General features: G+C 40.6%; 2 protein-coding genes across 2 annotated transcripts; one reads left to right on the plus strand and one right to left on the minus strand.

The window, feature by feature from the left end:
• The first annotated feature begins 2,585 nt into the window (after nt 1-2,585).
• On the plus strand, nt 2,586-26,495 carry SLC18A2 (solute carrier family 18 member A2). Its single transcript, XM_079313046.1, has 15 exons — nt 2,586-3,178; nt 4,944-5,295; nt 11,736-11,794; nt 13,794-13,877; nt 16,127-16,219; nt 16,601-16,690; nt 16,790-16,833; nt 16,908-16,968; nt 19,440-19,535; nt 21,810-21,888; nt 22,132-22,183; nt 22,598-22,661; nt 23,499-23,618; nt 24,157-24,290; nt 26,126-26,495. The coding sequence occupies exons 1-15, from the start codon at nt 3,058-3,060 to the stop codon at nt 26,234-26,236; spliced, it is 1,560 nt and encodes a 519-aa protein (XP_079169172.1). The 5' UTR covers nt 2,586-3,057; the 3' UTR covers nt 26,237-26,495.
• A 4,670-nt stretch (nt 26,496-31,165) lies between these two features.
• PDZD8 (PDZ domain containing 8) lies at nt 31,166-81,042 on the minus strand. The gene is made up of 5 exons (XM_079312609.1): nt 80,011-81,042; nt 63,937-64,059; nt 59,880-59,982; nt 34,436-34,598; nt 31,166-33,366 (listed from the first exon to the last, which is right to left on the minus strand). Exons 1-5 carry the CDS (start codon nt 80,895-80,897, stop codon nt 31,193-31,195), a joined length of 3,450 nt encoding a protein of 1,149 aa, XP_079168735.1. The 5' UTR covers nt 80,898-81,042; the 3' UTR covers nt 31,166-31,192.
• Nucleotides 81,043-144,179: the final 63,137 nt, after the last annotated feature.

Below are 144,179 nucleotides of genomic sequence, written 5' to 3' on the forward strand. Positions count from 1 at the left end.
GGCTTTACCTCACTCTTTTTTTGATCTTAATTTAAAATTACAGCTCAAAATCTGCAGTCCTATCCCTTTTCTGCTTTTTTTTTTTTATTATTTATTTTTTGTTTTTAATTTTTTTTTATTTTATTTTTTTTTTTCAGTAAGCACAGATTAAAGACAAATGGGTATTAGTGAAAGAATAATTTTATTTGCCTGAATGCAGTTCATACCTGCAGAGCAGCAAATCTGGCTGGGGATGATCACAATTCCATCAGCTGGATTGGTAAAACAAAAGTATCCATGTACCAACAGGCATCTTCACATGCAAATGAATGTTCTGGAATGCTTTTCTGTCACCCATGCTAATAGCACAGGCATGATTCTGCATTTATATTTCAGAATGATTTATCAAATAATCAATTAGCTGAAGGCAGGAGAAGCCAGGGCAGGAGGGAAGGGAGTGATGTGAAACTCCAGCAAAGTGAGCAGGTATTGTCAGTGTGTTGCAGCTCAAGAGAGGGATGAGGAGGAGAAATATGCCAGAAGAAAGGACTGAGAGAGGGGGCAGGAGGAAGGGAAGGTCCCCCTTGTCAGATCATTGATGCTGAGAGACAGAAACAAATTGATTCTACAGTTATGTCTCTCTTCAGGAATGTTTAGAAAAATGTTTTATTTCTCTCCATATCTGCTTTTTGATAGGTGACAAAACAACAGCATTGCTGTTGATTCACTCTCCTGTGAACTGTTGGGAATAAAAAAGACTCAGGCCCACATTTTCCTAGTAAAATATTGCTACTGACATTCCACTGACGTGCATTCCATATTAATGCTGCTTCTGCTGCTGACCAGAGCTGGTGCTCCCCTCTTCCTACTGCAATCCATGCAAGTTATCAACTAAATAATGTAATTTTTTGACTAAGTGCCTTCAGTATCTGACACTCAAAAGATGAAATATTTCTCCAAAGTTCAGTCCAGTCAATTGTATTTTTCTATTTTCTTTGAATACAGAAGTCCTGTTTTGGAAATTCAGCTTCAAATGTGAATGTGTCCAACTCCTGAAGCTGCTGGTTATGAAAGTTTAATAACCCCAAACCAATTATAAGCCATCATTCAAGAATCAATACTTATCACTTGGGTGATACTTGTCATGTGCTGACATAATAGGATCTATATAGAAATAATACGTGGTGGACATGTCAAATAAAATCAAAGCCACCTGCATGCAAACAAAAGAGAGATGAGCTGTCAGCAGATCCTCTCATGCTTTTCATTCTTTTTAGAAAAATCAGTGTGTAGCAAATAACTCACTGATCTGAAAATTTTCTCCTGTTCCCAAGATCTGTTAAACCTCACCCAGAGATGGGTTAAGACCTAAGAGAGCAATTTAGACCATAAACATTTATCTCCTATTATAAGTGACATTGACAAAATTCCGGGGTAAATGTCTTTTGTTCTCAGTCTGGGTGTTTACAGCAAGAAAAGGCTGCTGCCACAGAGGCACCAGCAGAAGTTTGAGCACTTTCCTAAGAAACCTGCATCAGCAGTGAAATCACATCACACCGAAGATGGAAACCACTAAAGAGATTAAAATGCACTGCAGGCAATGTGGCTACAGAAATAAATGAGCAGTGTAGTGATGATGTCATTGTCTTCAGCAGGACACTGGGGTCTGGGGCAGCTGAGCTCCTCAGGAGACTTCCCTCCCTTTCAGAGGGTTTTGCCAAAAGTGAGGTTCTGTGAAGGAAAGAACAGTTCACAAAGCTCAGTATTTGGTGACCAAAAGAAAGTAGTGTTTTGTGTGATATGAAAGACAAGAGTTTCACAAAAGTGGAAACCTTTTTTTAGAAAGTGTTCCTTGGCCAATTCAATGTGGTTAACCTCTTTTTTTAATACAAATTGAGAAGAAAGGCTGAGTCGAGAAGAGAAGAGAAGAGAAGAGAAGAGAAGAGAAGAGAAGAGAAGAGAAGAGAAGAGAAGAGAAGAGAAGAGAAGAGAAGAGAAGAGAAGAGAAGAGAAGAGAAGAGAAGAGAAGAGAAGAGAAGAGAAAAATTGAGGGGAGACTCATTGTGGTCTTTAACAACCTCATGAGGGGCAGCTGAGGGGCAAATACTGATCTCTTCCCTCTCATCATCAGTCACAGGACTCAAGGAAAGGCATGAAGCTGAGTTGGAGGAGGTTTAGGTTGGATATCAGGAGGTTTTCCTCCAGTGGTTGGGCACTCAGGCTCCCCAGAGAGCACAGCACCGAGACTGCCTGAGCTCAAGAAATGCTTGGACAATGCACATGGTGGGATTCTTGGGGTGTCCTGAACAGGGCTCGGACTTGGACTCGATGATTCTGGTGGGTCCCTTCTGATATTCTATCATCCTATGAGATTCCTAATTTTAGGCAGTTGCTCCGTGTGGCTCGCCAAAGGCGCTCCTATGTTCTGAGCAGTGAGTTTTCCCTGCCCTGCCCCTGTTCTGAGACATCCCCCGGGCACACAGAGGGTTACTGGGCACACGGGGTCACTGGGCACACAGAGGTTCTGGCACATCTCCCCGGGCACACAGAGGTCCTCTGGACATACAGAGGTTCTGGCACGTCCCGCAGCCCGCCCCGGCTGTCCCGCAGCATCCCCGCCGGTGGTGGGGGCACAGAGCAGGGAGGGCAGAGGAGCGGAGTCCCCGCAGCTCTCCCGGGCTCACACGGGGACAGAGGTGCCGCCCCCTCTCCTCTCCTCTCCTTTCCTCTCCTTTCCTTTCCTGTGCTCCTCCTGCCGCTCCTCCTCTCCCGCTCCTGCCGAGCCTGGCAGCGAGCGCAGCGCGGAGCGGGGCTGGGCTGGAGCCCGTGTCCCTGCCCGTGTCCTGTCCCTGTCCCTACCCGTGTCCTGTCCTGTCCCTGCCCGTGTTCTGCCTTGTCCCTGCCCTTATCTCTGCCTGTACCCCTGCTCGTGTCCTGCCCGTGTCCCCCTGGTGTCGCCGCCGGTCCCTGCCTGTATCCCTGCCCGTATCCCCGCGCTGTCCCCTCGCTGTCCCCTCGCTGTCCCCTCGCTGTCCCCTCGCTGTCCCCGCCTCCGAGTGGCCTCGGCCGGCCCGGACCATGGCTTGGGGCGAGCTGGGGCTGCTCCGCTGGCTGCGGGAGAGCCGCCAGTCCCGCAAACTCATCCTGCTCATCGTCTTCATCGCGCTGCTGCTGGACAACATGCTGCTCACCGTGGTCGGTAGGTAAAACCAAATCTTCAAACGGGTTTGGGCTTCTTTCGCTCCCCCGGCTCCTGCCAGGGATGATCTCCGGCGGCAGATGTGCTCCCCGGTTAATGCTCTCAAAACCAGGGTTTTCAAACGCTGATTAATTTATTTTTGTTTGTAACCATGAATTATATTCCAGGCGTTGCAAACGCGCCGCCGTGGACATCAAAGTCTTGCTTTATTTCCATATTAATTGCAAGATAAGAAATGGTATAAAAAGGTCTTAATGACTCCTTTTTCTCTCTCTCTCTTTTTTTTCTTTTTTCCCCCCGTCTTTTCCCTAAACGCCACTAATACTTCATAGAACGACAGATAACAGTATTTTTAACTCATCATCTTTTTTTTCTCCTGTGGTCATGCAACTGAAACAACAGGCTAGATAACATTGGAGATGCCTGTTTCCTTGTGATAGTTTCTGCTTCCCCCACATTGGTCTTAAAATGATAGGTTAATAAGAAAACTATCTGAAGTCACTTTTAAGAAAAGCACTTCCATGAGTTAGCTTAATAAAATAACACAAGTTTTGATCAAAGTCTAAGATCCAACTTTTAATGGCTTCAGTGGCACAGTATCAAGATTCAGAAATCTACCCAAATAAAACAATTGAATATTTTTCACGGGTACACTTGGAACTCCTCATATTCAAACGTTTATATGAATTGAAAGCAAATGGTGCAGAGAAACCAGTGGCTCAGGAATGTGCACACAAACACACATGAATGCACATGGTTCTCCTGGAAGTCACTCAACCTGTGCAGAGCCAGCTCTCAGGTGATGCTGCAGACTCAGACTCCTCAATTTCTTGAAATGGTTTCATCCTAAAAGTTGATGCCACAAGGCAGACCTTAGCTTAAAAATATCTACTTTTAGCAAGTGGATTTTGCAATTTTTAAATTACGTTAATATACTTCTTTATAAAATTATTAATATTCAATTATTAGTTTAGTAATTAACTAGGGCTAGAAGCCCTAGAAATTAATATAGTTTGCAGACTTGAAAGGCTGGGCTTTTTCAGGGTGAAATGCAAGATGGGAAGGGGTTATTCTGTCACTTGTATTAAAATGAATGAACCTGACATCTGTTTTTACAAACTCTGAAATCCTAATGTCTGAGATACATATTAATACAATTTAAATTGCAGCCAAGATCCTAAAACATATAAACATGGTTCCTTTTGGATTATCTTTTGAATGTAATTTTTAAAATAATGAGACATGCAAATATCAACATATTAATTTTGATTCCTTGATGTAGGTCTTTTTTCCTTCTTATGGCTGGTACCAATCAATATTTTTGTGGTTTATTTTAGAAATGTTTTTAATTGTATTTTTAAAATTTGGCTTAATAATCATTCCAATAATCTTCTCATTGTTCATGTTTTGCAGCCTAATAAAAGGACTTATGCAGCCATGTGCAACAAAGAGGCTTCACACATGGGTTTTGATCCTTCTAATATTTTGCTTAATGATGTACATATAGAAAACCTTATGGAAATCTTATGAAAACTGGCAGAATTTAAAGAATAACATAAATGAACTTTTTGTTTTAAACTGCACTTCTGAGTTACGGGTGTGTTTTTTCCCATGAGCAAATTTCTCTTTCAGTTCTGTGTTCAGCAGTGCTCTGTTGGAAAACCTTGTATTTCCTGATCAATGGCAAAGAAGCAAGACAACTTGGTGATTCCATTTACAAATAACCTGACAGTAAGATGCCAATGTATTCTATTTGTTTTTCCAGTGCCAATAATTCCCAGTTACCTTTACAGCATCGAACACGAGAAAAATGCCACAGAAATCCAGACTGCCAAGCCTAACCTACCCTCAGCAACCATGGACAATTTTCAGAGCATCTTCTCCTACTATGACAATTCCACCATGGTCACTGGGAATGAATCTGACAAGACACAGCCTGGAGAGGTGCATCAGACCCAGACTGAGCAGATGGTTGTGGCTGTGACTCCTTCCCCCTCTGACTGCCCCAAGGATGACAAGGAGCTGCTCAATGAGAATGTCCGAGTGGGGCTCCTGTTTGCTTCCAAGGCAACAGTGCAGCTGATGACCAACCCCTTCATAGGGCCCCTGACAAACAGGTAGGTTGTTGCTGCTGCCCCAACCCTGAGCATTTCACACTGGTGGATTAGCCCAGATTATTCTTAATTCTCTCTTGGTCCTGTTTTACTGCCTTCTTGCTTTTTCTGGAGGAATATTTTAGTGAAATACATTTGGTGGACACTTCTAAACACTTATACCCAGCCACTTTCCCCCCAGCTCCTATAAAACCTTGGGATTTTATAGAAACCTTTGCTGAGATGCTGTTGAAATATCTTGCTCATAGTTACAGGAGGAAAAAAGACACTGCAATGTAGAATTCACAAAGATTGTGAACTGTCAATATTCCTGTGGCACCCACATTAGGCAAAGATGATACTGAAGCTGTAGGCAGGGTTCAGATCCTTTCCCTGCTCTCACTGGGATGAGCAGCTCTTGGTGAGGTTTGGTGTGTGAAGGTTTGGAGTTGTCTGAGGTGAGAATCAGTGGGAAATTTGTGTGGACTTCTGTGAAAATGAACAAATGCCCAGCTTTGCTGATGCCTGCCAGGTTCAATGGGTCTCACATTCCCAGCAGTACATGGCTCTGCCCAGCTTTCTAATTGCTCCCTCTAAATTCTTGCAAATATATGTCTTAAACCCATTATGTTTAAGTGGGACTTTATAGTAAACTTATTTGAGCCAGGATCAAGCTTATAGACACAGATATCAATGTCTTAAAGCCCCTCTCCAAATCCAAGTACTAATGATGTTTACATGAAGATAAAAAAGTATATATAATATAATTTACATTTTTAAATGCTGATAATTAATTTGATTTTCTTGTTAGCATTTTGTGTAACTGCCCCCCAAAGAAGCAGCTTCAGTCTTCCCAAACAGACTATGAGATCAATCTGCAGGAAATGAACTCCAAACTGTATTTGGTCAGGTCACTGCTCTGCATATTTCTTATGTAAGCTGTTTTCATAGAGAATTATTCCTTGCAGAAAATAATATACAGCTGAAATTTGTACTTGTAGAACACTTTTGTTTAAGCAGTCAATGTCCATCATGGGTGGAAATATTTAAAACAGCCAACACACTCCAATGCCAGCCAGAATGGCCTTGTGTAGGTTTTACAGCATATATATATATACAGAGAGAGAGAGTGTCTGAGTGTTTCCTTTCAATCTAATAAAAATATCCAGTATCCAGCTGAGGGCTAAGCAGCATTTGGACTGACAGTGTTATGTATTCAGAACCTGTGCTTGATCTGTGCAACTGATCTAAACACAGAAGCTTTAATGAGAGAGACAGTTTCATTTCTCTCATTTCCCCTTATCACCAATACATATCACCTACACAGGCAGAAGTAAGCCACCACAAAATTACTTTTGCACTAATATTGCTGCAAGTTGAGAAGGATTTTTCTTACCTGTATTGTGCAGTGAGGATATCACAGCTACTCTGCAGGTAAAGTAACAAAACATCAAATAATGTTTTTATAGTAGTTCTTTGGATGTGCTGCTAGATTTTCCTAACTGCCTTAATCGTTGCCCTGTTGATATTTGCTCTTTTGCTGTTGGCAACTCCATTTCCAGAGCCTGCCAAACCAGGAGGAAGGTGTGTGGTCCTGGGATGTGCTGGGGCATCCCTGGCTTTGGCAAGGAGGCAGGAGAAGTTCTTTCCTGTTAGGGGCAGGGCTGGCACCACACCAGTGTGAATTTTAGTGCTGGGAGCTGAGATTTTCACCCAGGAACATCCCACAGGTTTTTGCCTGGGGTGGGTGTGTGACTGCAGGCACAGGGGCAGGTTTGCTCCCATGCCCAAAGAGTGTGAGAAGGAAAAACAAGGAGCACATCATCCCATCATCCCACATGGCAAACTCTTCCCTGATACAGCTGAAGTGAGTGCCTTAATGGCAAAGTGGCCCTAAATTAGATTCAGGGTTCACTGGTTTTCTTTCATGCATTATTTGTATCTTGGTATTGGTATCTGCCTTTCTCCTGAGAAATGTTTAGTAGGAAATATTAGTTAACATATTTATCAATTAACTGTAGAAGTTTTTGGATACCCTCCCCCTCTTAAGTTGAAAATTTCTAATAACAATGATCAGCTAAAATTTGTGAATGTATAAATCAAGCAGAAAATATCTGAGTTCTCATTAGAAAGACTCTTCTTTACCACTGATAAGATATTTGGTTACTGTTAACCTTTTTGCCTTTATTATTTCTACAAAATTCCAGCAACATATCAAAGCTTAAGGAGAAGTGGTTGCTTGTTTCAAGATCAGTGTGCACAGGTGCTTAAGATGCCCAGTAAGTTTACTTTTCAAATCACTGTGGACAGTGATTTTTATTTTTCAATCAAATATAACTGTTCAAGAGTGGTTTAGAATTTTAGTCAAGTGCTGGTTTTCACCAGGCACTGGCTTTGAGTGCTTGAGTTTGTACACCCATTAACAGGATGTTCTACTCATATGAGTCTGTGCAAATCATCACTATTTTTAGGTTTTCTGAAAGCTTTGGAGACCTGTTTTCCCTTCTTTTGTAGTTACCAAAGGTGTAGACTTTCCAAAACAAATTTCAGAATTAGTTTCATTCAAGGAGCATGTTCTGCAAAAAAACATTTCTTATTTGAAGCCCAGCTCTTTTCATGGAACACCAGGCACACCTGGCTCAGAGAACAGGTTTGCAATTCCTGAAACAATGCAAGTTCCCTCTGCCCTAACAAAGCCCTGGCAGAGCAAACACTGGTGATGGCTTTGCCATGGGAAGTCAACAACACACTTCCCACCTTGGCACAGTTTCAGGGCAGAGCTGATAAGATTTTGGGGTCAGAAGCACATCATGTTTTTCCTGGTAGTGAAATTTGTAAGAAACCCTACACGAAGCACAGCATCAGGCACAGGGCTCTGGCAGGAGGCACTGGCAGGGGGAGAGTGAAGGCTCTGCCTAAAGCTGCCCAGTGAAGAGAGTGGGCAAAAGGCTGCCCTTAATAACCAGCTGGTTTATCCAGCTGGTTTATCTGGGATGGGTGTTGCTGCCCCATCCCTGGAGGTGCTCAAGGCCAGGCTGGATGGGCTCTGAGCATCCTGGCCCAGTAGAAGATGTCCCTGCCCATGGCTGGGGGTTGGAAGGAGGTGGGGTCCAAGTTCCCTTCCAACCCAAATCTTTCTGTGATTCTCTGATTGACTCCACTGCTTTTTTCAAACTCTCACCAAGCCCTGGGCACCAGGCTGTGAGCCCAGCTGTGCCAGCCCCTCAACCACCAGAGCCAACCTATGACTCTGCCCTCTGTGTCCCTTTTTTTTTTTTTAATCAGCCTGAAAAGTTTGTAGTTTTAACCTTGTCCTTATTCATATCAGCCTCAAAAAACATTGAAAAATTGTTTAGCTATTTTCATCATCCCCATCTTTTTGACACCATCCTGGCTACAGCTTTGAACTCCTTTGCATGAGAGAGAGAGCAGCTGGGAGCACAATGTGTTCATGCCCAAGACACTAAGAGAAAAGCAAGCAGAGGAATAAATAATATTTGTAACTACATATTTACAGTTCAGTTCCTGTCTGAGCTTTTCTTTCAGGCTTTGGCAGGAGACTGAAGTGAGCAGTTCTGCAGGTCACTCTGTCCCTCTGCTCCAGCCCTGTCCCTGCTGACCCTACATGTTCTTTTGTAACTCCACACATATTCAATGGTTCACTGGTTCAGAACCTCAAGGAACATATTCGTGCCAAAATCCTCCCCAGTCTTCACTGCCAGTGAAGAAGAGAGCCAGAGTGCCAGGCAGGACAGAGCCAGCAAGGGGTGCTCACATGGAGCTGTGGAACAGCAAGGTTGGAGTCACTGTAATTGATAATTAGGCTCTAATAATCCACAGCTGCTCACCTGGTCAATGTAACCTTTGTTGTGCTGCTGCACAGAACCAACAATGTTGTCTTATTTTAGAATAATCTTGTTAATGGGTAAAAATCATTTCCTGAGAGCTTTACTATCTGGAACCACAGGGACTGGAGTTTATTTGGGCATTCTCCATCAGTGGCAGCCTTTCCTTTCCCTCCTTCAAGCAGTGACTCAGATTTTTCCAGAGATCAGAAATACTCTTAATAAGCACTTTTAGCTGCAGGTAGCCTTGGTGAGACGTGCTGGACTCTGCTTCAGAAATGTTTGGAGGGTTTTGAAAGTGCCCAAGAAAATTATATGCTTGGCCATAGTAACAAGAAAAAAATAAGAGTGAAGACAGGCTGTAATATTCTTTGGTGTTGCATACATGCAGAGGAGCAAAATGCAGAGGTAATTGTGATGGAGAGTGCTATGTCATGGCTGAGGAAAAACTGCATATTCACTGTTTTCACATGGCAAGAACATGAATGGCCCAGGACCAAGGGACAGAATCCCTGAATTGGCTGTTACAGGTGGTGTCTCTCTTTTTTATGTGTATTTATGTTGTATCATGTCCTTGTTCAGTAAAATCTCCCAGTCTGGGCTCTCTAACATCTGTAGAGCAGAGCAGGGAATGCAGCTGCAGATCAGACATCTGTGGTAGCACAACTGCCAACTAATTATTGCTGCTATTTCAGGAGGAGCAGGGTTTGCTAAGAGGCAGGGTTTGTTTGTTGAGATTGCCCAGGAAAGGACAATCTGCATATCTAAGAAAATGTCAGCTGGATGTGGGCAAGACTGTCCGCTAAAAAAGCCCAGCCATGGTTTCAGCAATCCCATGCAGGGGCAGCACTCCAGGACTGTGCATCTCCACATTGTGGGGATGCTCTGGGCAGTGCTGCCCTTCCAGACTATTGTAAGGACTTGTTTAATTCTCACCTTCTGCTATGTGTCACTTTCCACCTTGCTGTGGCCCTGTTTGTCCAAGGAAAAGGAAGGATAATATCAACAACTGCAAAATTTAAGAGTAATGCTTGAACAGCATTACACTGAGCACTAGAAGTGACTTCCAAAATGTTTCTTTTCTTCCTGCCTTCAACCACCAGAAAGTTCCCAGGTATAGGAAAGTTATTGGAAGAGTTAAAATCTCCTTTATTCAGTATGATAGCACTACTCTGTTTAACTTGTGAATGTCTATGGAAGATCTCACAGCTCATGTCCCCGATGTAATGGTGGAGATGTGAATGTGGGAGACAATTTGGATGACATTTCTTTCCATGTAAATAACTGAATATTATTTCAATGTACTTCAGGTGAGTAGCAAATGAATAACCAGTCTCTGCTGGATATTTACAACACCTATTCTCAGGTTTCAACTAGGAGAATCTGTGCATTATGTTTTTATCATATTTTAATGCAGTGATGATTTGAGGCAAAATACCATGTGAAAGCTCAATTTATTTCATTCATGAGAATGGGACAAACAAGGAACATTGAGCTTTGCACTCTAGGGAGTTTTCCAATATTGAAGGTCCTTGATTGTATAAAAATATTAATACAAAAACAAAGCTTGGAATAATTATTTTGGTTTGCTTATGTCATGAATACTGTTATTAAAAGGGCCATTATTGACCCTTCCATTATTTGATGGACTTGCTTTAGCTAATACTGCTCATTTAAATGCACAACACTTCAAATCACTGTAAACTGAAATCCTTTGAAAGTATTCCTCTGAAAAGCATGTTGGAGAATTTGGCCATTAAATAATATCCTGGCAAATACATTTGAGATGCACAGCCCTACAAAAAATGAAGCTGTGAACAAAGTGTGCTGGATAGAATATGCACATTGTCTCCAGAGCTACCTAGGTTTTTACTCTAGGGCAGATTTTTAACAGGGTGAAAAAAAATACTGTGATTTTTTGGGTGAACTTTCAGTTTTATCTGCTCACAAAATTTATTTGCTTCCCAGACAGGAAGTTCTTTATTTCCTGGAAACCTGAAAATAATTGGAGCAACCAAGCATTTCTACAGGCTGTTCAGAGTCCTGATGAAAAAATGGGCTGATGAAGAGAGCTTTGATCAGCTCCATTTCTACTCCTAAACCCATGGAAAGCAAAAGTATTATTCTCAGGCTCTTTGGGACTTTTCCAGTGCTCCTGAGGCAAAACTCCCAGAAAAGCTGATGACAAATTTTTCCAGTAAAAAAGCCATTGGCTTGACTATGTCTCATTACAATCATTGTCTTATGAGGATGGAAACAGATGAGCATTGAAACACATTTCAAAGTTCAGCACACTCAGGGAAATCTTCCCTTGGCATATCTTTGACAGCCTCTGGAGCCCAGAGGGGTTTTATTGGGAACAATTAGGGCAGAATGAGAAGAGGGCAATCAGGGTAATCATGAGAAGGATTTCTTCCAGGGATTTCAGATATTAAATCTGTTGTGTCAGAGGAAAAGAAATTTGAAATGTGGATAAATTTGGCCACGTGGGCCACAATAAATAGTTCAAAGCCTACCAAGAAACTGCAGGTTGGTTTGTGTGGTGTGTGAACTCGTGTAAGACTAACTCAAAACCTCAATGGGACAACCTGAAATGTGAATATTCCTTGTGTTTTCCAGAATAGGCTACCAGATTCCACTGTTTGCTGGCTTCTGCATCATGTTTGTTTCAACAATCAGTAAGTGTCCACATCTTATTTGGTCTGGCCCAGGCACAACTTTTAAATAAATGGTCCATGATAATTGTCACTAGGAATTCCTCTTGTTGATGTATTTTCATGATGTCTGTACTAATTTCCAAGGAAAATTTAAGGGAGTCAGCTCCATGTTGATGAGATTTAACAAATGCTCTCTTGGGAATGTGTCCTAAGGAATCACAGCTCTTCATCCCACCTGAATCTTTCAGGTTTTTCTGATCTGGAGCAGTGCTCAGACAGTTTTAAATAGGCAGCCATGGGAGAGCTGTCTTGCAAGGCCCTGAACAAGCAGATATCATGGGGGTTTATCAGAAAGATTGTGAGGCTGCAGTGGCTCCTGAGCAGAGTATGAGTCAACAGGATCACAGTGTTGCTAAACATCACTGTGGGATGTGCAAACAGGAGCACAGCCTGCAAGTCAGCTGAGATAATTTGCCTGCTCTAATGGCATTGATAAGGCTTCAGCTGCTGTTTTATGTTTGGTTTTGGCCTGACATTTAAAGCTGTGGTCCAGACAGAAAGAGTACAGAGAACATCAAGGCTCATTAGAAGCCTGTGAGGATTGGTGAAAGAACTGTTTTTGCCTCAGAAGGCAGATGTAAGATGTATTAGAGCTATGGCAAAAAAAAAAAAAAAAAAAAAAAAAAAAAAAAGAAGGGGACAAACAGTTTTCCATGTCCACTGCACATAAAAGAAAGAATAATGAGAGATGTGGCTGCCCTATCCCTGGAATGCTCAAGGCCAGGCTGGACAGGGCTTGGAGCAACCTGGGCTAGTGGAAAGTATCCCTGGCCATGGCAGGGGCTTGAGCCAGGTGATCTTTAATGTCTTTTCTAACCCAAAACATCCTGTGGTTCTATGATCTTAAAACTGTAACATCAGGGGGACTGAAGTACTAGAGATGACCTGGTCTTAGAGCCACTGACAACTCTGTGTTTTAGGATCATGTTAGATAAATTCTGGTTGGGATGTAGATCAGAGTATGAGCCTAATTTGTGACATAGAACTGCTAAAATCCTTTTCTCCTTTATTTTTCTTGAGTTTTATGTGTCCACAGAGTAGGGATTTTTGTGAAGTGTGGTGAAAAGCCCCAGGAGGCTCAATCCCTCAGGGCAGGTGGGAGGAGTGCCCATGGATCCCATGGTTAGTTGGTGCATAACCTTCCTGCAGCTGTAACCTGCCCAGCAAAGTTCCTTAGGTGGCCAAGAGATAAAAACAAAGCTTTATAGCTGTAGAAGGAATGACACTGGCAATGACATGGGCTCTGCAGAGGTGTGGGTGGGTTTCTCCAGTGTGTGGATGGGGAATTCAGCCAGGCTGAGTGCAGAACCCAGGGCTCTGTCCCAAAAGGCAGGAGGGGCTGAGGGGGAAGCCTGGGGTTAAATCTCTTGGGAAGAGAAAGAATGGTCCATTCTCTGATAACTGGGAGGAGAAGGAACTTGCTGGAGGTTTTGAAGGGGGGTTCTGACTCCCCTGCACCTTCAGCCAGCTGTGCTCCACACATCTGGAACAGGGCTGGCAGCAGCAGGGGGGAACCGCTCCCCACCCAGGTATTATTGGAGGAAACACTGGTGAGTGTGTTACATCCTGCCTTCCCTGCCTGGAGCTCCAGCCTTAAATGAAACAGCCTGGAGAGGTGAGGCTGGAGAGAAAAAAAACTCCAGTTACTCCCCCTGTGTGCAGTTGAACCAGAGCAGATGTAATCAAATCCTAAGTAATTAGTTAGAACTGCTTGGGCTCTTGCATTCTGCCTTACCTGGAGGCTTGGACACCTGAGAGCAATTCAGCACTGACACATCTAAATGCAATAACAGGCAATAATGCAGTTAGCATTGAAAGTGGCAAAAGTCACTGTAAACACTTGACTAAATTGTAGGAAGTTTTTGTGATAGTTTCAAGAAATCTAACTTTTTAACCTACTTAGAGTTAACCTAATTTTAAAAATTACCTCAGGATTTTTTTTTTTTTGTGTTTTCTGCAGTGTTTGCCTTCTCTGGAAGCTATGCACTACTGTTTATTGCCAGGTCCCTTCAAGGAGTGGGCTCCTCATGTTCTTCTGTGGCAGGTAAGAGAAGAGATGATAGAGAAAAATGCAGATAATTTTCAGTCATTTTTTACAATTGAATTTTGTCAGCACACTCAATAATTAATGCAAAAATATTCAATTGAATCAATTTCATATTTTGTTGGGGCTTTTTTTCTGTCTCTTTCATATAAAGTAGCTCAAAAGCAAATGTCTTTTAAGACTTCCTTGATATTTGGGTTGCAGGAAGGTAGAGCACAAAATGAACTGCACTCTCCCTGGGATTTCTGCACCTGGGTCTTCAACATTTTAAATTCATTTTTAGCCATTTTAAAGGTCACTGGGAACTTATGTTGGTACTTATTACAGTTAGAACAGCAGCTCTGTCTGTTACAGAAACTTCTGTTATAAAATGTTGTTTTCAAGGGCTTACCATGCTGGCTGCCACTTTGGCCTCAGTATATCTGTACCACATTTCCAAGAAAAAGTGTCTCATTTTTAAATGAGTAGGCAAAATGCAGTTTGGGTTTTCAACCCAAATTATTTCAGCATTTTTGAGGCTGAGGCTGGAGAAAATATGTTTTGTTCATGCTGAATATTTCAATCTTGGAAACATTTCCTGCAATGGCAGGAACTGACATTGGTTAAGGTTGCAAGTTAAGCTTTCCTGAGGGAAGATATGCCAGAATCAAAATTATTCTTCAGCTGTAACTCAGTCCCTGTGCAAGGGGTCACTTTGAGCTAAGGGGTTTTAGAAGAGCTCAAGACTTTTTTTTTTTCCTCAGCCAATGTACACAAAAGAGCAGAAAAGGCCAAGGGACCATCTAGTCCACCCCTTCCTGAAGGCAGGATCAACTTAATACCTGTCATTCCTCATGCACTCTTGGCAGGCAGGACCTCAGAAGCCTCCAGAACTGCCCCCAGCATCCAGCTCAGTGCTTGATGGTCAGGAAGGTTTTTTTCCTGATGTCTCATCTAAAGGCTTTGCTGCCATGTGAACTTATTTCTGCTTCCCATCCTTCAGAGAGAGCAGAGAACAGCTTTTTTATCTTCCTGGCTCTCTTTCATATTGCAAGGCTGTTATCACCTCTCACATCAGGTTTATCCTCTTTGGTTTTCAATTGGAAGTCCTGCAGCTGTCCCTCATGGATGTTGCTCTGAGCCCTTGCTCACCCTCATCCCATTCTCTGCACATCTCCAGGCACCCCCAGATTTCAAACTGTGTGCACCAGAGCCAGACCCAGCTCTGGGAAAAAGCTCTGACTGCATCTCCCAGGCAAAGGAAGTTTTATTGCTGCCAGTCCTTTACCCCCCTGCATTTGTGCAATCATTCCTATGTGCACAACTTTGTGTTACTGTCTTTCCATTGCCCCCTCCTTTTTTCCAGAATATTTCCCCAAATCCCACATTCATTGTGAATTCTAATGCAGTTCTCTAACAGCTCTCCAGCTGTTCATGCAAACAGTTTGATGTCATCCATTCCTTCCAATAAGGATGGCAATCCACACAGGACCTCTGCTCTTTTGATGCTCATGATGGATGGTATTTACTGAATGATCAACCATGCAATGTATTGTTTTCCTTCTCTGTGTAGCTGCAGCCCTTATTTACTGAGTCCTATGTAAATCTTGGTTTGAAAACAGAATTATTAATTTCTATAAGGACTCTTCTGCAGCATTTATATCTACAGTGTCTGAGTGCTCCACCAAAGGAAAAGCAAATTGGGCTTCATGTTTCCTTTTGTGAAGTGAAGCTTCACAATCAAGTGCAGAAATAAGGCATGTGAATATAAAGGTCAAAAGGATCCTTTAATTTTTTGATGCTGAACTTGAAATACTCATTTACAAAGCCATCAGCTCTACATAATACCTCATGCCCAGAGCACTGTCCACAGCTGGAGCTAAGTGGTCTCCAGGCCTTTGTGCACCCCAAGTACAAATAAATAAAGCTTTGTTTCTGCTCGTTGGGAAGCATCATCTAAAAGCTCTGCGACAAAGAGATGAATAAAGAATCTGAAAAGTAAGGGCATCACTAAATTACCTGACTAATACTGCACAATAGAACATGAACTGGGGGCCATGGACCTTGCCAAAATAATTTTTGCTTGGCAGTTAATTCTATGGGGAGGGACTATATAAATATATATACACACACAAAAACACTTGATCATTTCTGTATAAAGTTTAGTAGGTGTGGCAAATGATTACCATAAACTGTAGCACACAGATGCCTAATTCTGTGCTGTGCTTTTTTCTTTTGTCTCTTTTTAATTTTTTTTTTTTTTATTGTAGGGATGGGTTTGCTTGCCACCGTTTATACGGATGATGAAGAGAGAGGCAACGCAATGGGAATTGCACTTGGAGGCCTGGCCATGGGAGTGTTAGGTCAGTGAGTTGGAGGCTCTGCTGGCAAAAGAAACCATTCCCAGCCATCCCAAAACATGTTCTTGTGAGCTCTGAAAGCAGCAAAGGGTCTCATTGTTTGTGCTGGCACTGTGCAGCCTCCAGACTGGATTCGTGGTGCAGCTTTCCCCACAGCAGACATTCCCTGTCAAGCATAATCTCTGAGATGTTTGGGTTTTGTTTACATTGCAGAGTGTTTTGGGGAATGAGGAATATGGTTATTGCCACGACCAGTGATCTTTGTGGGGATTTTCAGGCTGGATTTAGTTGCTGTTTCCAGTAGCACGATGCTCGATCCTTGCAGGGGGTTTGTTCAGAATCTTCACAGCTGTGTCCTTTCCTTTCCTTCCCTTTCCTTGGCAGTGGGCCCCCCTTTTGGGAGTGTCATGTACGAGTTTGTGGGGAAGAGCTCTCCTTTCCTGGTGCTGGCAGCCCTGGCTCTGTTTGATGGAGGTCAGTAGACACCCAGTGTCAGTGCCCCCCAAAGCCCCTTTCCTGCTCTGCCATCCATCCCTCCTGCAGGAGGGTCACAGCACTCATTTCTTTCCACAGCTGTTCAGTTACTTGTTCTGCAGCCCTCCAGGACACAGGCAGAAGTGAGTATTAAGGTAAAACACTTCAGGAATGGGTGTCACTTTGCCTTTTCTAATCCCAAGCTTTTGTTTTGCAGAGTCAGAAGGGGACACCTTTACTGACACTTTTGAAAGACCCATATATCATTATTGCAGCAGGTATCACATCTTTTTTCCTTTTTCCCCCTTCTTTAAACCAGCCATTGGTTACATTCCTTTGTATGCCTTGGGCTGAGCTGCTTTAACAGCATTGTCATTTGCTGGTTTACTTTACATAAAGATTGAAAAATGTGTTGGTAATACATGATGAATGTACCAGTAGAAGCACACTAGGCAGAAAATTTGAAATAAATGTGTCTTTCCAAATGAGAGGCCACTAATGACTTGCAGGTGGCTGCTGGGGCAATGAGATGTGGCCAGGAAATTTCCTGTGAGGCAAGTGAGTCTGGGCAGGGCTTTCAGAGTGAGGGATTGCCAGCACCTCACAGGCAGGCACAAGGAATAACATTGAACTTTGTTCCTGTTTGAAGAGGGAGTCAGTTTGGTCTCTTGAGTGTGAACTGTATTTCAGAAAAGGTCTGGGTGGAATGGTGAATGGTGTTTGGTATTAAATATATAATTTTTCTAGTGACCCTTTCTGTCTCAGGAAAAGTTTGCTTTTTTTACATTGCACATTGTTTATTCTGAAGTCTGCAATTAAACCTGGCCCTTTCTATTGTTGATAAAATACCTGGAAACAGATAATTATTTTTACAGTTCTGTTTCTTCATCCTAACTTGTTGCTTGTCCAACAGAGCAATTCTTCCAGGCATTTCTGTAAGTTTTCTGTTTCTTGCTAACTTAGGGAATTATCATAACCTTAACTCTGTGACTTGATTTAGTTGTGACTTTAGCTATACAAACCCTTTTTCTTGAGAAATTCTTGAAGCTTGGTTGAATGCCAAATGCCCTGGTTTGTGTGATTTCCTTTCTTTTGGGGAAGCTTTGCTGGGGTAGCAGGGTCTTGGACTTTGCCCTGAGATTGCAGATTGCCAGCTCAGGCTCCCACTTTTCTCTTGGGGCACATTCTATGGATCTGAAGTACCTTTATCACCATATCCCATCATCTCTGGTGATGCTTCCTGGCCTAAGAATTAGGTGCCACAACCATGTGCAAGCACACCTGTTTCTCCTTCCTTATGAGGTTTGCTCACAACAGAATAAATCCTTTTCTATTTAAGCTGTCTCAGTTAGAATGGTCCTGCTTCCTCTGGCTGAGATTTGTGCAGCCTGAATTTTTTTTTTTTCAAGGATATTTGAGCATGGCTGATTTTTGGAAGAGCCCCAAGGTGTTTAGCTGGGGCTCCTCACAGACACACTCTGGGAGTTTGCACCCAAGTGGAAAGGTTGGCTTTTGTCTTTAGGGCTGTTGCTCCTTGCCTGGGGAAGGGAGAGAGCCAACAAGGCAGCAAGTTCATTTTAGGAATTGTGGATACACTGTCTAATATATCCTGACGGGTTTGAGCAAAGAATGACATCAGTGCTCATTTGGTTTTGAACCTTATGATGAGGAATTCCTTCCAAGAGAAATAATGTTTCTCTGACCTCTGAAAAAACAAAAAACAAAGAAAAAAGGTAAAATTTGTATAGTAAATGACTGGAAGAATCTAGAATATTTTCCTGAAATTGTAAATATTAGGAAGAAAGATGGTAACACAAGTATGAGGTTGTCACTTCCAGCAGTGTCATTTCTTAAGGGATTAGCTGAGGGACATGTCCTGTTGCCCTGCATTAAGCTTTGGGTGCCTGAGGGTCTTTTGAGTAAGTGTGAAAAGCATCTTGAACCCAAAGAATTTCCATGGGGTTTCATATTCCTCCAGTAAAGCTGAAGTGCAGCACTGAGGAGAGATGAGCAGGACACAAACCCCTGGAGCACGGGTCTGCAGCAGTGCTGTGGGCTGAGCTGAGCTGTGGGGCAGGCAGGGCTGAATCAGCACTTCCACCACTTGTCATCCTTTTGTCTGGGTTATTAAAGCTCCAGGAATTCAAGAGATTGGTAAGAATTTGAAATTCATAGGGCTGTGCAAGCTCAAAGCCAAACCCATGTTAGCTGCACAGCCTGGCTGACTGTAGGATCTGCAGAGAAAATTCCCATTTGTGGGGAACAGACATCCCTGTGGTTGTATGTTGGTATTTTTAGGATCAAGACCTCCATATCCTGTTATGTGATGTAGGCATGATCCCTCAGATGGCAGAGGGTTAGAGCCTGAGCCTCTTACACAACAGGGCTCTGGTATTGCCCCAGGAGACCAGGTGAACACCAAGTGATTGCAGGTTTAGCTAATCATTTGTACAACAGACCTCATGAACTTTCCAAATGTCATCAAGCTCACTGCAAACTTTCACATTATGAAGTAGCTTAACCTTTATTGTGGAATTTCTAGGAGAATAGAAACACATAAAAAGTTAGTGTTCAGTGATTTTTACACTGTGTTCTATTTGATGTTAATCACCACCTGCTACATGACAAATAGGGCTGTAAAAAGTGCAATATTTTATGTAAAAACATCCTTTTTTTGTAGGCTGTTTTGTTTATAGTAGAAAGAAATAATTACTACTATTTTTTTCCCCTCTCCCATTTTTTCTTTAAGGGTCAATCTGTTTTGCAAACATGGCTATTGCTATGCTTGAACCAGCTTTACCCATCTGGATGATGGAGACCATGTGCTCAAAAAAATGGCAGCTGGGTAAAGTACAATATATTGTTTGCATCTCTATATTTTGCCTATTGAATGTCTGAATTCTGGTCCTGTTAAAGATCCTTTGCTTCAGGAGGATAATTTTTTTTTTTACAATCCTTAAAATGTCAGTGCCACCTTGGACATCACTGTGATTTTTAGCAGGGACACAATATTGGGAAGCCAAGCCCATAGGCAAAGATGGGACATGCCCCATGTATCCATTTGCACTCAGAGTAAAGCTGGGGCAGTCACTTTCTCTTTGAGGTGAGCAAGAGCAGGAAAAAAAACACCAGAAAGTGGATTAAATTCTAGTGAGTGACAAAGTGTGTGATGCCAAAGGGAATCTTCTGAAGTAGGGAATGCTCAGCCTTCATCTATCTCTCATTTAGTGATGTGTGCATGAAGTTATATTTTAATATCAGTGCATAGTTTAAAAGAAAAATCCTTCATGAAAATGATGTTGAGCTGATATCCCTGCTCTGTGTTAAAGTAGGTGTCCCTACATCCTATAGAAAGCACAAACCTTATTTCTAATTAATGCAATTGAGATCCAGAGTGGCCACAGATTCAATTCTTAATCTACTGCTGAGCCTGGCAATAAATTCTAGCCTGTAGTACAGCAGAGTAAACATGCAAACTTGGGTATTTTGAACCTCAAAAAAGAAAAATAAATGTTGTCTATCTACCTCCCTCACCAGTTTCCTATTACTAGTGCAATAGAAATGAGTTTTTCTCTCTTCATTGAACAGTGGTTACTAGAAGGAAAATATCCATTTTCAATTGAGACTAATTTAACCCTTTAATGATACAAGTAAGTGACTCCATTTCACTTTGATTTGACAGCATTAATGAAAATTTTTAAGCTTCTTAAATTGTAAATTGAAGTGCAGGGTTTTAAGCAAATTATTATCTTATGCAATTGGAAATCCAGCTGTTTGAAGCATGATCTGAAGCAGGTATAAAGAACCTTGATTTGACCAATGAATATTTCTGTGCATTAAAGGCTTAATAATTAGAAAATTATGGTTCTGCCTCAGTAGCACAGCTTACAGACCAACCTGTGCAAGTCTTATTTAACAAGGCTTTGCAGTATTATTTCTCTTTTACAGCTGTAGAGGTCTGCTCTCTATTACCCTTTGGTATAACCAGATAGCTCCTAGCAATACTGAAGTAGCTGTGGTTACACAGGCTAAAATTAAATCTTTCCCCAGCACCACCACTGTAACCCACAAGGTTTTTAATCACAGGATATTGCTGTGCTGAAAATTACCTCCTGGGTTTTTTTTTCCTTATGAATATATCAGAGAGATAGGAAGGAAGATGGATAGGCAGGAAATGAGAAAAGCTGTGTTGCCCTGGTGAAAGATGAGGAGCATGGTTGGATTGTGTACCCTGATGTGGCTGTTTTCTAAATCTCTGCTGGGTCCTGTCTGGGGCTTCTGTGTGAGCAGAGGATGAATCCTCCAGTACAGACTGGAATAACTGGCTTTGAAACCAGAGATGTCACCAGACAGAACATCTACTCCAGATCCAGCCACTGCTGTGGCAACCTCAGGGGAAGGGAAACATTGCTGGTGCCAACAAAGTGCTTTTGATGGAGGTGGGAAATGAGAGACAGAATTTACTCAGGTGTCCTCATCTGCAAGCTACAACAGTTTTAAAATTTTTATTTTATTTAAACCAATATATAATTATTTAAAAAAATTTAAAATATGTTGGCTAAACCATTTCAACACAATTTTTAAAGGTTTTTTTTACCATTACATTATTGATACATTCTTGACTTCAGCCTGTGCTTGACCAAGGCACTGCAGACTTGCCTGGAGCTGGAAGCTTGATGGCATTCCCAGGCTTAGAGGGGGCTGTCACCTGGAACAGCCCAGCAGCCCTGCTGTGCCCTGCCCAGGGGATTCAGCCCTGAGCTCCTGGGCTGGCTGCATGTGCTGAGCACGAGCTCCACGAGCTGCAGCTGCAGGAGAGATGCTCTCCCTGGCCCATCCCAAACTTACTGGAGTCAGACAAACTTTTAGCTCTTTGTTGTTCTGTCCCTTCTCCCAGACCAGTTCTTGTATCTAATGCTGAAAAGCCCTTTTCAAAGGCTCCTGCATTTCACAGATGATGTCCTTAGATTTCATGGAATGCTGCAACAAACCGGATATTTGATTCTTGGGGCTCTATTAGATGTGTCCAGATCAAAATTGCAGTGTCTGGGATTTATTAGTTTCTTCTAACACTTCACTGAAATCCTTGCTGATAAAACATCTCATTCATATTTTTCAGGTGTTGCTTTTCTCCCAGCTAGCATCTCTTATCTCATTGGGACGAATCTTTTTGGGATACTTGCACACAAAATTGGAAGGTATGCTTAATTTAAAAACACTAATCATCATCCAGTCTCTTCATGTACCATTTCCCAAGGCAGTTTATTCACAGTGGAAGTTATAAAAGCTTGTTCTATAGGAGCAAAATTGCTTTTTTTGGAGCAAACAGATTGCTACTTTTGCTGTTTAACTCAGTGCTTCAGACATGGCTTTGAAACATTCAGGATCAGCTCTAATATCTCATTATCACCCATCTCTGAGTGATGTTTCTCCTTTGATAGGTGGCTTTGTGCTTTGCTCGGGATGCTAATCGTGGGAATAAGTATTTTATGTGTAAGTAGACAATCGTGCATCTTTTAAATCATGTGAATGTTTGTGTGCTCATCTTCAAACATGCACTTTTCCCATGAGAGTTTTATGACACGTTATTAAACAATGTGTGGTTAATAGGTTCCAGATCAGAGCCTTGAGTGGTTTCCAATTTCAGTGCTTCAATTATTTTTAGAAAGGATGACTCTGAGAGGAGCATGCTCCTCTGTTGAGCTGTCACTCAGCAGTTTATAATTGTAACTGTGTCAGTGGTTTAATGGCACAGTTGTCTGAAATGACAGCTCAGAACAAGGATCAAACTCTCAGATCTGTGGGCCATAAATGCTTGGAGAATTTATCTCAAAAAAAAAAAAAAGAAACTAAGCTCATTAGCATGTGCAGCATGATGTAATTAACTGCCCAATATTTCCTTTATAGGTACCCTTTGCTAAAAACATTTATGGGCTCATAGCACCAACTTTTGGAGTTGGATTTGCCATAGGTAAGAAAATGTGCAGAGTTGTTACAATCTGTTGTTTCTGTAAAAATGATTTGATAGGAAATTCCACAGAAAATCAGTTTTGTTTGCCTGAGCTGTGGCCCAAACTGGCAGGCAGAGCAAGGATTAAGATCTTTCAACCTGCCCATGAGTGTAGAAATGAACAGAAATGAAGCTGGGCACTGCCCCAGTCTTTGCTACAGTGGAAAAGGAATTATACAGACATTTCAAAAAAATGCTTAAATTTTTGTACATAAAGAGGAATTCCCAAGCTCACACACATGTACTCCCCAGTCAGGAGTGTGAATTTTCCTTACACTGGGCCATGCAGGCAGCCTCAGTGGGGACCCTGCCTTGCTTTGCAGTGCTCAGCAAATATTCTGGGGCATCTTCACACAAGGGATGTGTGGTGAGGAAAGAAACTGCAGGCACAATTCAGGTCCCAAATATCTAGCAGTTTTGTGAGACACGATAAAAACACTGTAAATAATTTTGATTGACTGGGGGCTAATGTCTTTTTGCCTTTCAGTCAGGGTAAGCTCTTCCCTAATGCTTGGCAGGTATTGTGAGGTGGGAGCATTGCACAGACAGTTGGTGAGAAGTGTGGATACACCCTAAACTCATGTCTCTCCTGTCCTCTGGCATGTGCCACATATTCACACATGACCCCAGACACAGCAAAGATAAAAATCAAATCTAACACAGACTATTTTTACACAAATCTTTTGCTTGGTTATGAACAAGCATCCTTTTAGCTGCTTTTGCATCCCTTCTTAGCACAGAGCCAGATGTCAAAAGAAGGGGCAGAAAAGGCAGCATTCTGCTGGAATTGTTTTTCAGGGATGGTGGACTCCTCCATGATGCCAATCATGGGTTACCTGGTGGACCTGCGCCACGTCTCTGTCTATGGCAGTGTGTATGCAATAGCTGACGTTGCCTTCTGCATGGGCTTTGCCATAGGTGAGTCCAGCCTTTCCCTGCCTGGGAAGCACAGTGAGGAAAAGGGGAATCTGCTGCAATGCCAGGTGTGAATCTCACTGGTACTTGCAGATTTTATGAGAGGAGGTTCTTATTTTCTGCAGGAAATCAAAGCAGGGGATTTTGTGTTTGGTATCTGCAGCAGTGCTGTGCTCACTTTGTGAGCTGTAAGAGGCTCAAAGGTGTCTGAAGGCACTAAAGAAATGGGATATGCTGAGGAAAGAGACCTTGGAACATTCAAACTCTGTGTTCCAAGGGTCTGAGAGGGGAATAACTCCCCACTGACCCCCTGCCTCCTTGAGAGCATGACACAGATGCCCTTGGGAACAACTCTGATCTCCTTGAGGAATGTGGGTATGGAGCCAGGAAAGTTTTATGAGATAATTACAAACATGTCTATACATTCCTCAAATCCATCTGTAAGAGGAGGGGTTTGTATACAAAATTACCATAGTTTAAAGTGACTGCTGCAAATTTTGTGTCTGAGCAATCTCCAGAAAAGGGTTTTTATCTGTACAAGGTCCCTCTGCTGGTGGTGCCATTGCCAAGGCCATTGGATTCCCATGGCTCATGACAATTATAGGAATTGTGGATATCATCTTTGCTCCCCTGTGCTTTTTCCTTCGAAGTCCACCTGCCAAAGAGGAGAAAATGGTAAGGGTAACTTGGTTTCTTTTTAAAATTTTTTGGTTTTTTTTTTTTTCAGTGAAACAAATGACAACTTACATTTGCATCTTTGCCTCTAACTTCCTCAAAACAGGACCAGCACAGTGTATTTCACCCTCAGGCATTAACTTTGGAATGAACTCCCCCTTCTTTTATGTCCAAGATGTATAAGGGCAAACCCTTTATTAGTTAGATGTTACACATTTAATTTTTATGAAACAGGGTCCTGCAGATATTCCTCTGCAGCAGCATATGCTGTGGTGGAATCAGTATAGAATTCATTTCTCTTTTCCTTGAAGAGCCAGAACTCTATTGGCCAATTGACCAAATTATTCCTTGGTGTGCCTCAACCTGGTTTTTTTTTCCCATGGTTCTCAACAGTTTATTTTGAATCATCTTTTTTCATCCTTCTCCTTCCTTCACACAGCTTACTTATGCCTACAAACTAGTGGCTTCTCTTGTCCAATCTGCACCACAGGGCTTCTCTCTCTCTCTCTTTTTTTTTTTTTTAATTTTTTTTTTAAAATAAATTTGCCAAAGACCTAATGTTCTAGGGCACTCAGTGCTCCCCCACCACTTTAAGGTGTGTAAGAACAGTTGTCACCATCTGCAGGCTTAGCCCAGCCAGCATTCCACCCTTACTCTTCCTGAAAAAGGCTGAGCAGGGCCCAAAATATAGTTGCTGGTTGTTTATTTGGGTGAAAAGAAACTAATTTTGCATGGTCATGGTCATATTCTGCAGTGGCACATCCCTGCAAGGTAAGGACAGCATCTGTTGCTTGTGCTGCTCACTTTGTACTGGCAGAAGGGGGAAAATTGAATTTTGCTGAAATAATGGTGTGTGTGAGGCCAGAGACCTTCTGTTTTGTTTGTATTTGGACTGTAGAATCCCAGAGATCCCAGTTAATCCCTTGTCATGACCTTTGCTGACTGCACTGGTTGAGTTTGTTTTGGTTTTCTTACATTAAATAAGGCTGAGGAACAGAAAGGGAAAAAAAAAAAATATCAGCTGCTCTTTCCTGGCAATATAAAATTTATGAAGTTCTTCCATGATCCCTGCCAGTTTAATTTGTAACATCACAACCCCTGAAGGGACAGGATCTCTCCCCATGGCTCCAACACCTTCCAGCATCTGCCACCTCTAATCTACCTTTAAATGCAGTTCCCAAAGTGGCTCATGGCTGTAAAATGATGTACCAATTCTTTCAGGTTGGAGGAGAGTCAAAAGGAGGGTCCCAAAATTGTTGTCTTGGCATAATTATTAACCCCCAAACTTAATTACACTGTGCATGAAGAAGACTACACAGCTGCTCCAAAATTTCTTGGGAAATTTCAGCTCAGAGAAATTAGTATTTTATCTGGCCCTTACCATGATTACCACTTTTAGCTTGCCATGGGTGTCAAGGCACAGTATTGGGACCCCCATTCTTTGAATTATCCTCAGTTATGCTGTTCAGGATCTCCAAGAAAAAAGAGGAGAAAAGCAGTAAAAGAGAATTGGCTTGAAGAAGTAGGATCATTCATCCAGGGTTTAATAAATGGAAATTAATTATGGGAGTGGCCAACTACTGTATCTGGAGAGCAGGTAGATGTATTTTAATAATACCTGGGCTGGAACACTGGAAATAGAAATTTTCCAGAGATATCTTTAGCACCAAGATCCCCCCTCACACCGAGGACTCAATTTGCCCTAATTGCAATCAGTTTGGGCCCTGCTTCAAGGGAGGAGAGGTGAATCCCTGAGTGGTGCATGCTGTGTGGTGGATCAGCCCCAGCCTCAGCTGGATGCTAAGCAGAAATACTCACACTCTGTTTCCTTCCAGGCAATACTCATGGATCACAACTGTCCTGTGAAAACAAAAATGTACACCCAGAACAACATCCAATCCTACCCCATAGGTGAAGAAGAGGAGGAATATGAAAGTGATGAATAACAGAAAAGCCATATAACATGTTTAGGTGTACAAAATGCTGTGGTTCATGTGAAACATCTCATCCAGAAATAGGTTTTAGTTGTACTGTATTTAATAGTGAAATGGTCAGAAAAACCAAAGGTATGTTATTTATTGCCCGTGACCATAAAGCAGACTGCAAACTGCCTTACAGGGGGAAAGAGCTTTTATAGACCATTTGTATAGTGTTACTCTCTGTGTATTTAATTTTATTGAATATTACACTCTATTTTTTATTAAATGTGAAGTATTAATCTGTATAAAATGTGAATTTTAACTATTTGGTTTTTAAATTCATCTCCTTGACAGCATTTCATATTTTATTTGAAGTCATAAGTTACTGTCAAACTTAAGTCTTTCTTATTGGATTGGAAACGTAAAAAAGCAACCCTGAAAGAAAACCTATCCAATTTGCATCATTTTAAGTGATACCCTTGCAAGTGCATTGAAAGGAGCTGGAATTCAGAGTGTGGACAGCACTATCTTTTTTTCCATCAATTTCAGGTCATAATAATATATATAAAAAACTAAATAGGAGGCACAACTTGTCTATTCTCTCTGAACCAATAATGTTGAGGAAAACATGTTGTTAACAGATGAGTCTATTGCTATTACTGCTATTTAACAAAGTTTTAATCAAGCAGTTGTGCAATATGAAGCCCCCAAACATCACCAGGTAAACAAGTCAGTATGAACATGCACTATTCCTTTCCCTTAGCAGGGAATATGAAAGCATGAGGATGCTTTTTACATTTCTATCTTTTAATATATTTCACTTTATTTTAGTTGCATCTTCAGTGACTGGTTAGGAAAAGCTGCAGTATTAGAGTATTTAGTCTTACCATATACTGAAAGTGAGCTGCCAACTGGAGCAATTCAAATGACACTTTCACATGCATTTACAGATATATCTAAAAATTCAATGTACATTTATTTTTTTAGATGAGTTCAAATATATTCTTTGCTTAAAATGGAAGAAAAAGCCAGTTTGTTGCCAATCTCTCAACTTTTGGGGACACAGTCCAATACAGGTGAAGTATTGTATTAAGCAGTCCCTGTCTGCACTTAGAAAAAAACAAGACTTGGAAAGAAAGCATTTTAAAAACAATCCCTCAACCATGGTGTATCATTTCATTTGTAAAATGAAAATCTTTATGTGCCTTCTCTCATGTAATTGCAGATGTTTGATGTACTACAGCATAGATACTATGTTTACATATAGTTTTGTAAAGCATATATATACTATGGTCAAAAAATATGAAAAATATAGTGGATCAAACTTCAAGTATTTCTCTGTCAATAATTATGCATTCAGAACACATCAAAATAAAGTTATCTGACAGAAGTTCATGATCTATTGTAATAAAGTGGAAAAAAGAATTAAAAAAGAACAACCTTCCCTCATGCTTTACCAATGTGGGGAAAGCTGTCAGGTGTCTCAGCTGCTGGGAAAGAATTTCTCAGAGCTCCTTCAGAAACCAAGATTCTGTTCTATGATTAATTCTCCACTGTCAGCAGGTAAGTTACAATTGTGCAAATCAGTGACTATTTACATTAGGCTCAGATTTTACTGTGATTTGCATACTTGAAACTTTGCCCCAAGGGATGTTATTCTACTTACCTTCACTGAAGTCTTTTGGTCAACATCAAATTGTTAATTTGATCAAATTTGAGACTGAAATACCAATGCAAGAATTCTAAATATTAGAGGACATGTTCATCTTTTTGCCAGCTGCTCAACCAGTGTATTTCTTGAATTCACAAGTATGTAATTCAAACACAGCAATTCTCATTTTTTTAAAAGCACAGACTCTCTTCATGGCTTGGCTTTGTATTTTTGTACACATCAAAACCAAGGAGGAGTTTGCATTAATCTGCAACGTGAGGATGAGACCCAAGGAGAGATTAATGGATCACATTCCTCTTCTGCAGCTGGAGCCAGGTTTCTGCTGGGCCTTAGGGAGCATCTTCCCATGAATTGCTGGGCATATCAGTGCAGTGCAGAGGCTCCCCTTCTCCTGCTCCACCAGATGAGGAGGATTAATTAAAATACACACACACACGTTTGGAATCTCTGTGCCAACTTCCCCCCACTCCCAAATAAAAACTTACCAGTTGTTTAGGATTTTTTGACTAATGAGCAAGCAAACCTTTTTTGGAGAAAACACACAAAAATCCCCCTTCTGTTCTGGAAAAATGTGGATTTTTCTGATTTTGTATATTTTGATCTCTGTCAATTCAAGTGTGATACTCATTTATTCCCAGTACTTATTTCTCTTCTGCAGCTGTAAACTTTCACTGATGCTTTATTTAAAATTTCTCAGCCCAATTAATCCAGTTATCAGTAGTTTTATATAATGCAAAATGTGCTTTTCCCCTGATGAGCCTTCCTTTACATGGTGACTTTGGATGATAAACTACTGCAATAGAAGTGTTTGAAAAACATTGACACATTGCAAGAAAGTTGATAATTTAGCAAAACTATTTTATTAAAGCTTATTCTCATGATAAAATAATAGCCAACAAAATCATATTAGGCAGGTCTTCTGCAAATGTGTGTAGCTGCCACCTATTCAGATATCATTAAGTCAAGATATTCTTGTTTTCTGTGGTATTCTTTATTTTCAGCTATTTACAGTCAAGCATGAAGCAAAGATTACATCAGGAATGTCGTATTACAATTACCCCCTCGAGATTCACTGCTTATTGGAAATAATGCCAGATAGGAATTTGTGTTTTCCTTCTTATCACTAAAATACAACTATTTTGCCCTTTTTCCATTCAGTATATTTAAAAATATTGCACTACATTTAATTTACCTCTTACAATCATCATCATTAGCAACACTATGAGAGGAAAACGATATCCAGCTTTTCTTACCCACTGTGTTACACGAGTCAATTTAAAACCATGAATGTGTTTTTGAAATCAGTATTTGCATTGTTTTCACAGCTCCTTCATGTGCACCAGGGCTTAAATGAAGCACTTGGATATATTTGAAAACCTCTGTAGTAGTCTGTAAGAGCAAACACTGATGGGATTGAAGGCAGATCACCACCAATGGTAAGCTGCTGAGAAAATGGAGTGGGGAAGTCTTAATATGCATCTCAAGCAAGAATAGGTTAAATACCTTTCAGACAAGGAGGGAAGCTAGTTTTGTGCGATCCTTTGCTGAAGCTTAATTTCAGAATTGTGTCACATGCCTGTTGTAGCATGGATAGTGTTTTCCATACATCAGCTAAGTAGTATCAACTGCCCAGAACTCACAAAAAAGTGCAAGTAGTTGCATGACTGGCAGTAACCATTTTGTTTAGAAGCACAAGCAGGCTGTTCCATGGTGAAAACCACTGCTTCTTAATTTTGCCCATCACAAACTAAACCAAGAAGCAAATTTAAAGGAGAGGTACATTATAAATGACCACCACTGCTTCTTAATTTTGCCCATCACAAACTAAAACAAGAAGCAAATTTAAAGGAGAGGTACATTATAAATGACCTCAAAAACTAAAGGAGTTATTCTACCATCTCAAACTCCACTCCCACAAAGGCTTTTTTTTTTTTTTTTCTACTACCAGCAATACCAGTGATAATGATACAAGTACCTAGCACAGTACCTAAAATAAAGATGATATTTTATACAAAATTTCTATACACAGAAGATGAAACAAAGACAGGTCTCCAGGAAATAAATAAAAATGATGGCCTTAGCCAGGTGATGCTAAGATCCACAGTTTACACATAGCACAAGACCAGACATTTCTTTTCAAAAGCAGCTGGCTGAGTTTCTTCCTCATCTCTACTGGACTCACAAATTGACTCAAATAAAACATGTTATATACATTATAGGACATTTGCTGACAAAGGTGATCCTTCTGCTCAGACTCTATCTTCTGTCTGAGAAGCTGAATGCAACTTACCACTCTATGATTTACTCAAAAGTGTTGAGAGAACATTAGTTACATTTGTATTTTGCACCTTAAGCTTTCCAAAATGATAGTCTGCAGCAAAATATTAATTTCTTTATATTACTTACACCATCATTACATGCTTTTTCACAGAAGGCAATGAAACCTCCAACTTTTGTGAAGAACAACTTTCCTTTATCAGGCTATCAGATAATACAACATCACAAACATATGATTTTGTTCTGGAAGGCAATGAGCTTCTTACCTTGAAAATATTCCCAATTAAAATATTATGAGATACCAGTTTATACTTTGATATCTAGCAATAGTCCAAAGTTCTAAGGAGGATTTTTTTTAGCAGAGCATTACTATATTTCGTGTTAAATACAAACTACAAAAAGTTCTTGCATTTAACAAGAACATGGAAAACAAATGATATGCAATGGTAACTTCAGTATGTATCAATAACAGACAAAATGAAAGACATTTTGTTTGCTTTCATGATATGTTTGGCAAAAATACACAACTACCTAGAAGACACTATAAAACTGTGATCAACACTTAAAAGCCTGGCCCCTCGGTGACTCCTGTGTCAGTCAGCAGCTTAGGCATGCAACAAGCTTATCATGTTTTCATCATACAATGGTAACTAAACATTTTGAAAACCCTGCCTGTTTCCCATTGAAAACACTAGCTAAAAAAAAAAAAAAAAATACAGAGAGGGGAAGTGGGGGCAAATGATACATGAAGGAAACCATATGCATTGATGTGAAATGGTAACGTTTCATAATTAGAAAAAATAAAAATAAGTTATTAAAAATAAATTTCCAATATAAACCCCAAAGTGTAGTTTTGACCAGCTAGTTTAACAAAAAGATGGTGCTGTAGCTGGAGAAAAACCACTATTAGCAATTAACTGTGGAGAAGCAGGACACGCACATTGTACCAGTGTTTTAATTTAATTTCTGTGTGTTTGGAGTTAAGTGCAAAGTATTCCTTTAGTCCATTCCTTCAAAGACTAAATATGTAAATATCAGTCTACTGATTGAGGTGGATCAGCTGGTTCTTCTGATATGATGTTCAATGTTGGAGCCTCTGTCAGACTGCCATCTTCGCAATCCACTCCTTCTGCTATACTGGGTTCCTCAAACTCTTTAGTCACTTTTTTGGATTGCCTCTCTAAGACCATGTTCTCCAGGGACTCTATATCCTCCACGCCTGCCTTGTAGTGGATCATCAGCAGCGTGAGTGCCTGCAGTCTCTCACCCGACTTAGCCAGCGCAGCAGAAATCAGGGCTTTTTTCCTCGCGTCGGTCGTCTCTTTTTCTTCTTTCACCAGCGAGTTATTGTTTTCCAGCTCTTGGTCAATTTCGTTCTGCAGCTTATCCAGCATGAACTCCAGTTTCTGGAAGCGCTCCTCGGTGGGCAGGCTCCTGTAGAGGTCGCGGCCGATCTCCTTGACGGCGATGAAGACGCTGTCGTCCAGCCCGCCCTCCCTGCGGAGCAGCCTGCCGCGCCTCGAGGGGCTGCCGGCCGCGCCCGGCTCCGTGTCGCTGCTCTCGTTGTCGGACGTGTTGGGGGTGTGCTTTGGCGAGGGCTCGGCCGCGTCCGGCCCCGGCTCGGCCAGCCGGGCTTTGGGCACCTGCCGCAGGTTCAGCAGCCGGGTGCTCGTGTTGATGATGTGCCTGGTCAGCCCCGTGGTTCTGTTGGCAGCCTTGGCCTCGGGATCCGCCCGAGGGGATGAGGATGCAGCGGCCTCCTGTCCCTCCGCTCTGCTGCTGCCCACGGTTCGATCGAGCCGCTTTTCAGCTCCCGCACAAAAGGGCATCTCGGTTAAACACTTCTCTTGACATTTTTTATGGCAAACGTAAGCACAGAGCATGCACTGCGAAGCTGCTTTAGTCCATACTTTCTTTTTGCAGTAATCGCACCAAGTTGGATTCTGAAACTGAGTATCTTGGAAGTTGTGCCTGTTGTCTGTGAGAACTTGTCCTGAGAAAGGATCCTCTTTCTGAAGGGCACGAGCTTCTTCTTCCAAGTGACTCTCCCTCTCTTTCTCCAGATACATGCTTGAATCATCAATTTCACCTTCTTTTAAATATTTGAATTGTAAAGTTACATCACCGTAACAAAATTTTTCATTGAAACCTTTATGGGTTGTCAAACTCCGCAACGCAGTTCTGCTGACTGCGGCTTTAGGTGTAGGAGCACCCAGCTGAAATTTTCTAACAAATTCCATTGAGGACGTAGCTAGACAATCTAAAGCAATTTCTTCAAGTTTTATGCTTGCATATCCTAAGCAGATGAAGCCACCTGCTTTGAAAGGGTCTCTGCACCACAGTGCAACATTAAGGTACTTATGGTATTTTTCTACTTCAAAGAGACAGGAGGATGTTCTCGTCGCTGGCCATCGGCCCTGACGGATTTTATAAGGAATTTCTGGTGACTCCCACGTTCGATGATCATCACTATCTTTGCAGCTACGTGCATTTTCTGTAAGTCCATCTTTTAATGTATCTTGCTTTGGTGCTGTTACTACTTTTGATACTGCTGGCTCTTCTACCTGATCACTAACTTTAATTATCTTCTCCATAGATTTTTCTCCATTATTTGCAGATGAAGGTGGCCTCTCTGGCTTATCAGCACCTACACTTCCAGTTTCTAATGCATTTTGGGTATCAGTAGACAGAACAGGCTTTATTTGGGGCCTAGGGGGCACAGGAGGTTTAGTGCTAGATCCTTGTGACTGTTTACCCAATGGCTGTGATGTATCTGAAACCTCAATCTTAGGTGTTGCCACTTTAGCCCCATCTTTCAGTTGTGTTTTTGATGCTGCCTGGTGACTTCCTAAATGCAGTTTTCGATTCAGGATGGGTGATATAGTTCCAAGAGGTTTAGAAGCAGCAAAAATTACTACCGACCGTTTGGGACTCAGAGCTGTTGGCACATCTTCTTTTTGTTCAGGTAAATCACAAGATAACTCTTCAAACTCTGAATCAAAATCTCTATTATCAGTATCAACTGATAAATTATTCTGGTCATCTTCTGCAGGTGCCAAGAAAGCTGTGTCCTCCAATTGCCCAAATCCATCCTGCAGTGCTGAGCCAGGCTGATTATATCCAACAGGCCTTTCATAAAATACTAAAACTCTGTCCCCAGCTTGTCTAATAAGCTTCAACACTTGGACAGTTGATGTGATTTTAACACCTATTAAAAAAAAAGACAAACATTATTAAGTTCTAATTATGATAATAATCTAAGTGACCAAAAATAGTCAACAAACACATTGTTGCTCAGTAACAAAAGAAGTCAATTATTACAGAAGAGCTTAATTGAAATGTAACAGATGGAATCACTCCATTTTAGTCATACAAATATGGAGCTGGAAAAAATAATTACATAAATACCCCAGTTTGCTGCTCATAATACTGTAATCTTACATAGTAATGTTGATTTGATATGGAAACAGGCTTTAACAAGGTTTTTAGCAAGGTTTTAACCTTGCTCTTATTAGAAGTTTTGACTTTTCATCAGTTGACATTTAAAAAAGAACTCAAAAAAAGATGGGTATCTTTAAACACAGTTATAATTGTAACAGAAGCAGGCTAAAATGAAAACAGTTCCAGTATGTTAACGAAATATGGGCATAATACTACATTATCAGTGTGGTTGGAGGGAGATGAACCATCTTCCTGAGCAGAATTTTCAGAGCCATCTGATGTATCTTCGAATTACATGCAAGTCAAAATATCTTAATGAGCACACAGTCCAAATAGAGTAATGCAGGGGATCATGTAAAAATGACTCTTCCTTTGTTCTAAAGCAACCATCAGTTACATGTTCAAAGGAACTGAAAACCCTTTAAAATTACTGGAGTATAGCAATGGGGATTTATTAAGGCAGTACCTAAGCAAAAAAACTCATTGCAGATTTTAAGCTCTAGTCTGTAAAACCTCTGTAAGAGGTTAAACTTCCTGCTGGCCCAGACACATTAACGTTTTGGCTGGGGCTTTTATTATTTTGTTTTGGTTTTTTGTTTGTTCTGTTTTTAATGTTGTTGCCAAATGTTTATTCAAGCTTCTTTTGCCTTCTACCTAAGAAGGAGTAAATAGATATGCAAGAAAATAAATCAAGCAAACAAAGACCTTAAGTGACCATAAATACATAAATGTTAGTTTTCGAGTGCCAAGCACAACTGTAATTATTAAGAAAGGGAGATAAGCTCAACTGCATACAACAAGATGACCCTTTTAATGAAAGCTGACATATCACTCACTGCCAATTGCCAGCAGTCTGTCCCCTCTCTGCAGATCAGCAGCTGCAGCAGGTGAGTTTGGAGTCACAGTTTCGATGACGACGTGCCCTGCATCCTCCTCCTTGGACTGCACAAGGCGCAGCGTCAGCCCAACGCTTTGCAGATTCCCTTTCACAAGCTCTGCCTGCAGAGAAAGGAGTCAAAAGGATCTCAGTAGAGCTGACAGCAAGGATTCATGGCTACTAACAATAATTAAATAAAAATTAATTAAAATTGTACCATTTAATATTAAAAACAAATTATTATTTAGAAAACGCATCCATTGACTTCACCTAATTAAGTGTCTGCCAACGAAATTTACACCTTTGGAAATATTCACAAAAAGTCCCAGTCCTAAATAAAATGCTACTATTAAACACAAAGTTATTATCCATGTTATTAGGAGCACTGTATCATCAGTCTAGGTATCACTTTGAATGCAGCCCATTTGTGTTATAAAATCTAACACTATGAGCAGCTCTCCAGTAGTCTGTGCAAAAGGGTGTTTGGAGTGACAAAACTCCTCTATTTTAACACATTACTTTAGTAGATTTAGAACAAATCTCAATTAACAACAGCCTGAAAAGTTTCTTCAAAGATGCAAACCCTTTCCTCATATTTATCTTGCAAAATAAAAACAATTTAAATTTTAACTTCACCCCAAATACCTTTTAAAACAAAACAGAAAATGACAACTGAGGTGCAATTTTTGTAGCTGAATTTCATATGACAGACCTAGGTAGTGATCAATTATTTACAGACCTTTGGCAACTTTTTTCCTAATAAAAGCAGTCCTTAATGAATTTAACAATATAATCCTTCCCCCTAAAGCACATTCCTTTTAAACCATTTCAAATGACTGTCTACCATCATTCCATTGACAGATATTCTGTTTGAAAGCAGAACTCATATGTTTCAGCTTCAAGGATAGAAATTTAATTTGCTTTTTTGATTCCCAAGAAGAGAGAGGCAGACAGTATAGAAACCTCCACAGGAAATTTTATATTTGGTTTCAATTTACTGAATTCAGGTAGACAGCCTTCTGCATTTACTTTGTTGCCTTTCAATTGTGGATGTTTGAACTGTCTGGAGTTGACTCTCCTCTTTGTGTTTGTTTACTCAGTTTGAGCAATGGCTTTCCACAGATGGGAGTGGATTACTTAGCTCAGTCCATGTCTCTCTCCTTGGTGCATGACTGTCACTCCTTTCCCATAATCTGCATCTTGTTGGTTTTTAATTGTATTTCAGTTCTCTACAGAAATAAAAATGATGTGCTGCTGGGCAGTTTGCTACAGAACAGCAGTGAGTTTGAAGAATCAGACTTGCATTAACTTTCTAAGCTTTATCACTATTTTCTGCATTTCTCACAGACACCTACTCCTTTTTCTCAAACTTCTATTGTTAATATCCAGTATTGTATGTAAGCATAACAAGACCAATATAAGCTTAATTGCAGTTCCAAGACTTAAAGGTTATTCCAGAATGAAACAAGTAAATAGTTGCCTACAGAAACAACACTGATGCATTTTTTGAGTTGATTTTTGTTCATTTGTTTGTTTAAATGCCATCCTCATTTACACCAAAACTACTGTTATGTAATTAAATTTCAAAAACTCTAAACTACCAAATGTTAAGAAACAAAGAAGTATTAGAAATGTCTGTGGAAGAAAATAAACTTTAAAAAAAAATTGCTCTTCTGCTTTAGCCTTTTATTTATATGCAATACAGCTTTAAGCTAGCAATTCACAAATGTTGCAATGTGCTGTAAGGAAACAACATGAACAATTACTGCAATTTCAAACAACACTAATTGAATATTTTAACTGTCAAAAACACAAATGACATCAATTTGCTTTGGCAGCACGCAAAGCTGCAACAAAAACAACATCCAAAGATCACAACAATATAACTGCACATTCTTATCAAACAATGAGGAAACCATTATTTCTGAGCTTTGCTCAGAGTCCAAGTACTCAAATCTCAGTTTTCCTATGACGGTTCCTTTGTAAATCTTGCTCTAAGTGATTAAGCTCAAAAAATATTTCCAAATCATTGTGTTTGAACAGAAGAGGAACTATCATAATGAAGAGCAGGAAGTAAACTTGCATTTAAGGAATGCTGACAAACATGAAAATTACAAAGGGCTGAAAAACAAATTATAACCACTTTCCCCCCTAATTTCTGTTAGTGCACTGAAGTAGAAAGCTGTTTAGTGAGAGAATTCCAGGAAAGAAATGGATGCTTAGAACAGTGAAGGGAAAAAAAACCCAACAAAAACCTCAAGATGGTTTTCCTTTTAACACCCTGTTATTCTGGGCATTTAATGAATTTTAGGAAGTCATGTATTTTGACTGTATATAGTTTCTTCTGAAATCTTGCATTAGTTCTGTATCTCAAAGCCCAGAACTGGAGTTCATTAATAAGACAAGATGTTTGAGAGGCATGGCCTGTCCAGGGTGGACATCCTGTTAGCTTTGAATGGCAGCAGAAGAGACACTGCTGAGCTTGTTCACAACATGAGACAACTCTTGTCCACTCAGTGTCTAAGCAGAGCAGAAAAACTCCCAACTACTGAAGGAAGGTGGCCACAACCACAACCCTGTCACACGAGTTACCTCAGGAAAACCTACTCCTTTCTTTTTACAGATGGTATTTTCTCCTCCATTCAAAGAATGGCCCAAACTGATAAGATTTTTCTGGAAAGTCACAAGTTTTGTCACAAAGAGAATGTCAGGAGGAAGAGTTGGGGTTACAGCATCTGACTTTTTGAAGAAAGGCAGCAATGATCTCTAACCACTTTTGGTACTTGCAATCATGGCAAAGTGCATGATGAGCAGATATGCAGAAAGGGCATAATTAGTGAATAGGAAAAAAAAAAGTTACCAAAAGCTGTTTCTTAAAGCATTTGTCGATACAGACTGATGCTCTTGAGTTTCCTTTGAATCCAAGGACTCCTTTGAGCAGAACTACACCATGGATGACTTAACAATGAAAATATTCTGTAGTGCAAAGACTAGAAACCTCTGAGGTGACCCCCCAGCATTTGACCCTTCCCTCCTCCTCCAGGGAGAGACCACATGAAAGAAATGAGGGACAGCTGGGACCCAAGACATGTAGGTATCTGAACATTTGGCTCCCATGCAGGAAAGGACACAGCCTGCAGATTACAACATGTATGACTCACTGATGGCAAGGAGACTTCCAATATTCCAGCAGTATCTGATGGAAAGCTGTTTTTGGAAGAAGAGTGCCTTTGAACATAACAAGCAAAGCTCATCTCAACTTTTTATTAACTTTGGCACAGTCACAAGCTTTCTCATGAAGTAAAGTGGTTTTATTTATCAACCCAAACCAGATGAATAGTTTCCTTGATTATTCCTTCTGGCAACTGCAAGAAACACCACACTGTCTCAGGCTAAGATGAATGCAGGTGAAGACCATTTGGAGCTCTCAAACACCCCTCACTCCAACAAGTTCACTCACAAACCTTTGTACACTCAGCACAGCTATTTTATGCCTTTTAGTCTCCCCCTCAAATTATGACTTGATAATAAATGTGAAGAGCCAAAGACCTACTGGAATATGAAACATGAGGAGGATGAAAATCAGCTAAATGACACAGAGGTTAGAAGAAAATTGCTGATAATGAAAGGACATTTATTATCAAGAAACCTTACTGCAAGGGAGAAAAACTAGCAGCTGCACTCAGGAGAAAGGGACATTTTAACCAATTAGCTATATCATATTAAAGCAAGTTTATTTTAATTTGACCTAATTAATAGCTCTGTTTTACTAGTTCCTGCAAACCTTAGTAGTTATTTAAATAAGGAGTGAGACAAAGCAGATATTAGTACTTCATCATCAGTGACAGCATACATTCAGTGTATTTTACATTGGAATAGTTAGAGCTAAACTATATCACAGAGCATAAAAATGTACCTTTAAAAAAAAGAAAAAAAAAAAAGAAGCAAGCAATCCCCAGACTATCTATTAAATACTTGTTGAGATTAAAATGCAACAAAATAGGAATGACTATCCTGGGGGGGGGGGGGGGGGAAGTAATCTCCTTTGTGTTTTATTATTAAAAAAACCCCAAAACTCAACAATAAAACAAGAGGGCACAAGCTGTGTATTAACTTTAAAATTAATAGAACATTTGATGTGGAGCTGTGAATGCTTGGCTCTTACAGGACAAGTCCATAAGCTGATTCCACAGCACAGGCTTCAGTTCATTTATGTGCACCAGTGTCTGAGGCACTGCAGAGCACAACCCCAGTGCTGCTTTCAGTTCAATATTGGATGGATGCTCTGGAAACACAATGCAGGAGAAAATCATCTTGTGTCTTACAGCCCCTTCCTTACCTCAGTCTTGTTGTTCTGAAAACCCAGGAGTTGAATGTCAGTGAAAATCAATTTTTCCAAACCTTTTCAAACATACCAGTACTGAACTCCACAGTGATTAATCAGAAGTTTATAGCTTGCTAGTATCATTTAAATGGCCAAATATTTACATGAGTGACAATGCTCAATGCAGTTTTCATCTTCAAATGCTTCATGAAATTATCAGTCTGAAATAATTTACAAATACAGTGGGAAGATAAATAAATATCCCTTTTACAGGCAACAGACAAATGTGATGCCATCTCATTTACTATTTATTCTAAAACTGTATATATGAATTTAGATTATTACTTGATTCAGAGGTAAGAATGCCATCAGTAATATTGTTGTCTTTTAAGTAGATTCTAAGTTAACATTAGATACAGCACTTCCATTCAGAATTTCTAAGACAAAACATAATAAATAATGTTCCTTAATAAATAGAGAGATTACAACATATAGGAAAGATTGTGATTATCTCTTACCAGCACTGCAACATTGTTCAGCTAAACTTTAAAAACTGTTAGGCCCATACAAAAATAGAGAATCATAAAATTAAGTCATAGCAGGATAATTAGAGCACAAGACTTTTGCTTTTAAACCAAATTGCTTATTTTCAGGAACTGAAAAGGAAATTGTTTTTATAAGCTTAATTTTACAATGTAAAATAATTTCGAGTAGTCTAAATTTGCTTAACTATTTGTAAGCATCAAGATCATAAATCTTCACTAGAATTTAGTAAGCTTGTCATATTCTTTTGAATAAATGCTAAGAAAAGCTTGATCACCCAAGCACAAATAAGAAATCTTATTTTACTGACTTTACATCAGTTAGAAGAATATTGTTTCCTTATTCCCTATCAGGGGTATGTAACACACTCTATGTAGCAGAAACTGAACCCATGTCAGTGCTGCACAACAAACAAATATTTTTTTTGGCTACACCATTGGAGTTGTCGAAGGGGATCTTAGGTATTCTTGTAAGATATAATCTAATGTGTTTTGAGGAAAAAGAAGTGACAATATCTGTAAATATGTCTGTAAAGTATTACACTCTCCCACACAACCCTGCACTCCGAGAGGAGAGGAAGGAATATTTCATGTCAAACCCCCCAAAACATTAAAGTCAAAAAACTGGGAAGCAGCTTCTCCTCTTCAGAAGACTCAGTTATTTGTATTATTGAAAAAAGGTTTTTGGCAAACACCCTTAAAACACTGACTTTAATATTATTGCTTTTTCCAACCCTATTACTGAATACAGTTATTATATATGACCTGCACAGCAAGGAGACTGTGAGATTATTTACAGGGAGAGGAGGCACTGAAAGGAAACGAGTATCACCAAACTGATGATTTGCTCCTTAGAAATAATGGACACAAAGGAAATCAAATAAATTTCTTTTAATGTTCTGGAAGGATTTCAATCTATGCTTTAGAAAAGGAATAGATGTTTTTCTTCTCCTTCTGACAGAGCCCTGAAGCCTAAAAATAGAGATTGTGCCAGTGTAGCTCAAGTCTTGTCCAAACCTCTTCTCCAGCCCTTCTGTGTCTACGGGGCACGATAACCCCAGACCTGCTCTGATGGAAACCTTGACTAAGGAATCCATGATGACAGAAACACTTTCATTCCAGGCATAGAGAAAACTCCCAACTACAGAAACCTTTTCTGAGCATTCAACAGCTGACCCTGCTCTTGGGATGCTTAAATAGCTCAGTAAATAGCTCAGTAACTTATTATCAGTTATAAACTGTGTTCACTGTTATGCCTCACACATGCACAGGTGTAATGATGCAGATGTGTGAATGTGCCTCCATCTCCAGATTTAACCTGTGTATTTCCTTTAGCGGGTTCAGAAATGTCGAAACACACTGACAGAAGGTTTAAACAAAATAAAAAGCTGTAGTAATATTTACAGAAAAACTAGACTATACAGTATGACCAACAATGAAAAGGAAGGAAATAATCTCTGCAATCAAATTAAATCTACACAGAAAATTGACTTGTTATTTTTCTCCCCACCAGAAAGAGGCAATTACAAATCACTCATTAGAAAAAGACTGATGGTAATGTAATGTAAAAGATAATACACTGGCTACTTACAGCTAGAAGCAATATGCCATTCTAAGATATGCACTAGAAAACATGTTTATAAACTTGGAAATTAATTTACTGATTTTTGAAATTATTTTTTCAAATAATTAATAAAAGACTGCTTGAATAAAAATATTCTGCAATTTTTTTCCCGTAATTTAATCTAAATCCTAAATCTAAAATTGCTACTGTTCCACAATTTGTATCAAGATTTCTATGACAATAACTAACACTCTTCCTTGCTATGTGATCCTTCCTCCATACCAAAGACATACATACCTTAAGTATCATTCAAGTGGAAATTTTAATTTATTTTTCCACCATTCCCAGGTTCACAGTGATTCACTTAATTTCAAACATTTTTTCAATATTTTGACAAAACACATCAGACAAATATGTTGGATGAATATACAGAATACTGATATACAGAATGGTAGGTGAAGGAGGGAGGGGGGGTATGTGATATGGTTTTTTTTCCAAAATAACGAAATTTATTAATATATTTAAACATTTAAATATCTATATACATGTGAAACTATCTGTTGCTTATTAAAAAGTCCTGTTGAACAGCAATCCCAATTATTTTTTCTACACAATTCCTTTTACATTCAGAACTGAGCAACTGCCAGAAAGATATTCTTCTGCCCATTTTGCCTGAAACAAGAAATTTGATGATACTATTAAAAATTCAACATGCAAGACTAAAACAAGTTTGGAAAAGCTACTAAAATGGACTTCTTCTGTAAGGAGATATCACTGATAAAAATAAAATTTCAACCACATTTTCTTAATTTCTCTTTCTGATCTGTGCCACTTATTTGATAGTGAAACTATTCCTTACTTCTACTCAATGCTCACTTAAGTGTTTGTAGAGGGTTTCTGGACCAGGCTGATCCTTCAAATTTTAGGCAGTTTTAATTAATTGTTTTTTGCTTAACCTGGTGTTTTGCTTTCCTCCACTGCAGCTCTTACTCTGTGCTGAAACCCCGTGAGTCAGGAGGGTTTTTCTGTCTCACAGCTGTTCTGAGCAGACCTCCACTTGCTTAATCTCCTACAAAAAGTCAACTTTCCACACTGCTCACCTTTCTCTCCGAAACCTCTGAACAAGAACACACTCTGCCCTGAAAACAATTTTCAGCAGTAAAACAAAGGAATCAGCCTCAACACCCAAAAATATCTTGAGACTAATTATTCACACAATTTTTCTAGCACAAATATCAGAAAATGTTTTTTAAAAGTTCTTCAACTTCTTTCCTTTAATTCAACATTGCCCATTTTGCAATTTCTGTATTTTGGACATAGATTTCCATGCCCTATCAGCTGAAGCAACTTTATAGAACTGGCTACAGTTCGGTGTCTCATTGAGTGTCACTGAATGAATAGCCATCAGCTGTGGAATACCACAAAAAAACCCCAGACTTTTGATTACTATAAAACAGAGAAAAAAGGGAAATGGGATGTTCTAGCTTTTGTTAATCTTTGCAGCCTTGTGAACTGTGGTCTGTGCATGGGGAGACACAACGATCTCAGACGCAATTTTCCCGTTTGTTTTGTTTCACTTTTAGGAAGAGCTGCACTTATGGACAAAAGCCTTGATATTTTCTTACTAGTCACCCTAAACAGCAAGCCAGGGGGACTCATTTTCTGTTCTACACGCTAACTTGTAAAGCCCAAAAAATCCAAGTTACAAAATATGACCATAATTTCATTCTGAAATGAGTTACACATTGGACCAAGATCATATTTAAAATAGCAATTCATTAAGGCCACAATATGGCAAATGTTATGCACATGTCTAACTTCACCATCATCAACTATTTGTCTGAAAATAAATGTGATAATTCATCGTAAGAAAATTAAACATCTGCATGTCTGCCTGATGAGCACTGAAAACTTTTGACATCAGCAAAATCCAGAACAGGTTTCTTACTGAACAGAATGAGGGGCTGTATCTTATTTTCCCCAAATATTTCTGACACATTGCAGGTACTCTTGGGCTAAGCTACTCCTAAAAAATTGAACCTTCCAATTGCATGGTGAAGCAGGTTACACGACATGCAAAAAGCAAACTGTTTAGCAATTATCATGAATTGCTGGGGCATCCTTACAGTAATTACAGGACTTGAATGGAGGAGTTAAACACAAACAAAGCAGCAGAAAACCTGCATTTAACTTTGAAGTGTCAAAAGCAGGCAAAATAAAGGCCTCCAGTTTTAGCTGGAACTCTTCTTTGCAGAGCTATTTAGCACAAACACCAATACAGCTCTTCTTTAAGTGCTCTCACTGACATCATTCTAGTCTTTATTAAACCCAACTTTGATGTTTTCCTTTGGCTCTGAAGAAATAGAAAAAATCCATTTTTTCCCCCCTAATGTTATATCACCATGTAAGCCTTTGATTGGTAAAAGGCTTCTGCCAATATTGCTTAAGCATTATCATCATATAAAAATGTTGTGCAGAACTCAGGTAGTCTAATAAGATATACTGAAATAAAGTTACCAAGTTCATTAATAATACCATGTGTGCATCAAACCAATAAAAACTTCACCTTGTTATTAATCACTGAATTGCAAATTACAGACAAAGGAGATTGATGAGAATCTGTGAGTTAATGCACTGTGAATATGTGCAAGAGAGAGGTCAACCCAGGGGTTTGTTCATCTCTGAGATGGAAGCAAAAAGCCTGAAAATATTCAAGTGTATGCAATAAAAGCAAACCTTCTAAAACAGCAATTACTTATATGCACCTTGGAAGTATCTCATCAATAGTGATAAGACAGCTACTGTAAATCTTTCTGCAATAAACTCAAAATATTAGACTATCAGGTAAAGTTCTTTATAATGGAAATAATAGACAAAGTGAAGAGTTTTCTTCACACAGAGAAACTGTTTGGCAATTTTGACTTTTGGACCCATCAGCATTAACTACCTGAATACTGATGGCAATAGCCATCAGAACTGAAAATATGAAAAGTTGTTATCCACTGTCATTACAATAATATGTATCACAGATGCTAGTCTCCATGGGAATAAGATATACAATATAATTTATAAGCACTAAAAAGTGCTAACTCTCAGATTTCAATAATGGGCTTCGAAGTCACATTAAAAGACTTAGAAGTTACTTTTCTGACAGAAAAGCTACACTCTCACAAACAAGCATTAAGACAGCAGATAATACAAATTACACTCTTATCAATAGCACAGCCAAAGCAACAGGGACCTCACATGCACCAAGAACCTCCATAACCATACAACTTGAAATATCATAGAACTTAAGAGAACATTTTGTTATTTCTGCACTGCAGAAACTATTTTCTTGGCAACTGGTACATTTCTCATCAGCACTAATGGCTAGATGGCTATTAGAGCAAAGCACAAGCCTGAATAATATCCTGTGTGACCCACTGAGTGTTCAGACTCCCACATTCCCACTGAACTAGCTAAGCCCAAAGGAACTACAGCAGATGTAGCAAAATGATCCGTGATCTTAACAGCTCTTCAGAGATTAAACAGAAGACCCATCTGTATCAAAAAGAAGTTCCTGTTCCATACAAGCCCCAGCCCCACCCTTTACCCGGTAAAACCATACCAACACTTCTCTGAAATTCCATGTTACCATGGCCAGAAGAAATGAGGATTTGTATTTCACTTATTCCAAATAACTGCTGCAAGAAGGCCAAGGTTTTGTATATAATAATCTTTCTGTACCTAGAGAGGCAGCCAAACCACACTGAGTTGTTTTCAATTAAATTCTGGACAAAATGCTGCAGTATAAACACAGAACTACACAACCACTAAAGGTTTCCATGACCATACATCTATTTCTGGTTATTTTGTTGAACACATCACATCAAATCAATTTATTTATGGTTATAGGGCACAAGTCGCTGGCAGGCAGTGAAACAGCAGCTCAATGTCATATCTAATTAGTAGCACCAAGACAACAGCACACCTAGAAACAAGGTTTTCATTCTGTTACTGATGACCATTGCTTAGAAAAATTGCCACAACTATTAAACTGAAAATATCTTTACATCAACTCAGTCAAATACTGACAATTCACTTTGCAAAAAAAATCAATACCCAGCTCTATGTCCTCTGCACTTGAAAAATAATCCAGATTTTTTTTAATACACAGAAAGATCAATTGCAAATAGATCCAAAGAATGATTTAGAAACAGAACATGAGCTGTAAATTGGAATTCACATACCAGCCAACTTTGCAACCGAGCCTCTAAAAACCCTTCATGAAAACCAAAACATCTCAACTTTCCGTAGAAGGGATCCTTGTCTGCAGTGTTCTCTCCACACCCAACGTGACCATAACTGCCTAATAAAAAGTAGGATTTCCTTTCCCCATAGGCAGCTATCTGAATGACAAGAAAACACTTTGTTCTGTCTTCTCCAGAAATCAATTTTAGATCTCAAACCACCAACACTAAAGCATGTAAAAGAGCTGAGAAGAAATGCTCTTCCAGAAAGAGTTTATTAGGAGTAAACCCAAAAAAAGTTACAAGAGAAGAGAATGATACACTTAGTCGAAGTTCATTACTTTTGACCTTTTTTTTTTTTTTTCAGTATCTTCTGGCTCAGGGAAGTAATAGATACCATTTCTTCATCTCCTTTTTGTAAGGTAAGTGAAAGAAGGAATAGGAAATTATGTCAAGCTTAAAAACTTCTTTTACTTTGGCACACACTATAACTTCATACACTCTGGTTTTATGCTCTATTATTTTTAAATTAGCAACATATTTTATTGATAGTTGGTGAAATATATATGAAAAATACCCAAGGGATTTCATAAAGCAATATCTTTCTACTTCCCTTCTGTCTCTGTCACCAGAAACCCAGCTTGCTTGGGACTGTGACCAATTACCTCTTCCAAAGAATTCAGAAATCACTCATTAAATTGAAAATTGAACAAAGGATTAGTCAATACTGTACAAGGATTGAGAAATAAATCTAACTTTTAAAAAGTCATACTGAAGAAGATAGGAATAATTCAGCTTACTTAATAATTTCAATGATTTATTACAAAAGAAAAAGAAAATTGCATCCAAGAAGTTGATGAAAACTTGCAAAGTAATTTGAATACTTGGTTCAGACCATGGTACTATGCTTTTTCAATCATCACTGTAAGGTCATTGGTGAAAGAGCCCAAAAAAGGAATCATTCATAAATGGTACATTCAATACTAAATATTCAAAAGTTTGAGATTTCTCTTTTAAAGTGATACTTCAAATAATATTTCATTTGAAAACTTATAGGCTTAAGACACTAGAACTCTATTGAAAAAAACAACATGCAATGTGATGAAATACCTCACAGTAAAAAGAATAAACCAACAAAATTCCCGATAGCAAAGCTTCAGGGTACAAAATTATAAATTTAGTCATCAGCCATCTCCCAGCATTTTACAGCCACTTTCCTCCCACCAGAGTTCAATATTTTTATAACCTCTACAGCACATTAAAAAAAAACTAGCAGAAAAATTCTATTCAGTCAGGATTTAGGGGGGAAAAAAACGAAGGGGTAAAAAGACTCTGTATATAGAGGTGGGAAGGAAAAGGAGATTGGAAATGAAAAAAAAAAAATCAGATCTGGACAGGAAAATTGCAGTTTGTAAATTCATGGCTGCATTATGATGGCAAAACACTTCTAATTTTCCCTTTCCCATGACCGCTGATTAATAAAAATTAATTCACTTCAACTACCAAGAAACCAATGGATTTAGGTAAAATTGATAATTTTAAATTATTTGTAATATTCAATTATTTTGGTAGAGACATCCATGCATATATTGCAATATAGTAAGAAAGGAATCGCCTTTTTTTGCATGAAAAAGGGAAAAAAAAAACCAAATTGGGAGCTAAGAAAGCAAAATTATCAATTCTTTATTTTTTAACTTAGGAGTTACACCAAAAGAAAATCACAATAAATAAACACGTGTTTTCATCATGCCCTTCTTCATGAACTCCCGAAGTCCACAAAACCAGCCTGTGATTTATACACTTTCAAACCATCTGATCAAGAGCATTACAAAGTAATTAAACCCTAGGTAAATCTACTATTAAGTCAGACAACCATCAAAATCAACTGTGATTTAGATGCTTTCAGCAGAAGCATCACTGCAATTTTTGCAATTTTCATACAAGGATACATTTCTAAGTTGAAACAGTATTTTGCAGAGAAAGGCTAAAAATGGTACGCAAGGATCATAATCTGAATACAGTGATAACATCAATTAATGAGTTGTTAATAATTAATGAGAGCTATGGTTTTATTACACAGAGAGTGAAGAACATCAGCTTTTTTTGCAGGCCCTCCTCCAGGGCAGAGCTGTGGCCACAGGGGTAAACCCTGATGGGGACAAGGGGCAATAGTGGCAACACCCACCCGCGCCCAAAGGAGAGCACAGAGGGACAGGGTGGTCCCGCAGCAGCAGGAGGGGAGGTGTCCCTGCTGTGGGGGCCCTGACAGCCAACTCACCCCACAGAAAGCCTGAGCTCTTCACCTGGGCTTGCTGCAGCTCTCTGCACAGCACCCACCAGCTTTCATAACCCAACATCTTTTCATTTCCCTTTCCCGTGTCTCTCGTCCGTCCCCAGAACACAGCTTGCCTGGGACTGTGGCCAATTACCTTCCCCAAAGAATTCACAACTCACTCATTTAATTGAAAATTGGACAAAGAATTTGTCAACACCATACAGTGCCTGAGAAACAAATACAACTTAAAAAAACTCGTACAAATAGTGACACATGGTGAAGGAGACTAATGAGTACTACAGCCAAGCTCGATCACCTTCTTGGTTTAAGTCTCTGCTTGGGTAAACAACTTTTTTCCAACAGAAATTCAAATCCTATTTTTCAAACAACTGTGATTTCTTAAAAAAAACCAAAAGGCATTGTACAGGCATACAGACACTCAGAAGTATCAAAAAAGAGACAAAGCTAAATTAATACAAAGATGAGACTTTTCCAATAGGCAATGAGAAATGGATATCAAAGTTATGCCTGCAGATTTCAGTGCCTGTCATTCAGTTGATGTACCAACCTTAAGGCAGCATGGCTAAAATATGATTTTCTGAAATTCTTAAATAACAAAAAATTGCACTACTAACAATAGCCCATTCAAAATAAATCTATACACTAGACAAGACCCCTTGCCATCATTCACATTACAGAGTGTTCAAGATAAATGGGAGCAATACTCAAAAAATGGAATTAAAGAAATGCTGGGGAAGAGGTGAAGTGATAGAAACTCAAAAAAAGCTTGTCTGCATCTACAGTGCACTCCTGCACATTTTGCATACCAGTCACACTCTCTCTTACAGAAGACATTGCTTTAAAGTATTTCTGAACAACTGATAGTTACTGGCTGCCTGCTCATTCAGCACTCTCAAGTGCCATTCCTTAATAAATGCTATGTAGAAATGCATGATACCTACAGATTCATAAAAAGAAGTACACTTCAAAGTTCATGACTTCAAAAAGACAGTACACTTCAAGTTCATTACTTATTTGCAAAATTTTCACATTTCAGTAATAACAAATTAATCACTGCTCTCCTATTTTGGGTTTATGCTGCTGCCTCAAGAAAAATTCCACTTTAAAAAATTCAATCTATTCTATTGACTGTAGAAATGTATACTCCTGCACTTTGCATTTGTCAGTACATAACACTTAAAGCTTACCCAGTAATCTGTAGAACTGATAGACACCGGTCATCAGGAAAGCACATAGCAAAAAAAAGAAAAATCTAGAAGAATCTCTTCTAGAAACTGGTTGGTAAAGTTATTCCCCAGTAAAACACAAAAATAAAGAATAAGAAATAGTGCCAAGTTTCAATGTCAAAGATTTATTTCTGATATAGACAGAAGAGAAGAAAGAGAAAGGAATTTGCTTGCACCTCTCCCACACTACTCTGCTGAAAAGGATAAAATCTGTCAAGACCCACACAGAATCTTTCCCTACACTGTTCTTCCTGCAGCCACAGCAGCATTCCTTGAGTCTTTTCCATTGGAGATTTAAAGTACGTACCTCAGCACTTGAAGAGTTATACACCAGGCTGAGGATTTGGCAAAATCAAAAAGTAACTCTTTCCTCCACTAAATTACTTCTGAATGTGCAGAAAAGTGTGTCTTGTGTCCAGGACACATTTCCAGTGCCTTTTTAAGTTACTACTTCCATCTGTTAAAACAAATTCAGAAATAAAACTAATCTCTGTAAATTTTTTTCTCGTCTTGTGAGAAACAGGTTCTTAATTTTCTGGTAAATCTCATTTATTTTCATTACAATTACTAGATATGAGGAAATACTACTTTAATGACCTCTCATAAAATCTGTTCCTCCTAGCAGCTATTTTTAAAGCTCAGGAACTAATACTTGGTTACTTCAATCATGTGCAACCAAGACTTTTGGTTCCTCATCCTTTTCCACACATCAGTTGGCAAGAATCTGAATGCCTCTGCTCACAACAGCAGCCAAGAATTTGCTCCTAGTTATTACAAACATTTTTAGAATACTTCCTATTTCAGATTCTCTTCCAATAGCGAAAGCTTCAAGAACTCCAATGGAAATACAAGTATTTATCAAGATTGGCAAAAAACATTGTTTAAAAAAAATGAACTATTTGCTCAAATATTGTTTTGCAAGGAGTAAAAATCCATCATAGATGTTCCCATGTTTTGGCAAAACACTCATTGTAGCTAAAATGAAGATGTTTAATATTACTTTCTCTCTCCAGCAGGTCTGTACCTCAGATGCAATCTTGATGCAATTTAATTAAGGTTTTAGGCTAAAACTGCCTTCAGCCTTGACTGCTACACAAAAAAAGTTTATTCCATCTGAAGCCATCTCTACAGATAAATTCTTAGGTTAGTCTGAAAACTAAATTAGTCTTTTTGTGAATTATTTTTTTAACTAGTTGAAATCAGATAGCTCTGCTGCCCTCCCCTCCCTGTGTAAGAGTATAGTCTGCCACATACTACTTAGCAAAAGTGAAAATAAAATTTGAAGAAAAAAGACTTTTCTATCAATGAGCACTGCCTGGCTGTGCTCAGGAGGAGGATCTGAGCCAGCTTGGCACTGACCTGGCTAGAGCTGGCACCAGATTACTTCCTTCCATTCTAAATTACTGACTTGACTCAAACAGATACCTTGTCCAGATACCATTTTAATCTTGTTTTGGACTATATATATGTATCTATAAAGAAATGCTTGGAATCAAACCAATTTTTCTGCCAAATGTTTCTGATAGTACAGCCACATATTTCCTGGGAGTTTCTCAATCCTGTAAATAACATACATTAATCAGGCACTTAAAAAAATCCACATTAGCCAAATATTCACAGCTACACTACTCCCATGAGCTGATTTACTCTTGTCCTGCTTCCTCTGCTGTCTGTTTATGCAGAAGAACTGGTGCAGCTGTTTATCACTGCACATGGTCTCCTGCACCCAGCTGACAGTCACTGTTTGCTCTTTCCCACTGCTGTGCACAGGCACAGTTTTTGGTTCAGGCCAACCCCGTGTTCTTGAGGCAGATCTGCTTCTCCTGTGCTTTGATGTGCATTAGAAAGTGCTCCTGGAACACACCAAGTGCATTCCCTGCAGAGGAAGCTGCACCAGTGTGTCAGCAGTGGTGCTCCTAATGCTAATCCTGAGCATTCCAGCAGGACAGAGCAGAAGCAGAGCCCATTAACACTTCCAGGGCTGTGTGGAAGTGCTGCCCTCAGCCCCAAGGCTGGACCAGCTCTAACAGGGGCAGCCTAAGCACCCTACTGTCCACTGCACTTGGATCCATTTTCCAAACTTCCTCTCATTTATTTAGATGTACATGTCCATAGAGAGAGCTTGAGATAGAGTCTGTATGCAGGTCTGGAATACAGAAATATTGTAATTGCACACTGGTGTGTTTCATAGCCCCAAGAACAGACCATACAGCTCAAACAGAACTGGAGTCCACATTTCACAGAAATACCACATGACTGAACAGCAGTTTGGGACTTAAGCAAGTTACTTGCTATACACTTAACTAGTCCAACAAAATCCTACTGTAAATGTGCATCTGATTTAAACCAGTGGAAATCACTGTTTTGAAAGGGGGAAATTTACAGTGGAGATGAAGCACATGTTTGTTTGCATTAGAAGTTCTGAACACAGTAATCCTATGCTCCCTTCACATGTAGCTCACATTGTTATGTAAAATGATTGTTTTTAGTTTACAAGCTGCTGTACAGACTATTCCTGATATATTCCCACAGATGTGTGATTTAACTATTGTGGAAGCTAGAAACAGATTTCTGCAATTGCTCTCTAAACATCAACTTTGTTATTTCTTGTCTCTGCTGATGAACTTCAGGTGAGTCAATTCCAGTTTCTCAAGGGTCACTTATTGTATTTGCAAGTATCTACATTTTTTTACTGCATGGTCAACTTGTTATCCATCAGACTTCCATATATATTTAACTAAAGAAGAGCAATTTTTCATCATATATATATTTATTAAATTGATGTACTTATATATATGCACAACTTATACATAAAAAGTGCATATGCATATTTAGAATATATGGTTTTAGATGGCTTTTATAATTAAAAAAACCCCAACAAATAAAACACACAAAAAATATTTCTCCACATCTGCCTCAATTTTTTAAGGAATTAGGTTTCTTTTTTCCCTTCAGTCAAGGAAAATCTAAAGCTTCAATTAACATCAAATGGATCTGAGGGTGCACAGACATGAAATTTGTTCCAAACTAAGCATCTAAAAATGGAAAGGGGTGACATAAGTACAGATCTGAATATACTGACTTTTGGTTAAAGTATCTGTGAAGACACTAACAGTTCATAAATTCTATTTATCCAACATCTATTTACCCAAACTCTGACAGAGACAGCCTTTTTCCAGATTGCATTAAGGGAAATGCTCTATTTTCTAAGGATGATTTACTCCTGATCACTTCTGATCTGCAGGTGGCCTCTGCAGAACATCACTCTGCTCCCTCTAACCTTAATAACCAGGTGACCTTTCAGTCATTTCATTTGTATGATGGGAATCAGCAATTCCAGGTTTGATCCCCAAGGCTTTTCCAGGACAACTGCTGCTCTGCCCACTCACATTATTCTCTTATTGCTCTCTGCCATCATTACTGAGCTCTGGGAGAACATGCAGTGCACTTGTCTGAGGACATTTTTGCTTATACATTTTTTTAAATTATGGAAACCATTTTTAAGATGCTTGGTTACCATTAAGAATCACTTATCTTGCACTGATAATTATCTTTATATTGACTTTTGCCTGCAAAGTGAGATTCCACTCCTGCTATTCTACAGACATAGAATATGCCAGTAACTGGTTATGCAGTAGCCAGTAAAAATTAAAACAACAATATAAATACACTGTTCTCATTCACTCTGTTTGGCCTCAATGTGTAGTAGCATGTAACTTATAACTCTGAGACAAGCACCTAATTTCTGGTTCAGCTTGTGACTGAAGAGGGAGAAAAAAAAAAAAAAAGATAAACAGCCAATTTGAGATAATATTCAGTTAAATAATTACATTCTAGGAAGGTAAAATGTGACACATGTAGCAACACTGCATAACCCTGAGTACAAGAATCTGAACTACTTAAAGCATTTGACTTCATAAAATAGTTACAATACATCAGAGTGTACTCAGAATAAGGAATTCCTCCCACAAAATTAAAGGCTTTCTTTGCAGTCACTCAGTATACTTTATGCCTGTATTTTGACACTTGAACCAGAAAATTTAAAATGACTAGACATCAACTAACTATTTGTGGTGTATGAAAATTCATTTATATCCCACTGAAGGGCATCAGATACTGACTTTAAGGAATGGTAGGTTTATTAGTTAATTAATATAAATTACTATTTTATAGCTATTAATTAAGGATATTTCTTAAAATCACCATTCCAAATTTCTTCCTGGTATACAACCTGATGACGCTTTTGTTTAAGCTACTGTAACTGATAATTTAGCCAGTGTAAACAGAAAAATAGGAGCTAGAGCCAAGCAGCTGAGATTTCTTGTCTGGTCTTCTCAGTAGTTATTAATGCACTCCAAAGTCTATAAACAGGTGAGCTATTCATACTCAGAAGCAAAAACAACATCAGATTCCTGAAGGGCAGAAGTTAAGTCTCAGCTGTTCTGTGACAACTACAAGCACTTGCCTACCCTTTGACAATCTGCAGAAACTCCAATGTAATTTTCTCTTCCTTAACTGCAAGATGAACTTCCAGATGATGAACTGCTTGTGGCAGCAATGCTCAGACAAGTTCCCACTGAGCAACTCACAGTCAGAGAAGAACAACTCTGCAACTCTGTGATACCAAACCTGCCCACACCTCACAGAGATTTTGGAAGGTGACTGGTTTTAGGAGAGTTTGTGATCACCAAGTGCCAAAACCTCACTATCTCTTAACAAGTATTTTTACTCACAGCCATGGGCCTCTTTTCCACAACTTTTTACCCACTCTAGGCTTTCTCTCTGGAAAATATTACTGTTCAGTTATTACAGATTCAAGCACAGCCTCCCCTTCATTATTTGAGGAGACATAACTGTTCCCCAATGGAAAGAAAACAGCTGTCAACCTGCCCAGCTTGATGAGATCCTGATTTGGTAGGGAAACATTCCAATATCACTAAAAATCCATACAGAGGAGTAAATCAGACCAATCCAGTTACTACCTCTTAGTAAGAACAGATCCCAGCCTCTCAATCTGAAAAGAAAAAACCTGTGTTAGGAAAAGGCTAACTATTATAAGGTCATCAGAAAAAATATCTTTTAAAAGTACACTGGAGGGCTGAAGAGGAAAACAAGCTACAAACCAGTGAGAATAGAACCAGCTTATTTTTCCAAAGGTGACTGTAGATATCTGTGTTTAAGTAAGTCCCTCCCCTTCCACTCCAGCCCAAGCTGCCAGCTCATCTGGCCATGCAACTGTGCAATAGGATGGAACAAAATAACTGAAAAAAGTCATTCTAGAAATACTGAATTACCCAGGAACCACTTTGTGTACTCTGGTCAATAAAACACTGTTATTTCTCTTACAATAAGCCATACTGTTTATACAAACAAAGTTAGCTTTCATGCATCAGCCATCTATTTATTTAGCAAGATCAGCTATCACTGTAAATCAATTTCTTTGCAAATGAGAAAGACAGCTGCTGTAAAACGTACTTAAAACTCTCTACCATATTCAGTATTTGGACATGTTGCAGAACAGGCAAAAAGGATAGGGGGAAAAAAAAAAAAAGAGCTACCAACACCATATCTGGTGAGACTCTGAAATGGTCTTCACTTTTACATGCATTTCTAAGGAAAAGGTATAATTTACTGTTCATTTAATAGTTACATATCTTTAAATATGAACTAGCACATTAAAAAGTATGACAAGAAAGATTTACAACTGACAGTCAAACTGGATGGTATTTTTTGTATCAGGATGAGACATAAAATAGTTAACTGAAAGGTAACTTGAAGAATCTGTACTACAGGTTGGCTATTCCATGAGTAAAAACACAGCAAAAATGAGTATTCTATTCATATCAGCTCCATAAAAAGTACTAAAAGAACACAACTAATCCCTGAGTAGGCCTGAAGTTTCATGTAACTTTTGTCCTAGAACAGTCATACAGAAAAGTCTTACTAAGGACAATTCACCCAACATCCCAACTAAAAGGCTGGAGCCTCTTTCATGACTCTGTGACGAATCAGGAGGTCACTGCCCTGTTTTCAGAGGTCAACACCTCACAAAATAGCAGCTTGGAATCCCTCAGCTGGATAGACAGTGTCACCAATGGCATTTGCAATACAGCTTGGCTACAAAACCTAATGGAGATTTCAACTGCAACTAGGTGGCTTCAAATCAAACTCATGTCACTATTACAAGTATCTGGTTGCAGAAGAACTAAATCCAAGCACCACGAATTAGCCTTGTTGGCAGCTCTCAGAGTAAGAGTTGGGGATGGAGAAGTGCAAAAACAGAGCACTAAGCACTGCTCAGCACAGCTTCTCCTCACTCTAGCTAGAAATAAAACTTGAGTGAGATATATTAATCTTTTCATCTACTAGTTTAAATTTGAGACTCAGCGAGTCATATTCATTGCATGCAGTCAATGTCTGCAGCAGCCCAGGGACAATCACAATGTCAGATTTGGACATAGGGAGAAAAAGATGCAGGGAAGGGGCTCCCCAGGCTTGGATGCACAGGCTACATTTAGCACTGTCTGCTGCCAAATGCCAGAGTGTGGAAAGTTCCATTTTCTGCCTGCCCCAAGGAGGGTTTTCATGGCCAGGATGCAGCACAGGACAGGATCTGATGAACAGGTAAAAAAGCAGCTGCTCATCAAAAGCACCAGGTCAGACTGTGACTGGAATGATGACTTTGGGTTCCAAGGAACTATGTGAATATACACTGAAATAAACCCCTCTGTCAGTGGGGCTTTGGTGGTTTTTTGGTTTTTTTAATGTACATATTCAACAGTCTCTAAGCAATAAAGAACTACAGTGCATTTTCATTAAATCACAGTAAAGCTTTCTGAAGCCCCAAGTCAAAAAGTTTAAATGTTTAGGATGAGACTGAAAAAATCCTGATGGCCTTCAAGTTTATTTGAAAGACAGATTACAGAATATTATGTAAGGCACAAATCTCAGAACTATTCCCCATTGTATTTACAAATATTACCAAGTTTTACAAGATCATGAATTTTCATAAAAAGTGACATTTTCAAAAAGCTTTTCTTGCTTTAATCCTCCTCCTTTCTTTTGATAGGATTAAATGCTGAAATGGCAGGCTGTTAAATAAGCACAGTGAAATGCCAACTGTGAGGCATTTAACTCCATGTATTCACAAATTAACATTTCACAGTTGCTTTAAATTTTGACATTATAGTTTAGTACCTTCAGGCAACTCATTTCAGAAGGTGCTGGATTTGATTTACATTATTTTTCATTTTAGATTCATATGTTATGGTACTGGAATACCTTGAAGTTTCCCTTAATCCCTGATAAAGGAAATTTAGTTTTATGAAAAGCTGAGACATATTGCTTTTTTTTTTTTATAGTGCAAGATTGAAAGATGGTGTTACAGGTCCTCCCCTTGAGTTACTCCAGTCCTGACCACAATGCTCAGAATGCACTGGAGAAAACATCAAGAAGTATTCATTAAAAAAAAGCCCTGGAATGCTTATCTTAATTCTTTAATTTTTTCTATTATTAGATAATAGAAGATATTTGTGTGCTTCTGAGACAATTGCTGCAAGAATGAATCCTATGGGCTACCATATGTGGCATTTTAGATGAAAATTTTTACTTGCAGAATATGAAATGCAGTTTCAGTATTGCTAAAGTTAATATTTATAGAAGGGATTTCAAAAAAATCATAATGAAAAAACTTACCAACAACAAAAAAGCCCCACTACTTACTCTCAGTAGAAATAAGAAACTATGGAGAAATATGAACCCATGGCTATTCTTACAGTACCACCTCTAACAACATAGTTGACACCAGAGTTTAAAGGTGTTCCCTCATATTTTTCTTATGGTTATGTAACTTATTTTATGATCAATAATGGTTCTCTTGTGCTCCTGGATTTCTATTAAAAAGACTTTAAGAGAAAACTTGGAACAGGTACATCTTTGATGTGCAGTTGAGAACCTCTCCCCATTACTTCATGTTATTACAACCAGTAAAAAGCACAAATCATTTACAGTTTACATATGTTTTGTGGGTATAAGATTATCAGAAGATACCAATATCTTTGCAATAGTTTCCATAATTTCTAGAAAACTACCTAATCTTTATCAGAAAAATCAGGTGTAGATAAATGAAACATGGCTACAAAGATTTGCAGAGCAGTTCATAAGAAACAAGATTCTCACTTCAATACAACTGCATTTTTGAATCCTTCTTCTCTACAGAGGTGGATCCAGAGAAAAGCAGCAGCATCTGCAGCAGTCCAGGCACTGCAGTCAGTGCATAGGTACTCACAAAGCTACCTCAGGTGTCTGCTACTCTTACTTCAAGTTATATCCATGGCCATTCTTCTGCCAGTTCTAAAAAAAGCAGACTATATTTTCTTTATTGTTTTTAGCTGAAAAATCCTGCTATTCATTCATAAAACTACACAGGAAGTGCTGGCACTGGTAAAGTCACAGCAAGTCTCACCAAGGGTAGAGAGGGCCCAGGGTTCACTCTGAACATATGTGCTCCAAGGGAAAATAGAACAATTCTTTTTGTTGTAGAAATCAACCTGGTACTGCTGACTGGCAGCCCAGTGGACATAACCATCCATATTTATGATATAACCTCCATTGCAGATCTACAAGCATGCATCTCATTGTTTAGAGATATCTCATTATTTAACCACAGAACACCTGTCTGGTAATCCAGTGCTGCTAATGCTAATTACTGCATCCTAGCCATACATCATTTTTACATAGCAATGCACTGATTAATGATCATTCCAGCAGCATGTACTAACAATTAAGGTATTTCAGGATGTTTATGTTTCACATGGGAATGTACCAAATCACTTTTCAAAGTCTTACTTGTGTTTCAGATCTGACAAACATAAGCCTCAGATGCTGTTGCATTGGAACAGACATTCAATAATGCTCCAGTTATATTCAATAACACAGCACCTTTTTCCAAAAATCAATTGTGACATCTACTAATGTTCCATAAATTCTGGGATCAGATTAAAGTCTTGCCAAAATTCATTACAAAGTATTAAACCTGTCTAATCTTTTATCACTACTACTAACACAATAAAAAGAATGAAAATGTCAGGAAGTATAGAAAGTTATGAAGATTTTCCTCAGGAGCATTGTAGAACATAGCTGAATCAGGGGATGCATTGTCATGCCTTTGTGAGGCTTGTGTAAATTAGACCCTGTTAAACAAGAATGTATCTTTTAACTTTTCACTTCAACTTTGCTTGGTTTTTCTCCTTCATAGTTTCTAAACTTGTTATTCATTCTAACTTCATCCTGAGTCAGTATTGGACATATAAGCATTAAAATAAGGATTTAATATTAGAAAGGTATTAACTATTGCCATCATCTGCCTGATAGTTAATATTGCATTAGGGCTAATAATCATAACTAAGGATAAAAGCAAACTTTTTATTTGGAAAAATAACACAATTTTTTCATTATAACTTACTATTTAACTACTCACACAGTTAATATTTCTGAAAAGAACAAACTAAGTTCCAGGGCTAAATGTGTAAGCAATACTTCCTATTTCATTGAGGACTTTTAAAAATACTCTAACCACTCAGTGAGAAGTCCTAACATTTTGTAACTTAAAATGCAAATTTAAATGGATTTCCTAAGGAAAAGAAGAATAATTTTACTACATCTGTTGAATATAAACTGAGAACCAAAAAACAGTTCTGCAAGTTGCTAATTTTCAGTTTCCATATTGCCCCATATCAAGCCTTTCAAAAGCAGGATCTTTAAACCAGGCCACCATTCCAGGGGCCTCAAGTTCAAGGTGGTTGAGCACAGTGAATTCTCCAGTGCCAGCTGAGCTCAAGATGCAGCAACCCAAACTAAGGAGTCCCTGATCTCTGGCTGTGCCTCAACACATTTAATGAAGGAGTGCACCAAAGGATGCACAGAAAACCCTCCATACACTGAGGGCCAGATTTCCAAAAATGTAGGACATTTCCAAAAACTGCCATTTCACTTTAGATACTGCACAGAAGATGAGTTGCTGAGAGTCTCTCCCTTGAGTACTTTTCCATAATTTTAAATGAAGCCATTCCACCCTCACTCATTTACTCCTACTGCCATCTGCTGTCACAAACACGTCAGTGCCCCAGTGTCTGCAGAGCATTTTAACTTTCCTCTTCTGCTGTTAGATTATAAGAGAATGTGTTCCAACACTGCTGTTCAGCCTCTAAAAATAATCACATGCTAATTTGTGTAGAGGAGTGTACTGGTAAACCAATGCATTGCCATCTTCACTGCCAGAGCATCAACCCTGCAGATCTGTGCATGTTTTCATACACAGCTGTTGCTCAGCCATACACCCTTTTTGGCAAAACATAATATAGAGTAAGCTGAAAACAGCATTTGTTACAAGGATTTTAGACCCAATGCAAAGTGGAATTTAATAGTGGAAAACTGAATGAGATGTGGCAATTGTGGATTCTTGAAGCACCAGTGCTTGATGCTGCTCTCCAAACACAACCCCAGTCAGATGTAACAAAGGCACAGACTTAAGTTAGTGGCACTCAGCAGAGGGTAAAATGCAGGGATTTTTGTTCCACTGATTTCTTTACATGAAACCAACTGTTAACATGAAGTCTTTTTAAAGCTTTGGGGGGTTTTCTTCAATAAGCACCCTACTTATTGCTCAGCACAAGCCAAATTCAATTTGATTACTAACACAATATCCCTCTAATGTTAATCTGAAATCCTCTTTCATACATCACACCTCTTCTTTGAAGAAATACAAAAAGATCATTCCCACCCACACAGAAAAAAAAGGCAGGCAATCTGCAGGCTGTGTGCTGCTAAACTCCTGCTACCAAGTGCAATAATTAGTAAAACACTACCTTACAATACTTACAGGCAAAGACAGGTGAATCTTACTGCTTTCTAAACACTGCCCCACCCAAATATTGCAGGACTATTAAATGCATATTTTCCACTGTTTGTTTTCATGCAGCTGGACAGCTGGCAGCATATTCAAACCAGGTACAGTTTCAAGCACAGTTGTGAGAACTGAACACAATATTACAATTTGTCAGTGGACTAAAAAGAAAACAATTGGTCTGTTATGTTTTGGGTTTGGTTTTTTTCTGTTTTATCACCCATTTGACTGCCCAAAGACACACTTTCTAGACAATGTATCAAGAGCACTATACAAACTGCAATATGCAAAGATGAAATCCTTTTTTTTTTTTTACCGTTTTAATAGAACTTCTTGATTTTTCTTCCCAAACATTACTGCTCAGCTCCATTGTGCAATGAACATTTGTTTCTCTTTCATAGGATCCAAACATCAGTAGCCTGAAACAGAAAAGCCTATGGTAAGAACTGTAATACCATTACATATATCCCAAATAACACAATAAACTCTCTATTCTTCATCTATACACAATTATTACCAATGTGTATATGTAGAAGTCCAGAGAGAACAGATTGCATGGGCACATCCTTGCACCAAAGGAAAGACTCTGCCACCCTCTAGTGGAAGAACTCCAAAAATATAAAATACAACAGAATGTTTAGCTAAGGGGTTTTAGGTAAGGGTTTTTTTTTTTATTTGACTTTTTTTCCTACGGTGTTTTCCTTTTCTTATTTTTTTTATTGGTTAGTTTTTTTAAAATAAAGTGTTCAATTGGCATTTTTCCATAAAAGGCTTTTGTTTTATTTTAAGGAGAAGCAAGAATAGCCATCAGAGTCCTCCACTTTAGTCCTAAACATCACAATGTGAAGCCCTTGTTGGTTTAACAGAGTGCTCCTGCAGATTAAAGTCAGTTTACTATTGCTTATATTTGTATTTCACTAAACTGGGATCCTCTTATCTATGATTTTTGTAACATTTATAACAAAGATCATGCATGATACCCTATTCCAGAAGGCTACAAAGCTTTTCAGACAGATTTTAGTACTAGAAAAGGGAAAAAAAAAAGTCAAATTATAAACTTTAGGCTATAGAACAGCAATCAAGTTGTTCACAGCTTATCTCACAGTAGATGGAAGCAGATAAATACTTTGGAATAAAAACTTCAAATAAACCCTACTCATTCAAAAGAGCTGTTAGATATTAATTCCCCCTAAACTTTCTATATACATTTGACAAGAACAGTTCCTAAGTTTTCATCCCAAGTATCTTATTTGTGATCATGGTGTGTTAGACAACTCTTTAGATGATACTGACAAAAGCTGTAAGAAAAACATGTCAATTTTCTCTATTTATCCTGACATTGTTAAATAATGTTTCTAGGTTAAATATTTCTAATCAAAAAGTACCTCATCTTTCAGATGTGGAGATTTGTAGTAAACATACTGTGAAAATTAAGTAAAGCTATTGAAGACAACTTTCACCCACAGTAAGAATTGGTAAAATTAAGATAACCCAAGAGCAAACACCTCTCTGACTGTGACAGCTCTCAAGCTTGCTTCTGCTCACTTAGACACACTCTTAAGGAATTTTTCAGGGTATTTATGACCCTTCTAGAATATCAGCACAGGATCTGTTTTGCTGTACTGGAGAGAAAAACAAGCATGAGAGCTCAAAACAGGCATAGAACAAGTTTTAAGCAGAACTGCAACATAAGTCTCAAACAAAATAAAGAGCCATATTGAGATTTCACCTCACAGGAGGCTAACAGCACCTGCTAACCTGGGGTAAGGTGAACAAACACATCACAACATAGCCAAACTACACATTTAAATTTTAAAGAACTCTTCATGCTGGAATTTGGAGCTCAATTTCCAATTTCAGAAAGACAAAGGCAAAATTTTAACTTCTGCTACACTAAGAAAATTTTTGTTTGAGCAGTATCTCCATTAATATGCAAACAAAGGTGCTGTACCCTGTAAGCTGCACATAAAGACTGACATTATTATATATGACTATATATTAAAGAGATATCTATATCCTAAAGATAGAAAAGTGCCCACTTTATGGCAGTTTATTAGGCAATAAGTATGTTCTTGCCTAATAGAAATCAGAATTTATGAGCTTTGTTATTTTCTTTACAGTGTTTCTTTAAAAAAAAAGAAACAAAACCAAAATTTAATAGAATGTTGCTTTGTTTTCTCCTTTTTCTTAGAAGTTTTAAGGTAATGACATAACAGCCTTTTTGCAACAATTAAGTTCTTTGAGGGCATCACACTTTTTGAAAACTTGAGGTTTTTTGTACAGGATAGATAAAGATTTGCAAAATATATTCCTTATTATTTCTTTACATCAAAGTTCCCATTCTTTCATTAATTTATGAAGAAATCTAATTTTTCGTTCAACAGTGTGACAGCAGAAAATTGCTATGGTCAAGCCTGCAATTAGAAAAGTGTGAAGAGTGCAAGTATTTGGTCATGTGAAGAGTGCAATTTAATTAAAAAAAAAAAATTGTAACATAGAAGAAGTTTGCTAAACATTTTACCCATATAGCTTCACCACTGATGTCCACATTTAAATGGGAGAAGCAGCAGAATTCTATTATCTTACTAGATGGAAGAATTCTACTTCCAAATTTTCTAAGTGAAAGACAATCTGCCGTACTGAGAAAATATAAAACTTTCTGGGGCACTGAACAAAACTGAAAACCACACAGAAATTAAAGTGATCTTTCATTCTGGAATGATTTTATGGAAAATGTTCAGGTCCCTCTGGCAGATGAAAGGGCCAAATCCCTGGATGTCAGCACACAGTGCTGCACTGGGAATTGGCCCAGCCAACCTTCACACCATTCACAGAAGATTGATAAAAAAAAGGAAATTTGATCACTGCTACTTTGGTATATGTAGTGTATGCTTCTTTCACTACCAAAATTCTCTGTTTCTCTTTCTACCTCATCAATATCTCCAGATGCAAATTAAATAAGAATATTTACTCACTGAGGGACTCTGTAAGATAGCAGTTGTAGCTGTTTAGTTCAAGAAAAGAATGGGAAAACTGGAAGGTCTGAGGAATTACTGTGGATCTAACAGTCAGATATCTTGGCTGAGAAGTGTCTGTTGAGACAATTTTCAAGTGTGTGTTGAAAAATTCCAAGCTGCATGAAACACTTGGATTATGTCAGACCTGACAAATCATCAAGTGCATCCTCTCCCAGCCATCTGATAAGCATCTGTGACAGCTGAAAATACTGAGAGGTCAGATGATGATGTCAGACTGAGCAATATGAGCTCTCAATGAAAAGAAACTCAAGAGTTGATGCTGCACAGTGTTTCAGACTCAGGAAAGACAACACTAAAAGATTACTTTCCAAACCAAGAACAACTGCACACAGTGCAAGGTGGTAATTTGGCCCTCATGATAAAAACAAATGCACCACAGGGCTGAAATTGGAGAATTGCTATACAGTTATTTGTATCCTTGGATCATCCATAGAAAACACCACAAAGATAGGGAGAGAGGTAAGCAGGAATTTTATCACAAAAATATAACCTCTGCAGCCCCCACAGAAGCCTTAGAAGCTGAAGAGTATCTTCAGGAAATCCTCACTAGTGATAAACCACATTAGTACAGCAAAGACAGCTCAGATGGCTGCACAGTGCTACAGAAAGAAAGTGCAAAGAAGAGATGATATGGGAATACAAGCAATGAAAAGAACAGATTAAAAGAAGAGTATTTTTTTAAAGCAGTTTAGTTCACAAAGAGTAGAATTGCACATGACTAGATCAAAGCCTTAGCACTACTTGGATAAGATCTAACATAATCTAAGAAGCCTGACAAAAAAACCCCCAACAGACCAAGAGCCCACACACCTTTTCTGCAGCTTTGAAGAGAATAATATTCTCTTCAATCAATGAAGGAAATAGATTTTATTTCTTTCCATTATTTTGCTCAAGACCAAGACAATAAATAATGCCTCATAAAAGTCATTTGGATTTATGTAAGTAAGACTGAGTGAAACCATTACTTTCCTTTGCTTACATAATACAGTAATATGGTTACAACATTTCTAATGTCCTGGAAAGACACTCATAATTTGGTGTGACAGAAAAGCAAACCAAGCAAATAAGAGGAGGCACAGACTAACTTGCAAGCAGGCAAAATTCAGAAAAGCAAGGCTTGCCCCCACACAAACCAGAAGTGCCTCACAAAGTAACTGCAACTTTCAATTGTTCATTTTTACTTCAAGAAAAGTACATTGCTTGGTTAAAGTGAAATCATAACACCAAAGCTGCCACTTTGTGAATCAGAAGTGGCCTACAACTATAACTACTATAAACTGGGGAACCATGGGTTCTTACTTAGTCAAGAATGAGCAAAAGTGAACAAAAATATACCTTGAACATTCAATTAATGTGACCTTCAGTCGACCTTCTCTCAATAGAACATCCTGTATACAGAGGTCTCGATCTTCATATTCATCAGATGGCAACACTTGAAATGGAAAAAATGGCTTGAACCTGAAAAACATAGCAGGAACTTCTCTTAATTCAAATTACACAACATGAACACACAAAAATATAATAAAGTTAATATGAAGATAATGTATCCTTAACACTCTTTAAAAAGAGAAATACTGCCATTCCTACATATTCATTAGTCAAAAGGAAGGAGTAAGAGTTACTAAAGCTGTTTGAGTGCAGCAGACTGGACAATACAAACAAAAATTGCTTCACAGGAATAGACCGAGTTACATTTACTAGCTAGCACAGATAATTTTTAGGAAGTGGGAAGCTGATAAAAATCACAGTATTTTTATGCAAACATGATTTAACACAAGAGTCCTACTGCAGTAAATATCTTACCAGGTCTTTATCTGCATCAACATCACAGCATAGAAAGATGAAAACATGCTATGACCCTAAAGATTAAACTTTTTATGACAGTACTATTGGTGCACCCTAATGAACAGTGCACTTTAGTTACACAGATTGATTCTTCACTCACTTTGTGAAAAACTTCAAGTTGCTCTTCCTAGCCAGTCTTTTTGAATAAAGAGGCAGGTATTGTAAACATTTGCCCTTGAGCTTTATTTCCCTCGTGCAGCATGTGATTCACAGGAAAAGCAGTTCATGTTCAAGATAACTGGTGTAAAACACCAGCTATCTCCCCACATAATTCTCTCTCTTTGATTAGAAAATGCTGAGTTATAAATACCAGTTTGGTTTTTAAGTGATAGTGCTCTGGTGTTGGACACAGCCCTGATGTGAGGGAGGGGGAGAGGCTGCAGCCCCATCACATGGCTGGCACACACAGGCACTCCAACAGCAAGGGCCACAGCCCCGCACAAAGAGGTATCACAGCATCTGTACTCAAGTTTTTGGAAAAAAAACCCTCTTACAGGGTACTCCTCCTTTCTGTCCTTATTTATTGCTCTCATTTCCTAGCACTGCCTTGTGCTTTGGTTTCCATCCTCTGTCACTGAAGCAGCCTCCCAGCAATTATTTGAGTGGAGACTTACAAATAGCAGGAGAGGAGCAGCACAGCCTGCAGGATGTCTCTGCCATTTCATGAGAAAGAAGTCTTTCATAAGTACTGTTTGCTCAACCATCAGAGGCATCTGCTTGTCACATTCAGAGATCACAGTATGTTCAGGAAACAGTCACATGGAGCTGAACTGAAGAGTTTCAGAAACTCAAATAAATAATTAAGCATCCTTTAACTGTCAGCACACATTTTGGGAGAGAGCTCCATGCTCTGATTCAAGACACTTTGGTTCTGTACAAGCAACAGCCTCTTACAGAGCCATGAGAAAGACATTTCTTTTGTTCTCTTTGTGAATAAACACAACTCAACACTCCAGCTATTTTCCTGAAATCCAATTCAACTTCTAACTTTAATTTGCTTCCAAGTTTCTCCCTCATTAACTCCTTCATGAAGAAAACCATTTTGAAATATGTCACATAAAAATATACAGTTTTAAATAATTTTTTTAAAGTCTTGTGCATGAAAAATATGAGGCTATTAAATCACTCTGGCCACAGTTTAGGTTTATGAGTATAACTGAAACAACTAACTCAAAATATGCCTTGTTCAAGTAGTGACTGATCTGGTATTTTACTCAATCGTCCTTTACAGTTCTTGAATTGCTCAAGTAATAGCAAGCATCACAAGGGTAGGGAAAAAACCACCAAGATAACTCCATTGTGTTGATTCTACAAAACTTAGTATCACTTCAGGGCCTGGTCACCTCCCCACTCACACCCACTCACATTTCTCACTTTAAGCAAGGGTATACCCTGCTCCTGTTAGGAATGATTTTACCTCCTCAAAATACAGACTTAGCTCAGATTTTGTTAGGCAGAAAAGGAAGAGTTAGGCAAGCACACTAGAAAATAATGCCAATTTTTGAGTGAATAGGTACTTGTAGGTTTGAGGATTTTTAAGCACTAATAAACTACTTTTCAATTAGTAGCAGCAACTGCCAATACACCTTCTTCCAAATCTATAATAAAGACAGTTTTCCACAGGAGCATCAAACTAACAAAAACCATTCTGAGCTTCAGTGACTTAGTGAAACAAGATTTCTGGCAGGGAAAAAAGACAAAGGAAGAGGATTCAGTAGGTTACCATTAGCTCTCCCAATTTCTGCAAATACCATGCTTAAAAGTGTTGGCATTTCAGTTGTGTGCACACATCCTGCAGGCCATTTACAAGAACACAAACCTGAAAAAAGCTATATTAAATGCTAAAAGTAAGAACAAAACAGAAAAGCAAAATAACAGATAAACATTCCAGGAAGGATGCAAACATATCCATCTATACATTCAAAGCAAAAACATCATCCTCAAGTGACTTCAGAGCAAAGAGTTAGTACAACACACTGCAAGCCTTTGCTGCAGCACAGAATAATGAAACAATCCCCAGAAAAGCCATTTTCCTTGCTAGAGTAAGACATTGTTTATTGTAATTTTGATTTCTATTTTCAAAATCCTTTTTATTAAAAAAATGTACACAACAATGAATTAAAGAGGCATTAATTCTAAAATACCAATACAGTTATATACAATAATATATAAAACACTTAGCAGTGTATGGGACACTTTGTGCAGCACTACTAAAATTTTCTACATATATGGGATTAAAATGCAGTCTCAACATCACATTTAATTTACACCAAGTACTTATGTTCATGTTCTTATCACCACGACTAATTTTCAAAATCATTAGCAAAAAAAAAAAAAGAACACATCACCTATTTCCATTGGCACTAGCAGTGTATAAAGAGCTGAATATCTCACATTAAATGCATTTTTAATGTTTTAGTGCTGCTCTGAAGCCCTCCAAATTTATATCACAGCACTTATCTATTTAATTTACAGAATTTGTGCATTTCCAAAATTAAACACTGGACAAATTACTATTTCTTGTAGATTTCAATTACATACTAGGGAACTGAACTATTATCAGAACATTTAACTGCAAGACAACACTATTTATTTGGAAATACTTTCCCCCTGGGAGTTAGTGAGCTAATACAGACCCAGAAGGGGACTGCTGGTAACTGGTGGGACCATTCCCTGTGCTGTAAAACCACACACAGTGTCAGGCATCACAGGCTCTCCCACCTTTCTCCCCATGGCAGGAAAAGCCTGAGAGCTTCCCCACCTTTTAAAAGCAAGGCACACATTCTTACAGAGCCATTATCCCTCTTCTTCTGTTTGGCAGGACTGAGCAATGAATGCTCTCTCTGCAGAAAGTCTTTAAAAGTGCTTTATATTAAATGCTTATAGTGTCTTTTCAACTTGTTTTTAAATTACCAGAGTCCCTCCACCAACTCATCTTATTTGTCCAAAGGTCTGAAATTCAGGCAGCACACTATTAAGAAAATGCCAGCTAAAACCTAGCATCAATATGAAGAGGAATACCCATCAATCAGATTTCATGTGACATTTCAGTAAATGAAAAAAACCCAGCTTTACAGAAACAATATTTAAAAAAAGGTGCAGCATAGAGAGTGTTTCTAACAAATATTGCAAGATACAAACAGCAAAAATTCCTCCTTCACGTGAGGAATTAGTCAGATGATTGTATTGAAAGTAATTAAGATAGAGTCAGTGTATTAATATATAGGATTAAAGTAGACACTAAAGTAGCACAGTACTAAGCTCTTCCACACACAAAGCACAGCAAAAATGTTTCCAGCCACTGCAGGCAGAGTCTCCTTGACGTGAAGGACTTTTGCACTCCAGTCATGCCAGACTTCAGAGTCACCTCAGTGGCTCATCCACTCTTCAGTGAGTGACTCATTCCCCCTCAGCACCACCTCCCTCAAAATTTAGATCAGAAGTGTATCCAGAAAAACTCTGAGCACATCAAGATTATTCCCCTCATTTGGAGTCTTTCAGCCCCTGAATGGGGAGAATCCTCCCTTGCAGTTGGCAGCTCCAGAGGCAGAACTCGTCTACTTGGAACAAGTCTGGATTTAGTGATTTAATTTTAAAGATGTCTGACCTACATTCCCTTTCATTTAAATTCACTGTTCTGTGATGATTGTTTTGTGGTTCTTTAGCCAACTTTTAACAGAAAAGAGGACTGAAGCCTTTTACACTTTAGTTTAATTAATCTAATCCCCAAATTAACTGCTCCTCTCAGTACCTACTTAACAATATTTCTAGCTGCATGAGGAAATCTATTGAGAGCTAAAAAAATATTGATTTATCTGGTATGATAACCATATGCTTCAGTGTCTGCTCATTGCATCAGTTAAGAATATCCAAAATCACAGTAAAAAACCCAACAATAAATTGTTCAGAGCTAAAGAGAGACAGGAACAAAATTCAAAAGCTCTCAGTATTCCATCTCCTACTTGGAGGAGCAGAAAGTCTTAGTTTCATTTCTGAGCACAGGAGGAGGTGGGATTTTGCAGAGCTTTTGCTAAGAAGTGAGAATATTTTTCAAGAATAAGTTATAGGAAAAGTTTTTAATTATTCGCTAGTTTTATAAAGGAAGTTTGGTATCTAAAACAGAGTTTAAAATTACTGAATATACATTAAACACTCGTTTACTACAAATTCCAGCATTAGTCTATTGACATAAACGTTTTGGGAAAATTTTAAGCTTCATTAACTGAACATTTGAATTTGAATTTAAAAAAAAATATATATTTTAAAGCTCAGAAGAATCAATCAACCAAAAGTGCAAGCATCTTCAGCAAAAAAGCCACTTTGAATGCACTGCAAGTCTTAATTTTCATCTAGAATGTTAAGCAAAATTCTATCACAATCCAATAGAGAGACTGTGTTTAGATTTCAATTTGGCAAGTGCTGCTGTATGTGAAGATTCTAGTACATAAAATACTGAATAACTGCTGGATGCATTTTCAGTTTGGGAATTAATCAAAACATTCAACTAACTACACAACAGAACTGAGTCATTTTTAGATTGTGCTTTTCACCTGAGTCACAGAAACACAAATCAGGCACTTGTAAAGTGTGTAAATTTCAAAAAGTGATTGAGACCAGATATTTTAAGATATAAAAATGTCCTCTATTCTTAAATGCATGCAATTCAAGATGAAGTTTTACTTCTACAAAAATTCTAAAATATTACAAACCACTCCTAAAAAGATACAAACACCTTAAGGTTTTTAAAGTGCTTATCAGCCAATATTTGCACTTGTCAGGTATTTTAATGTAAACAGCTTACATCTCTTCACACTGAAGATATAAAAATGAGGTTTGTCCTTATTTTGTACCAAAAAAAAAAAAAAAAATAGTGGTACTGGTTTCTCTATAGATTTTATTATAGATTTTACAAAAGCAATTCTCCATTTCCACCAATTTCTCAAGGAATAATGCTGCTGAACTGTATCAGTATTCACACTCAGGGCACTTCAACAATTCAAATTACACAAGATTTCTACAATGAATAAGACTGATTGCAGCTTTACTCATAGCCATGAAAAATCTGACTTACAAGCAGCCTGAAAAAACATTGTAATAAGACAGTGTATATTTTTTAGGAAATTTTATGGTAAACTGCAAATCAGATCTAGTAATCCACCCACTGTCTTACAGGATATTCTGCCACACACATGTAGGAGGCTCACACACACAAGGTCTCAATATATGAAAAAACTTTGGTTTTTTAAACCAAGACCTCAAAAGAAAAAAAAAAAAGGCAAGGATTTTACTTTTTTTTTTTTTTCAAAGAAGTTTCACACATTTCCACATTCTTAAAATAGTCTTCTTTCTTCTCAGAAATTCTGAGGTGCATCTTGAATCATACACTTGAGACAAGACACTTCTCAGACTTCAATTTGTTCTTGACTCCAAAACAAAAGAATAAATGCAATCAGTCTAGTAGCTTCTTGAAAAAAAATCATCTTTTTTTTTTCCTACTTATATGACAGAAATTGCAAATAAAACATGGACAGTCTTAAGGATATAGTTTTACTGTTTATATTGGAATAGTCATGAGTAAAAATATAAATCTTACCAAAACTTCTTTCTTATCAGCACAAACCAGATCAACTTGACCATACTTTTTTACATTCAGGAACATTAGCCTCCCAAAGTCTAAATTCCCAAAATACCAAAACAACTTTGATAACTCAATGCCTGTTTGACTATTGGGTTTTCAGGTTCCATTGATTCAAATTAAAGTATGAAAATCCTGCTCTAATTCAGACAGGATATAGACAAAATTTCCCTAACAAAAAAGCCTGAATTGTTGCAGCTTTTCTCCAAGTGGGACATAAAAATACAGAATGTGCTTATTTTCACTTAGAGTTCAAAGAGAAGTAGGTGTAGTATAGCAACCAGCTTTTAGGCTTTCAAGGAAAACAGCAGCAGGAAAAAACCAAATAAAATATAAAAAGCACACACACAAGAAAGCAAATAAAACTCACCCCACCCCAAAGCTCTACCTTCAGCCAGCTGGATTAGAGATTGGGGCCAGTGACTGATGGTAGGCAAACATTAGCTTTTGCTCCCTTCAGCAGAATGTTCTCTGATAAGGAAGTCCTGAGTCTACAAACATCACCTGTCTGCAATCCTGGTTAGAGCAAAAAGATGATTATGTTCTATGAGAATTCTAAGCTCTGAACACGACTCACTCATTGAGCTGAAGAGTTTTAATCCTCTGCTCTAAACCCCAGTCTATACCCATGTGAAAGAAGTGACATCTCTTAGGCTGCTTAGACAGAAAATGTCTAACAACTGTCTCACTGCTGAAAGCAGTCTCTGACAGCTGTAAACCAAAAGCAAAAAAAAATATTTGTATCTGTTGTGAATTCTAGGCAAGAAAGCTTCCCAAGGTTTATCTTCACTCCTCCAGTTAGTTTTAAAAAAGCTCAAACTGCAGAAGCTTCTCCTCAATCCACATTTATGCAGTCACTTCTGACAAGACAGAAGATGCTCCAGCTCACAGGCTGGGAGCTCAGGCTTGGCAGTAGCACTCAGAGCTGGGATGAGTGACAGCTCCCCCTGAAGCTGTGAGCAGCAGTCATTATGGGCCTGGCTTGCACAGAGCTCGGGGACTGCAGTGGTGGGAGGGCACAAATGGACCCAGGGACACAACATGGCCATGTCCTTGCCAGCTGCTCCCCAGGCAAGGATGACACCACGGGCAAGTCACAGCATTTTATTAATAGACACATAGTGTAAACAGGATCAAGTAACACAGCAGCTCAGTCTGGACGTGACCTGTGGCACCACTGCTGACAATCAAACACAGGAAGGGTTTGTGAGGTTAATTAACAGGAAGGATTCACTCCTGGCAAGTTACACTTAGGACTTGTGATAACATTCGATAGAAACAGCTGCTCAAATTATGAATTTGGATACTTTCTCTAATTTGCCCTTCATTCAGAATAGAGGAAAAGAAAAAAAAAAAATCCAAGTTTTCATAGTATTGTTTTAGAACAATACCACTGCCTAACAATGCTGCTCCCACCCCACCTCCCTTTCTAATCCACTGGGCTCTTTGCTTGGAAACATTAGGCTTGTTTTGTTTCTTCTAGCATATTGCATCAAATTTTGTTAGCAAGTATGCAGTTATCCTTAAAAATAAAAAAAAAAAAAAAAAAACCAAACCAACAAAAAAACCCACACAACTGTTGAAGTTTTTCTAGCCATTTTTCCTGGTCAATTACTTAGGAACTATTCACCAAGTCAGATCATCCAGAGGTGATCCCAACACCACCAGGAAGCCCAGTGCCATGTCACTGCAAGACTGGGATCTTCCATTTCTACCCTCCTATTTGAGCTCAGGCAAACAGCAATAATGGTTTAATAATGGTTTAAACCATTTAATACACAAGTGACATTCATAAAAAAAGTCCATTTTAATTTTTATTACTCAATGAGTTTCCTTTAAGACAGGATGTTTTTCACAGGTTTAAGCACAATTTAATGAATTTTACATATGTGGTAGTAGTTCCTCCCAGTATTGCTATCTTAATTTCACTGGCAAACACCCCATAATCTTGAACTTAATGCCATTACAAAGGCAAATTTTAGTATTTGTACACATTTCCTTCTGAGTGAGCACTTTTCATAGAAATGTTGCCATGTACACTGATGCAGGAAAATATCCTGCTTAGCATTAGGTCTCAGGAAAATCAGGAGCAAAGTACGTGTTATGATTTCCATTAGATATCATCAGATAATGTTTAAAAGACAGAAAGTAATAAATAATATTTTTGAATTTACATCTCAAAGTGTCCCTGTAAATTTTTCAGCTGGAGCAACAAAAAACTGCCAAAAAATTAATTCCCATATGATTATCCTAATTTAATTTTATGCTAGTCATATCTAGCAATTAATTACTGTCTTGGAGCGTGTGTAACAGTCTGATTAACTATCATCAGTTGATTATGTAATACACTCTATTTCTGATAGAGCTTTTTGACATCTGCTAAGTCTTCAAAAATGTGTGAATTGTATTGCTGTAGTAAAATTCCTCATGTAACAGCTTTAGTGGAGAGAGCTGGGGACACTGCTCCTCACAGGCCATTCTGCTGAACTCCAGCAGCACTGAACAGGGGAATTAAGATGCTAAGATGCTAAGTTGTACCCAATAGTTTTAAGGCTAAAATTAACTAGAACAGCTAGTGGGGGGGGGGGAAACTTAACTAAGCAGCTGCCCAGAGCCCAACCCAGGGTTGAACACAATTTCTGTGGTTTGTTTACCTCACAAAATTTAAGGTTTTCTCTGTCTTTTATTCTCTGCTATGCCCAGATCTCCTGGCAGTTGGCAGAGCTGTGTCTGGCCACAGACATGTCTAAAACCCTGCCAGCCTCCAGCTGGGTCCTACAGCAAACAGTCCTGACAGGACTTCACTCAGGCAGGGCTCCACAAGGGTAGGAGTCCTTCCAGAAGGAAGGGTGCTTAGGGATGTACCCAGATGGGCTTAGGCAGATGTAGGAATCCTCATCATCACACTGGATCATTGCTTTTTTTCTGGATTAAAGGATGGTTTGAGGTTATCATGCAAAGCTTTTTGTAGTTCCAGGATTCAGGGATTTTAATAGACACATTATCTATTAATGTAAGCTACCTATGTAGGCTGCTAATTTCTCCCCATACTCAGTTTAGAAAACAAAGCTTAATAATCCTAGAAGAAATGTTAAAGTCTTTTACTATACTCTCAAGAAAAAAATAATATCAAGAATACAGAAATGTTGAGTTTTAAATCAAACAAGTGTGAACATGAACTGTAAACACAGGAGCACACTGGGTGACTTCAGACCACCCCTGCAGGAATGCAGAATAAGCAGTTTCCCACAGAAAGGCAGAACATGAAAGGACTGGCTCCAATAGTGAATCCAGCAGCTTGAGGCTGAGCTTCCCCAGCACTGCATTGCTCTACCCCACTAAAACCTACTGTCCTTACCCAGGTTGTGTTAAGAACTTTCTGATCAAGTGTCATTTGCCAATAAAAGATTAACTGTTTTATGCTGTTTAATATATATAAATATGTTTGACAAAAAACTCCTACATTTTTCCATCCAATGGGCTACTAAGAGCTACACAACTTCACAGGCAAATTCTCTTTTTCCTCGAATTAATCTCCTTCAGGAAAACCCAGTGTTCAGTTCCATGTGACAAGTGAGGAACATTAATCATACTATCCATGCACAGAGTCTAAAAATCATAATACACCTGTAGAAGGTGTTCAGAATAGCCCAATTCCAGAGCCTGAACACATCTCCCTGCTCCAGCAGGTAGCCTCAGAACCAAATCCAGACATTTCTGAGCTGCCTACAGTTCAGTAAAGTGATTACCACCCATATGATCTGTATTTTGGAAAGTTACCTTTAAAAAAATAAAAAAATAAATTACATATTTTATTTAAATGCATTGAAAGCAATACAAATTGGGACAACTGAATAAAAAGATCCATATTTGTGTTCACTGAGCAGCATGATCAGTTCAAGACCAGAGTCCAGAAGAATAGAAATGTAGTCTCAATGCTGGTGCATGCAAAACACCATCAAGTACTAAATAAATTATAGCAGATTTTACAGTCTTTATCCACATGAAAGTTCATTGCAGGACTAAGATCAAGTAACTTCTAATATAAACCAGCACAGGATTAAATGAGGTATTTTTTTTTACATTATTATAGTACAGTGTTTTATAGACTGCTGCAAGAGGCCCTATTTTCATGTCAGACCAATTATGCCTGTTGGATTTCTATCTCAGCAAAGGCAGATACTGATCACCAAAACATATTACTTGATCCTATATCTTCATCCATCTCTCCCTCCAACTGATATTTTCTCTTTGTCCCATACCTCTGGTTACCCAATGTTTTCACTAATGTGTTAGTTCCTCACCCTTGTATGTAAGAATAGAAAATGTAAGATTTGTTGACTAAGCCCAGAAAAAGGCTCACTCTTAAGCTGAAAAGAATGCCACCTGTATACTGGGAAATGTCTGGTATGTAGCTGGGCACTCATTAAATCTGACTTCACTATGAACAAGTTTTAAACTGGCATTCTTTCAGAGTTCCATCTTTCCAGTGTGAAAACTCATGAAGTGCTGGAGCTGGGGAAGATGACTAAAAATGTTTCAAAACCCTTAGAAGCAATGGATTTGAACTTGCTAGCTACATAATATTTACATACAGACATTGTGCCATACAATTTCATACAATCTGCAGAAGCTGCTGACTACAGACAGATGTACTGAGTGAAATTATTACCACTTTGCCATTAGCAGAATAGTCTGTGCTGGCATCCTTCAGGGCAGTTTCTCTGGAACAGTCTGAAAATCACAGTGCTGCTTTACCATCAGTTTTTGCAGAGTGGAAAAGGACTCAGATCCTGTAGGTTTTTTTAATGCTTTTGTACAATAGATGATTTTTGTACCTACAATAGGCATGGTGTTAAAAAATCCAATAAATAGAACCAACAAACAAATCATTCTTCTTTCCTTTCAGCAGCAGTAGGAATGAGAATTTCAAACAGGAATGTCTTACAGATTTAACTACTGAGAGATTCATATCAACTACAGTAGAAATCCACTCAAAAAGAAAAACCCTCCCTTGGCAGCAGCTACAGAGAAAGGTCTCTGAAGCAAAGACACAATCACAGTCCCAAGATCTGAGTATTTCTGGTACTCCTGCCTCATCATATGAATAATACATACTTTTTTTAATTTTATACTTTTTCCAATACCTCCATTTCCTCATTATGAAGTAATTTCTATTGTAAAACACATTTCAAATCAATAGCTATTTACATTACTTCTAAGCTTAAGTTTTGCCAAAAATAGGAAACTACTATGTAACTCTCAAATTGCCTTCTATAATGGTAAATAAAAATAGGCTTGTCTAATTGTTCTTCCCAGAGAAATTCAATATAGCCCCTGCTTCCAAGTAAAGTACAAAATTACTTAACATGACTAAATACATTGCAAATGATCAGTTCTAAGCATAATTCATGTTGGAAGCAGCCAGAGGAGGGCCCAATACAAAGGTAGAAGCAATGATTTGTGAGAATACTTATAAAGGAAAGGATGTTATTCCCCACTCTGTGGTAGCATGCATTAAAACAAAACAAACAGACTTTCTCAAAGCAGGGTAGTATCAGTACAAAATATTTGTGCTTTTCAATGCAACAAACTAAGAAACAAAGTATTCCTAAAACATACAGAACTGACCCACTGCTTAGGCAACACCTGGTCTGCTTAGAATCTGAATGGAAGAACTTGTGAGATATTTAATTTAAGAGGAAAAAAAAAAGGCAGCTGTCAGGTTTTCTTATATCATTGCTTAAGAAACATCAAGAAGTTAAATTTTGGCAGAAAAAGGACTTGACATATGCACAACAGGCTCTGTATCTTCATTATGGCCAAGTGTATTTTTATTGCCTAGAAGGAATCAAAAACCCAAATCTCTCCAAAATCTAAAAGCAAGACCAGGAGCTGTTTAAAAGGGCTATTAAGAACAGGCTGGACACAGCATAATTAGTGTACTGATAAACCTGAGGTGAGAGGAGGGCACAGCAAGGCTGTCACCACAAGCAACTTAATAAAAGGTTAATGAGCAAGGTAAAGCTCATTAGAGAGCTAACACAGATGAACCCATGGCTACTGCAACAGCACCATCTGTAAGGACACAGGCACCTGAAACAGTCCTTACTCTGTGCCTCAAATCCTGAACATGCTGTGACAAGGCAAGGAACTGCAGCTTAGTGTTAAACACTCCTACAGCCACTATGGAAAGGGCATGATAAAGTTAAAAACAACATGAACAGTGTCTGTAGTATTAAAGAACTGTTTGAGTGCATGCAATGAAAAACCAAAGGCTGGCCTCAGGTCACAAGACAAACTCCACTTTGTGCTGATAGTGTTCAGTGCCCTGGTCTATTAAAATAAACCTACACAAAAAACAAAGTTGTATTAGATCTTCCCCCCATCTGAACAAGACACTGCTCTGACATACCAAAAACGTTTGCATTCTATTATAAAGCAATAAATACATTAATACTAACTACAAAAAATTAACTATTGCTATTACCAATTAAATTGCATAAATCTTTTATCAATGAGGACCAAAAAAATCCCAGCCTACATTCACTGAATTTTACCAGCAGCCTTACATCCAAGGATTTACTCAAATTGTACTACACAAGATAGCAATTCCCATTGAATGGCAGAGCAGCTACAAAATAGGGTGTTTTGCCAGACACAAACACATTTATTAAAGAGACAGAGGAAAGTGATTACATGCTATTAGAGTAAAACACAAATTACTACTTATTAGTTTAGACATAAAGTGCAGCCCTTCTTTTTCAATTAGTAGACAATTGCTTTTGTGGAGAAAAATGTGTATAAAATGCTAGATAAACTTTAAATGCACTTAGTAAGCTACAGAGCCTTTCCCTACAGACTCTTAGGAGTGCAGCAGGAATGCAAGATGCCTTTTCCTACTTTCAAGGTGCAGTTATGCAGACCACACAAAGTCTGTAGAAATGGATGATACAAAACATGATCTTACTCATCACTGCTATGCTGCATAAATTTTGTACCTGACTGGAAAGAATACAAAGTACTTGTGTAGTAATTTAGCTGTAGCGACAGAGTACACATATGAATATACATTTTTAAAATACAGTATTTTGTAACTAAATAACAGAGAAGGAGCCAGGATCTGTAACACAAACTTAGTTACAGGATGTTCAAAATCAACTACTGGCAAAAGTTCTCTTCATATGCCATTCACCACCCAGTAACAACTTCTAGAAGTTGCCTAATACAAAAGACAAAGAAAATGGCATATTTTCTATGTGAATTAACACCTTGAAATATGATAAAACTTTTTTGCAGGCTTCACTGTGGAAGCCAAAAGAGTAGCAAAGTGCCCCTTTTAACCAGAAGAGGAGAGAATTCCTTACACTCCCATGTACTTTTGTTTACAGCATTGTAATCACTGCTATTCAGTTTTATTTACAAAGTTACTTGAGCAGGAGTAGGGAGGGAGACACCAAAAAGTTTTGAACTACAAATGGAAGCAAGGACTATGTACTTAAGAACATATAGGCAATAGCAAAAAAAATTGGGAAAGAATAATCACATTCCATGTAGATGAGAAACTTTCAAGCCTTAAGTAAGGTAAGAGGTAATTAAGCACTTGAGAAACTCCTGACTTTCTCCTATATATTTTTGCCAAAAAATACAATACAAACCATAACCCCAAATCCAATGTCATCTTATAATTCTATTTAAAGCCCCACCTCTGCACTTATCAGCAAGGGACTTGATTTTCCAAACCACCTTTCAGTAACACCTGAGCTCTCAGCTCTGCCACCACCTAAGAGTGTATTGTTACTACTCAGCTGTTCCCAAGTTTGGGGATTCCCAAGTTTGGGGATTCACCTGCCTAAACTCAGCTGCAATACACTGAGGAAGAATTTGTAGTTTAGTCTGTGTTCCACAAAACTTTGGACCACTGTGGATAGCTCAAGGCTCCCACCTGAAGCTTTAAAGGCCATGTTATGGACAGCTAGAACACCAATGACACTTCCTTCCTCAGGACAATTCCATTAATGTGCACTGAGCTTTGTGTCCTGCCTTAGTGCCCCCTCCACAACACGGGGCTTGGAATGATACCTTCAGTACATGGCATAAAATGTAAAGGTCAAAAGCACCATGTCAGAGTTGGACACTGTTTCACTGAACACAGCAGGCTATCAGCCCACTATCTATGTGAAAATCAGCTATGATACTGCATTTTCCTCTGAAGCATTCAGATTCCCAACTCCTTCAGCCAAAGAGAAGATTTTAAGTTAGCTGTTAATTCTTCTTAGTTTTATATTTATGCTTCATGTATCGTTCTTGGTGTCAGTTACTTTCTATCATCACATTTTTCATTTCTGTCTCAGGCTCTGCACCCTGTTTCTTTCCTTATTTGCCCTTCCAGTCCCTCACACATGACTCATTCATTCTTTATGGTGGCAGAAAGCTTGAGAAACATGTAGAAAATTGAATATCTCCAACTAAATGATGAGAACACCTCACTGTCCATGTGCATCTCTCAGAGGCAAAGTGAAGATGTCTGTCTTCATCTGCTGAAGGGGAGCAGCACGTCATCACAGGTTTCACAGGAACCCTAAAAACTTGTCTAGGGAGTGCAAAGTTCATTTGTTCTTTCTAGGTGTGCTGAGAATGCTGACTCTGCATCACAACTGTGCTATCCCAACCTCTCCTTCAGGCTCTTCTCCACAGTTCACAGCCTCACTCTTTCCAAAACAGTAAGAGAATGGAAGCAAACTTGCTGTGACAGCTTCCCTGCTGTCCAGGGATTGCTCCCTTCTGGAGAGCAATTCATTACCTCAAAATTTGAAAGAACCACTACATTAGTCAAATAAATTGCTTATTGCCCTGCCAGGGCTATCCAAATCTTGGATATTTTAAAAATCCACTTTCATGAGAGTGCTTACAAATTCAATTGCAGGGGAACCGGCTGAAAAGGCTTCAAAAATTACAGCACTACAAAGCTAATTACACTTCAAAATTCAAACAGGCATTTTCAGTTACTCATCCCTCGTGAATTTCAGGGGAAAAGGCTTATGGCAGAAGAATGTGATAAACAAACCTAAAATCCTTACTTAACCCATAACAAAAGCTACAAAGAACAAACAGAAGAGAAAGGAAACATGGTATCCTTAGAGTGGTAAGACACAACAGAAAGGAAACACAGTACCTGAGCAGCGGTAAGACATTCAATATCAGTATCAGAGAATAGAAACAAAGCGAATATGGCTCTGACCACTTCTGCTACAGAAGTATCAGTGAACATTTCATTATATCCTCTACATAATGCAGTCTGTGCTGCATTCCTAAGAGAAAAAACAAAAAACAAACAACCAAAATAACCCAAAAGGTGCCCTCAGTTTTACTTACCACAGCAGTGGTGATAGTTCTCTTACCAGCTTTCAGACTTCCCCCAAAATTACCGAGGGAATTAAGTAGACCAGAAAAGAAGCAGACTGCCTGTATCATGGGAACTCAAAAATATTCCTTAGACAGTGAACTCTACCGTTTCTTATATTCAGTAATAATCACCCCTCCTCTAGAGGTGAGCAGCAGCCCTGTGGTAAGCACCACAGGTGCTCACCAGAAGCATGGGAGGACACTCCAAACACACACACTCTCCCATGGAGCCATCCTCCTACCTATTCCAAAGAGGGATGGCATGGTCCTATTGTCACACACTGGACAAGATCCCCAAACTTTTCATATCTATTAATTCTGTCACTTAGTTATACAGAGATGGGGGCACGTAACAACGTTATTGAGCAATGGCTTCTTCACCTGTTAAAAACGGAAAATGATCCTTTCACAGAAAGCTTCTGCCAGCAGACAAGCAATGTACCGTGCTAAAAGCACATTAAGAGCAAAACAGCAATTCTGCTGCACACCACCCACAGCAAGGCTGAGGACGCAGGACAACTCACCTGATTTTATAATTGGGTAAGGTGTGCTTGCGCTTAATTACTTTCTTGAACTGGTTCACTATGATGGAAGTGAGCTGAGGCATGGGCCTCCCTTCAAACTGAGACTTCACCTCAAAGACTATCACGGGGTCGTCCATAAAAGAGAAGAACCAGTGTGTGAAGGGCAGGCGAGTGAAGACCAGCTTCAGCTTCCCCATCACCCGGGAGATCTTCACGAACAGGTAGGCCGACTTGCCGAACACCAGGTCGGCATCGATGGCCAGGTGGAAGCCACCATTGTACTCCAGGTCTACCTCGAAGCCCAGCTCCTCGGGACAGCCCTCCTCATTGCAGGCCACCGGCCGGATGAGCTTCACGGACTTGAAGACAGGCAGGACATCGCCGAGAGAGACCTCCCTGAGGCTGAGCCCCTCCAGCACCTTCCCTGTCATCTTGGCCTGGAGCAGCTCCTCGAACTCCACCTTGATCTTCTTGATGACCCAGTCCCTGACCAGGGCAGTGTCCCTGAGCTCTCTGAAGAGGAAGAGGAAGATGGCATTGAGGAAGTGGCACGTCTCCTCGCGGGAGGAGGGGGCTGGAGGGGGCTCCGGCTGCGGCGGCGGCGGCTGCTTGGGGCCGGGCTCGGGGCCCGGGGCGGCGGCGGGCGCAGAGGCCGGGGCCGGGCTGGGGGCTGCCTCCGGGGCCGCCGGGCCGCCGGCCGGCTCCGCGCCCTGCAGGTATTCCCTGAGGCCGTGCTCGGGCGCCACGCGCGCGTAGACGATGCCGCCGTAGGCTCCGTGCGCCCCGGGGGGCTCGGGCTTCCGCCTGTAGAGGAGCAGGAGCTGCAGCAGGAGCGTGAGGCAGCAGCCGGCCAGCGCCGAGAGCAGGATCACGTACAGCAGCGGCATCCTCGGGCCTCCGCGCTGCCCCGGGCGCGCCGCCCTCACCGCGCCGCCGCCATCGCGGGGGTCGCGCCCGCGCCCCACCGGCGTTTAACGGCCGCGGCCGCCAGGGGCCGCCTCATCCGGGTCCCCCCCGCGCCGGCCGCGGGGCGGGGCGGGACGGCGGCGGCCGCCAACCAGCGGCGCCGGCCCCGCCCTCCCCGCGCCCCGATTGGCGACCCGCGCGGGTTACGTCATGGCGCCCCGCGCGTCTCCTTGGCGTCACGGCGCGGAGGGCGCGTGCGCGGCGGGGGGAGCGGCGTGGGCGGGGAGCGCGCGGCGGGGTCACCCGCGGCCGTGAGGGGCGGCGCGCGCTCCCGACAGCGAGCCCGGGGCGCGCGCCCCAGGTGCGCTCCCCAGATCCGTTCCCAGGGCGCGCTCCCGGCGACCCTCACCCGCAGCGCAGCCCCGGGACCCTGTGCCGGGGCGCGCTCCCGAGGCCGCCCCCGGTACCCGCCCCCGGTACCCGCTGCCCTGATTTGCTCCCGGGGCGCAGTCCCGACCCCCGGCGCGCTCCCGCCGCGGCCGAGTCCCGGTGCCGGGGCCGAGGAGGCGGGCTGGGCACGGCCGTGGGAAGGCACCGCTGTCGGTGGAAAAGGACACTGAGCATCTCCCAGAATCGGCGGGTGCATGCGGATGGTTTCGGTGGAATTGCTCCGGAGACGGGCGATGAGATAAAGTCTGTTTTCGTGGGAGTTGTGTGACTTCCTAGAAACCTTCTCGTTTCCTGCTGATGAGAGATGCTTTTAGCACATTATGAAAACAAAACAAAACCCCAAAAAAACCTGCCTAGATGACATTTTATCCAGCCCTGCTATTCTTGGCGATAAGATATAAATGTTTCCGTCCCCTTCAGCTATCTACTTGTGCTTAAAAGTCATCATTGAATACACGAGGTAAAAAAACCCAACGAATCCGGTGGAGAAGAGGAACATAAAGAAAAAAAATATAAAAGCTGAGAGCTTTGCATGGTATTTCAGCCTCTGGCGTGTATGAGAGCGCTGCTGTCCTGTGGGTAGGACAGCCAAGGACAGAGGATTGTTTTGGGACAAGCTGTGGCTTCGATGAGATCACGGAGGAGAGGAAAAGAGGAATCTCACTGCCCAGCCTGGGAGGCGACAGATGTGTTCCAATCTCACTGCCCAGCCTGTACAGATGTGTCCCAATCTCACTGCCCAGCCTGGGAAGTGACAGATGTGTTCCAATCTCACTGCCCAGCCTGTACAGATGTGTTCCAATCTCACTGCCCAGCCTGGGAAGTGACAGATGTGTTCCAATCTCACTGCCCAGCCTGTACAGATGTGTTCCAATCTCACTGCCCAGCCTGGGAAGTGACAGATGTGTTCTGTGCAGGAGGCACAGCCCAGCAAACTGGGCACCAGGAAGGATGGACATCACAGAACTGCTTTAAAATCAGTGAGGGAAGATAGAAAGAAGAACCGTGACATGAGGCAGGGCTACAGCATACAGAAAAAGCATGTTATAACACAAACAGGGTTTTTTTTACATTTTGAGAGGTTAACTCAGAAGATCCATTCAAATTCGGCTTACAGAATTGTCATAGAAAATAACCATATTTTTACTAGAAAATATAAACATATATCCAAAAGAAACTCCTGTTGTTCTAATCCAGCAAACTCGTTTAAAGGCCAGATCAAAGCTGTATATACTGCTGGAGAATGTACTACGTCAGCTGTACACTGTTTTTCCAGCTGCTTCCCTTTGTCAGGGGTAGTCTTTTCTTTCAGTCTTGAAATTAAAATGATTTCTGACAGGCAACTGCAATTGAGGAAAAAAATACTTAAATGATTAAGCTTGTTTCTCACATCGTTTTTTATGTTTAGCTAAATACCTAGCTAAATGTTCTTAGATTATGTTATGTTTTAATAGAATAAAAGAAAACTCATGCTCACATTGTTGGTTATTTTTATCCCCAACCTCCAGAACAGCTTAAAAATGCAAACAAGAGGAGAAGAAAATGTGAAATTTTATTACCAAGAAGATAAAAGCTCTCTTCCCCATCCCCCTTCACAAAGTGTGTGGGGTGGGAGGATTGAAAAGCTCTTAATGATGTAGTGCTGTGGTTTGAAACTAGAGATTCAGAGTATGAATTTTTTATGGGTCTTGTGACTGAAAGTTGAAATGCCTGGGTGTTTAACAGAGCCCTTCTATAGAAATACCAGAGGGTCATTAGTCCAACATTTGAGCTGCTCTGTTATGGGCCTTTACCATGGCTAATACTGGCACACGTGGTAATAATGGAAAGGTTTGGGATTTGCAACTAAATGGCTTTTCAGATAAGGGACTAATCTATTCAAAAAGGCAATAGCAGCCTTGCTTTTGGGTCAGGAGGAACAGCAGGAGGATAAAAAAAAAAAAAGTCATGTTGCAGATGTCTCAATTGAGTATTTTCTTCTGTTAGAGAAGCAGAATAGGGAATTTGGCACATTCTGTGCACCTGATGGCAGCTTAAGGCCCTCTGAAATGTTCACCTCAGTAATGGCTTTTCTTCTTCCCCAGGAACATTTTCAACAGGAGCTCTGTTATCTTAAAAGACACGTTATGGAGCAAGAATCAGGCATGTTTTAGCATTTTCAATGGGAATGAGAGAATGGAAGGAAGTAGCAAATGTGTTAACGTGAATACAAAATGTGCAAAAAATGTTATATAACATAGGATTGAAATAAAAAATATTTAAATTTGTCAGGTAGAGGAAAAAAAGAAGATTCATGTTAATGTCATCTAAAAAGGGCCTTTAAGAACATACTTTACTCTGGCTTCCATTTGGAAGGTCTTATTTGCATTTTCTGGAAGTCTAGATGAATAGAAAGGTTTATGTAGTTTCACCAGTTTCACCCTGGTTGCACAGAGCTTTGTTAAACTCTAGAATGTACTCAACTGTTTACTCCTTGAATAGCTGGAAATTATTAAATGGGACTCAAGACATGTAAAATAAAAAAGTCCATATTTATACTGATCTTTTTAAAAAGTACTAGGAAATAGTTTATTAAAAGGGATATTTTACCTGTATTTAAACAGGGAAAATACTCTTTTCATTTGTAAATCAATTTAGTACATGATGGCAGCAAATCACTAAGTCAGAATTAGTTCCAACATTTTGTGGGAAATTTCAACAATGCCAGTGCACAAAGATTGCAAAATATGTAGAGTTCCATAATTGATAATAGTGAGTAGCATAAATTCACAGAAGGGATGTGTTTGAGGCAATTTTCCTGTTCTAAGCCAAGAGTGGTGGTGCTTTGGGAACATTTTCTCAATTCATCTCACCCATGTCTGATCCAAGGGTCACTGGGCTTTAGGAGCATTTTCAGCAACCCCAGGCAGCAGGAACAGGAAAAGCTGCACACTTTAAAATTCATGTTGTGGCACCAAGGAAAGAAACATCCACATCACAATCTTGGAAAGGCAATTACAGATGGGGTGGGTTTTATTTTTTTCAGACCTGCAAAGTAGTCTAAATAGATTGTTTTTCAAGGCAGGATGTTTTGTAATGAGTGGTTTTAGCAATTTTCTTCATCACTGTACTGGAATTGTTGCCTTCTTTTGTAATATCTGTTGGCAAAATGATTTCATTCTTTCCTGGGCCTCCTATTGTTTTTGTATTATTTTTGGTCTCTTAGAGACCAAAACTAGATTATCATTCTCATGGTGCTGCATGAAACAGGATTTAGAAAGTGATTAGGTAAATTCATGAGGAAAAAACAATCCATTGAAGGCTATTAAACACAAAGATTGCTGGAAGTTACACTGTGACAGACAGCTGGTGAGTGTCTTTTCCTTTTGACTGTCCTCAGGCATTTACAAATTCAGACAGGATATGCTGCACAGAAAGCAGCTGGTCTGCTCCAATGCTGAAGATACGTTTAAAAAAGCAAAATATAGATATATATATATAGGAAACATAGTGATCAGTACTGCTTCCAGTTCTAGTTCTGAACAGTGTTACATTATTATCACACAATTCTGCATTTCATTGGTATAAACCTCTTTAAAAACACTGGAACTTCAGATCAGGTGAGATTTTCCTACTGTTTGTTTGTTTGTTTGTTTGTTTGTTTTAATTCTGCCTTTGAAGGGGCAGGTTGCACTGTGAGTCTGCTCCCAGAGCTGGCAGAAGGAGCTCACCCTGTTTCTAGCTGGTCCCTGGGGAGATTTGTTCAATTCACCTGGAGGAATTTGTCTCATGCTCCCTCTGAGCCCATTTCTTGTCCAGAGGAGGATCCATTGCTTGAGGCTCCATATTAATTTCCAAATCTCTCAAGTATATTTCACTATTATGACCTAAATTTCCCCATTTAGAATTTTGTTGGAAAAAAGATACAGTTTGGGTGACTCAATCATAATTAGGCTGTGATAGTGCTACAGAGAACCAGCAGCATTTTGTCAGTCTGAATAAATCATTGGCTCTATTGCATTCATGCATTCACTTATCCTTCTGAAAAATATGACACATGCATTCCCTGAATTCTAGTTATTTTTAAGGTTGGCAACTTAGAATTTTAGGTTTTATTTCTATCCAAGAAATGTCTCACTGGAAGACTTATTTTTTCAAGATGGCTGTGCATATTATGTCTTGCTTTTTTTGGATCCTACCTGAGATACTCAACCCTTGATTTTCAGAGACAATGAGAAACTACAGAATTTACTTTGCAACTGTGAATATTGTGTGCAGCAGGAGGAAAAAAATCAAAACAACTGCATTGTCTGAGTAAAGATGTGGATGCCCCAAATTAACACTTCTGAAAGAGGAGAGATTTTTAACTCTGTGTCTAAATGTTCAGATCTAGTATAATCTGTCTCACAACAAGGATATTGTCAGTTATGAACAGCTCTGCAATCTTACCTGCAACAAGTACAGCACTTGTGTTGTTTGGTAAGAGCCCAAACACTTTGGATCAGAACATGTCAAAACAAAAGACAGTGAGGGTTTGCATCCAAGATTTAGTTTGGCCCAAATACAAACTCAGTATTTTCACTGAAGCTCATCTTTATCTTTTAAAGTATGTTCTGCTAGTTTAATCAAGAGCTTAACATTTTGAATGTAAAGATGCTTTGGATACTTACTTCAAGAGGCTCATCATACTCAAGCTTAAAGTATTGTGGTTCTTAATTAGGGATTCTGTTACTATCCTTCACAGACTCTGGTTTTTATAATATCATGAAACAACATATTCCACTTAGGAACTGTAACTCTCAGATAACTTTTCCAAGATTAAAAAAAAAAAAAAAAAAAAAAAAAGAAATAGCTATTTTAATTGTAAATATAACAAATTCAGGTTTTTTAATATTACCAGTATGCAAGGCAAACTGAAGATTTCCTTTATTCCCTGTCTGCTGTTACATCTTAAGTCCAGAAACTGTTACTTAATTCACAGATGCGAGTGAGACTTGTCACATGTATTTCACTTTTTCCTGCATTTGCTTTGCTGACTTGTGGTATTCATGTAAATGCCAGCTTGCTTAAGCTTTAGAAAGTGATATGTTTGGGACAGTGATTATCACATTTGTCATTTAGCGTTCACTCCAGTACCTTTTCCTTACACACTCTGAAGCACATTTACCATCTCTACTTAGAATTGCAGCCACCCTCCACAAAGCCCTCTTGCAAGCTCCCAAATTATCTTTTTCAGAGTGGAGATTGTTTTAGCTACTTCCCCTAATCCATTTCAAGTATAGTTACACTATGGTCAATATGTTTTTTATGTTCCATAACCTCACATTATTTTTTTTTAATACTTGGCTCATTTCCTGGATTAGTCCAAAGCAGCCTCTGGCTGATGGAGAGGCTTCAGGAAACTGCATTAAAGAGCAATTTTGGTTTGCACGGGGATTCACCGGCTAAAGGGTTAATACACTTCAGGGGTGAATGTGGGGTTTGAGATGAGGGTCCCTGTGAGGGTTTGTGCCTCACTTGCCCTTCATTAAAAGTGACATTCCCTGCATCAGTCCACAGGTAGCTGGTCGTGTCCGGCCGCTGCTGGTTGTGGAGCATTTGCTGTGTCTTGTTAGCCTCCAGATAAGCTCTGCCAAATCAGGCCATGGCAAGAAGCCTCTTCCCTCCCTCCTCCCTTCCCTCCTTCTCTCCCTGCTGCTGGAAGTGATCACCCCTGCAGAAAAGTCAGAGCTGCACATATGGCTAGGCTGCAGCTGCTGCAGCTCAGAGAGAGACTGTTCATCAGCTCTGACCCCTTTTCATCCTCTATACCTGACCCTTTATCAGCCTCTGTGTCTGACCCTTTATCAGTCTCTATACCTGATCCTTTATCATCCTCTGTGTCTGACCCTTTATCAGCCTCTGTATCTGACCCTTGATCAGCCTCTGTTTCCAACCCCTTATCAGCCTCTATACCTGATCCTTTATCAGCCTCTGTATGTGACCCTTTATCAGCCTCTATACCTGATCCTTTATCATCCTCTGTGTCTGACCGTTTATCAGCCTTTATATCTGATCCTTTATCAGCCTCTGTGTCTGACCCTTTATCAGCCTCTCTGTCCTGCAGCAGGAGGGGGAAAGGGCTGCTCTGGGAAAGAACCACCTGGCACTGCCACAATCCCAGCCCGAGTTCATGTCCTGGTCTCAGGAGAGCGATTACTGCAAATCTCAGTAATCCAATTTCAGCAGCTCCAGCCCTGGGCTCGGGGACATGCCATGGCAAATCCTGCATTCCTGTAGCTGCTCTCACCCCCATGCATCCTGATGGCTCAGCTGGACAGAGAAGTGGAGTAAGGGAACAGAATATTTGAGGGAACCTGCTCCAGCCCTCCAAACTGGAGGGAACATCTCAGAAAATTTAGCTCATATTGCACTTTTCTTTGAGAAGGAAGATTCTGGGATTTTTCTGTTATTCACCTTAGTGTTTCTGTTTGCTGCTTAATTTCATATGAGGTCTCAAGCCATTAAAACAGGAAAAAAAATGAAATTACTGATCAGCTCATGTATTTTATGGGGAAGATGTGTTTGGTGTAAGTGCAGACATGACTGTATCCTGTCCCCCTGGCATTCCTTGGACTTCTCAGGCCCCTTCACAGGGCTGTACATAAAGCTGTCCATCTCAGCATCTGTGAACGTGTCTGTGCAGCTGAACTGATGCCTAAAGAGATCCTTTCATCTTCCCTTCTGTTTGGTCAGCCCTTCCTCCCCTCAACCCTGCAGTTTAAGCTAAAATGAATGTAACTTGTTGCAAGCACTCAGTGGTAGATCAGGCATTTTGATGTAAATAAATCAGAGGGGAAAAGTACCTTTTGTCAGCAGGAAGCTCAGGGTAGGTAAATGGAAATATTTATTTACATATTCTCATTTCTGTTTCTTCCTACTAACAACTGTTTTCACAACAGTCTTCCCCTGCCTGTGTTGATATTTCTGTATTCAGAGAAAGAAAATATACATGTGGTCTCCCAAAGCTAATCTATACACATATAGTTTTTTTCCCTTTACAACATATCTCTGCACAAACTCAAGTAGATTTTCTTCAGATATCCCCAAGACTGTGTTTAATGACAAATGATAATCACTGCAATCATATCTGAACTATAATTCTAATATATGTACATATGTTTGTATTTTAATACATATACTCATCAATTTGGGCTACCTATTTGTAATAACATGAGTTACTTTGTTTAACTATGTGAGACAAATAGCTATATTATTGGAATCTCTGTAAATACCATTAGTAACACATTTCAGCTGAGAAAGCATAACATTACAATTCCTGCCATTCTTCCTTTAAAATTTATTTAATAGTCTGGTTTCATACTACTCTGTCTGTGCTGCTACTGTTCAGAGCAAAACAAACATTGGCCAAATTTAAATTCACCCAGAAACCTAACCTCACGTTTCACACTCAAGAAGTGATACATTTGAGAGGACAGAAGCAATTCCTAATGTCACAAACATTTTGCAAGTTGGAAAACTGTATTATCTCTGTAGTCACAGTGACTCCTTTGACACAGAGTTCTGGCCATAAGTTTTTAACAATTTCTTTAACACTTTTTTATGTATAAGATATTGCATGGGCTAAGTGAATCACCTACACAAAGAAAGTAACAAAAATAAGTAAGAAAAATAGTAAGAAAAATCAGCAAATTGAGAAAGTTGTTCTAAAATTTTGATCAGTAAAAGTAGATGTAAATATCTGGCAGAAATGCAATTTAAATCAAGGTTCTTCATGTTCACTTCCAAACTTCCTTCTTAACTGAAGAACAATTTCCCCTTTTTTGGACAAACTATACTCCTGTAGCATCAGAAGGCAAAGCTCATGGATGTTTGTCAGTTTTGGATCTGCTCAACTTCCACTCTCCTTTTCTGGACACTCAGTGATGCTGAGGATGCTGAATTGAGTGAGAAGGTGAAATTCCAATCTGCAGGCTAAAACAAGTGAGGAACCTGCTTGTTGTCCTCAGCATCACAGCAGATTAGCATTTCCTCCCACCACCAGCCTACAACTTTTCAGTTATTCCCCCAATTTAAGAAGCATGTCTCTAAAACCACAGCTGCCTGAAATGCAGCCTATACACATCTATTTGAATTTACTTATTGAGCTCTACATCTAACAAATGGAAAAACTGGAGCAAATATTTTCAATATGAAATTTAAAACTTCTCTGAAATAAGCCTTAAAGAAGCTTGGGTTCCTGAATAATTTTTGCTAAAATTTGTCATCCGTGCAAGGTTATTTAATCCAAATCAATATGAAAATTTTAAAAAGACAGAAAGATGAAAACTGTCATCTAAAAAGTGAAACTGTAGTTCTGTGAGGGCTATATTTCCAAATAATTTTATTTTTATTGGAATGGGTGAAGCTTAGAATATGATAATAAAAACTTAGAGCTTTTTTTGCCAAGATTTTAACTTAACTGCTTTTGATCAGTAAAGTTTTCTCAAAAGCTTTTGAAAAGAGCAGCCCATGTAACTACATGAGCACCAGCAATACATTTTCTGCCATTGGTACTGTGCTCAGCTTAAAGACAAATAAAATCTTTAATGCAGTCAATGCAATTTTTATTTTAATACCCTGTGTTGAAACTCCTCAGATTTTACTGAGGGAGCTCCAAATACATGAACCACCAGCCACATGAATGATAACCCTTAATTTATAATAGGATTGCTGCATTTATCACTCCAATTACAATGATCCTAAGCACTGATCCTAAGCCCTTCTGCTTAAAAAAAAAGGCAGAATTAAACAAGGGATATCTGCAAAGGTCAGAAACTGTTAATGGAATGCTGAAACTGTATATCTACAAATTTTTAAGGGTTGAGAAATTGAGTAAAGCTCCTCTCAAGTGCTGTTTAGTTCCACAGCCTGTGTACTCCCACCACCTGTACAAGTGGGAGTATTCTCAGTTTCTGGTAGTCTGAGAGAGAAATGTTACCTGTGAGGAATATAATCAATGCACACCAAGTGCAGTGGCTGCAATAAAGGTCTCCTTAGCAACATTAGGAACAGATATTTTAAAATTCTTTTAGTCTTATGTTCGAGGGTTTTTTTAAATACAGCTATTAACTGCTTCCACTGCAGATGCTGCTGTGAGCTAATCATCCAACAAAACTCCTTTGCTGAGCCTTGAAAGGATGATCCCTGCCTTGCTTTTCTGCAGATCACCACAGGCTTGCTTTCCCCTGCAATCAGTTAATATCCACTAAATATTGCATCATTATTTATCAACAGGCAGCTGGTCTGAAAAATCAACCTGTCAGAGCTTTCTGTCATCTGAGAGGAGCCAGAAGAGCTGTGGGAATTGAAAGAATTTAGAAAGGAAAAAATTGAGCAGGATATGGCAAACAATCCACCAAAATGGAAGAAAACAACAGACTGAGGAGGCTCATCATGCCTGGGAGTGGGGCTGAGGGAAGCAGAGTTAGAAGGTGAGGTGTTGAGGAGGAGGAGGAGGAGGAAGCTGGAAAGCTCCTCCAAGCTGTGTGAACTGCAGCAGGTGCTGCTGGGGGAGCAGAGCTTGATAAAGGGAGAAAAACCAACAGAAAACAGTTGGGTTTGTCTCAGGGACTTGAAATGGCTGTTTCTGGAGGAGGAGGAGCAGGAAGAATGATAATATTTTTCTGAGAAATGAAGCAGTTTGGGAGGTTTTCTTGCATTTCCTTGCTCCTTTGGACCAGTGTCCCCAGAGCTTCACCTGCTGTTGATTCCAGCATAAAGACTGAGGTAAGGCAGGTCTGTGCTTCCAGACCTCCTTGTACTCATTATTTTTCTTTATTTTCTCAGAGTAATCCTACTGCTTTCCCCTGATTCCTCAATCCTGCAGAAGTCAGACACTTTGAGAGGGGAATGTCCATTTCAGGCAGGTAAAACAGGTAGAAAAAGGCTGAGCTCAGCCCTGTGCTAAGAGTGGTGCTGGGGCTTCATTTCTGAAAAGAACAGAAAGCTCTTCCTTTTCACTGCCAGCTTCTTTAGAGACAAACAGCAAGGACCAATAATAGCAATAATTTATAAACTGCTGTACACAGGAGTGATACAGGAGTGATAGAGGCATGTACTGCAAGCCTTGGACTTCATTAATTATATATAAACCCTCATACTGGGTAAAAAAACAACCCTCCTAAGTTTGTTAATAGACTTCTGAGATGCTAATCTTTGCTTCATCGGCTTAAATGCTTAAAACATTGTCTGACAATGCTGTTTGTACCAGGCAGAAATGATCTGCTTTGGAGGAAGCACAAACCAGGGAGGATGAGAGTGTAGTCCTCCATTATCCACTCTGTTTTGTACACAGGGCTCTGGTCCATCTCTGGAGCAGCTTGGGCACAAAGGATGTCAAAGGCAGGGGAAAGGAATCACAGATAAACATGTAAAAATTGTGTGTTGAGAAGAATGGCAGTAAAAAAAGGAGTGGGGATTTATCAGCAGGCCTTGTCAATAACAGAGTATGCAGAAGGGTGGGTAAAAGGAGTGGATAGGTAAAAGGATTGAATTCTGTCCCATTCTAAAACTCTTCAGGGGACACCAGAGGTCTGTAACAGGGATTCACAGGTGTGCATTTGTGCAGCAGAACTGTCTGGGCTGGGCAGAGCTGGTTTATTTGGGTGTTCCTCTCTCTCTTTGATCAGGATGGGAACACTAATTCAGCTAATTCAGCTCTGTTCCTAATGGCAATTGTCGGGGATGTTCCCCTTCTTCAGGACTGTATCCCAGCTCCACTCATGCTGCTTTGCTGGGAAAGCCTGGGAGACAGCCTGTCCATGGCAATTTGGCTGAGCTACCCACACCTCTAGGAAAAGGGCAGCAATCAGCAGCTCTGTGAATGCTTAATGCAATCAGTACAGCTCCTGGCTGGGGAGTAGCTGAAGATTTAGGACCAACTGCAAGGTCTGTTCAGGATCTGTGCCAAGGAGCAGCTGGACAGGCTGCTGGCTGCAGCCTGTTACACCACCATGGCTCATAACCGAGGTAATTGTCTGTGTTTGATTTTACACAGGAGATTTGTGGCCATCAGTGCTTCCTCTGCACCAGTTGCTCAGCAGATCTGATGCTGTAATGTGAGCTCCTCTGCTTTCTTGTTCTCAGAAGGGCACCATCAAGGACATTTTCAAAGTGCATGCCAAGTTATTTGTGAAACCCTCTCAGAACAATGAAAATATTGCTTTTTTACAAGGCCAAGTTCTTACTTGATTCCTAGAGTTACCCTCATCAACATGACTCTTCCCACAGTCACTTTCTTTTTCATGTCTTCTCTTCATGTATGTTTACTGGGGAGAAATTTTTCATTTGACACAAGATAGGTGGCATTTAGAATAAGCACAGGTTCAAATTTAGGTGAAGAGGAGGTCACAGAGATGCAGTGAACATTTAAAAGCAACTTATTGCTGTGCTTCTCACACCATTGATTTTCCCCTTTCACTTTCCCCACTTTTTACATTTAGTAGAGTTAGCAGTAACAATCTGTAGTTGGTTTATATTTTGTATTTCATTTCCTTGTTGTTTGGGTGGGGAGGGATTTGACACCAGTGTTGCCTACAGAAAAAAGTTTTAGTCAGAATTTATCAGCACAGTCCTGTCTTCCCTCCTTGCTCATAACTCTGGCTTAATAGTTTGTTTCTGTGTTATTCTCTGCCTGGGCTCTATTCTCCCAGCTTTGAATCTGTCCCATCCCAACATTTAAGGAGGGGATTTTAATGATTTGCAGACCAGACCTGCAGAGAGCAGCCCTGTGACACAGCAATACCAGGATTCCTGCCTGAATTCTCACCACAGACACCAGCCAAGTTTCTTCATATTTTCAGGAGGAATTTAGTCACCTGAATCCTATGAGATGGAGCTTAGGTATTCAAGCCCTGAAGTCAAGTGTGTAAGATCAGGATAACTGTGCTTACTAAAATTACAGGCTGGTTAGATAAGTGGGACGTGTAGACACATCTGGGGCAGCTGGAATAAATATCCCTAACCATGATCCACACTAGTGAGCTAATTTAGCTCTTGCTGGAGGCTGCAGGAAGCTGCATTAGGTGCTATGGAAGGAGCACAGGGGCACTGAGGGTGCTGTGGTTGCTGTCACTACATTTTCTCTTTCTGTGGCTTTGTGACTCATCTTTCACACTTCCTCATTTTCTCCTTTACCAACAATACAAAGTACCCTTTTCTAGCAGAGAAGTGTTTAGAAGCACTGGGTTTGGGTAAACAGTGTAAGAATGATTCCTGTTAGCTGTGAAGAGTTCTGGCTCTCAGCTTTTCTTGGGAGTGCTTGTCTTTGTGCAAACACACCTCTTTTACAAGAGCCAGCTGCTCAGACTTTGAGCAATACCCCTGATGGACCCAGTGCTTCTCTAGTCCAGAATTCATGATGGATTATGAGAATCTGCAATATCTGATCCTCTTCATCTGAAGATTTCATGCTCAATTAATCATGTGCACTTCTTTTTCCTTATTTTCATCTGGTAAGAAAACTTTCATTGCCTTTTCTGCATTTGCCTTTTTCATTCTGCTTTATTTACATTTGTATCCTGATTTAGCTCATCCAAGGAAACAAGGCCCTGCATGGGTCTGGCAAACAGTGCACGTGTTCCTGTGTGCTGTGATGAGGTAGCAGGTGGAGAACTTGAAAAACAAGTTATTTGGTAATGCAATTAAAGTGTCAAGGAATAACCTGCAAGATTTTGCTGGACCAACATGTAGACCCAAACAGGATATTGCTAAATAGCTGCTGTAGACTAAAATAGCTGAGTGGAAGGAAAAGCAGATACAGAATGGTCATAATAAAATTAAGTAGATTTTCATGTAGGAAAAAAGGGGATCCTCTGTCTTATATTACAGATACTAGAAGTTTGTGGTTTTATTTTTTAAATATTTTTGTTTGTTTGTTAATTTGGTTGGGGTGGTATTTTTTCACTACGTGTGAAATATAATATTTCAGAACATTAATTAAATGCTTCAGGAATAAACCACACAGACTCATAGCTGCACCCCTCAGATTTCCTGTGGCATTAAAAGCCTAACCAGCACAATAAAAGTAGATTATCCTTTGAACAGTTCCTCCTGAAGATACTCTTGGCTTGAAGAGACAAAATATGGTCCAAAGCTTCATCCTCATAGGTCTTCTGGGACATGGGGCTCTGAAACTTTGTTCTTTTTGAACAGCAAAAGATGCAGAGCCAGCCTATGCTTTCCCCAAAACAGATCAGCATCTGCTCATCAGTGTGTAAAACAGAACAGCAAAGAGATGAGATCATTAGATCTTGCCAAGGTTTGTCTAGTCAGGCTTCCTGTAATGTGATACTAAATCCAGCAGCAGAGGAATACTGGAAAACTTAAGTGCAGTGCCTTCCTTTGCAGGCAATATTATTGCAGGCAATAATATGCCATTACATCTTGTCAGTTCTACTTATTGATGTTAAGAGCTTTGCAGTTGTGTAGACATTCTCAAGCAATCATTACAATGAAGATTTTCAGTTTCTTTTTTTTTTTTTTTGCCCTCAGGCTGAGCCCCATTGAGGTAGAATCAGCATAAGGAGGCCTGAACACATGCATAAAAATTTGCAGCATTGATGGCTTTGTTTTCATCTCTATCTAATGATAAAACTGCTACCTTCACCAGGGAGAACAACACCCATTTCTTAATAAATTTTGAAGACCATGAGTACATTTCTCACCATGCAGTGTGGTACCTCACCTGTAGATAATCCACACTCTAGTAGAGAGGTCCAAAGAAAACAGCTGAGAGGAGGTTAAATAGCCAGCAAACATCACAACCATGTGCATTCAGAAGATCCTGAGGGAGGCCCATTTAAAACCAGCCTTGGATTCAGTCATTGAATCCACTCCCTTTGGGGGATCCACTCTTTTGTGGTGCCACCACCACCATAGAAGTTATTGACTCCCTGGCTGTCTCAATGCTAAGGCTTCTCTGGATAGATGCACAATATTTTTGAGCATAACTTTAAAGATATTTTTGTACCTCTGTCTGTATTTCTCTTATGTTTTCACTGGGAGCTGGGCTGGTTCCTTTCCATGGGATGCAGGACAGCTTTGGGTCAGTGCAGTACCTGCTCCACAAGCTGTATCCTCACACACTGTTTGCATTTCCACAGGGTAAAGTGAGAGACCATTCCAGCTCAGAGATGAAGAAATACTGTAGGGAAGAAAAGCAGAACAGGTCTTGTAAGTGGACTTGGACAATGCTATAACATTCTTCATTTTGGGGAGGCAGGAGAGGGAGTGAGGTGGGGTGAGGGAAGTAGGAAAGAAATAAAACTGTTTTTCTCCAACAGAACTTATTTTCCAGGAGCTCAAGGAATTCCATCTTTATTTCTTGCTACAAGAATTTTAAAAAAAGGAAAAAAAAAAAAAAAAAAAAAGAGAGACACAGCCAGCACTTGCTGACTGTGCAAATGGAGCTGCTCTCTGTTTCACACATTAAGTCTTTATGCTCACTGTCTCCAGCAGCAGGCAGCTGCCATGAATCCCTCACTGTGGCAGTGCTGGTGATCTCAAGTCTTGGAGAGAGGCCAGGGCAGCCAGCAGAGTCACACCACACTCCAAGACAGGGCAGCACTGCATGTCCAGTCCACAGCTGGTTTTCCTTTCAGCCTGCAGCCACCATCCATCCATGTTCCCTCTTCTGCAGGTGGGTTGCCTAAGGATCTTATGCATGCCAGGGATTTTTGGAAATATTAATAATAATAATAATAATAATAGTGGTTAAATAGACTCCAACCACCCCTTTCAAGGTTTCATTTCTTTCTAAGCTGCCAAACTGCCAAATCTTTAACTTCTGAGAAAGAAAATCTTACTATTTGCTCTGAATTCAGCCAAGTTTAATCCTATTACATTCTGTTAACTCCTACTAGGCTTAGACTGCCTCATAAAGACTCTGCTGGAGACTGACATTGTCACTTACTCACTTCTTCCTTTTTTACAACCACTCTGCTCTGTCACCCACCTGGCATAAATGACAAACTTTCCATTTTTAGGTCCTGCAGCCTGATATTTTTCTTAGATGTGATTCTGATATCTGGTAACCTGTTCTCTCTTTCCTTGGATGATGTTTCCCATCCCATGCCAGGGGATTACTCAGAGAGTAGCTCCTATGAATGCAGGCACTGCTTACTTTCCCCTTCTGTTTCCTTAGCAGGAATCAAAATTCTCAGTAATTATAGACTTGTTCTGTTCAAAAGGTTAAGCAGAGGTGCTAATTGTACTGCTCAAGTATTAGTAAGTTCCTTGGATATGACTTGGAGAGCCATTCCAAAATTTTCTTAAAGGGGCAGAATCTGAAGTTACTATGAATGATTGTAAGTAGAAGCTGAGTATAAACAGTTGTATGTGAATAATAGGAGCCTGCTGCCATCTGGGTCCTATTTGGAGCCTCAGCATCTTTTAAGCATAACCAAGTAGGTAGAAAAACATTACAAGAAATGGAAGCAGGATAGAAGTGAGAGTCATCCTGACAAGGATGAAACAAAAAGTGATGACAGAAATGTCAGTCATCATCATGATGTCCTTAAGCAACCACCCTGAACAGACAAAAGGATGTTTTATCAGGCTGCTATCTCAGATAAAGCATCAGACCTGTAAGGCTGGCTTATGTGCTCTGCTTTTTCATTTCAGTACATGTGTTCTTAGACTCAATTGTCATTCCTTGAAGCATCTGTATTCTAAATGTAAGCAATAAATAGTGAGCAGGGTTTTACTCCAGCCCTTTCCACAACTGTGAATTAAAGGTTTGGATCTCTGTGCAAAACTTGTTGCTCAAGTGCCTAAATATAAAACCCTGGCTCAAGCACAAATCAAGTACACCAGAGCCATAAACCAGGCAAGAGCATTACCAAAGCCCAGGGCTCAAAAATGAGTGAGCTCCTGCAGTGTAATGAGTTACTTACTGAGCATCAGTGGAGCCAGATGTTCTTGGCCTGTCTCATATTTGAAGAAAAATGTGTTCATTTAAATGTCAGCAAAAGAAGATTTAAGATAATGCATTTTTGCTGCGTGTTTGTGAGAGTCTAGAAGAATGGATGTGGTGGAACCCCCAGCCTGGAGGAACACACAGTCACTCTCCAGCCAGCAGTAACTCGATTATCTCCCCCAACCCTGAACTGAACCACAGCAGTAAGCTTCAGATTAGAGCTGAGCAAGAGGCACAGGGCTGCCAGGGAAGGTGTAAATTTAATGTCTTAAATTGCAAGTCTGGTCAAGCAAGAAACAGTGTTTTACTGAGTATTTCCTTTATGGAGTCACAGCTTCAGCACTTCACTAAAGAAAAGCCTATTGTCTCTGAGGGAGAGTTGAGCATTTCCTAGTGCACAGTTAGTAAAAAAATAGTCTGTGTCTGGCTCACACTGGGCTGGTCAGTATTTTTCTAACACACCAAGAAAGAGAATCAAGGTTTTCTCAAGTTCCCCTACTCATGCAAACCAGCTGATGCACTCCTTGGTGGCCTGGTTCATATCCCCCATGAGGAGCCACTCTGCAGCCCTGGCTCTGCAAGAAGTGAAGCAGAGTGGCTGCAATCCAAGGCAGTCCCTGTGTCTGCTTGTTCAAGGTCAGGGATGTTGAAGTATTCCCTCTGCTGTATTTAACACATTGTGGGTTGGAATATAATAGCATAAGGAAAAAAGCAATCACGATGTAGAAAAAAATCACTCATGATACAGGATTGCCAAATTGGAACTTGGACTACCTGGATCTAGTGATCATCTAAATCTTGGGAAATAGGGCTGTGAAAGTTTTAATGGGAGTCTGCACTGTGTTTCATACACATTTCCTTTTAATAAAGCATTGATAGCAGATCCTTCACTCATCATACAGAAACCACGACATCTGTATGACTCTGCCAAGTGCAGAAAGCCCCTTTGTTTAGACAGCATTGCCAGAAAGTGCCTAAGAAGCCAAGGAGTTGAATAGAAACCATCTGAGAGCCAAAAAGCACTTGGAAAAAGCTGATTAAACAAGCTGCCAGCCTGCATAGACACCCCAAGTTCATCCAAATTCTAAAATACCTTATTGAGTGAATAATGATAATTCTGAAGGCCATCTGTGGAGGGAACACTGTGTGGGTCAGAGCACAAGAGTGGTTCCTTGTAAAAGATTTTGCACTAGATCTTGAAAAAATGGTCTGGATATATATGTGTGTATATGTATTCTTCATTCCCTGGATGGTGGCACGTTTTGTTTTTGTTTGGGTTTTTTTTTAGTTTTTTGTCTGTTTGTTTTTTTGCATCCCCAACATTTTAGGACACATGTAATACAATAGTAAATCCAGCCCAGGCTGTTATATCCCAAAATTACTGTGGCTGTCTCCATTTATAGCCACTGGATGTCACTACTGATCCATTTCAGAGGATCAGCCGATTTTTATGAGTGCAAAACAAATACCCTCCTAATTTGGAAAATGAAACATTATTTTACTTTTTATAATTGTTTATAAGAACTTGACAGGCCATTTTCCTAAGTCAGCATAGCATGCCTGTCTCTTTGTCTGTAACTGTGAAGGAGCACAGGCACAGACTGTTTCTTGGCATTTCCAGACTTCTTCTCATCAGGGAAGAGATCTTGGGATCCAGGGGATCCACACTTTCTTGGAGCTGGTGCTAAATGCCAGCTCATTACCATCCTCCTTCCCTGCCTCTCCTGTGGAAACAGGGCAGATTTGCTTATTTTCTTGGGCATAAAAGACTGATCCCAAGTATTATAAATTGTAATAAACAGTAATGGCAAAGCACCTGCCAGGTCACTAAAGGTGAGCTCTCTACAGATCCACAGTGTTTTGGACACTCATATGGACTCAAGTGAGAGCTGGATCTGCTTCTGAACCCTTGCAGTAAAGGAGGTAGCAGAGATCAGAGGACAAAAATATTCTGTTCTGTGACATCTTTGCTCTGCTCTTCTGGCATCCCCACAGACCAGAGCAGAGGCAATCTGATAGGAGCAGATGAAATGGGGCTCTGGGGAGGGATGAGAGAAGACGACATCAAGATTTGGATGAGAAGATAGAGTTTTATGGCAATGAAAGGCCAGATTCTAGAACAATCACATCAAAAACATTATGAAACCAGGAATTAGCCTTGCTTCCCTAAGCAAGGACAGATCATATACAATCACAGGAGTGCTCTTCTAAATATCCTGTGAGTCCATCCTGCACTACCTGAGTCCCACCTCATGCCAAGGTTGCTCAGAACTTCCCAGGGAAAGGTCTAATTTGCCATTCAGTACCGCCTCACAAAACTTTCATCATTCAAGTTTCAACTCCTGTTAGATTTTTCTGCCTCGAGGTGAAAAACAAGGGAATAAAACTATCTATCTATTTCTAAGAAAGAAAATGGAAAGAGAAATCATATACTCAGTAGGGACTACTAGAGATTAATAATTGGACTCTTCCAAGATTTATTCCCTTTAGGCAGGCAAAGATCCCCAAGCCATTTAAAAACCAGGTGACAGCCTGGGAGGAGAAAGGAGAACAGGACCAGACAGCTAAAGAGATGGAGATTTTATAGACAGGGTAAATTAAGTTGATATAGGCAACCCAAATTACTGCCCTTGAGCTCCTTCTTACCACCTGAAGTGTTTTGAATGCATTTTTGGAGTACCTTCCCCTTGTGACCCAGTTTGTGGTTGGGTGTTGTTTGGGGTGATTCGGGTATTTGCAGAAGCACAGATTTTGGAGCTGCAGGGTTCCCAAACCCCATCATCCAAGCCACAAGTTTGGTGCAGTGTGAATTACATCAGCTTGCTGATTTCCTGCAGTGACATAACCAGATAAAGATAGTGGTGACCAACACCCAGTTATCTCATGGAGCTGTGGCTCTAATGGGGCTGAACCAGGGCTCTCCCCACCACCAGCACACTGACCTCATTGGAAACCTGAAGAACTCCTCACATTTATGCTGGGAGGTTCATTTTGATTTAATCAGTCTGGCATTTTGCCAGCATAAAAATTTCCTCTCTGAGATTTTCCAGCCTGTTTCAGTGAGAGCTACAGGATAAGCCAAGGAGATCTTCAGCAGCTCCTCTTTTTCCTCCTGTTTCCTTATGCAGACCCATATGAATGCCATGGGGAAACAGCACCACGTGCAGAGTTGTATTAACATCATGGGAAATTAAAGAAATATGTGTATCAGCATAGAACAGGTACTTCCCCAAATCAGCTGACTGCTCAGGAAAAGAAGCAGCAGGACCATGCCCATGGGATCCACCCTTTTCATCTGCTAGTGGAAAAGCTACTTTTTTTAAGGGTATCCAGTGAAGTATGATCACTCTACCAGTGTGACTGGGAATTTGGCTGGAGAGAGGAGGAAAAGAAAAAAATAAACAAAATAAAAAAACACAATCAGAAGAAATAAAATGGCTTTTTTGAAAAATTTGCTCAATCCTTTCTGACCCTGAATTTCTTTATATATGCTGGGAGAGCCAAGCAGGCAGCAAAGCTCAGCCATGGCAGCTCAGTCCCAATATACAGCAATACCTGTAGGGCATTTAGAGCTTTTTAATACATAAGCAAACAAGGTGAATGGATATTTGGAATCAAAGCTAGTGGCCTCTACACCATGCCAGGACACCTTTCAACTCCATTGCATTACCATTGGTTTCAGCACAATTGCCTGCAGAGTAAGAATCTGCTTGGCCTGAGGGAGAGAAACTGATCCCTTGTTTTCATCTGAAAATGTAAACTTTTGGGCAAGGATCATTTCCATTTTGCAGAGGCTCAGTTTGGCTCTCTCTTTGACCATTCTGTAAAGCAGCAAATTACAGGAAAGTAATATATTAGTCTAAGCCAAGATACTGAATATCAACATTAAATCATATTTTAGAATCATAGAATTATGGAATTGCTTAAATTGGAAGTAACTTTAAGACCCCTGTATCCAACCATTAACCCAGCACTGCCAAAGCCAGCATGAAACCCTGTCCCTAAGCACCACATCTTCTGGACTCTTAAATATCTCCAGGTCTGGACTCCACTGCTTCCCTGGGCAGCGTGTGCCACCAGCTCATCTTTGAGCACATGGGAACAAGCTGTTCCTGAGCATTGAATATTTCCTTCCTGAAGAATGTCCAGCTTTCCTGAGCTCCTTTGCCCTTCAGCTCTTTTTCCAAGGGACTCCATGAATCAGTCTCCTAAAGAGGCAAGGACTTCCCTCCAGGTGACCAACACAGCAGTGCTGTGGATCCTTCTCCTTACTCCCCTGAGGATCAAAATCTCTATCATTCCATGATCCCAGTGCCCCAGGCAGCCTCCAACCCTCACATCCCCCTCCAGTCCTCTGTTCACACACAGCAGGTTCATTGGATGCCACTCCAGCTGCGTCAGGAAATTCTGTCCTGCATCTCCTCCCAGCTTTTCCAGGGAGAAGTCCTAATTCCTGCCTGACAATTCTCAGGTGCTTCCATATCAATAACTCTCTTATCTCTGCTGCTGCACAAGTCTCCATCCCTTCTTTCACTGAGAGAGCAGACCAAAGGACCACATTAGCACCCTGTCCCTCAAATTTTGGGGTGCTGGCCAAAGGCTCATCTCAAGCAAGCCTGGGTTTATCCCTTCCCCATTCAAATCTAGTTTAAAGCTGTCTCAGTGAGCCCTGCTAATTCCCAAAGGTCCTTTTCCCATTCTGACACAGGTGTACCCCACTATTGCCATCCAGCTCAGTGTCATGCAAACCAACCCATGATCAAAAAACCCAAAATTCTGCCCATGACACCAAGCTCAGAAACAGCTATTGATCTCATCTGCTGGCTCTTCCTGTTTCTTCCCTCATCATTCCCTGCAACTGGAAAGATAGAGGAGAACACTGCCTGTGCTCTTGATCCCTTAGCCTGTTGTCCCAAGCCCCTGAAGCCACTCTTAATTGCACTAGTCACAAATTTGTCACTTCCTATCTGAAAAACCAGTAATGGATAGAAATCCATCAGCCATACTAGGGCAGAAAACTTTCTGGTCAGATCTTTAATCTGGGCTCTAGGAAGGCAGCAGACTCCCCTAAGAAATGAGTCTGTTTGGCATAGCAGACCTTCTGAGCCCCTCAGGAGGGAGTCTCCTCTGACACTGACCCGTTTTCTTTTCACAGTCACACTACATATTAGGCTAGAAAACTTGAATTTTCCCAAGAAGAAAGCAAAGAGGGGAGGAGCTGGCCAGAGCTTTCTGAGACACGTTGGCAGGATCCTTCCTTCCCCACTCCACTGCCTGGCACATCACTCCCTGGATGCCTCAGCACCCTCTGCTTCTCCCTCCCTTACTGGAAGTGTTGCTTTGTCCTGTGGAAACTCAAATACATATGATAATATGTCAGGAGTTCTTACTAGCTCTTTTTATGAGCACTGTGAAAGATGTCAGATGATTATCTGGGGCCTCCCCGCCGAGCCCATCGCTCCAGGGGCACACATGGAGGCTGGCAAGAAAGGGAAATCCTATGGCCAAAAGCTCTTGGAGAGAGCAGTTTCTCCTCCCACTTGCAGAGACCACACTTAAATATTTGTGGTATCATAAATATGCTCTTTAGTGAGTGCTCTAATAGATCTCTGGAGCACAGCTGGGGTTGGACTCTTGGCTTTGTGAAAAGCAAGGTAAGAAATGTCCAGAGTGTGTGAGGGAGTGTTGGGTGAGTGTCTGCTGGGCTCAGGGTCATTCTGTTTCACCCCATCCTGGTACCAAAGCAACCTGCCACCATTAAAGCTGTGGGATTTTGAAAATAAAAGGTTTTTTTAATCACAAACCTGGATGACTGTAGCATAAACATTACATACAGGGAGGAAAAGTTACTACCATGGGGAGAAAACTTGGCAAAACAAACCTCTAGTGCCTTACAGGTAATATAGCCACTTATGCATGCATGAAATTAATATGAGAACATATAAAGTTGATTAAATAAACATAGCTAATAATATTCTGCTTACTCTCCATACAGTGATTTTATGCTAAAGGGTGTCACTTACCTAACATGGTGCTAAAGCCTCGATCCAAAGTCTTAGTTCCCTTCTTCAGCCACATTAAAACCTCTCCTTTGGGAAAGAACTTCTCTTTTCCTCCATGTCCTTGCTTTCCCATGCTGTTTGCTCATGGCTTCAGAGAATTCTCTTCAGTCTCAGAAGCTGAGGTCCTTCCTAAGAAAAGCAGAATTAAAGATGTGCTGAAGGCTTCACCTGAGTGGTTTGGTGTGTAACAAGACATCAATCCCTCAGGGGCAGAGGAGCTGAGGTTGATTTTAATGATTTTCTTCGTGTCACAAGGAAAGTTTAAACAGATTTCTGTGCCCTGTACATGAGACCAGTAAGAAGTGATTTCTGCTTAAGTAGGTGTTAGGAGGTAGGAAAGAGTGTTACAATAACAACCTGTCTCATAAGCCAAGGAAGTGAAATGTTGAATCTGTACCCAAACAAAGAAGGAACCTGAGCCACAAGAACACTTTGTATTTCTAGGGCAGCTTTCACTGGAGAATTTCAAACTGCTCCAGAGTGTTTTACCTACCTGCAGAGTTGGGGTAAACATGTGAACCTTCACCATGTGCAGATTTCCTTGGTGATGTCATGGAGCCAAACACTCAAGGAACACCGAGCCTGGGACTGTTTCAGTATGAGTAAGAGGACAGAATTTGGCCCCTTATGCCTTCCTTTCACATCTCCTTTCCCTTGTAAATTAAGCTTTCATTCTACTTTATAGATGGGTAACTGATGAACAGAGATCCCAGGGAGTTTGTCTAAAGTCACAAATTGAAGAAGGTAATGAAAAAGGACCCAAAAGTTTCGGCTTTGTGCTCCTAACCCCAAGGAAAACTTAATTTGGCACTGGCAGCTGCTTGATCTTTAGGGCTTCTGCATGAACAGGGAGTAGTTTGGTTAATGAAATAATATCCCAGGCACATATGAAGAGCAATTACTTGCTCTCATATAAACTCTCATGTATTCATCTAGAAAAAATGTTCATGACTCAGTCATCTGGGATGGTTCAGGCTAGTCACCCTGCAGCACGAGGCGTAGGCAATGCAGTGGTGAAGTTGAAAAGGAAGACACGTGACCCCAATTACTCACAAGGAGAGGAATTATGATCTCAGATACAGTGGTATAAATCCAAAGTCATTCCCCCCTGAAGTAATTGGCATCACACTGTATTTTCTCTAACATGCAGGAAATCAGAATGCTGTCTGTAATCCCAGTTTGTCTGCAGAGCTTTACTCAGGGAGAGGTTTTGCTCTCCTGCAATGGATGTTAAGTGATGGAGAAAAATAAGATTGAAAAGTGTACAAGAAAGAAAAACGTGCCAAGCTTCCCTGTAGCAAGAGCAACAAATTTCTACCTAGTTTTAACAGTGTCCTTAATAATGATTTCACTTTTTACATCAAGTTTTCTCCATTTTTAATAAACAATAAAAATGAACTGATATGATAAATGACTGTCTAGTTGACCTGTATCTCAATTTCCTCTTTTTTGCTCTGGATATCACAAACACTGAGAAAGGAAGGTGTTGACTGTCAAGAAAGGAAGAAAATCATGAACTTACTAATTTACTGATGGACTTTGACAGCAAACACAGATCTAGTATTAAGGACATTGCAAGTTCAGAGAAAAGATTAATTAATGTAAATGACCACAGTGAACTGTTCCTGTGGGACATGGGAAATTGTATGAAAATATTTCCATTAATGTACAACAAAAGACTTAGGGTTTGAAGAGTGTGGATACTGGATTCAGCACAGCAGTTCACATTAAAAATATTCTAAATAAACCCTTCCTTTATAATTTCTGAGATTTTGATAATTGTAATATTCTCAACTTTATGGTTTCAGTAATTTGGAATTGACAGATGAGAACTTTATCCCTTGGGACTACAGAAAACCTGGCAAGAAGTGAACAGGGGAAAGATTCAGTTTGAAATATTATAGGCACCTATAAATTTTCCAGAACATCAGGCAACTCAGAGTTTTTACAAATATGTGTGCTTTTAATATTTTCTTAGAAAGACCACAGAAGCAGTTCAAACATATGTAAAATTTTATTATTGGCAAATTGTACCAGCAGCATACAGAGGGACACATGGGAGTTATTCCTGAAAAACCTCTGGATGTGCAGGAGGACAGATGAGCATCCTGCCTGTCCCTGCTGTGGCACTGGGAGGAGCACAGCTTGCAGCTCCAGTGCATGGAACACTACTTTGTGGGCACATATTGAAATTTCTGGCTGGTCACCCAGCTCAGATTCCTTCCTGAAAAGTCTTGGCACACACATCTTGTTGATCTAATTTCTAAGTATGCAGAGGACATGCTTGTACACCAGTATAGCTACAGATCTTGTGGACTTAGGAAAGCTGATACCTGTATTACATGCATGAAGGCAAAGCATGTATATTTTCACATGCATAAAAGGAGATGTATTTCACATGTGTGGCAGCATGTGTGCAATGGAGTGTAACACAAGGTCCAGGGGTATCATTAGGAGACACTTAAATGAAGGTGGTGAGGAAACTGTTTGCACTGGCACAGCTGAAATACTGGAGCCCTCTGCATTTTTGCAGAGAGAGATTTGAAATGTTTTTGTGGCAGATCCAAGAATAGTAAAGCCTTTCCCAGCATCAAGTACATTCAGAGTGATGGTTTGCAGTCGCTTGCTGTATGTAATTAACAACTCTCCATATCTGCATCAGTCAAAACTCCTGCTGGGGAACATCCCTGTGTCTGTAATCCTGGCAGAGAAGTGGCCCCAAATTTCCCCCAGCCTGGTGCAGCTGAGTGGGGCCAGCTGCTCTGTGGTGCTTCATAATCACACTGTGTCCTGGTCTGGTTTGGGCACCCTCTATGTGCAAAAGCATAGAGCAAAAAATTAAATTCTCTAATTAAGTATCCTTTATAACTAAATTAATGAGTGTTTTTGGAGCAGTTTTATACAATTCCACTTCAGGGTGATTTTTTACTGAAATAGTAACCTATCCCTGCATTCTCAGTGTATCCAGTGTGATCAGCAGAGAAGGTGCTGAACACCAGAACAGCAACACCCACCTCCCACAATAAGTGCATCTTCCCTCTGAAGAGGCAATTCTGCCTTTCTCATGGAGAGACAGCCACAAGAGCTGCCCCTCAAAGTGCTGCTCTTCCCCTGGGACCCCAATGGGAAGTGACCACTGGTCCTTTGGCTAAGCAGCACATCCAGGTCTCTTATCCAGGGAGAAGAATCTGGACACATGACACATTTGTGAGATGAAGGAGAATGTGAGGGGAGAACATCTAAAGCACCCTGAGAAATTGAAAGGTATCCTGTCAACACCAGGAATGTGCTGAGAGTTGTGTTTTGGCAGCTGGGAAAAATATAGGACCACACACAATATAGGACCAGTCTTCACAAGCACAAGAGGTTCTGGTCCTTGAGAAGATTTAAAGAAAAGAATTCTAGCCAGCATTGCAGGAAAAGAGAGCATTGTCTCCAGAGGTGACACACCTCCCTCATTTTTGTTTAGGGACCTTGAGTCTCCTCATCATAGACAGTCCCTACAGGCTCTGATGGGAGCACAGGGCTGTTCCCAGCAGCACCATCCCAGACTCCAGCCAGGACCATGTCTGCAAGGATCTGGAAGAGCTAAATCTCTAAAATTGCATAAAGATTGCTCTGCAGTCTATTTTCAAAAGCATCGACACTGATCTAGCTCCTCTCATCTGAAAGTTAGCTAAAACTCTTGGGTGAGGGTTGTAGAGCTGCAGCAGAGCACTTTGAACTGCATCATTCTCCTTCTTGGTGAACAGAGAAATCTTTATTGGGGTACTTATTTAGTGTGGCAGAGCCAACAGGTGTAGGTAATTTGGAATTGCCAAGCACAAATCACCACGTGTAATGTTAAGACAGTTACTCCAGGGAGGAGAGAGCGAGGAGGGGAGTACTGTATATATTAGCATAACTATCTCCTCACACATCCTCTCTCTTCTTTGCATAATATCCCAGTCTTGTGGGCCCCTGCCAGCAAAATAAAACAATGATCCCAGCCCCACGGACCTGTCATTATTGATTTATAAAATACTTACAGCTAGTTGTGTTAAATGTGTCCTTCCACTGCAAGAAGGAATTACTGGGCATACAGTGGTGTAAGACTGCAGAGCTATTATCATGCTATAGGAGTTACATATAAAGTCATCTTCAAAATGCCTTTTTTTAGGCAAGTTGACCATTTATGGAAACCCATCTGGAAATAAACCTAGCTAGCCTAATGTATGTAATGAATCTAATGTGCCATTCTTCCACATTAAGGATAAATCTAATAGGATGATTGAGTGGGGCCAAACTTCTGCAGGAAATTCCTTTATAATACATGATTGAATTATTGTTTTTCTATTAGAGCAGCCAAAACATTCAGTGTTCTTGACAATGCAGGATGTGTGCTGTAACTTTTTTGCCACTAAGCTAGGCATACTGTATCTGGACATATGCCCAGCTTTTTGAGTATTTCCAGTTGAATGATTTATTTATTTTCCAAAGAAAGGCTACATAAGTTATACAGTAGATTTCTTTTTGGGTCAGAAGACAGAACTCAGTGCCTGGCTGCCAAATGAATGAAATCTCAGGAATCCAGAGGTGTTTACAGCAAAGCTGAGATTTTCCTAATGGATACCTAAAAGTAGTGCTTATGAAACTGCTAAATCTTTTCTCAATAGAAATTGTGCACCTAACTCTCTTTGCAAATCTCTGTTTCAGGTTCAAACCTCTAATTATCCTGATTTTCAAAAATGTTGGCCTTCCAGCTGCAACTGTGTAATGTAAGAGAAGCTGAATGTACCACATATGAAAATATGATTATTTATTTATAAGCCTAAATACAATTCTAGAAGCCTGACTTCAAATGCCTTTTAAAACCTAGGACCAAATTCAACAATCTTAGGGTCTTTTCCAACCTAAATAATTCTATGATTCTATAATCTGAACCTGGATTGCTTGGTCTTTATTTTTGGTGTGGGAAGACTGTGTATTTGTGCACTCCCAGGGGTGACAGCCATAAAATGTGTATCATTATCAGTGCACGAGATGAGAATATGCTGTGACTCTAAGACATCCTGAAACCTCAAACATAAGTGTATGGCTACATACAAAAGGAGTCAGGGAGAAGAACTCTGTATTTTTTCAAACTACAGCTTGGGAAAAGGTGGTGTTTATTAGTGCAGCCTCCTAACCTTGTCTAAAAGATCTCATTGCTCATTTCCTGTAGCAACAGAGATTCTTCCTTTCTGTCTTCTTAATAGGGGAGAGCAATTATTTGTCTTCTGTGAATAAAATACTTTACACTCACCCCCTCCCTTCCCAAGTAGTCTCAGGTCAAATCAGTCATATAGTTGCAGCTGGAAACTATTTTTGGCCTGGGTTTACAGCTCTGTAGAGGATATCCAGATACTTTACCAAATATTTAAGGCACTCAGCCAGGGTGTGGGAGATGGCAGGTTCAAATCTCTCTGGAGAGGAGGGTTTGAATCCACCCCCCAGGAGGTAACAATCATCAGCACCTTGCTGTGTGGGGAATGATGAGTGAGGGAGAATGATTGAAGCAGCCTGAGGTTTGACCAGCTACTTGTCTCACTTGAGGTTTTCCTCAGTTCCTGGGCTGCAGGGAAGGTGGGATGAGGCACCAAACTGAGTAGGGGCCTTGGTTTTACCTTGCAGGCTAAACCAAACCACTTTTATATCCAACCATCATCTGTCTTACCATGTAGAGCTGAGGCTGGGCTAGCTTTCACCTTTTCCCATCTCCCAGAGAAACCAGTGTTTGATTGCTGTGTTTGATTTCTTTTTAATCCTCCTTAAACTCAGACTCAGAGGTTATCTGCCACCGAGCCAGGATCCTTACTCATCCTGGCAGAGATCAGGTTCTGACCTCTGGGACATCAAACAAAAGCAAGGAGGGGAATAATATTGTTGGTAACAGAGAGTGAGAGACATCCAAGTGGGTAAAACTGGAGAGACCCAGTACCTGCTGTCTGCTGGACATCTCCTGGTGATATTTCTCTACATGTGCCCTACAGCCTTGCTCCTCAAGTGTATCTTGAGTTGAACATCTCCCCAGGTTAACCCATACTCTCTGTGCAGGATTCCTAAGCTAGCCGAGTGTTTATCATCCTTGAGGAATCTCGCCTGTGGAGGTTTGATTAATTTTTTTCATACACATATAAACAGATTCAAGATGTTCTTGCTCAGCCAGAGGATAAAGGTTTCTCCTGCTATCTCAGCTCTCCATCAGAAAAACAGCCAGTCCCCATGTGCCAAGATTCTCCCAAAGGCATTACTGCCGTCATCTGCGTTTGCTAATGCGGGCTTGCAGCGTCCTGAAAACAAGGACAGCGTCTTTCCCCAGCATGAGCTCGGAATTCTGGATGGTCCCAGGTTTGAGCTGCTTCTTACATGTACCTAGAGCCAGGAGAGGTCCCTGAAAAGACCTGGAGATCCTATCCATGCTGCAGAAAGTAACAGTGGTCAGCTTAGGACTGTGGCCCAGTCTCTGCAAAGCAGAAGCATTGAACCTGTGATTCCAGTTTGGACAAGTGCAGAGCATGACCTAAACCTTAGTTCACTCAAGAGTCTTCCCTTTCCCTCCTTAGCTGCCAAATTATGCTGCCAGATATTGCTCAACAGCTGATGTGGGTTTGCAGTGCCTGTGCCACGTGTGAGTGGATGTTAAAGAGAGTTATTATCTTTAAAGAATTCACAGTTGCTATAAAGAATCACTACAAAATCACTGAAACCTCATCAGAGAGGGGATTGAGCTACATGTATCCACACAGAACTCCCTAGGATGCTCCAGACCCACTTGTCCTTTCCTCCAAGGCAAAGGGCAGGCTGTGTGTCCAGCACAAGTCCAACCAAACTCTAAGCAATCTCCAAATGATTTCACTGTTCTTAAATGAAAAAAAGATTATTTCATTTAGGATTCAAAAAAGTGAAAAATTTCCACCATTCCACCCTTTCTTGCCAAACCCCAAATATTTAAATTGAATGCAACTGGATCAAAACAACTCAACCAAAACTGAGTATTTTGATTATCTGGGATCTCAGCCTTCTTACTGAGAAATAAGGTTACAGAAAGTGGAAAAGAAAGTACAGTTTAGAAAATCTTTGACCTCAGTGCTACAGCCTTGCCCTTGTGTCAGTGTCCCAACAGGGTGAAAGGCTCTTCTGACAAATCTGTTTAATTCTTTATGGGAGATGCTGCCTTTATCTCTTTTACGATCTTATCATCTGCACAACTGTATCCCAAGCTGGCAGCACAAACATCCAGGTTCAGGATCTCTGCTTTCTTCTCCCATTTTAATTTTCCTTCTAATTTGCATGTATGCACATCCACATTTCAGATATAGCCAATGATGTCAAGTTTTGAAATTCCCCCCCATTTGCTATCTCAGGGAATTGTGCAAACTGGAATTCTTAGTTCTGAAAGACCAGAGCTTGTCAAAGCTCTCCTCTCCACCACTTTCTACTGACATGTTTTCATGGTAACAAAATAAAATGCCAGGGATTCCCTGTAGCAGAGAAGTCTGGGAAAGGAGCTTTTTCACTGATTGCTACAGCTACACAATGTCATAAAATGCCATTATTAATATATTTGCTTTATTAGGCAGAATAATATGAATTATTCCCTCATAAATTTTTACAGTAACTCCTCCCTACACAGAGCTCTGGTTGACAAGAATTGTAGGTCTAATTATTGGAACATGTGCTTTAATGTGTTTTAATGTCATGTTTTCCTTTAATTGTATTATATTGTAAGCCTGCTCTAGAAATAACACTATTAAAGTTCCCTTTCAAAACAAAGATCAATCAAAGAGACAAGCAATTATTTCATTATCCTTAAGAAGCTCATAACATAATGAAAGGAATGTTAAAAATAAACTAAATGGGTGTTCTTGATTGAAAGAATAGATCAGTCCTAGTGACTTTTCTCAGAGAGTAAAAAATTATCCAGGATTACATTTTCACAGCTTTGAGTAAATTAAGGATTCTCTGTTTCTAATAATTAAATAAGGAAGACTTTCTTGGATAATAAACTAAGAATGAAATTAGGGGCAGTTGTATCTGAGGAGAAGCAAAGACTCAGGATGAAAAGCCAGAACTGCAGTTCTGAGGGCAGGTGGGATTAGGTGATGTTTGGGTTGACTGAGTCCTCTCCAGCTTGGCTGGGAGGAGGCTCCACGTGTGAACCCACAGCATCCCTGCTGGTGAGCCCTGGAACCATCTTGAAGGGAATTTTCAAACCTTTGTGGGCCTTCTTTGTTATTTTTTTCTCAACTTTTTGTAATATTGGAGCCTTTCAGAAGCTCAGATTCTGAAGGCAGAAGCAGTGTAGAGGGACATCAGAGAAAAACTTTTTTGTAACAGAAAAGCTTTCCCAAGAAACTGTGAGAAGAAAAAGCTGGGCAGGTGGGATATGGGTTAAGGGAGGAGCTTGTCTCTCTTCTCTGTCCAAATCTGACTCCTCTGGCCTTTGGTCTAAAATAGGCAGCTCCTGGTACCCACGAGGCAGCCTGGCTGCAGAAGGTGAAGGCAGCTTTGGGACATTTGTCATCTGTAGAACTGGGGCCAGATGGATCCTGCAGCATGGAAGACAAAGCTTGAAAGATCCAGAATGAGCAAATTCCTCCTTTAACAGGCAGAGCAAAATTCCTTTCTTTCTGTCTGCTGTCCTCAGTGGAAGGGGAAAAGCAGATGGAGGAGGAGGGATCCCAATTCATCCCCTCTGGGCAGGCCAGGTGAGCATCACCTGCCCTGTGCTCCCTGCCCTGCAGCCCTCCAGGGGCTGGGTCCATGGGGCCACTGAGCAAGCTGTGCTGGCAGCAGCTCTTTGGACATCAGCACTTCCCACACAGCCATTTTTACCACATCACTCTCCCAGGGGGATGTGTTTTACTCCTTGCAGCAGAACTGGGCAGGCAGTGCCTTCCTGCTGATGGTTGGATCTGAGCTTGAAGCTGGAAATAGTCCAGTCAATGCTGCTTACACTGAAAAGTATTGACTAAATTCCTGCTCAGAATTGTTTTAGCTCCTGTTGTTCCCATTTTCCTGGGCGAGGAGAGGAGTGAGAGCAGCTGCAGGTGGCCATGGCACCAGGTGTGGGAGCAGGTGACATCCCAGGATCCATTTGCCATGATTGCAGCAATGATAAGAGCTTCAGCATGACTAAACTGGGTCCTGACTTCCAGAAAGAAAATCCCTTTTGGCATCACTGCATCCCAGCATGGCACCATCATTGGTTTAACCAGTTTCTCAATCTATATAACCAGTTCTTCCTGCCTGAGGTGTGTGCATCAATGTTTATTAGAGCAGATTCTCAAATCTTGTGTTTGCTGAAGAAAAGTCTCTGCCTAACGCTTTTCATCCTTTTACTGGTTTTTTTTTCCTCTGTGGGGGGTGGGGGGTTTGCTGTGGCAATTTCTTTCACATGTTGAGACTGCTGTTTTTCCAACACAAAACACTATACATTTCAAAAGCTTGGTAGGAAAGAGATATTTCTAAGTCATGTTTCTTGCCAGAGGAGTAGTGAACACTAAATGTTGGCTGTAGACAGTGGTAGACTTGGGATTTGGTAGTTAACCAGTAAAAATATTAAAACAGGCAAAGTCTGTCATCATGTAAGAGACAGCTTTCAACTTTACTAAATGTCTTTCTACTTACAAAGTTAATGGAAACCAGTCACAATGATAAAATCTGTGATTGTCTTAAATAGAAAGAATTCTTGGTTCCTTGTGGTAGAAAGAAGACTGGAATTTAAATTCTTGGGCTTTCCCTCCTCATTTTTAATTCCTTTCATTTGATTAAAAGAAAGTTTTCTAAATGAACAGGCCAATGCAGGAAGAAAAGAGAAACATACATCTTAGCAAGATAAAACCCCAACCATTAAAAAAAAATACCCAAACCATGCAATTATGAGAAATCCAACAGCCCCAAAACATGTGGACCCAGAGCAGATAGAGAAGGTAAACAAAACCTTGGGCAAAAATGGGCAAATTCAGGAATGTTACTGGAGAATGCCTGATAAAAACATGACAGGAGAAACCACCATGCAAAACCACTTGCAGCTCGGGAAAGGAAACAGCAACGAGGCAGAGATGGGAGCCACAGATAACAATGTGTGGAAAATTTCTGAGAGAAATCTGGGAGAAAAATAAGGACAAAGAGAAATCTAAGAGATTCAGATGTGCTGAAATGCCAACAGTGTAGAGGAAATCGCGAGGGAAAGGAATTGTGAGACATGGAGTTGAGAAGCTGTGACAGCTCTGCAGAACCTCCCCAGAACATGGTGAAAAGAGGAAAATCACCCCAGATCTTCTGCCCAAAGGAGGAGGTTCTACTGGGACACAGTGCTGCAGCCTTGCTGCAGTCAGTTCTGGAAGAAAACCCCAGTTCCTGCCCTCACTTTGTGAGAGCAGCTGTTCTTCCAGCTCTCAGCCTGATGTGGCACAATCCAGGCTCTGTCCCCTGCTCAGGCTCTGAAAAGCAGCAGTGGCCCAAACAACAAATAACAGAGTATGGTCTAAGTCTCACAGCATCAAAACTGAATGGACTGGCTGCTGTTGGCCCAGGAATTATAATATTGGCCCCTGCATGGAAGCCAAAATGCAAAGTCAGCTGGTGTTCAGTGCAGATTTTTTGTCTGCCCTCTGGAATAGTCTTTTAGAGTGATGAAAGGGGAAGTAATATTTTCTAGCCTATGAAAACTTCTATTGTAAAAATGGTCTAATCTGGTCTGTGCTAGAATGAAGCCATGACTCCCTGATGTTTTACACTAACAAACAGAGACAGGCTCTCATCACAGCACACATTGGCCCTTGACACCTGCCTGTTCAGTCCTGCTCTGAGGTCAGCTCTCCCACATCTCAGCTGGGTCACCACCAGGCTCTTCTGCCTTAATTTCATGTACTGGAGGCTTTTTGTAGTGGAACTTGAAGGATCTGGAGTCTAACCCAAGTCAATGACAACATTTTGTCTGGAATTAATCTGGAACTAATCTCTGAGAGTTTTGCTGGTGTGGTTTAACAACAAGGTAACTAACAGGTTATCAACTAGGGGCGTTTTTCTATTTGTGGAGAAATGCAGTGAGTGATACTGTGAGAAACTCCAGGGGAGGATTTGTGCTACCCTGAAGCAGGTACCTACAGCAGGTGAGCCAGGGTGCAGGGCTGCTTCTCTCCTGCTCCATGGACCAGAACAGCAGCCCCAGGATTTGTTTAGATTTAAACATCTAGCTTCCACATGGCTCATGCTCAATTAGAAGAATCCACCCAGAGGACTTTGGCATGTTTGGGTCAGGCCCTACAAGGGCATGTGCATTTGGAAATAACATTTGCTGGGGGAAAAAATAAAATCAGTTAAGCCCTTTTATTTGGGGGAATGTCTATATTGCTGCTTGTCCAAATTAAAAACTTTTTCTTTCAGTCAGGGTAGAGGAACCGTGTTGGTTCTAACAGTACCTGGGGAAGGTTTCACAGTCCAGGCTAAAATTGTCAAAATGAAGAAAACATTCCAACCACAAGAACTGAAAGGTACTGAAGTGGTAATTGTTCCTGTTGGAAGAATCTGAACTTCATTTGGGAGGCCAAAAGAACATCTGAAAGCCAAAAACACAAACCTGTCAAAATGGCATTTATAAAACCTGTGGCATTTATAAAACCTGTGACTCCTCTTTGTCTCTCCTCTTCCTGATGCTGTCCCACATTAAGCTGAGCTGTATCTTAGCAATGTTTAAGTGTTAAAATATACTTGTTATCTGTGCAAATGTTTCATTTGACTTTAAAACATAGCTCAGCAAGTGGTCGAGTGTAGTTGTCACTTAGTTAGCTCTTAGATGATTGCTCTTAAATGTTTAAATGTAGTAATTCCAGGTAATTTTGAGAAATATTGATAGTTTTACTAGGTTTTAATAGTAATAGACAGTACATAATTACTAAAAATGTAATATTTTTACACCTGTGTTCTTTTATAATAGTGTTACTCCTGTGCAAATTTAAACATCAGCAAGAGAAGAGTTATTCTAAAATGCAATTTAAAATAAATGTATTATTACACTGAGGAGGTAATACGGTGATTTAATATGGTGACTAGCCACACCTGAATAACTAAAGAGTTTGTTTTTACAGGAAAGCACTAAGTTTACCAAAGCAAGGGAAAAGTATTTTATTACAAATAGCTTATCTTGGTGCTTTCACTCAGTTTGGTGCAAAACTTCATCTAGAAGCTGGGATTTGACAGAAGTCAAATGGCTAAAAGCCACTCTCCACCCACTGTTATTTCTAGGGCAGGAGAATTTATGACAGCCCATCTCTTAAATTCCATTCAACCCAGGAACACCAGGTGCTGAATGAATGCAAAAAGAATGTCGTATTTTTTTCATCCAGAAATTTCTAGAAGGAATCTAAGTTGCTGACACTGTAAATTCAAAAAAATCTCTTTGGTGAGTGCGTGGTTAATTGGAGTTAATTGCAAAGCTGAAGTTCTTATTTTGACAGGGAAAGGTTCTGTTTTATTTGTGGGTCTTCCCAGGGCTGGAAATCAAGTTTGTCCACAAGTATGTCACTGTGTCCTCGTTATGAGGAGAGAGGTGTGAGAGGCTGCATGACTGAACCACAGATTAGAATGTGTCATTTATGTCATCCTCCATTTTTTTCTTGTTTTTCTGGCTCCAACAGCATGAAAACTATGCAGGAGGTTTTGGGGAACCTCAATTCAATAACAGCAGAAAAATTCTGGGTGTCTTTCAGGGTAAAACAACATTCTGTAGAATGCATCTTCATTCTAGAGAAAATTGCTCTGCTTTCTCCTGAAATGGCCTCTCTAATTTTTTATAACTTCCTTATTTTCCATCAATGCAATTTCCCTTTGCTGATTTCTTGCATCAGACTATTCACTAGATAGGAGGATGCAAAAGAGAATTAAAAAATAAAGAAAAAAATAAGGATCTGTTCCCAAAGACAGTGAAACAATGGGAGTCAAAGAAACTGGCATTGACAAAAGATTTTATTTCCCTCAGGAGGGTAAGAATGATCCTAGCCAAAAGTTTATAAAACAAAGATTCCAGTAATAAGTCCAACACAGCAGAACATAAACTGGCATCACATTTAGGTTCTTCCTTCCTTGCTAACAGTGGCACACACCTCAGATTATGCTTGATGAGTGAAGTAAAAGTTGTCATTATTGCAATAACTGCATTCAGCATGGTCTTTAATCTTGCTACGAGATTTTTGGCTGACTACTGTACATATTGCTTCTGACTGCTAAAAGCTGAGGGTAACCCCTAAAAAAAAAGATAAAATCTCTCTTTTTTTAAAACTTTGGAAATTACAAACAGAAGAGCTTGTGATGTAGACACACACACAGAGGGAAATGATCTGAGACAGGATTAAATAAGCTAAATAGGTTCATCCTAATGTAGATTCATGTCTTCATTAATTTAGTGGATGATTTTCAGAAGAGTGAGCTTCTCTTCCTCTGGAGCAGGCAAAATGCAGCTAAACTCACCCCCTACTGACTTGCTATGGGTAAAATTATCTAGAAATCACTTAATCTGAAAGCAAAAATCCTCTTAGGTATTTTTCCAAGTACTTTCTTGAATAGGCTAAGCATAGGCAATCGTGTATGGAAGATCATGGTTTAGCTGAAGATTTTCCTGCAGTCCCAGCCCTGCATCTCTTCCCCAGCTGCTCTGGGAAGCAGCACTGGCTGTGTGTGCCCCAAGGAACTTACAGCTGGAGCTCAGACTCAACAAATAAATTGGAGGCTGCTGAGGGGTTTGGAACACAAGCCCTGTGAGGAGCTGGGGGTGTTCAGCCTGGAGAAAAGGAGACTCAGGGGTGAGCTCATCACTCTCTGTAACTCCTGGAAGGTGGCTGTGCTCAGGTTGGTCTCCTCCTCCAGGCAGCACTGAGAGAACCAGAGGACATGGTTTTAATTTGTGCCAGGGGAAGTTTGAGTTGGATATTAGGAAAAAGTTTTTTATGGAAAGAATAATGTCTCCCTGTCTGCCCAGGGAGGTGGTGGAGTCACCATCCCTGGATGTGTTTAAAAAAGGCTGGATTTGCACTCAGTGCCTTGGTTTAGGTGAGGTGTTGGGGCTGGCTTGGACTCAATGATCTTGAATGTCTCTTCCAGCCTCATCATTCTGTGAATTCTGTGAAATCTCATGAGAGGGAGCTGTCACATTGGGGTCACATAAAAGAAAAAGCAGCACTTGAGAAGCAGGAGTGTCTCATGCACCAAAGCACTGCTCCTGAGGAGCTGAATGGCAGGAGCACAACAGTGTCCACCCCAGCTGCTCCATTCAGCCCCCACCTGCCAGCTGCTCCTGTGGCATGCAGAACAAGACAGACAGGGAGGAAACAAGAGCTCCAGCCCCATCCATCAGCCCAGCATCCTGTGTGCAGTGCAGGGTGTGCTGCAGCTGTGGATGGAGATTCACAGCTGTACAAAACTGGTTAAAAAAAACAACAACAAAAACCCAACCAAAAACTAACATAACATATTATAGTATGGCAGTAATACACATTGGCTAAGGGAAATTTAATGCAAAATTATAGTTGGCTTGGATGTTTTTGTCTTCTCTGGAACCATTCAAATTTGGGGGAATGGCTGCCTCTGCACTGTAATAGCTTTAGGGTGGCTGCTGGGTTTGTTGAGAGGTTGTGGTCAGGAAGGTTTTGTTTGCAGGTGCTGTGGCATAGGTCTGAATGGAATTCTCTGAATGGGGCACTTCATTCTCCTTATTGCACTTTGAGCATAGAAAGTACACTAAACCACACTAATTCACTTAAATAAACAGCTCCTGTATCTCAGTGGTAATCTAAGTGCTACAAACTCTGTTGTTAACAGCAGCCCAGCTCTGACACACTTGCTTTTAGGAACCTGGAATTCAGAAATTGATTTCAACTTCCCAAGTTCCAAATATTGCTCTTGAAATTAAACAGTCTTTCTTTCTTTCTTTCTTTCTTTCTTTCTTTCTTTCTTTCTTTCTTTCTTTCTTTCTTTCTTTCTTTCTTTCTTTCTTTCTTTCCTTCTCTTTTTCTATTCTTTCTTTCCTTCTCTTTTTCTCTCATTCTTTCTCTTTCTCTTTCTCTCTTTTTCTCTCTCTTTCTCTCCCTCTTTTCCTTCCTTCCTTCCTTCCTTCCTTCCTTCCTTCCTTCCTTCCTTCCTTCCTTCCTTCCTTCCTTCCTTCCTTCCTTCCTTCCTTCCTTCCTTCCTTCCTTCCTCTTCCTTCCTTCCTTCCTTCCTTCCTTCCTTCCTTCCTTCCTTCCTTCCTTCCTTCCTTCCTTCCTTCCTTCCTTCCTTCCTTCCTTCCTTCCTTCCTTCCTTCCTTCCTTCCTTCCTTCCTTCCTTCCTTCCTTCCTTCCTCCTTCCTTCCTTCCTTCCTTCCTTCCTTCCTTCCTTCCTTCCTTCCTTCCTTCCGTCCTTCTCTTCCTTCCTTCCTTCCTTCCTTCCTTCCTTCCTTCCTTCCTTCCTTCCTTCCTTCCTTCCTTCCTATCCTTCCTTCCTTCCTTCCTTCCTTCCTCCTTCCTTCCTTCCTTCCTTCCTTCCTTCCTTCCTTCCTTCCTTCCTTCCTTCCTTCCTTCCTTCCTTCCTTCCTTCCTCCTTCCTTCCTTCCTTCCTTCCTTCCTTCCTTCCTTCCTTCCTTCCTTCCTTCCTTTCCTTTTTTTTTCTCCTCCCAAGGCTTTTTAAAATATCCCCTCATTAAAAGGTGTCACATTTCTGTATTGATTCCCCATGAAGCTTGTAACTAATATTTTTATTATTTTGTTTCATGGTTTTAACAGGATGCTGGACATCTACATTTGGAAGCTCACAAAAAACTTACAATTTTCTATTTGATTTCCAGGAATATTTTTTATGGGTTTTTATTCACTGAAAATGACCAAATATAACTTAGCTGCAGTACTTGCCTACAGTGAGATATTTTTCTGTGCAATGCACATGGTGGTCTTTGCTTTATGACAGTAAGGTAAAGATCTTTGCTGGGATCTGATATGGGAATCTGCATGAGATGATTTATGCTTTGTTCTCATTTGAGCAGGTTAGAGAATTTTTACCCTTTAGTGCCTCATTTGTGTCTGGAGTCCCTGCATCTGTTTGCAGCAAAGTTGGTGCCATGGATTAAGTGGTGAATTAGTATCAGGTTTTAGTAGTGAAGAATGAGACTTTCCTTCTCCCCTCACAGTCTTTATTTAAGTGGTATTGCTGGTCCAAATCCATTAATGGTTTTGCTACCATCCTCCAGCAACGTGGGAAAAGACAAGACAAAGACTATTCATGTCAACAAGAGATTGGGAGGGGGGACAGAACAAAACCAAACCAGGCTTTCATAATCAAAGAAATGGCTCTGTCCTTCTACAGAGTAAACCAGGATAAAAAAATGAAATGTATTTAGGATTCCCCAACAATAAATATGCCTGTAGTGTGAAAAAGAGTATCAGCAGCACAGAGATAACTGGCTTGCCATTTTAACTGCATGTTTCAGTTGAAAAGTTTTGAGAACTCACCAAAAACCCTCCCAGTCTGAGACAGAGCTTGTGTTCACACTGCCACATGATGGATGCCTAATGGTTTCCTCCAGACAAACAATTTTAAAATATCTTAGACCTTATTGTGCTGTTGTTGTTTGTAGTTTTTACTGTAGTCAAGCCTAAGAGCCAAGGGCCACAACGGTGCTGGAAATTGCAGAAAGAGAGAAAAACCAGAAAGAAAAACCCCCCAGATCCTGCAGCCTAAGCAAAATCTCATCTGTTACCTGCTCTTTCCTCTACTCATGGTTTGTGTTTGGTCCAGCCTGACTCTCCATGAAACCTCTCTGAGATAAGAACAACTTGTTGCTGACATGTCTGTGTGTCTCTGGCTTTTAAAGGGTTGTTGAATGAATAAACAACAATGCACTGAGTAGAGCTTTATATGGGCCTGTTTGGGTTTTTGGGGTTTTGGGATTTTGGGGTTTTGGGTGGTTTTTTCCTCAGAGAGGGAATGGACTCCAATGGCTTTTGGAATATTTACACTCAGCTGAGTTTTTTCGGAATCCACAAAATACAAGCCATAATAACCAATAAATTATATCTTCTGTGCTGTTGTGTAATTCCATTGTAGTTCTCTGGAATTCTATTGAAATTCTTCTTGGAGATGCCTCTGTCCTTTGCTGGATCTGGCCAAGGAATTGAATGTGGGCTAGTGAGGAGCCTTAATGCAGTGATGGAACATGTCCATTCACTCTATTGTGATTCCAGGCAGCCAGCTTCTTTTTCAATGCCTCTCTTAAAGGCTGTGGCACTTGAATGAACCAGCACCAGAGTCAAGCAGGGCACTAGAATCCAATTCACCTTCTGCTGCCTGACTTGTGAAAAATATTTACACAGACCCAAAGGATCATCAAGGTTGGAAAGGACCTTCAAAGCATTCAGGGTCCAACCATCCACCCAGCACTGCCACTGCATCCCCTAAACCACAAAGCTTACCCTGGAGCTGCTAGTTATGAGAAAGAGGTTGAGATCCAGTGGGAAATGGATGTGTTCACTCTGTTGCCACCACCCTGCTTTCATCTGGCTACTCCAGGCAGTGGCTGCTTTACCCAAAAACTCTCCACAGCTCCCTGAGCAGCACTGAGAGCCCCACTGCCAGGGTTAGGAGCACCAGCACCACTCTTCCCTCAGCACAGCTGCAGTGAAATGCACTCCTTTAAAAACATGATGTAGCCACATCTTCACCCAGTGCTTTAAAAATCAGGACAGAGAAATCCCTTTGCTAACTCAGACCTGAGGCCAGTGCTTGCTTCTGGCTCTGTGAGTTGTGTGGCACGTTATTCCCTTGGGATGATTTCCTGCATGAAGCCCCAGCCCCACCTCCTGAGCTCTCCTCTGCCAGATTCATGTGGAAAATTTCAGCCTAAGTTGCTCTCTCCAGATTTTTGCTGACTGATTCTGCCTCTCCTCTGTCTTCTACTGAAACTGCCTGTGAGTTGCTCAAACCCACAGAGTCTGTTTCGTTTCTTCACTCAACCCTGTCATGATCAATTGTTTCAGCTACTTTGAGTTTTCTGTGGAACGTGTGCCAGTGTTACTTCCAAGAATGCAACATCACCAACATCTTTCAATTATTCAGATAGGTTTTAGGCTGTCATCATCTCCATCTCCCTGGAAGGAGCTGCTCACACTTGCCCTACCTCTGGTCCTGCTGACACTAATGTGATGACATTGACTCTGCAGAGGTTCCTTCCAATTTCAGCAGGAAGGAGAGAGCAGGATCCATCCCTGCTATGCTGCCTCTCCTGCCATGTGGAGCAATGCTCAGCTGCTCAGTGCATCTGGTTTCAAAATAAAACCCTCTACAACAGACAAATATGTTAAACCTTTGAAAGTCTTTTTTTCCAGGTTTCAACAACATTCTCTTCAGAAACGAGCACTTAATGGAGTTCACTTAAGGTTGTTGAAGCCACAACTTGCTGTCAGCACTATTTACCACTTCAGTGGCTCAGTTAGAGCCTCAGCTGTTGTGAGCTAGTTCAGTGCTAATAACGGAGCCCTCCTGATTTACATCAGCTGAAAATCTGACCGAGCCTCTGCCAGGCTGACAGCCTTCCTCTGCTGGGTTCCAGTAGCTGTTTACACGCTCACTCCGTGCAGAGAGTAGTAAAAGCAATTTTTCTTCTGACACTCCTGCCTGTGCCCTATTCTTAATGTCAAAGCAAGCAAGCATGGCAGATGCTGCAGTGTGGTGTCCTGGGCACTTCAGCTGGGCAGAGAGCAGGATTGGCTTTCACAGCCCTGGAATGCAGCTGGAGCAGCTCATCACTGGTGCCTTGTACTCCTCTCTCAAGGGCTGCATTCAGGGTCTCTTCTGCCCAGTCCTTTGGGAAATGATCAAACAAATCTCCATCCCTCACTGCAATCCCCTCTCCTGCCCTCCTTGGATTTGCTCATGTGTGATGAGAGGAGGGACCTTCATTTTTTCAATCATTACTTTTTAATTCTATTTTCCAGGAAGAACAGCTCAGTCTCTTTACATCCATTGAGCTGCTTTCTCACTGCTGCTGTAATTTCCACTCCTGCTCCCAAATTAAAGAGCCACAGACCTTGCCAAAGCCATGGCACTGGCCCTTTTCCAGCTATGCAGGTTGAAATTACCAACATTTTTTTTTTAACTCCAAGCCTTTTATCATCTTCCAGGGTTCTGCCCTGGCTAATGCTGTGTCTGAAGCCTGTAAAAAAACTGTATCATCAACTTACAGAGCCAAAGCCCTGCAAAATGGCAGCCATCTGCTTCATGGCAAACTGGCAGTGCCCAGTAAGCTGAGAAGTGGATGATTTTTAGGGAATAAAACCACAATGCCTTCTGTCATTTATTTCAATAGTAACATTAATTTTATTCTCTTTCCACCCCCCCCCCCACCCCCAGTTTGCCACAGAAATTTGCTGAGAGCCATCATGGGAGGTTTTGACCCCCTGAGTTATTAGGTTGGTAAAATGTCAGTTTACACCTCCTGCAGAAGCTCAGCTTTTATAACAGAGGGGAACTGCTGCAGGCAGAGCAGCCATCCTCTCTTGGAAGGTACCGAGGGAATCTTAATTTCCTGGTAGCTCATCCCCATTATTTAGTAGGTGGAGAATGGTGGCATCACCCAGGGTGTCCTGCTGAGGGGCTGGGCTGGGGCAGAGGGCACTGAGCTCAGGGACACCAGAGCACCCTGAGCTGTCATCTGGAGGCAGAGCTGAAAACTGCCCTGGGGCCAACTCAGCCCTTGGGGTGGAGAAACCAGGATGCAAAGGAGTGGGGACATTTGTAATCCACCACATGGCCCCAAATCAAACAGCTGAGAGGCATTTTTTTTACTGTCAGTACTAAAATGTTTTAAAGATAAAGAGTGAAATCCACAGACGTGTGATTTGCTTAATAATTAGAGCATTGCATTTGTGCCTGTGACTAAATTTCCTTTCTGAAAGGTGAATTTTTACCATTTTAAAAGATACCTGTCTCAAAAAAAAAACCCAAACCCCCATTCCTTTAAAAACACTAATCTAAGACTTAATCTTGATAGCATGCTTCCCTCAGATGGAGCTTTAAAGAGAATTGTTGTATATGACATGAAAAAACTGTGAGAGCCGACAACAATAAATCTTGCTCAGAAGAGTTGCTGCCACCACAACATTTGTGATTTCTGAATTTAATTTTAATGTACAGATTTCACATTTTTGTGTCAGTTTTTAAGGAAATATCAGGATATTGTGCTCCAGCACTGTATGTTAATGGATTCTTCCCTCCCTCCAGGAAAAATGGAATATTTCTTCTCTGAGCTTTCATGCACTCTTCTGCCAAGTCAAAGCAGAAAGGAAAAACTGTGTACAATGTTTTATTGGGCCAAATGTCAATTTGTTTTTCTGAAATCTTTACCAATCTCCCTGGCATTTAATATTCATACAAAAAAAAAAAAAAAAGGAGGAAAAATAATAAAGCTTTCACTTCAGTCTACAGTGCCTGAGACATCCAACAGACCATGGTACATGGAGCTACATTTCTCTCTTGTAGAGGAAAGAGGGGCAGTGAAAGATGCTTGAGGAGGTGGACAGCATCTGGGTAAAAAGGAAAGGTATAGAAAGATATTGTAGTTTTGAGCCTTTTAAGCCAGCTTTCGTTAATTTCTGCTGAATTTGGCTAAAGACAATGCCTCTCCCATTGGTCAGATCTTGGTCTTTCCCTCAAAAAAAGGTTTTTTTCCATGTATAAAAAGATTTCAATTTCTACCTCACTTGGAAGCCTTCCTACATTTCCAGCTTGCTAGACAACACAGCATGAATGTAAACTGAACCTTTTTAATATTAGCATTGTTTGGTACTTGGTATTTAAAACAAATCAGTACAGGCACCTTGGTATCAGTCAGGAAAGCCCAGCTGAGTCAGGTATTTCATTTGACATAAGAGCTCAAGAGTTTGTAAAATTCATTTCCAATGCAGGGACCACTGTTTGATCACCTCACTGAGAGATGCTTCCCTCTCTTGACCCCCTGGGTCACCCTTTGATAAAAGAGAGACAGGAACAGGTTTGCTTTTTTGCTTCCCAATGGCTGTGGAGAGACTTGGATAAGCAATGGTTCTGGGTATTTAACACAAGAATTGGTATCTAATCCAGATTTGGGTTAGTCAGGGACAGCTCTGTGCCCACAGTTACCTGTCAGCAGGATTTGTGTCATATTAAGAGATGCCCAGCAAGGCTCAGAAGTATCAGCTGCAGATTTAAGTGTCTCTATGAGTTGTAACTCCCTTGTATTTTAAGTGACACTGGTTTTGAGCAGGAAAACGAGCCTGGATTTTAGCTAAAAGGTCTTTACTGCAGAGGTTCAGTGTGTCAGCTGCCTCTGGGATCACCTTTGTCCTCTATGTTTTACAAAAGGATTCAGTTTGGGAGCTTAGCCCATGTCAGGGTGTGTGGGAAACAGAATTCATCCAGTTTCACCATGAGCATGACACAGGCTTTTTGTGTTATTGCCATGTTCAAATAGTGAATCCTCCCCAAAACACCATTGGGCATGGAATGTTCTGAAAATATGTTCCATTACCTACCAGACCCAAGTGCTGCATTCCTGTTGGGACAGTGAATTGCTGCTGCTGGAACAGTTCTTTCCTCTGCCTCTGGAGAATGGGGTGTTGTCTTCCCCTGCCATTGAGAGGGCACTGAGGCTTCTCAGTGACAGACAACAGAACAGGACAGAAAATAGTGTAAAATAGTGAGTCTGTTCACTTCACAAGAGTTATATTTCCTGATGCATAGGAACTTTCTTTTTTTTACATTGAGCACCAGTTGAAAGTCCACAAGGCTCTTACACTGAAATCCCAAAGAAACCTGATGTCATGGATCATCTAATTAATTATTTTCCAGGGCTGTAAAAGCAATAACTCATCAGAGGGAGGTTAGAGGCATTTGGAAGTGAGACTCACCCTGTTTGTCCATCACTGCTGTCTCCCCATTCCTGCTGCCCATCTAAATGTGAGAAAGAAGCCAGGTCCTGCAGACCTGGTCTAAACCCAGCCCACAGCCTGCAGGGAGGCAGGGACTGACACAGCTGAGGAACACAGACCCAACCTCACTGGAGAAGGAAGGTTTCAGAGAGCTAGAAGGGATATACATCCATGACAACACAAGCAAGAATTTACAACTTTTCCTTTGAAACAGCACAAAAATGTGTCCAAAGGATGGAGGTGCTCCTTTGCCTAATGCTCTAACTTTCTGAAATTATTTCATCCAAAAGTACAACTCTCAACAAAAAGCTTTTTGCCCAACTCAGATCTTTTCCATCTGTGTGGTCTGTGCAGAATCCCTTCATATTTGAGCCTTCCTGGCTATTAGCCCAATGAAGTGATCTGGCTAGGATAAAAGAAAATTGTGAATTTACATTTTCCCCTTCTGGCATTCTCACTCTCTTCTGTATTTTAGTAAGAATCCTGTTTACAGAAGAGAGGTTCCTAAGGAGTATGTTAGACAAAAAGAACAGCCATAGGCAAAAAGTTGACTTGAAATATATTTCAGCAGATATTTATATCCTAATTAGCTCAAAATTTTCTCATAAAATATCTGCTTTTCTCTACTCAGGGGAGGAAGGGATCACTTGAGGAAAAAAAAAAATTCATAATTTCAGCCTTTTATTTTTCTGCTAAAAATACCCCTGAGTTTGGCCAAAAGAGAAATATATTTTTGACAGAACACCAGTGACCTCTCCAATACATGGATAAGTAATATAAGGATGGCATGTGGCCCAAACAGTGTGCAATCAAAGCGATCTTTAGGCATTTTTAAAGCCCTGGGTATCACAGGAGATAGTGTTAATTCAAGTTTCCTTTCATCTTTTTTTTTTCCCTATGCTTTCAAAACCCAGCTAAAGTATTAGCACAGATGATTCAGGGAAGATGGAAAGGTACATCTCATTGGGTTCTGGCAATGAACCCTTTATCACCCCAAGAATAGCTTTCCTGGAATGTCACATTCCTACAGGAGATTAGGACCCAGCAGGCAGGAGATGGGGTTAATCCCTGTCTTCTCCTTGAGACTTCAAGGCTTGCATGGAGACTTGTGGTTTTCATTCTGCTTTCTGCAAGCTTTGGGTCTGAGTTCAGCATATGGACCTCTCCAGGGTCTGGAAACGTGAGGATCCTGTGTTTGGGTTGGGTCTCCTCCTGTTGAAAACATGTCATTGCCTTGGGTGAATTGTGATCAATGTGTGTTTAATAAACCACAGGGAAGCGTCCAGCTATTCAGTACCTTTCACCAAAGGCTCTGAAAGTATTTCTCAAATAAATGGCCAAGTTCCACAACAATTTCTCCTTCCAGGTTTTCTAGATAGTAGGAAAGCTGACATCCAAGTGGCTTTCCCACAATCACACATCAAAACTGCACCAACTTGTGAACAGAACTAATTCATCCCAATTCCAGCTCTAGTTTCATTCTCAAACAAGATTTGTTATTACTGCAATTCTTGTTTATCCAAAGTTGCCATTACTGCTGGCCAGAAATAGACATGATCATTTACACCAATGTACCATTTTTTAGCTTGAAACTTCTCCTCTTTAACATGAATAAATGAAATGGATAAATTTGTGCAACCAGAAGAGAAGGTGTGCAAGGAAAAGGAGAAACAGGTTCAAACACCAGCTGTATGTCCCAAAGCAGTGCTGGCTGCTCCTGACCTGGCATCACCTTTGGAGGTGCCATGCTGATCATAAAGCCTGGAAGAGTGGCAGGAAGGGTGGAAAGCAAGAGGCTGTGTCTGGAAAAACTGGAGACAAATCCAGTCCTGGTCAAAGCAGATGGAATTTGTGATGAGAGAAGCTAAGCTGAGCACTTTCACAGCAAAAGTAATTTTGTTGTTGTTCTCTGGGTCCTGAATTCCTGCTCTGCCATGTAAGAAAGATGTTCAAGGCCAAATAGTTATTAATAATACTCATTAATTAATAACAACAGTAGTGCCATTGGAAAATTTCAGGTCCCATACTCACAACTTGCTGCCAAGGTAGTCACTTCCCAAACCGACTTCTAAAATTAGAAACAAACAGGCCCCTTCTAAAGGCAATAAACAGCACTTTAATTGGACTAAAACCTATAAATCTGTCAGCAGCTAGTTACCCTGGCTCCCCTGTGTGACCAGCAGCTCTGAACGCCCTCCTGGGTCTTTTCCAGAGGGCTGTGATGGGATCTGATGTCATCACACCAAAGGTGTGATGGAGCAAGGCAGAGTGGGCTGGTGCTCAGCACTGGGCAGGACATGGCCAGGGTGTGCTGGGTGTGCTGGGTGTGCTGGGCAGGGTGTCCCCATCAGCAGGGCAGAGGGACAGCCTTGAGCTGCACTGCTCTGGCTCTGGAGACTGGGAATGCATGGACAAGGAGGTGAACTAACACCTTGGGCAACTCTCATGCCATGGAACACACATTACAGCTCATCTTCTCTAGCTGAACCAGTACATTTTCATCTATTTGTTGTGTGATGGAAGTTTTCCAAAGGAATTCTCACACATCTCAAATAGATGCCAAGGGTCAGCCTTGTGATGCAAAAGTTCGCATCGACAGAAGTGATGCCCTGTAACAGGTTTATAGGAAAAAAACCAAACAAATAAATACACAAACCTGATGGGAGGAGGAAACAAGCTTTTTCTGGAAATACTGTAATACTGGAAAATACTGGAAAAAAATAATGATACAGTCTCCAGAACACCAGAAATAATAAGCAGTAGCTGCTGATCCATGCTACTGTTTATACTTTGCTTACTTTTTATTGCTATAATTTTCATTCTTGAATGAAAAATAAAGTATTTTACCAAAGAGAGCTGAGTATTTTACCCTCAATTAGAGTGCAGGAGACAGCCCTTTCCATGCTTCCAGCAGACACACAGCATCACCTGTCACAAGGCTGTCACCTGGCTGTGGCTGGGTGACCTCCACCAAGCTGTGGTCATTTACACCACTGCAAAACTGATCCTCAGCTGCAGATGTGCTCAATGCCAAGCTCTAAAATAAAATAATAATAAATTTCAGCAACATACCTGTGAAAACAACTGATTCTCTGGGCCCTTGAAATACCTTGTATTTATAAACAGAAGAGGGGTTTAGTTTTTCTTGTCCTAGCAAAACACACTGGAACATTTCACCATCATTTTCTTTCACTTTAATTATCAAGCAAAGAGGGAATGTCAAAGAGCAATTATACAAAATATATACTGTGCTGATTAGGGATTTCTTTTCTGTAGCATGGAGAAGGCAGCTTGAAGTTCACATTAAATCTCTCTCCCCCTCTAATGAGATATGCCTTATCTAACCCAGAAAGATACAATTAACTCAGGAAAGAATGCAGCCACTTTCTCAGGGGAAAAAAAAAAACAGAAGGGCGGGAAGGAAGGATTCATGTTAAAAGGTGAAGCATGAAAGGCTGATCCTGCAGATCCTGAGTGTGCATCTGACTCAAAAGAAACATTCTGAGCAGCTCCAGATATTTAAATAAGCCCACAGTTTAACAAGGCCCAGTCCTGGTCCTGAACACTTGTGGATTCCAGCCTAAACCACTTCTCTTTCTGCTTAGAAATGCTGGGACCATTTGCTTCCCCTTGCCCAGGCAATGGTTCTTTGGGGACCAGGAAATAAAAGAATGAGCAGGAGCTTAAAGGGACCCTAAAAGCCATCACCAGTGCAGGCTGTGCTCTCTGGGGGCTGCAAAGATTGTGTGGTCCTGACCTAAAACAGCTCTGGGAATGCTGGGCAGGGACTCTATGCAGTGATGGGACAAGGGGGAATGGCTTGATGCTGAAAGAGGGTAGATTTAGATTAGATTAGATGTTAGGAAGAAATTCTTTACTGTGAGGGTGGTGGGGCCCTAGCACAGGTTATCCAGAGAAGCTGTTGACTCCCCATCCCTGGAAGTGTTCTAGGCTGGGCTGGACAGGGCTTGGAGCAACCTGGATAGTGGAAGGTGTCCCTGCCCATGGCAGGGGGCTTGGAACCAAGGATTTTTAAGGTCCCTTCAACCCAAATCGTTCTGTGACTCTGATTCTGTGATACTGTGACCAGCCAGCCCCAGCTGCACCTTGGCTTCAACTTTGACTTCCCACAGGGAATGGATGTTCCTGGGCACTGCCCACCTCACACCTCAGCCCAGCCTCACTGACATTTGTATAACTTCAAGGTGTTTTGGGGTTTTTTTCCCCATGGCATTTGCTATTATTTTATGTGAAGAGGCACGGCATCCCTCTCTCCCCTTGCCCCTGGAGATGGGACAGAGTGTCCCGGTGCCAGAACGGGGCTGGAGCGTGTCCTCCTCCAAATCCCTCCTCACCGGATAGCGGGGTCACGGGAAAGAAAAAAAAAAAAAAAAAAAAAAAAAGCCAGCAACAACCCAGGAGCATAAATTGGACCCAGAAGGGCAGATGCAGACCGAGCAGGAAGCGCTGGCCCGAGGCGAAATGAAACAGCTGTTGCCATTGTTCTGTCTGTGCGCGCCCCGGGCCCGGCCGCGGCTGCAGCTGCTCGCAATTACCGCACATGAAAGGGGGGCACGGGATTAGGCGAGTGACGAAAAAGCGAGGGGACCGCGAGATTTATCACCGAGCATCGAGCCCGAGCAGCCCCGGGACCTGCCCGGGCCGCACCGAGCTCCGCCACGCTCGGGATGCTGACACGGGATGCTGACACGGGATGCTCACACAGGATGCTCCTCCCGGGATGCTGTGCCCGGGATGTTGACAAGGGATGCTCCTCCCGGATGCTGTGCCCGGGATGCTCACACAGGATGCTGTGCCCGGGATGCTGTGCCCGGGATGCTCACACGGGATGCTCCTCCCGGGGTGCTGTGCCCGGGATGCTCGCACGGCAGAGCAGCAAAGCCGCGGGATCCACACCCGGGATGTGCCCTCGGGACACCGGAGCCGCTGGGCGGGGTCTGGTCGGATCTGCAGAGCCGCAGCAGGTCCTTAATTCTCGGCATGACCCTCCCCCGGGGGATCCCACCGGGACCGGGGGTAGTCGAGCTGAGCCCATGGGCAGATTCCATCACCTCTCCTCGTACGAGCAGGAGAGCAAGTGAACGAGATACAAGTTTAACATATTTTGTGAAACTCTCCCATGCAATCAGAGCTGTAAAATAATAACAAAATAAATAAAACAAAACAAACCCTCACAGCTTTCCTTTTGCAAGGACTGATGAGCACAAGAAAGGTTTTTTGGAAGGTGGAGCATGTGTTTGCCATCTTCACTCCTGATATGGAAACCATATGCTTAAATACCCCACCAAACATGTTCAATATAACACTCTTTTTTATTAAAGGTGGTTTTATAAAAGCTATCCACCTTCCATCCACTGGTGACTCCCAAAGAGGTCACATATTCTTCATTGCAACTATCAATACGTATTTGGGATAAATCAAACTCCAAATAGACTGTTTCTGATTATTACTGCCAAGGGAGCAAGAGGCTGTCTTATTTTCCCTCACTGATAAATTAAAAGAACTGTAATGGGTGATTTCTGTAACCTGTAAAAGGGACAACACCATCTGTGACTCATTTAGTGTTGCTTTAAAGAAAATTTATTTTATTAATTTGGGCAGAGTATAAAGAGAATATACTTTTTTAAAAAACAACTCTACTGCTAAAGAGAAAGAAGCAGCAGCAGATTTGCCCCATCCCTAGAAATGTTTGCCCCATCCCTGGAAATGTTCAAAATCAGGCTGGATGGAGCTCTGAGCAACTGGATCTAGTGAAAGATATCACTGTTCATGTGATGGGAGCTGGAACTAAGTAATCTTTAAGGTCACTTCCAGCCCAGTCTATTCTATGATCCTAGAAGAAAACCCTGACTCAGAAAAAATATTTTGCAAATTAAAATTGTCTAAAATGTTTTTAGAAGTGCAGAAGCTCCTGCCTCCATCTTAACTTTGATGATGTTTGCCCTGGCAAATAGATCTCAACATGAGACGGCTTTAACTAAATTCCATTTAATTGATGAAGGGATAGATGAGAAGCAAAACATAGGAAAAGCAGAACTGAGATTGAGTCTGTTCCATTGCTGCTCTCTTTTGGAGTGAAAAGGAACCAGCCAGCCACCCCCTGGTGTGACCCTTACAAAGACCCAATGAGATTATTTCCTTCAGGTTGTGCAGCCAGGAGCAGCACCATTTTGTCAAATGGATTTTTAGTTTATGAAGCACCCAAAACCACCAACAATGAAGGGTAGGGAGAAGGCAGAGGGAGAGGGGATGGCAATTTCCATTTCTTCAAACTAGAGGTAAGGGTGGCAACCACAATGTGAGCAGCTTTGTCTGGACTGACAAGCAGGAAGTGGAGAAAAGATCAAAAGCAAGTGGGAATCAAAAGGATCAAGATATTGAAATTCTTCTGTTTTGCCACAGGCTGTCACCCTAGCTCCATGTATCACTCAGCCAGGCAGGAACACTGTGCAAAGCAAACAGAAATAGCTCTACAAGTCTGGAAGTTTGCTCCTCTTGAAATTTAATTGGCCTGCAGGTTTCCCACAGCCTCAACTCCCCTGCTTGTAATTCAGAGACTAATATTGAATAGTAATTATAACAAATAATTATTAAACAATACATTAATTTTGGTAAGTAATGGCATATTCTGTGGGGCCTGACTTGTCAAGAGGGGTCTGCCTCAACTCTGGAGCGCCCAATGATATCTTTTCTGCTACAAAGGTTTCTTTGTACAAGGTTTGCACATGCACAAAGTTATTATTTGCTCTTTGACCAGGTTGAGCTGCTTTGGACTGCTTAACCCCTCTGCAAATTGGGTATTTTACACCTGTCCTGCTTCAAGGATCAGGACTCAGCACAGTTTAGTACCTCTGAATCTTCTTTACAACCTGTGCCTCATTCAATTACATTTTTTGTCACCACTAACATCATCCCGAGACAGTGCCACAGGAAGCTGTCCATCTTTGCACACCCACCTGTTTCTCTGCTAAACACTTTGTGAGTCAGCAGGGCTGGATCCCTGAAGGTGCTCAGTGTACTCACTGCTCTTTCTATATTTTGGACAAAACCCCCTTTTCCTGGTGGAAAGATTACAAGGGTAGTGCTATTTTCATGGCTTGTTGTGGAAAACATGGAAGGACCTGCAAATTATAAATGAGAAAATAGGAAAATGGGTTTTTTCAGGGTGTCTGAAAGGATAAGGCCCTTAAGCTGGGCCTGGAGGAGTTTAGGTTGGACATTAGAAAGAATTCCTTCTCAGAAAGGGTGATTAGATATTGGAATGGGCTGCCCAGAGAGGTGGTGGAGTCTCCATCCCTGGAAGTGTTTAAGAAAAGACTGGACCAGGCACTCTGTCTGGTTGACACAGTGGTGTTTGGTCATGGGCTGGACTTGATGATCTCACAGGTCTTTTCCAACCTAAATGATCCTGTGATTCTGTGGTTTCTGAAACACAGTGATGCCATGTTTGCTCTTCTGAGAAAAGAGCAAAAACCTGTGAAATACTCATCAGGATATTTCACTGAGGATCCATTATGTTAAAATACTGCTCATCAAATGTGTTGAGCTCCCTCATTAATAGTATTTTAATTTGTGCCTAGTTTACTAACAGCTAGAACCATCATAACTTATCCAAATATCATTGTTTCACTTAGTGATCAAATTTTCACAAGTCTCTGGTCTAGTTGTGACTCCTGCAAATACAGATTTTATGATCCCATCATGGTCTCTCTTTCCTTTTGCAACAGAGAAGCTGCAATGTCAGGTCTGAAGCTGCTCAAACTATTCAGTTTTGGTTTTCATATACGAACTGTTCAGGTTTGGTTTGTTTCTCTAAATGGCTTTTTACTCTGTGCTATCCTGGTTTTGTCAAGTGGAAGTTGGGGGATAGGGAGGTGGGATTATTACTCAATTACTCTCAACCTGATATTTAAAAAGGGACTCCATTGGTGAAGGAGGAAACAATAATTTTCATATCATCAACTAATCATGCTTCCCCAAAGTGGCTCTGGAGGAAAAAAAAAAAAAAAAAAAAAAAAAAAATTAAATTTGGCTTTTTGACAATGACATATTGTGAAGTATGTTCCTGGTGGCAGTGCAGGCTCTTGCCCTGTGAGATAACCACACTGTGTATTTCTTTATTTCACACTGCAGCTAGAGAATCTTCCTGCCCAATTTTTTGCACAGTGCAGCTGTGAAAGGCTACTGAAGTCTGAATTTGCAGGTGATGTAATGGCTTGGGGAATTAAGTCTTATTTTTTTCCTTCCTCTTTACCTCCCTCTATTTGCTCTATTTTATTTTGTGCTATGTGAGCCTTTAGTCAAATATGCCACATACACACTCATCACTGGGGCAATTTGAGCACAATGCATGGGCATGTCTGGGCACTGCATTAATGCATCTTCTTCTTGTCTCTCTGTAGATTATCCTCTGTTAGTGTAATTTATAACTCCAGCCCTTTGTGTACATGCTTCCATTCTGAAAATGTAATATCACTGCTAATTAAACAGTGGTTTAAGAAGTCAGCTGATAGCTCCTTGCAGCATCTAGGAATTAACCTCACCTGGGAGCAAGCTGCTGGTGGAGGTTCAAGTGAAGCTTAGATAAAGGCAGGGAAAAGAAAAGACATCAAAGAAGTAGTCACCACCAAAACCTCATCCTCCACAAATTCTAGGTGTGGAAACATTTCCCAGCCATAGGGATCCTCCCTCCACTGGATTTCCAAATAACTATAATCATCAGAATTCCCTCTTTCACCTCCCTCTGGCCTGATTATCTCATCTTTCTCATTTGAACTCGCTTGTTACGAGCAATACATTCACTCCCCTTCTCTTTATTACTTTGATCCCAAAAAAGCCTAATTTGGCTCAGATGGTGCTAATTTAGCTATGCAGAGCTTAGGAACAGCAGTGTCCTGGTGGGCTGCTGTCACCTGTGAGCAAGGTTTTGTTCCTAATCTAAAAGATCTCCCTGGGATTTGTTTTATGTGTCCTTTCCTGAAGCTCCCTCTGAGACCATGGGCCCAAACTGGTGTATGCAGAGGACAGAGCTGTCTGAATATCTGAACAGTGCTTGAAATTCACCTAAACTATGTGAATCTAATATTCAGAAGCCTCTAATTATTTTGGGGCGTTTTCTTGTTTTGTTGTTGGTTGTTTTTTGGTTTTTTTTCCCAAATTAAATATGCTTCTTAGTAGAAGACATGAAATAAACAAAGAAATCACAACCCAAATTAGACTCATTCTGGGTAGCTTCATGTTAAAATCCAGATACCAAAATCACTAATCACTCTGGATGTAAATTTTAGGATGCTGACAGAGCATATACTCTGTGATAAAGGGTAAAGTATGGATATACAGTTGAGATAAGAAGGTTATTTTATTCTACAACAGATAAGCAGGGTAAATTTCAAGGGCTACACAGGCAATCCATCCAGCTCTGTGGGATGGAATAATATCACTCCTGAGTATTATTAATGCACCTTAATTCTTTCTTCTCTCTCCTTTTTTTAACTTTTTTTTTTTTTTTTTGTGTTCACAATTTTTAATAATATGTTTGCAAACTGATTAAACTTACAAATCAAGACTTGGGGTTAAAGGCAACCCTGTCTAACTATCTTATTATTTATAAAAAGATTATCATTAAATATCTTACAGAGAAATTCTCAACCACTGCAGAATCTTTTAAAAAAAAGTGGAGGAAAAAATGGCTAATGTGTCTACTTTTTAATTAAATGTAAATATAATTTGTAAGGCTTATGGGTTTTAAACAGAGAAAATTTACTCTGCATAATTTCCTTTCTGGTTAACCTTACAGACAGAAGTTTAAGTAGGGTTATTCAGCAGAATTTTGTAGCTATTAAGGCAGTTACCAGCTCCAGATCCATTGTTGCAGATCACTTTAGGCACATCCAAGGTTCCACCTGAAGTGAAAGTTCCTAATTAACAGTGACAACATGGTGATTCTGAGCATCAAAACAAACTTTATTAAACAACCTGGTTTACAGCTTGTTGTAGATGTCAGCAGACTTTTCATCTTTATTGCTGCAGACAGATAACAAGGCTCTGATCATGGGTACCCCATGGAATCGCTCAAAAACACAGAAGTGAACTCTTGGTTATTTTAATATGACAAGTAAATATAGCCCAGTTACAAGCACAAAGGCAGGATAAATAGGCCTGACAATACGGCAATGCCTAAATTACTGCCAGCTTAGTATTAAAAGTTCTGTCGTGGTTTCTGGTTCAAAGAGTCCCATAAAAATCAGAGTTAATTTAAAACTTAGCCATCCATGGGAGTATTTCTTATTCACACAATACAGGATCTCTTGCACAGGTCTGTTTATATGCTTCAGCTATGGAGAAATTCTCATTTCAGTTCAAGAAAGTACCCATAATCAGCCCAACAAAGTAATTAAGCACATGCTTAACTATACACTTTATTTAAGTATGTGCCCATTACTTGTCATCTTTTCACCTGTCACAGCTTTTTGAGCCAGTTGCTTCATTATTTTCTGCTTTTTTTTTTTTTTTTTTTTTTAAGTAACTAATTCCTAGATTAGGAATCCAAGATTGTGATACTTGGTTACAGTAGATCATATGTTGTAGAATACTACTCAGTTTTATACCAGATCATGATCCAGCTAATATGAAAAGCATCACTGCCCAGAGACACTTGCAATTCCAGACTCTCCCATGGAAATCCATGGAAATCTTCCCTAATTTCATCAGGAGAGTCATCTGCCAGTCCATAACAGGCAAGAGGAAGGAAGGAAGGTGTTCTACCAGCTGGCAAAGGGTCAGTAACCCTAGAGAGACACTCTAGGAGATCAAATACAAGGAATTACCAGGCTGATCTACAGATTTGTAGGCTGGTTGAGCACTGAGCACCACCAGCACCCAGGGAGAGTGCCCTCCTGCAGGACAGGTTTCTCAGCTCTAGTAATGGAAGATACTGTATGATCAGAAATGGAAGATGCTTCCACCAAATGGACAGTACAAAAAAGGCATTCCCAACCCATATTCAGTCATGCAGTTACTGGCAAAAGGGGCCTCTGGAGCTCTGCAGTCCAAGAGTGGGGTCAACACTGAATTCAGTGCAGGTTCAGGGCTTTGTCCACGTCAGTCTTGAGAACCTACAAGAAGAGGATTTCACAACCTTTCTGGTCCCTGCTCCAGTGCCCAGGGAGAGCACGCCTCTGTGCCATGCCCCCCTGCTCCCCTGCAGCAGCACCAGGCAGATCTCAGCCCAGCCTTCAGCTGCTTTGTCCCAGCTTCCAGTTCCCTGCTCTCCTACAGCTGCCTGCTGCTCCCATCCACTCCCCAGCTTTTCCCTAAACCCTGCTGCTGCTGCTGCTTGCTTGTAACTCCTAGCTCACCCTCCAGAGCCCTGCAGAAGCCAAATAGTTCCTAAGTAGGAACTGCTGTCATTTCCCACACCAGAGACCTTTCCTGGCGCCGTCATCCGGAGAGCACATGGTGTGTCTGCACTGCCAGCAAGCTGCACTGCACAGACTGCTCCCAGCTTGATCCCAGCCCTGGGGAAGGGGCTGGAGTGTGTCTCAGAACCCCAGAGTCCAATGCTGAGTGCCCTTCTGGGGTGGGAAGGGCAGAAGGTTTGGGGATGTGCTGGCCCAGGCACAGAGCAGGGTGAAATGGGTGTGCATACCCAGACCAAAGAGCAGGAAGCCTTTCCTGCATGGCTTATTTTACTGCAGCTTCTGTGCCCAGAAACAGGCCAGGGCTGGCACCAGATTAGTCAGAGGAGGAAGGGAGGTCTGGCAGGGGTGGGTGCTTCACCAACTATCTCCTGCTGCTCCTGCTCTCAACCCAACCAGCTGGGGCTCCAGCCAGTGGCTTTTGGTGCTTTCCCTGAAACCAGTGTCTCTTGGAATGGCATGTTTCCTCCTCAGCCTACACAAAATTGTAAGCCAGCTTCCCCAGGCTTGGTGCACCCTTGCCCTGCTGGAACTCAGGTGATGGGGGGAAGCCAGGACCCACCAGCCTGAGCCACCAGGCTGAGCTCTGCAAGGGCTGTGCTCTGGCCTTCCTCATGGCAAGAGGGACCCCACAGTGGATGCACTTTCTCCAGGCCTTCTTCTACCAGGGGAGGAAGGGAAAATCTCCATCCCAGGTTGCAGAAAGTATTGAAAAAGTCCTTTCTCACACCTTGCCCTCTGAAGGAAGCCAGCAGGGAACTGCTGTGAGGAGTCACCTGTGGTCTCTGTCTGGCTCACAGAGGCTCTGCTGCAAAAGGAAAAACCTTTTCTCTCCAAGGGAGAGAAGGGAGCCAGGACAGAAAGGCAAGTTCCCAGCTGCTTGTCTGGAAGGACCAGCAGGGCTGTTAGGAGAAGGAGGAGGAGGGTGTGGGAGAGACAGAGGCTAGCCTGTGATCTGGGTGTGAAAGAATCCACAGGATCAATAAAACAGTGCCAAGGCTTGTGACGAAGGGAGCAGAGAATAGGATGGTGGAGAGTAAAAGAGAAGGAGCCCCCCTACAGCTCCTGAGAAGAGAGGGGTAGGTAAAAAGGGAGCTCTGATACCACCAGGCCCACAGGAGACTCAATGGGTTGTCTCATTATTATGGTGAACAGAGAGAGCTCATGAGCTGGGAAAGATAGGAAGCTTTTATTTATTTTTTTTAAAGAGCACAGCCTCTAGGAGGGTTTTTGCAGCTCAAATGCTTTTATTTTGTGCCAATTACTTATACAGGGTCTGCATTATTCCCGTAATCAGTCTAAATGAAAGTCAAACATGAAAGATTCCTAACAATGAGCTAATTGGAATGCCATTACCATTTAGATTTAATAAGGTATTTGTAATAATAAACTTGCCTCAGTCTATAGAGTTGTCTTATTCCTGCTCAGATCTTGCCAGAGTGTAAGGGTTGACATTTGTCATTCGTTCTGCAAGACATTGGATATAACCTTCAAAATGTTTTAGTCTTGCAGTGCTTAGTAAATGTCAGGGAAGGAAACAAAATCTATAGCCTGCTATTGTGCTGGCTGTGTCAGGCTCAGAGTTAACAGGAATTGTGCTAAAGCTCAACAGCAGATTATGTCCCACATATCCTTCTTTATTTGCAGTCCAAACATCTCGTGGTTTAGAACGAGTCACTCAAAGTCCTCTTATGTAGCTTCATTCATTATTTGCATTGAGGTCTCCCTGAGGAACTTCAGTCCAGTTCCAGCACTGCCAGGTACTACACAAGCACCAAGAGCCCTGCATAGCTTAAGATCTAAGTAATTAAGTCAACACAGGCTCTATCCTGAAGCCAAGATGTCCCATCTACAGAGGTAAAAGCTAATTAGAGCTCCATGCACAGCTACTTTTGAGAATTGGTCACCAAAAAAAAAAAAAAAAAATCTTACTTTATATTTCTGGGCAAGCTGTTTTCACAGAAAGCACATGTGAGCTCAAAGACTTGGTCTCACTGTGCAGCTGGGGAAGTTTTATTCAATTGTAGCTCATACCACAAAAGCAAGGCATAATCTTGGTAGGTATTTCTTCTATAATGAAGAAAAAGAACTTGGTACTTTATGCAGTCTGAGGGAATTCCCTTTGGAACAGACTGAAAAGGCAGAGGTTCAGCAGGTGTGTGTGTGTGTATATGTGGGAAGCATAAAGATAAAAAAAGACAAAAAGCCAGCAAAAGACTCAAGGCAGGATGGATGACACAGGAAAGAGCATGCTGGGGACATTCTTTAAAATCATGATTCTGCTTTTCCCTCCCTCTTTGACCCCAGAAAGATGCTGCAGATATTTCTCCACCCCTTAAAGAGATCCAACAAGCAAACAAAGGGGGAACAGAATGCCGATTTCTGTTTTAACAAGAAATAAACCCCACCAAGTTTCCTGGTGGTATCTCTGCCTGAAGGAGCATTACCTATCCAATAAACCGTGCTGCCATCAGCCACAGATGAATTATGTTCTGCTGACACTCTGTGGTCCCAGCAGCTAGTCCTGAATGATCTGACTCAACAGAAAACTTTGTACAATAGCTCAAATAAACATCAAATCATTGGAAACTGGCAAAGCTCATGGAAATTTGGAATGTTCCTTTCTGAGGACAGTCTTTTAATACAATCCGACACTGGGGATTCAGCTGAACGTTTATAACGTCCAGGAAATTCTAGGCACAGTTGGTAAAATGACCAAAGCTCTTATAAACCTACTTCTTTTTTTTTTTTTTTTTTTCCCTCAAAACTGTGTGTACTTCATGCCAAAAGGTTTTTTTCAGAAACATAAGCTAACAGTCAATAGCCTTAAGTTAACCATATGCCTGAGCACTGTGCTGGATTGTTGGAGAAGAGCAAGGAAGCATGAAAATCAATAGCTTCCCTGTATGTTTTCACAGAAGACAATTTGGCTAAAAGTTAAAATCTGAGCCTAAAATTCAGACTTTATTTCTCTTAATGGTCTGGTTAAATTACTTTGTCTTTTTCTGATTCACTTAGTGCATTAGGAAAAAAGTGATGCTTGTTACTTAGATCACAGCAATGTTGTGAAGCTTAATTTTTTGAGAGGTGTTTTGGGATCCTGGTATGAAAAGGGCTATAAATATGCACATTCTTAGTACTATTTAATTTACTTCCTTTACAATTCCTTTGAGCCAGCACATGTTGCCAAAAATGCAATATTCTCTAAGATGTCTTTTCTTCTTATATCTGTCTGGATCCAGGACATACCCCAGCCTTATAAAGCATCCAATATTGATGTATCCACATGCGGGGTGTATATATATAGTTAATACCATCAGATGGGGTTTTTTTTTCTCCTCACAGGAGCCCAGACTTGCTCAATGTACAAGATGGACATGCTTAGCAAATGAGGCAGCTGTTCAGGTTTTATTTTTATTCTCATTGTTTGCTGTGCAGCCACATGTCTGGTGGAGTGCATACCATCCAACCTTTGGAGTGAATCAGACAAGGCTCCACCACAACTCACTCACTTGGAGCATCCAGCTCCACCCTGCTCAACATACATATGTGATCATGTATTCAGGGACTGGAGCATAAAAAGGCTTTTAATTTGTCATTTCCAAACTGTTTTTTAGCCTCAGATTTTTTTTTTTTTCTGTGGCTGTTTTTACTGAAAATTCCTAGGGGTGTAAAATTTCTCAGTATCAAAATAATCCCCTGAAAGTTGCATCTCACTGTGTAACAGCATCAGTGCCCTGCAGATGGGAGGTCATCTGTACCTGAGCATCAGCTGGTCCCTTTCTTGCTTTTCTGAAAGAACAAAGACACTTCCAGAGCTGCTCCTGGTTTGTTCTTCTGCACTGTTTCATGGAGCATGTGCCAGACATAATTTCATCCCCTAATAAAGTTTGCAGCAGATATGCCTGTGCAAGAAGAGATCAACTTTTCAGTGTTTGATAATAACAATATTATCAGCTGTGCAAGTCCCTCTCTGGGGCAGCTGGGGAGAGATGTATAAAGCATCACCATTTTTTATATTCCCCAGGGTTTTGCAGTTAAGGATCTTTACATATTTTACAAAAGGACTTTGTTCCTTGCTTCTATAACTGGAGGTGGCACAGACAGTTTTAAGGATCTTTAAGTTGACTCACAAGTGAGTAGTTGAACATGTCCTGTAGTCCCTAAATAGAACAATGGAAATAGCTTTTACTAGTTAATCAAGAAATTTGAGGCTAGCACCAGGGAGAATGGCTTCAAACTGAAAGCAGGTAAGTTTAGGTTAAAAATATTAGGAATAAATTATTCAGGGTGTTGAGGCACTGGCACAGGTTGCCCAAGGAAGCTGCAGATGCCCCATTCCTGGAAGTGCTCCAGAGCAGGGTGGACTGGCCTTGGAGAAACCTGGTCTGGTGGGAATGTCCCTTTCCATGGCAGGGGGTTGGAATGAGATGAGCTTCAAGGTCCCTTCCAAACCAAATCATTTCATGATTCTGTATGGACAAGGGAGGATGCTGGAGAAGAGAGGGAGAAGGGGGAAGTTCCCCACAAGCCAGGGCAGGAAAAGCACAGGGTATCACAAATTGGAGCACCAGGAGATGGATAGAAGCACACAGTGGTTTTGCTAACACTGCCCCTGCAGGTCCCTTCTCCAAACTGTGACTGTCACTTCATGTGTCCCCTGTCACTGTCCCACTGCCATTCCCCAAGGCATCACCTGCCTTCTGGCACCCCATTCCTGAGAGGATGGCACATCTCCAGGATGCTGCTCCACCACATTGTGCACATTGCCTTAAGCACAGGCATTTCTCAGATCTGGAGGATCTGGGTCCTTCACCACAGTCCCCTGTCCTTAGGATGCCCTTAATCATCTGTCCTTACCTTAAGAAGCACAATGGAGCCCACTATTCTGACTGGGGCTCTAGGATCTCTTCTAATATAAATAGTAATGACTATAATTATTAATCATTACTGTGATTATATGATTATAATTAATAATCATAATAGTGAATCATTATAATTACTCCACTAAATGACAAGCCCTGCTTCCTCCAGTGAGCTTCAGAAGCACAAAGAATGAGCTGTTGTGTATATTTAAGGAATCTCAAACACTTCTGGTGTTACGAGTCCAAGTGTCTCTGTTTGTTTTAAGGACTTCCACATTGTATTTAATTTGGAAATCTGCAGCTGCCTTGAATCGTGACCAGTGCAGTGCTGCTCCCACATGCAGGATCCTTTGCTTTAAATCCAGCAGAACTGTGAACAAACAGGGATTGGAAAGAGAAAGGAATGTGCATATGGGTATTTCTTGAAGGATGGAGAGCCAGATTTGCCTAATATTTCATTTTTCCATCTTAGATTTATAACTAAAAGTAATACAATTAATTGAAGAGCATTTTCAGAAAGACAAAATAAAGCAGCAAATGTAAAAGCTGTAGGCACTTGGAAGACAGATGGTTTGACATAGTCCCACTTGGTCTTGGGATCCAAGGGCATGACTACTTTGGTGCTATAAGCTACAAGGGAGGGCAATTAATAAAAAATATTAACATTATTTTAAAACTGCACCTAAAGTGCAGGGCTTTTCTCCTTTGAAGATGTCCAAGACATGCTAACTGTGAGCCTCTGTGTTTTATATGAAACACCTGAAATGTGGTCAGGGACACGTGGCTGCCCCGTGCCTTGTGGAGGAGGGTGTGGAACAAGTGTCCTTGAGAAACCTGCTGAAGTCACTGCATCATTGCATGGTTACCTCTGGTTACTGGGCTGCAGTGACTCACTCCTTCCCAAGCACAAAGAAACTGATCTTGCAGGATGTAGAATCCAGGAGTGGGTCATCCTTTAGGTTTAGCATCTCATTCTGGCATGTTCAGAGCAAGCACCAGATGAATGTAGTGACAAAGTGGAGGAATTCTGACATTTTTTAAGATAAAATGTTTGCTATGGTTTAGCTGATATGATTTGATTCACTGCTGGTGACCATAAAATCTCATTATCCTTTGTTATAGCTGTGCACGTGTGTTGTGTGTTTGAGATTGTGCATTTCTGAGTTATTGTAGCAATTACTCTAATGAGAAGGGTGCAGTTAGCAAGAGAGCTTCAGTCATCACTTCCACATGACACTGTGAGTGCAATGACAATATGTGAAAACTTTTGCATTGCCTCTTCTTATTTCTGATACATTTTGGAAGGAAAGGAGTAGGAAAAGGGCCTATCTCTGTTTGTGTGTCAGGATTGTCCCAGCACAGAGCTCTCCAAAGTGAACACTAACAGAAGGGGAACACATCCATGCATCAGCTCCTCTATAAACAATTTTTTTTTTTTTTTAAAGAAAACAAAGCTGATAGGTAAGAACATTAGAGGTTGTTTGGGCTACTCATAACCAGTGAAGCCCATTTTAGGTGTGCCCTATTTTGAGGTCCATAGGTGGTTCTAGAATTTCTGCAGTCTCCTTGCAGTTATAACCTGTCTAGAGGCAGGGGTCACTCAAAGGGCAGAGGCAAGGGCATCCTCAGCCCCTTTGTGTGGTGGTGCCAGCACTGCCTCATGTGAAGCAGGACCATTCCTGCTGCTGCTGCTTGTGCTTCTTCTCAGAGAAGATAAAAAACTTAGGGGCATTAAAAAAGGAACTGAAAAGAAAAGTAACACTTGTGGCTTAATTATAACAACAGCTCTCAGGTCTGAACTTGAAGTAGATTTTAGCCATTACTTACTATATACATATTTGCAATGGCTGATAGGCACTAGATGCTGCATGAGAGGAATAAAAAGATGAAGGCATAAATCCTGAAGGTTTTTTACTCTCTAATTCCATCAGCTGCTGACTAGAGCCTGGCCTGTGAGTTTGTAGAGAAAGCAGTATTCCTTCAGGGAACAGTCCTGGGAAATCCCAAATGAGCAGCCAATAGCAGGGCTGGCACTGCTGCCTTCAGGCAGGATGGGTTTTCAAACCCCACACTCTGAGGTGCTGGGAGCACAGAGGAGATGAGGCCTGAGGCAGTCAGGGCTGCTTCAAACAAATATATGAATGTATAAATGATTTAATTATCAGACTGTTTAGGAGAATTTCTAATCTCTCTTCAACCACTCGTTCTGACGTCTCTGATGTGAGATACCATTTAGATTGAATAGAGAATCCATTTAAAGCCTAAATACTACAATTACTTTTTTTAGATGCCAGGGAGCAGCTCAAAGTTCAAGCACATGATGCTCTTAAAACCCTACTAAATTAGAGGCCATGGGGCACGGGGGGGGGCAAAAGAATGTTAAAGTACATTATATTCTGAAGTATGTGGTTTTCAAATTGACATGAACAAGTTTTTAACTAGAAGTGTAATGTAATATGGGTCAAGGTTTCCAGACTGAGGTGTGTATTGTGCCAGATACATGCAAGTAAAAAAAAAAAAAAAAAAAAATCAGAAAACTGGGCCAGTCCAGCTCTGACCCT

The sequence above is a fragment of the Erithacus rubecula genome, assembly GCF_903797595.1.
Source record: "Erithacus rubecula genome assembly, chromosome: 9".
Taxonomy (NCBI): domain Eukaryota; kingdom Metazoa; phylum Chordata; class Aves; order Passeriformes; family Muscicapidae; genus Erithacus; species Erithacus rubecula.

Coding starts and splice junctions, on each gene's coding strand:
- SLC18A2 (XM_079313046.1), top strand. CDS start 3,058: ATGGCTTGGGGCGAGCTGGGGCTGCTCCGCTGGCTGCGGGAGAGCCGC. Junction 21,889..22,131: donor CTTGCACACAAAATTGGAAG/GTATGCTTAATT, acceptor CTCCTTTGATAG/GTGGCTTTGTGCTTTGCTCG. Junction 24,291..26,125: donor CTGCCAAAGAGGAGAAAATG/GTAAGGGTAACT, acceptor GTTTCCTTCCAG/GCAATACTCATGGATCACAA.
- PDZD8 (XM_079312609.1), bottom strand. CDS start 80,897: ATGCCGCTGCTGTACGTGATCCTGCTCTCGGCGCTGGCCGGCTGCTGC. Junction 64,060..80,010: donor TTACCCAATTATAAAATCAG/GTGAGTTGTCCT, acceptor TATGTTTTTCAG/GTTCAAGCCATTTTTTCCAT. Junction 33,367..34,435: donor CAGACTGCTGGCAATTGGCA/GTGAGTGATATG, acceptor TTTTTTTAATAG/GTGTTAAAATCACATCAACT.